The following is a 123,497-nucleotide window of genomic DNA, read 5'->3' as shown; positions in this document are numbered from 1 at the left end:
GGTCTCCAGACATAAATAAGAAACATCAGTGTTCTGCATGTGGATACCATGTTCGTGTTTGTGTACTTGTACTTAAGTCTTTGTGTTGACCATTTTGAGAAAATAATTTACTTAGTGAGGACATTTTGGCCGGTCCTCACTGTTCTCAGGGTTAAGATACTTTTAGGGCTAGGGTGATAGTAAGGTTCAGGTTAGGCTTATAATTAAGTTTATATTAGGTTTAGGGGGATATTTAGGGATGGTGAGGGTTCAGATTAGATTAAGTTGAGGGTTAAATCTAGGTTTGAGATAGAATTAAGCTTTATATTAGGCTGAGATTTAGGTTAAGGTTAGGCTAGACTAGGGTTAGAATTAGGATTACAAATAGGTTATCAGTAGGGTTAGAGTTAGAATTGGGTTTGAGAAAAAGACAGTACAAGAAAGTACAAGGTTATATGTGTGTGTTTGTATGTGTGTGTGTGTGTTTGGACTCGTACCTTTATCTGTGATGGTTAAAGTTTAGAACCTGAGAAACGCATATATGCCAATGAGCGTCCTCACAAAAATAAAAGTAGCGGGTTGTGTGTGTGTGTGTGATGTGTGTGTGTGATAAGACAGATAGAATAATAACACATGTGAGCACTAAAGAGGAATGTGTGATCTTGTCATGAATACATATTAATCTAAAGTACACTGATGACTTTCCCCGAGCGTGGCCGTGAACGTTAACAAGCTCCATCTCCAGATTTGAGCACTGGAAGGTGAAGTGTGGTCGCACATGTTAAGATTAAATAGAGAGTCGTGGAGAGTTATTGTTGGAGAGGCAAACCCACGGATAGAGCAGAACTCTTTGGGTGTGTTTAGACTGATCAAAAATATTTCCTCAAGGCAGCGCAGAGCAAAGGAAAGACAGTCGTCCCTCCATGCATCTAAACGTCCATCAGGGCGGGGGTGTAGGAGGCTCTAACTTCTGTTGGGCAAGAGGAAGGGTATTCGGGGGAGGCTGCCACTCCAGGGGCGGCATGTTCTGCACAAGCAACCGTTCCCATACATATATTCCCAGGCCGGCTATTTCAAAATCTGGACCGCCGGGCCCTTGTTGACCATTGCTGCCCACCCACCGAGGTTACCGCATAAAAGGAATGTCTGCACAAGCTGAACTGGTTTCAACTCGGGGGAGAACTTCTCACAGGTCAGAATCTCAGTTCACAAAAACACTATTAACAATTTGTACATATGCACGCGCAGTAGGAGCCCGTGTTGAAAGACGTCGTCCATGGATTTCGAGCAAATAAACCCTAACCCTGCAAAAACAGGGCAGAGGAAAAGGTTTGTGCAAACCTAAGGAAAATAATAAAATAGAAGACTGAGGAAGAAAAACCAGTGTAAAGAATGTGAGAGAGAGACACTGACTAACACAGGGAGTTTGGGACCAAAAGAGAACCGGCCCAACCAGAGGAATATCTATCACCGGTCTTAACGGAGCCTCTAATCTGTGACTCCATCCCACCTTTACATTCACTATATCAGCTCTCGATCTGCTAATGGCTCCTTATACACGACTGCAGCCTGCTTGGAACAAATCCGGGTGGCTTTGATTCTCCCAGACAGGATCAGGGTTCAGAAGACAGCGACTTAAATATTTAAAGATGTGTAGGTTCCCTGAAAGCCCACCGGAGCACAGGCCTCATAAGTTTCTCAGCAGACGACAAAGTCACAGAGGCCATTTGATGCACTTTTTTTTTTTAAATGTCTTATTTTTCTGCCAGACACACAGACACAAAACAATAAATGATTGAAGGGAACACAAATGGGAGAGAGGCTCAGAGAAATGGAGAAAGAAAGAACAATTTATCACCGCGCCTCTCACCTGCAGCACCAAGATGACCATGCCTATAGTTCCCAGCAGGTGCTTGTTTTCATCCAGCCATTCCTCCACTTTCTCGAAACAGCCCTGAAATGAAAGAAAGCAAAAATAAAAATAAGCTTGTACTCTGATTCTGCTGCTGCTGCTATGAAAAGATGCATTTTCAGCCCGGTATAGAAGAATCGTGCCACACAGCTGCTCCGAGCCCGGCCGGTCACCTGGAAAAACCCAACCGTCCACTTCACGCTCTCCCAGGACACGTGAGCTTTACGCTCGGATGAATGAACGACCAGGTGAGGTATTAAACCGAGTGAATTACCCACGAGCGAGGACTTTTATATGCAGGCTTAAGGGCCATATGGACGCGAGTGCACTCTATCTCAAATGTATTCCCACCTACAGCGGGTTCGTGGGGAGGTCACCCACTGGCAGGATGAGGGGTGATGGACCTAATGGTGGTTTCAGCTGCCGAGTGGCGCCTGGTCTTTGGTGTGGCTGCTTGTACGTCTTAACTCTGCTGTACAGTGTGTGGCCGTCTCCTCTGGGCAGGATTACAAACACACACACACACACACACACACAGACCCACACACTCTTTTAGTGCTGCCTTTCTCCCAGTGGGCCAGCTCCATGTCGGCCTATTCTCATTTTGGCAATTATATTACAGCTTTAAATCCTCTACTTTGGACCTGGTGACAAAGCGCACGCCAGACCAACAGCAGATTAGACTTGTAATTTGGGGAGATTGGTGAGTATTGTACTGAAAGGTTTAAAAAAAAAAAAAAAGATCTGTTGTTTAATGCATAATGGAAAAAAGATCCATCGTGATCAGAATGCAGCAGGAAGAGGAAAACTGTGAAAGCTGCTCTCACCACCCACCGAGGCTGAAAGCTGTTACCCACCAGATGGACCCTCGATTAAACATGTACACGAGTTATGATTTTGGATTTCCCCCGAGATTCCTGCACTGATGTCCGTCGCGTTGGCGTAGAGAACTTTAAAAAAACCTTGTACACTCAAACACGACTTTAAACATGACATAAAACAAAGAGGAGCATATGGATTTGGATAATGATCTCAATAGCGTCATAATGTGACCCCGGCTACACTGAGGGAGAAACCCACAATTCCCACATGGGAGCAAGACGTAAAATGTCTACAAGCGAGGCAGCCTGGTCGTTTGTGGTCAGTTTTACTCTCTGTGCTGGTGGTCCTTTCATTTCTCTCTGTAGAGATGTTCTTTAAGCGAGCATGTCGTCATCACAGGGAGTTCGTGGCTGCAGTCGTCCTGTGTCTTCACCCGGGATCATTTAGCATCTCTCTGTCTCTCTCTCTCTCTCTCTCTCTCTCTCTCTGTTGGACATTCTGTCTCTTTTGTCCTCATTTAATTATCTCTCCAAAAAACAGAAACACTTCAAACGGGAGCTTTTTGGTCCCGTTCACCCGGCGTGGCCTTCACCTCCCAGTCGACGTGCACTCACCCTGTTCCAGAACATGTTGGTGGAGTTCTGTCCACAGTTCTGGTAATGCTCCTGACAGCAGCGGTCAGGAACCACCTTGTCCTGCAGGGCCTCGTGCCAGTCGGTGTACGCTATCACACCGCAGCACTTCCACTGTACCGGGAGGAAAACAGACACAAGTTTAGTTCATGCTTTAATGTCACGATGATTATAATCAATCAGTTGCTTTATAGGGCTCCAATAATGCAAGAAAAATGCTCTTCAACGGCCGGTTTTGACTTTTAATGTTGCATTAATGCCACCGGTACGAGCCAGGAAACACATTAGCAGGAATATTTCAGTAAATCTTTGCATTAATGCATGAACCCCGGAGTTGTTATATCACACTCATGCTAATGGGCCTCATATATGTGTCACATTTGGTGTAATGCACAGCGGGAGGTACCTCTGCCTGGATGATATTCCAGGCGTTCCTCAGGCCTATGTTGTTGTCTGAGTTGTAGAGAGCCAGGCCGTCCTTCAGGTCCTGCTTCGCGTTCTCACTCACCTGACGAGGAGAAAGACAACAGCAGCCATCGGTTAGAGACCTCGGGTTAGAGTCTTCATATCTGAGACGGCAGCTGAAGCTTACAGGGCGCATTAACACTACTTTGATTTTCCGAAAGTGCCGCTGTCTTCTCACACAGATTTGTAGATGACGGTGTCGGTTGCACGAGGGGGGGGGGAAGAGGTGCTGCTCAGTATTCTTAGAGGGTTGTTTGTTTGATTCCTGTTTCTGTGCAGCGCCTCATCCAGATGGAAAGATAAGAGATCAGCTCGGAGGAGGAGGACGACCGGAGGATACGCCAACGCCGCTAGGACGCCGGCAGCTACGCGAGGTTACGAGTTAAAAATACACAACCTCTGCTACACTGACTCAGGACTTTTGTGTGATGAATGCAGATCAGACACGTGTCGTGTGTCATGTCACTTTGCCACACACACACACACACACACAGACACACACACACTAACACACACAGGCAGAGCTACAACATGCCCTTCAGCAGAGCTAACAAATCACTCTCCTCCTCACTGAACCCCAACAATGTGCTCAGCGCCGGCCCCGTCTGATGGAGATTAATATCTCTTTGGATGCGATGAGATTCTGAATCAGGAGCTTCAGTTCTGCTGCTGTCGCCTGCGGGGATTTGCAAACTGCCAGCGTTGATTGAGGGACGCGTTAGATGCCGGCTAATTATGGCTGGAGAAAAAAATGACACGAACCGACAGAACCGTGCCTGCGCGGCATCACAGTCGATATCACACACAACAAATAGAGCACAAATGTTTTTAGAGTTTGAGCTTAAGGGCTCAGACGGTGCACTGGAATAAGACATAAAAAAAAAGAATCTGCACGCACACACAAGATAAGAGAAGCAGCATCATGTCTGTCACTGTCTGACACAACAAGGTGCTTCAGCTCCTCTGTGCTTTCTTTCCTCAGGGGGGACGAGAGCACAGCGAGGTTTTCTAGAAGCTGCACAGTGAATCCCTCAGTTTATAAAACAACAGAGAACTCCTGGTCAATACCACTCGACTGAGTGAATTGAACATTTACTCATTACTGGTTTACTTGAGTAATTACTTGTGTACTCTGCACTGTATATGAGAGACAGAGCTTCCTTTGACGGTACAGAAAATTAAATTAAGCTTTTAATTAAATGCTTCAGCAATTTATCGTTGTGGGGAGGGAGGGGAGGGGGGGGAGCGTTTTCTGCACTGCAAGGCACAGGAAAAACTATTTGCAGAATCACACATAAAAGTCAAACTGATCTTTTTTCTTTTACACAGTAATTCATGTTTCCTTGGAAATAAAGTGCTTTATTAATCATGCAGCGCCCATTTGAAACATCCTCTAGAACCTTTTGAAAATAAGATTAGTGTAGTTTCTTCTTCTCTCCCGCTATGTTGCTGTGCTGATGCAGAGGAGCGACTCGGTGCACCGCCATCTCTGTCCTTGTGCAGGGAAATGAGATGTAGAGCAGCAGCATCATCAATCTCTGCCTCGTACTTTGTTTTTTTATCTCTCTCTCCGTCTTTATGTGGAGCTGCTCGCTCATTACTGACTCCTCCAGCGCTGGAGGAGTCGGTAATGACTCCTGCACAGTCGCTGGGGAGCAGCCGCCCTCCCACCACCACCAACACCACGACTGCGATAAAAATCCTCCTCTGACTCGCCAATAAGTCTCCGCCCGTCGTCCGCTTCATGTGTGGAAGTCTTTGTAACGGCCTGAAATGAAACTTAATGATCCGGATTTACTGCTAACGAGAGGCAGACAAATGACTTCAGAACAAACAGGGATTTGATCTCACAGCACTCTGACCCATTTCTCTGTGCCTGCAAAGAAGCAGCAGATACAAACACAATCCTTTGTTGCGTTAGCCTATTTTCTCACTGATGTGGAAAACGAAAGGTCTTGACAGAAAACTCACGATTCTGCTCCTGGAAATTGTTTAACTGACACCAGGCTTTAATAACAGCTAGTTAAATGTTATATGAGACGATTGAAATGATCTGCTGGCTTACCTGCCTGTCACTAATCGACCTGCCTGTCACTAATCGACCTGCCTGTCACTGATCGACCTGCCTGTCACTAATCGACCTGCCTGTCACTAATCGACCTGCCTGTCTGCAAACTGCCCGTGAAAAACACGGCTGAAGAAGAGACGACCGTCAGAAGTTAGCGAGCAGGTCACAGAAAGTCGGCTTCTGACAATCATCACGCCTGGGCCCCACTAGGTGCATGTGCAACTACCATGGTTCATACACATGTTGACCAATGGATTTCCAGGACTTTTCAATAACTTTAAACCAAATTTCCATGACCGAATATTTTGTAAAATCTCGGTGTATACGCGAAAAAGTGACACAATTTAGTGTTTTAAACTAACAATTAGAATTCCAAGGCATACAATATACCTTAAATGACACTAACCCAAGTATGCCTGCTTATATTTTGAGCGTATTTCTTTAAAAGCATATGAATTATTTTAAGCGTTAATGAACTAGGGATGGGCATTCGATTAAATTGTCTTAATCGATCTTCGGGAGAATAATCGATTAATTATGACCATCCCTAAAAAGGAACGACATGAAAATATGAATATTACAAATTTCCATGACTTTTCAAAAACTTTTGGGAGATTATTTTTTTCCATGACTTTTCCAAGCCTGGAAAAACACATTTTAAAATTCCATGACTTTCCAGGTTTTCCATGACCGTACGAACCCTGATGCTATACAAGTCCGGCTATGTACTTAACCAAATGCCAGCAAAAGAAATAAAGGGATCAGTCAACGGAAATGCTAAAGTACTCCTACTTTGATACGGCTACAGGAATGGTTTCAAATATTTATGTAAGTCACATATCCGACAGATATAGACTTTGAAACTGTGGTGAAAGATCGTTTTCACTGGCTATTCGCTGGGAACTGTATATTTACATAAGTGTAACTGATAAGGTCGAAATGAAAAGCAAGAAGTTCCGCTGCACAAACATCCACCGTGCGTTCATTTGTGGCCAAGGGGAAGTTTTGTGATCAACCGTTTCTAAGATTACCAACCCGAGCTTTAAGTCGTCTTCTGTCGCCACTGGGCTTCAAATGCAATTCCTCACGTTGACAAAAGCCCTGAGGCACAGCTCATGCCTGCCATTACATAAATAAGCCGGCACTTTCCACTGGGCCGAAGAAGTCTGCACTCAGCAAATACGGGACAGCACATTCATCACAGAAACATCTAAAAAAGGGTTGAGCGCTGCCAGCTGGAGGATCGCGAGTCGCTACACAGTCCCAGAGAAATAAAGAAAAAGGAGAAGAGCAGATAGCGTGATGACAGGGAGGAGGGAGGACTCGGCTTTCTCTCCAGACTCCAAAGCGTTTGTGTTCTCAGTGAGCACGACAGCAGGAAACAGAGGGTGCACGGCTGATTGTCTGATTAACACCTGTCACACTGGAGACACCGTAATTCAACACATCCAGTCAGCGCTGAAATTACCAAATGATAAGGTATCACTGCTATTTTCACCCGTTTTATTCTCGTACAAGACTTTTTTTCAACTTCACCGAAGTTTCTTTCCGAGCATCTTTCTGTGCCGGCAGAGGAAATAAACTGGGGAATGTAGCTGTACTCTCTGTGCTGGGATCAGAGTGACGTGATAGTAATAACAGTAATTCCAGTGCAAGCACTCCTGACGTACGCTGTCACAATCGGGCCCCAGATCTGGAGATGCTGGCTACACTGGGACCTGTCACCGTGCAGACATGAAACCACTCTGCTTACTGGTCCCACGGGCACTTAACCACAGCTGAGCTTCACTTTGGAAAGAAATCTGAAAGATCTTCTTTTTTTGAGTCTGTGTTTTCTTGTGCAATATTTAGCACAAACCCTGATTTTCTTCTTCAGGCAGCAGAGGTCACATCTGTGCCACATAAATGAAGAATTCTCCCACAGGAGCTTGTGCCCTGACTTACACTTTTACCGCAGTAGTTTTGGGAGTTCTCACTCGGCTGTTTGATGAAGAGAGATACTAACTTACCACGGGAAAGCATTGTCTACCACAGTAGGTGGCCTGACGGGCGTATGGATGAGCAATTAGTGCATTGTGTGTGGAGCTTTATTCACTTTTAACCCAACTGCTAGTTATCACTTTGAGCGATTACAATCTTCAAACAATGTCGGGGCTTAATTCCAAACGAGTCCCAGTCTCTGAAGTCCAATTTCATTAAGAGAAAAGAAACACAGACTATGCAGGTGGTTCAGCAAAAGCAAGTAAACACAACCCATCTGTTATATAACACAAATGGAACATACACAAATGTTAAAGATAACTGAAAACAGTCCTTAAGCTTTCTGACACATCTGTGGACATCAAGTGAAGACGTTGACATTTCTCTAACTTTTATAAAAAAGTCCCAACTTCCATCTGTTGTTAGTTTTCTTTCAAATGGTCACTTGGGATCTTTGTAAAGTGAAGTCTTGAGCACCCCCTGGAGGCTGGCTGGAGCACAGGTCATGAATCCCACCTCCTCCATGTAAGTGGATGGGACGTGGACCAAATTCAAATAATACATGTCAAATAAAAATGTTCTCAAAGATGTTTTCTTTGTCATTTCAGGTAGCTCTTACCACGCTGAAGAATATTCAATATGCAGTGTTCATTTAGTTTTAAATTAAATGATGCTATAAAAAAAGGGGGTGATTGTCCATCTTCATATAAAGTCTATGTTTGGGGTCGATGGAGATAAGCTGTGGACACTGACATGTCAATAATCACCTCTTAAAAGGGGACATATTGTGCTTTTGGTTATTTATTCTCTTTTATATGTTTGGTTAGATGTTGAATGTTCAATGTCCCAGTTTGCTACCGTTCCACAGCTTGTGCTAAAACAAGCAAATGCTCACTGTACGACAAATATGTGTCTGTTCTGAAGATTCTGTTCCCAGGGGGTTTCATTTTAACTTTCCTGACACTCGGTCCACAGGGACCAGGTCGGATCCAGTTCCAGAGAAAGACTACAGGCTACAGGCACAGCACCAGCAGCGACTCCAGTGTCTGGAGGAAAATGATTCTACTGTTGTTGAAGTGGCATCAATCCAGTGGATATCATTTGCATTTTTTGGAACTTGAAACAGCAGCACAATTATGATTTTTCCACTGAGCCTCTGAGCGGATGTGGAAGACTGGAAACACGACTTGGAGTTGTGCGTTTTATGTCCTCCTATGATGTTTTAAACAGTTGTACAATCCAGACTGAGACATGATGTAATTCACTGTTTCCTTTGAATGAACTAAAGCAAGTTGTCTTTTCAGTGTTGTCAGATCACAGAGGCTTATCTCCTCTCAGCCGGGAGAGCGTTCCCCTCATCACAAAACAGTCCGGCTGCACAGTCTTCAAAGAAAGAATCTCAGGTCAACACTGATTCGTCCATTTTTTAACATGGCATGTTACATTCGCTCCATTACGCCTCTTTCAGAAGTGCTTTGTTGCCTCATCTTCTCCAACATAATAATCATTGGTTCGCACGCTGTCAGGGCTTTAATCATCTAATCATCTAATCCTTTGTGTCTCGTGGCCCGGAGGAGGGAAGCCGACACTGTTCTGCTGTCGCCCTCGTTGCACAGCTCTGGACAGCCCTGTTTGCTATCCGCCCTGAAAGAGCAATAAATGATGTGGAGAGGAACAGCACCGGAGCCAGAGGTCCCCAAAAGCACATCATTAAACAGGACACTTAATTCCCTGCGTCGCTCCACACCAGCCGGCGCCGGGGAGCCTGGGGGCCCGGGCACTTCCACAGAGCGATGGAGAGACCCCCCACCGCTGTGCTGTAATTGGTCTTGGTAGATAAAGCATGACTGTGGGGATTAAACCAACAGCAACTACACATACAACACAACATAAATATGATTTCGCCTTACAGACTCACTTTGCTGGTGTGTTACGTGACTGCAGCGGTTTGCAGACAGGAGAATGTTCCTTCTGTCTGAAAACTGCAGGAACGTTTGTGGAACATTCAGGCAAGATGACCATTCTTGAATCTGGAGGACATCCTCGTCTTTTAGTATTTGACATCTCTCTGTCTGTCTCATGTAAGACACTTCATTGTCAGCACTCGCCTGCAATGAGTTTTTCTCTATTTTTTAAAGCGGGCAGGAAAAGTTACACAAACTGACTGGAGCATGTGACTGTGACTCCGTGCAGGTCTGAAAGCAGCTGAAGTGTCATCACGTCTTCAGTTCTTTCCCCTGCTGACACCAGACAGGGACTCTTATCACATTCGACACCTTCTGCTGCGCTCGTTACACTATTTTTATGTCCTCGTTCCTCGTTTAACACCTTCCATCACTAACACGTTTTGTACCCGACCACGATATCTCACCTGCCTATTCTCTCACCTGTATCCACCTGCTATCCCCCCCCCCCCCACACACACACACTCATTGCTCTGGCCCCTCCTCTCCCCTCCAGGCTCGGCTCCCACATTCCCGGGCTAATCAACTTTTCAGAGGCGCTCGGCTCGGCGTGCCGGGGTCGACGGCGGCACAATGAGGTCACGCCGTTAAAGACGAATGGCTGTGATCTGGTTTGTGGGGCGGCCATCTGCTGCAGTCAGCTGCTTGCTAAATGCGGGGGCCGGCTTTTGTTATACCACGGCCTCTACCTGGTATTTAATCAGCACGCGTAACACCGCCAGGAGAGGATACCCACGCATCAGCAGGGTGACGGAAGCCGGGGGAAAATGTGTTCCTAAAATATATTATATGCTTATATTTAATAAGATAATATAACTCCTTCCCTACGTCTCATCCCAGTTGGCAAAGGCCTCACTCATGACTTAAAGATGATCTATTTGAGAGACTAAAGTAATCTGTTTTGCAGGCCTCTGTTGATACACATTTTAAAAGCCGCCAACTGCTGTACGTCTTCCAGACTTGTTAATAAATGCCTTGTGATTAGGAGATCAAATAGGGGAAGGGAATTAGCGATTCCTCTGATCACGGGGCTGTAACAGAGGACGAGCCGAGCCTCACACAGCATACCAGATCTCACTGGAGGGACGCAAGAGGAGAGAGGGAGGAAAGGAAAACAGAAAGTGATATCTGAAAGGCCCTGTGCGATGGACACTGGCTGTCCTTCATCTTATTCTGATGTTTTTTAAAAACATATAATGCTGTCTGTGTAAGAATCTCTTCAATTCATGCCTCAGTCTATAAATACCACCTCTAATTACTGGTAATTTGCTGCAATAGCCTTTTTACTTCCAATGAGATTTGAGAGCCAATAAAGGGGAAAGTATTCGGCGGTGATTTGCATTATCGTGGCTCCATATCCCATTATGGTCTGAGCCAGGATAAACACACAGTGATTTAGTGGGATGAGACAAACACGACATATTGTGGCCATTCACGAGAACTGGGGAGAAAAAGTCAGTCTGCCCAACAAACTAATTTAAAGTTATTTGAAATCCTCACAGTCCGAAAAATCGAAATCCTTTCCATTTTCACAGGTGATGGGAAGGAGTTGCTGGAAAAAGTGAAGATGCTCTCTCTTTAAAATCCACTGGGGGAAGCTGCATTAGATGTCTTTTTTTTATTTTCTTCAAAGTTAAGCCGGAAATATTTCGGCGATAAGACCACAGACATATTTACTCCCGGCTGGCGGTGCCTGCGAGACCTGATCCAAATCTGAGAGTGGATCGGCTGCTAAATGAATTCCTTTATCTGACTAAGTTACTGAGCAATAACCTCAGAACCACGAGGGAGAATTAGCCGCCGTCCCAAAGGCCGGGGCGACATGGCGACTCTGAATGTATAAATAGACGGATCTATCAGCGCCGTGTCCTTGAGAACAGACAGAAGACTTCATTACTTGTCCCGGCCAAGACATTTGTCATCTTCAGGATGAAACATTTGCGATGGGACTTGATTGAGTGCGGAGAAGAACTTGCCAGTCAGTAATCCCCAGATCTCCATACATCGTCATCTGTTGCAGCCCTAGACATGCACCTGACTGGGGGTCATGGGAACTGAGCTTGGGACCAATTACTGGCAGCCAACTGGTGGAGATGGGGCTGCTTTTGGGGGCCTAACCTTTGACTCCAGGGTGAAGGGTAGAATTCAAAATCAACCCCCCACTGGAGAGGTAGCTAAATATAGAAAGACTCAAGTCTGACCCCCCTGGAACATATGTTTATCGAGCTAACACCTTTTTATTGCTTTGTGCAGTTGTGCGAGCGTGTGTGTGACAAGCTTTAACTTTCCGAGGCTGAGAGCACTTATTGCCTCTCGGTCTTGACGCTGTGTGCACACACTCACAGGGCTTCGACAATCAGACATGACGTGAAAGAAAAAAGGAAAATGAACTTACCTTATCTGAGTACACAAAGAACAGGATGAGCAATATCAGCTCTGCCAGGAGAATTATCAGCAGGACAATGAAGAACTGTCAGAGAGAGAGGGGGAGAGAGAGAGGGAGGCTTGTTTTAACAGTGGGCCTGGCAGTGGAGTTAATCCAGCATGTCAGGCCGATTAGAACATGTTGAATATAAATCTGAGCGACTGGGTCTTTGTTGCAGTGGTTTGTGTCCCTGGGTGCTACAGGGTGTCAGCAACAATCATTACACGAGTGTAGATTACTTACATGTCACATTTACTGCAATGCATTATGTGAACGTGTGTGATACATTCTTTCTACAGCTGCCTGCAGAAACTACAACATTCTGGGAAACGCACTTATTTGCCCTCGTGAGAGATGAGAGTTTAACCTCTAAATGCTTGACAGGTACGTTTTAAAGCGCCAGAGACATGCTAGCGGTTTCCTCCTGTTTCTAGTCTTTATGCTAAGCTAGGCTAGGCATATTTGCTTTGTAGATCAAAGATTGTAAGATGTCTAAACTTCTTCAACCTATCCAGGAAGGAAGCCAAACTATACAGACGGCGATATCTAATGTTTTAATTATGTATAATGTGTGTGTAAGAATACATTTGAAATGAAAGAAACCATCTTTGCATGCTTAAAAAAAAAAGATGATGTGCCCTTTGACCTTTTATAGTTGTGGAGGGAGGACAGGGTTATGAGCTATAGCGCCACTAGGGGGCTATTGAGGAGATTTGGCTTCATCCATCTTTATATACAGTATATAGAGCTATATCCGAAATCACCCACTCATTCACTTGCCCCAACTATGCCAGGTTTTCTCCAAAGCGGTGAACCCACTATATAGTGGACTATACAAGTGATTTGTAAGTGATTTCGGACACAGTGTTGGACAGGAGGCAACCTCCTTCTAGTCTTTATGCTAAGCTAAGCTAATCAGATGCCAACTGTAGCTTTCTATTTACTGTAAAGGAAGGTCTGTACGGTAAACATCGATCTCAAATATCGATCCCACTCTCAGCAGCAAGAAAAGAAAGTGTACTTCCTAAAATGTTGAGTTATTCCCTGAAGGTTTTGTACGTTTGGCAGCAGAAAACACATCAACCCCCGATTTCCCAATAATAAAATTCAGTAGCAGACACTTTAAAAGTTTTCAGGAAAGAAAGGGAGGGAGAGAGAGAGAGAGAGAGAGAGATAGAGGGAGAGTAAATAGGAGGTGGATGTGACAGAGGGAGTAAAACAAGAAATGCTGGAGTGTTGGTGAACGTGTGAGACGGGGGGGAAGAGGGTTTAATACTCCCTCAGATTAATTTCCAACACAGCCATGCATCTCATCAGCTATTCTCCTCTCCCTGCTCGACCCCCCCCCCCCCCCCCTTTCCGCACAATATTTACCCAGCTCCTCTGCACAGCGTGGGAGGAGGCGCGCAAACCTAGATTTGAGAGGAACCCCATTAAATTCCAAACTCATTTGGCGGGGAGGGAGTCTGCGTTCTCTTAGTGTGTCAGGGCCCAGATGAAATAGTTACTACAGTTTGTTGTTGGGTGAGGAGCCGGGTTGCCAGTTCAGTGTATTACTGGTTTGCCTTCACAGTCAGTTTGTCACATGCTCCTGGTGCTAAAGAGAAAACGCCGCAGCGTCTGTTCTTCTCGATTGGCGGCGCTTCACTGGCTCCACATGTTTCGCATTGTGGGCGTACGTGTTCTCTTCACACCTCTAAGGTTTACTTTTCACTCGGATACTTTTGTGGATTCTCTCCGCACTTAAAAGAAAAAATAAATTGTCATCCGGTAAAAACAACTTTTGGCAGCGGATAGAGACGGAGAACTCTCCGCAGCGGAAGTCTATAGGTGTCGAATGTCTCTGACTCAGAGGGAGCTGTCCACAGAGCAACTTCAGAGATAATGTGTCAAGGTAAACGCTCAGATCTGCTCGCTCCGGGAGATCTTAACCCACTCTGATCTTTCCACGTCCTGCACACAGCCCCCCCCCCCCCCCCCCGCCCCCCCTTACCCAACACACACGGGAGGGTTCTGACGGACAGATTAAGGCAAAAACGAGGAGCAGACTCCACAGCACTTATCAGAAAGACCATGTCCAAACGTGAAATGAGACCACACAAGGATGCGGGAAGAGACTTAATGAGAAACATCACAACTTCAAGATTTCCCATTAAGTCTCTATCTCTTTTATTATGTATTCTAGTCGACTTCCTCAGCCCCCCCCCCATCCTCCTCCTCTTCCTCCTCTTCCTCTCTCTGCTTCACAGCAGTCAGGCAGGTGAAAGAAGCCGCCGCCGAACACTGAGTATTTGCTGGAGCTTTTGACTGATGCAAGAGCTTCAAGGGATTGAGCTGTTTGTGATGTTAAGTACCCAGAGCCCCAACTCCACATCTCATTTAAAGTTGCTGTACATGAAAGATGTTTTGCTTTTCTTTTTTTTCTCTCGTCTTCATTTTTTTTTCCTGCAGTGGATTCACTCAAAAAAAACTCATTCCGCTGTGTGAACTTCTGTAATTAACTTGTGCTCAAGATAAGACACTTGTGAAACTTTGGGCAAACAGTGCAATGTGGAGACAGAGAGGCCTTTGTAGTGAATTATGGAGCAGTCTCCATTATTGAGCGAGGAAACATGGAGTGTCTTTAGTGTGCTGTGTACATACAGTAATTAAACCACAGTGACACTAAAGGCCTCCTGACTGACAGCTCTGTCACTGGGCTGTGACTGAAGCCATGGAAATGATATGAACGCCTTAGTGTCGACTCGCAGAGAGACAGAGAGAGAGAGACAGAGAGAGAGAGAGAGAGAGAGAGAGAGGGAGAATCTCACCGCTCAGCTTTAGCTTTAATTTTCCTCTGACAGCCCCTGAGGTTTGATATAATGTAGAGTGAAATCCTTCAGTCAGTCGTCTGCCTCCATCGTGGTTCCGGCAGGGAAGACGAGGACAAACACACCGCTGTGTCATCCACTGGCCTGTGACCGGCGTGTGGAGGTGTATAGATATATATTTATGTATATATGTGAGGAGCTGTCACCACCAGGCAGCTCTGTCAATATTTGCATGAGTGAAGTCTGGGCATGTGAGAAAAAAGAAACATCCAAAAGGAGGAGAGAAGTTTGAGAGAGGAGTGTGCACTGACAGTTGTGTGTGTCTGTGTGTGTCTTATTCAGAATGCGTAGGTATATGCAGATCCTAACTCACGCTCAGCAGCAGGCACTTGTTCTCCTTGATGGCGCCCAGGCAGCCGAGGAAGCCCGTCACCATGACGATGGCTCCGATGGCGATGACCATGTTGGCGGCGGACAGCGCCGGGAAGGACGGAGAGAAGGTGGCGAAGCTGCCCTGAGACACGGAGAGCCAGATGCCCACGCCCAGCAGCCCACAGCCGCACAGCTGCAAGGGGGAAGAAAAACAGACAGACCAGGTGAGAAAACACACACACAGAGGACAGGTGGCCATCTTTTTAGTTTTAAACTTATTTTTATTTCCTTTTATCAAATGCAGTCATACAGTACATCACATCATTTTAAAAATGAAATTAGATGCCACGGGTACAAGTCTAAGCCTAGTGGGGTTAACCATAGATATATATATAAAGGCTAGATGACTCGTCCGCTTTGCCGGCCAACGGAGTAGAAAGAACGCACATGGCGGCCATCTTGCCACAGGCGGCTCCCATAACATTGTGTTGGTACATGTACATTTTAAATAAAATAAAATAATTCTTGATGTATATTTGTAAAGGGAAATCTTGTACCTATTTAGAACATAATAATTTTTTTGAAATAACATAATTATTAATAAGTATGCAGTGTCATAACTACATCTCTGACGTTTATAAAAAACCAAATCGTTTAAAAATCTGTTGAAAATTGAGCAAGTTATGGTTATTTAAAAATGTACCACTACAACACAATGTTATGGGTGAGCGAGCTGACTGTGGCAAGATGGCCGCCATGTGTGGACGTTCGACTTAGTTGGCCGAGACATCTAGCCTTTATATAAATATCTATGGGGTTAACTGTCCATGGATGTCTTGGGCCCAAGCCATCAGGATCCAGGCATATCAGAATTGAGTTACACATTAACATGGTCCACAAACACAGTACATCACACGTGACATTACATCAAGACAGTATTCTGAAAAAGAAAGAGGATGGCCTGCAAATGTCCACTGCTTAGTCATATCAAATGGAAGTATAGAGCAATGGGGGACCAGTTGTTTATGAATGGTTGCCATCTATTTTAAACATCAGCATCAACGATTAGTGACGGCCGAGATCATTTTCTTCTTCCCCCCCTCCGGCAGAGTGGGCTCGTAATGACAGACCTTTTCCAGAACGTGGCATTAATCCACAGAGTAAGGTTAGCTCCCGAAATAACTCAAATCCCCAAAAGTGCAACAGGTTCAATTTGCTTCTGGCTGCCGGGGGGGGGGGGGGGGGGGGGGGGGAATTAACCACGCAATCATCCATCATCAAACACAGATGAGAAATACAAGCGGGTTCACACCAATTACAACTATGATAAGCCAATAACGGCTCTGGGAGAGATTAGAGCAAAAAATTGGAGTTGGGCCGTGCTGGGTTTCCTCCCCCCCCCCCACCCCACCCCACACACGTTTTGAGCTGATTACGTTAAACCCAGAACAAACAGATGTAATTACTGCCGTCTCCCTCGAATCAAAAGTTTTCAAAACCACCTGCAGTTGACTTGAACTTGGCCTAGAGGGAGCAATTCCCTCACTCCTCCTCCCTGTCGCCACGCCAGGCCCCGTGTGTGTGTGTGTGTGTGTGTGTGTGTGTGTGTGTGTGTGTGTGTGTGTGTGTGTGTGTGTGTGTGTGCAACGGGACTCACTATAATGCAATAAAGTGTTTACGGCTGTGATTGGTGGAGGAGAGTGTCCCCGCTCGCTGATGTGTTGGTCCATCTATCAGAGATAAGAGCCATACCACATGCCCACCGCTTGGTGAAATATAGGCTGGGAGCAAAGTGGTGACATTTTTGGCTGCACCTAATAGAATGAAATACCAACGGCAATCTTGCCATTAAAAAGAAAAAGCTCCCAATGAGGTAAAATATGGGAAGGCTCGGTGGTAAATCATCACGCTGCTGCCCTTTCTTCCTATCTGCTCACACCGCTCTCTTCTTTAATGCTCATCTTCGCGCCGCTGCTCCGGAACAATTGCGTGCCAGTCAGAAATAATGTACTACAAAGCTGCTGTGCAAGCGAGCTAACACACACAGCCAGGCAAACATTCATAAACCATGTACAACAACAGGCATCACCTGGAAGCCAACATGGATAAATCTCAACACAGTAAAAAAAAAAAAATCCACCGAACACACCCATCGCCCATTTTCCCATCATGAAAAGTGTTTCAGCTGAGCAATAACATGAGTGACTATTATATACCTGCGAATGTGCTTAAATCACATTTAAAGTCCACGCGTCACTGAGAAGAAGCTCTCTGTGATGTCAGGTGATGATTTGCAAAGGGAAGTTTCTTGGATTCAAATGTGAGCCTCGTGTGCTGGTGAGAGAGACGCCACAGGTCTAATGAGACCGGTGAGACCTGTGGATGCACAAGCTGAAGTGTCAGATGAGTGTCGTCTCACTCCCATTAACCTGTGACCGTAGAGCGGCGAGGTCAGACCTCGAGTGGGATGAGCTCCGAGGAGGAGAGTGCCTCAGAGCAGCAGCAGAGCAGCAGCACACCCAGGCCCATGAATGATACACGTGCCGTCCTGAGGACTCAGACATGACTGGATGCAATTAAATGTGAGGACACGGAGGGAGAAGAATGAGGAGTGTGTGTAAATGACTCAGGAGAAGACTGAGATGGCAACCAAATGTGACATCAGCCATTGGAAAGCGAATCCACGGCTTTTAGTCCCAGAGTTTGGCTTTTTTGCTGACGCCATCTTGTTTTTCTTAGAAACAACAAACCATTGCTGGACTCATTTTCAACTCGTCAACACATTGCACCTTGTCTTCTGCTGCATGTGATGTATTATTGTGAAAACTTTATTATTAGGCTTATTTTCTCCTAGAAATCGTTGCCCTCTGCTGGTCATTTGAGAGAATACGGGTTTCAGGCACTTCCGCATTGGCTTCACTTTCCAGACCCGGAGTCTACGTCCATTTTTACATATGAGTCTAACAAAGCTTTAGTGATGCTGTCAAGGTCAGAGGTGAAGGGCCGTGAGCAGAACCAGCTTCAGACACTTGTTTAGTAACATTTGGATGAATAGAAGTCATGTCGAGTTTCTCCCAAGAACAAGTCAAACAAGAGAGAGAGAGAGAGAGAGAGAGAGAGAGAGAGCGAGAGAGAGAGATGCAAATAGAGAGAGATGCAGAAAGAGAGAGAGAGAGAGGTGCAGTGGCGCTCTAAACATTTTCAATCATTCACCATCTAAATAATTCAGAAGCGGCCCTTTATGCTTCCCTGATTGAAAACAGGGGGGATGAAAGCGTCAATTGAAAACACTGGTAAAGGTCATGTCCTCATATATAATATTGGGACTCACAGCTGACACTCCTCAGAAAGGCCGGCTTATATAGAGCGTGAGGAAGAGTTGAAGGAAGCACAGGGGAGGACTAGTGAAATTAGGAGGCCTAGATAGATTTATAGTTGGCAAAGGGGACGGGGGGGGGGGGGGGCGTTAGGAGTCCAGGTGGGGGGGGATGCGTTGCCTCCACTTCATTGTGTTTAATGCCCAGTGAAGGCGGCTCCGCCAAGTGTGTCGCTCTACCTTAAATGACCGAGAATCCACCCAGCCCCCACTCAATCTGCCGGAGCGTGGTCTAATCTCTGCCCTGCATTACCACCACCACCACCACTACTACCACTACTACAACAATACCAGTGCAGCGTCACCAGGCCTTTGTGTCTGTGCCACAGGAAATACCTCCGAGGTAAGCTCTGATCTCGTTGCTTTATCTGACCTTGGCGTGTGTTGACTGAGTTTGACCCCCCCCGCCCCCCCCCTGCTGAGCTCCTTATCTGCTTTAGATTGTGAGACGGCCATGTTTTGATATCCCATCTGCGGGGAGGGATCAAGGATTCCCCAAACACTGAGGAGGTTTGTAAACAGGCACGGATAAGGATTACTCTTCAGTCATTGGAGAAAAGAAAAAGGTCTTATATCGATATATAACAGCTGATTTTCATATCTTAAATAAATTGACAATGAAAAAATAAATGTTAATAAGGCTTGATATTTGACTTAATTATAAATAACTAAACAAAAAGACGACAATCAATTGTATAAAAGCTGAATTAGGAAAATTACCTAACAGTTCAATGCACATCGTTTCTGCATTTTTTTATCCTTTAAAGTTTCCATATGGGCAAACATTAATATGTCTGTGGGAGATTGTCAATGGATCCATCAGTCTGCCTCAAATTATTATTAAATTGATCTGAGTGGTGGACGCTGCAGGGTTCTGATTAAGATTTGAGATGCAGGGATGAATTGGCTGTGGACTATATTTTCTCGGGGCATTAAATCTGAAAGTAACAGTTGATGGGATCGTGCTTTGACACACTCGTGGTCTTAATGATGTCAAATCCATCATTCCACCATCGACACCACTTATCCTCTGAGGGTCGTGGGGGGGGGGGGGGGGGGGGGAGTCTGCAGCGTAGAGCAGGGCTGACGGCGACTAACGAAGTAAAACGACCTCAGTGAAGCTCGGATTCGAACTGTGATGACTGCTCTCCACTGTTCCACCGCTCCATAACAACCTCACCACTGTTTAAATAAGACCGTCGGTGGTGGCGTCTCCAGCTCAGGCACCTGACCCAGTGTGAGTCGGCACCAATTATCTGCACGGAAACAAACATCCAGCAGTGACGCTCGGGGCTATTCCTCCACCTTCACTGTCCTCTGGATCCTCGTCTGCGACTCTGCAGGAGGCCGAGCAGAACAACAGCTTGGCAGGCGCACAACCAATTTCAGCGTTAACAACCCTCAGCAGTCCTGATTTTTAAACAAGCATTTCAGATTTATTTGCTTTAAAATACCAACAGGTTGTTGTTGTTGTTGCGTTGTTGCCGTTCAGTCGTAATGCAAATGGCGCTTTCACAGCTATTTGCCACCTCGAAGGTTCCTTTCATTCTTGAGGCTGATAGCGATGATCGCGCAGCCTCAATAATGAACTCTTTATTAATAATGAATAATGAAGTCTTTGCGGTATTGGAATACAAAGCCGACTGCTCCTAACTCTGAATTGAGTTCAGAAAGTTAAGAGCACTTCTGACAGGAGAAGGGGGGGAGGGAGGGGGAGGGGGGAGGGGGAGAGTAATTGTGCTTGATACAGAGATTTTTTTTTTTTTTTTTAAATCAATGAAAAACGAGCGAGAGGGGGCTGAGAGAACATGTGACCTTTTCACACACGCTGGGTAATATTTTGAGAGCGACTTCGTGGAAAAGGAAGAATGGCGTCCGGTGTCTAAATGTCAATCGTGAAAGGAAGAGACAAAAAGAGCTCGACGGAGAGAAAAGTAGAAGTGAGGTGATGAGAGAAGAGAAGAGAAGAAAAGAAAAGAAAAGAGAAGAGAAGAGAAGAGAAGGGGGATAAGAGAAGAGAAAAGAAGAGAAGAGAAGAGAGGAGAAGGGGGAGAAGAGAGGAAACGAAGAGAAGAGAGATGGGAGAGAAGAGAGGAAGAGAGGAGAGGAGGGGATAGGAAAAGAGAGAAGAGAAGAGAAGACAAGACAAGAGAAGAGAAGAGAAGAGAAGAGGAAAGGAAAGGAAAGGAAAGGACATGAAAGGAGAGGAGGGGAGGGGAGGGGAGGGGAGAAGAGAGGAGAGGAGAGGAGAGGAGAGGAGAGGAGAGAACGACATTAACTTTCTGGTGGAGGAGAGTGGACGACATGAGATGTGACTCTACTGGGATGAATGGGAACCCCACTGGGCCCTGTAACAATCTCAGGGTGAAAATAATTGCAGTAATAGTGTGAAGCAACTGTGAATTCTCCCTCCCCGACAGGAAGGAGAGGTGAGGGAGGTTAACCATAGAGGTGTGCGAAGGAGGGATAGAGAGGGTTAGAGCCAGAAAGATTGGACACGCACGTGAGATGTGTGCAAGACCGAGAGAGATTGAACTCGGAGAAGAGGAAGAGGAAGAAGAGAATTGAGGGTGACCCTTCGTCCGAGTGGGTGGCCCCGACTCAGAGAATCATCATTTGCTGCGGTAACTGTCTCAGTGACACCTGACACGGGAGCCAGCTTCAAACTCGCCCCCGAAAAGGAGGAAAAAGTGCGTCTGTGTATGTGTGTGGTACAATGTGTGTGTGTGTGTGTGTGTGTGTGTGTGTGGACGTTGAAGGAGGTCGACCTTTTCACAGTCGGAGGTCACGTCCTGTTGTAAAAAGAACGACAGCCTCGGTCAAATCACTGCTGCACTCGGTGGCTCAGTGCTCCAGATAGAGAGAGTTTGTGAAGTTGCAAAGTTAGTGAGTGTGTGTGTGTGTGTTTGTGTTTGTGTGTGTGTGTGTTTACATGAACTTTCACATGTGAAAAAACGCAGCAGGAAGTTGTCTGGGTCGAACGCGTTCAGGGAAATGTTCATAACAAATCAGGTGAGGGGTGAAGTGGAGCCTGCAGCAGTCAGGACAGGACATATAAGTCCCACTGAGACAGTCACACAGGGACACTGGAAGGAGGGGGGCTGAGAGGACAGCACCCCTACTGGCAGGGGGCTGTAACTGCAAGGCAACAAATGAATAAGATGTACTTTTACCTTATTTTTAAAGTAACGTTTATATACATATCTTTGATTGTAAAGTCGGATATCTGTGGTAGAACTGGTTACAAAGAAGTGAATAAAAAAGTTATAAAAAGTTATCATTGACAACCACTCTCTGAATTTTCTGGGGTTTTCCTGTTGTATTCTCACATGGGCTCATTCGGAAGATGTACGGACTTTGGTGGATGTTTGAAAGCAACAGCGTGTGTGTATGTGTGTGTGTGTGTGTGTGTGTGTGTGTGTGTGTGTGTGTGTGTGTGTGTGTGTGAGTGTGTGTGTGAGTGTGACGTGCGCATTGAGAGAATGTGTTGGAGCCTCCTCAGTTTACTCAGGGCTTCGCAGAGTAAATGATTGGTCAACAACGCGCCATCTTTTACAAATAATAATCTTTCATGCACATCTGTTTTTGTTTAGGTATTTAGAAGCAGCAGAACCAACCACAATACTGTAGAAGATGGCAGCTTGAGGTTGGAGTTACATTATCATTATACAATCGCCTCTGCCCTTTACTGCAGCTCCATATTTCTTCTTATTGCCCCCCCTCAACCCAAAATAAGATATTCTTTTTTTCTTGCAGCACACAAACATTCTTCTGCCTTAGCCAGCATTGATTTTTCACTGAAAATGAAGACAGAGGATATTCACCTCGGTTGAAAGACGATTTTTCACTCCTCGCCATGTGATCCCACAAGCCTGTGATTCATGTTGCCATATAAATACTAAACGGCCTGCCAAACCGTGAGAGGCAGGCAGAATGGCAACACAACAAACATAATAAAGAGACTGTAAACATCGAATAGGAGCGGAAATGCCTAAAAAGTAGAGACAGGCTAATTGTATTTTCTACCCGGTGAGTTGAAAAGGTTCTTCTTTGAGGCATGCTATGAAAGAGAAGAGAGTCATTTTAAAAGTGGACTCTCTGGAGAGGCTGTTTGTGATCGGCCTGTCGGAGAAGGAAAAATGAGCTCTCTCAGTTTTTATCCTCCACGGTGGCCACACTTGAGCAAACAACACAAAAAGCCCTGGTGACGCAAAACAACAACAGTGTATTATTCAAAGTTTTTCATTATTAACGAACCTGTTGGATTCAATAACAAACATTTCTGTGTAGAAATATAAGCAAATATTCCAAAAAGTATCCGGATGGATGACAAAAAGCCTCATTGCACTGCACTGCACTGCTGCGGGCATTTTCTATCCACCTCCTTCAAAAATAAAAAAATCTGTTCACACGACCTTCGTCTTAGAAAATATCTCAATTCAGACGAGACCAGAAAATGACTGCAAACACTTAAACGAGCACGTCGGGCCGATCCGTCGAGAACCAGGAAGCCTGTGAGAGCTGCTAATGTGCTGCAGTGATGCTAAATTTAACTGCAAACTTGCCAGACCTGGCAGAGCTAACCCAACACAGAGACACCTGTGTTCTTTGTTGTTGCTGGCTCGTGCTCATTACACAAAACAAAAGTGGGATAGGCACAGAGAACGCTAGGATGTCTAAAAATGTCAAAATCTACATAAAAGGTGTTGACTTTTTGACTTAGAACTTGTTTTATGTGTACAAGGCGAAAGAAAGGGGAAGGCTGTGGCTCAGGGGGTAGAGCGGGTCATCCAGTCATCAGAGGGTTGGTGGGTCCATTATGGGTAAAAAATGCTGACCCCCAAATTGCCCCTACCCCTGGGATGTGTGGTCGTGATGCTCTATATATAGAGGCACTGTGTGAATGTGACTGCTGGTGTAAAGCGCTTGGGGTGGTGGGGACATGAAGACAGGACATGTCCCATAATGCAGCAATTGTGGTCTTAGAAACCTCTTGTGACACTTTCCTTCACTAAGATGTGGGCTCGACTTCTTCCTGAGACATTTTTCGTGGGATACCGACTTTTTCTTGAGTTTAACATGAAACAAAATATTCCGATGAAAACAGATTCTTGTGGCATCGCAGCTACATAAAAAAAAAATGCATTAATGATTAGAAACAGAGGATCGTGGGTACTTATAGTAGAAAATGAATCCCTAACCGTTCCATTATGAGACCCATGTGTTTAACCGCAACTCCTTACACAATATTTATCCTGCGGATGTAGACAAGCTAAGCTGTAGGAAAATATACAGCTTTCCAGTAAAAACCCGCCCACCCGACTTCCGAGGGCCATCCCAGTCGCTCCCCAGTGGTTAGCGCACCGCCAATGCGAGTTGTATAACAAGTAAATTATTCACAGGGACTGCGATGGCGGCTGAGGGAAACAGGGCTTTCAGGCTCAGAATAAACACTGCATGAATTCAAAGGGCCGAGACAGATGTGGAGCGTAGGATTAAAAAGCTATATCTGCCTAGTTAAAGTTCCCTTCACCCCGTGGAGTCCCGGCAGACTCTCACAATGCTGAAGATTACTTAGAAAGTCACACTGCCGACTGATAACACAGTGCGCTGCTTTCTGTGAACATATGGATATTAATTTCTGGACAATATAGCTTTGATGTCTTCAGTTACACATTTCTACACACGTGTGTCCGGGTGTCTCTCTCTGATGTGTTTCCACAGAGGGAGAGTTCCCACCATCCTTCACAGGGTTTGTCAAGCGTCCAGAATGGGGCAATTCTGTGGTGGTTCTGGTTGGATGCCTCAGTCAAGCACCCTGGCCTCGGTTCAGAACAGGTTCTAACCTGCGTCTCCGGTGAATCGATCACAGGCGCCATCAGGAGGCTTCTCCAGGTGACGTCTCCTGGTGACCACCGCTCTATATGCAAACTAGAATGGTTCTCAGCTAGAGCACCAGCCTCCGCCAAGCGCCAACAGTCCCCATGTCAAACAACATTTGAGTTGGAATTTTTATATGGAGCTGAACAAAAAAAATTCACAATCATAAATATCAATCCCTGAAGTTGCCTGATTTTATTTTCTTCGAGATCCATGAATTTTTCTCTGAGAAATCAACAATGTGGAAAACGAAGTGAAAAAGAAAAGACCCACATCCACATCGATTTAACGAGATCCTCAATGACCCATAAAGTATCCTTCAGCAAGTTTCATGAAAATCCATCTGATACTTTTTGTGTTATGCTGCTAAACACCAGACAAATGGGGATGGAAGCACAGCCTCCTTGGTTGAGGGAATGAACATGACGTGTGTGTGTGTGCGAGTGGGAGAGAGATGTCAATGTTGATATTGCGGTGATAGCCACGAATAAATAAATGTCAAGAAATACTGAGAAGAGTAAAAATATATCTGGTTGATTCATGCAACGTGGTCCAGGATACATTTGTCTCCCCACAGATAAAGGAATGTGAATCCATACGTCCCAGACCAGCTCCCAGTATGATCTGAGTCAGCGGCTCTCGAGGATCTTCCATCTAGTAATCTGACCCCCCCCCCCCCCCCCCCAGATGGATGTGAACACCTGTCTGAACAGGGCTTCTGAAGAAGGGGCGCAGCACCTCCCATTTAGGGGTCTTCACCGATGCACCTGTCATTGACACAGGGTCTTGGCCTCCCCCCCCCACTGTCTCCCTCTCCCAAGACGGGCGGATCGGCCTCTTCACCGGGAAGTGACTCAAAATCAATCGCGCCTGAAGGGATAAAAAACCCGACAAGCCTTTCTCTTCCATTGCTGTCCGCTCTGACACATCCACACTCACACTCCAGCGTCTCCACCCTCAGAAAGAACCAGACACAAAAAGAACGATGGCTAGGACAATGGCTGAGCAAGAAAAAAATAAAACACGATTAGACACCCCTGACTAATTTTGCCATTAGATCTCCACCATCGAAACAAGACACTTCAATCAGCCCAAGAACCCAAAGGCACTTCAATTATGCATTGAGAGCAAGTATGAGAGCACTATAGGAAAAGGGGGAAGTCATCCCACGATTGGAGCCGAAAGCCAGGCTTGCTATAGTCAGTCAGTCAGAGAGAGAGAGAGTGAGGGTGGAGGGAGAGGCGCACAGGGAAATGCGGCCCGGAAGCCGAGCGCCGGGTACAAGGCACAGAGCCAGAGACCAAAGCCCCGGTCCAAACCGAGACAGCCAGTGCCACGGGGGAGAAGAGCTCCTTGACTTCCTCCTGCTATGAACGTGACGCGGCTGCAGGGACGACAGCTGTCCCCCGGTTTCTTTTTCCTCGTCAGCTCAGGCGGGCGAGCTCGGTCCTTAAAAGACATGAAGGACGACACGCCGTCCCAGCGATGTTCTGATGAGGACAACGAGATATAAATACATTCACCGGAGCGCAGGACAAAGGGAGACGTTTCCCTCACACGCTAATTAAATGTGAATCCTGCCGCTTGCTGGTGACATCAAACGGTGCTTGTGATGATATCTCACGAGGCGTGTGTGCACAATAAAAAAAAAAGTGGACGTGTTTAGAAAAATAAATATCTATTTATGTGGAGGCAGTGGCTTTTTTTTATTTTTACGAGAGCCTGCATCGCCCAAGGAGACTCACACACACACACACATTTGGTCGGTATAAATATCTCTCTCTGTTCTGCGAGTGCAGCCATGCCGAAAGTCCTCGGAGGCGGACAGACGATTGGACAATCTCCCATTGAGTCGGACTATAGTCGCAGGGCTTAATGAGTGTGCTGGCTCAGCAGAGGTACAGCACGGGCCAGGGACTTGGGTAATAGACAGGTTGGATGGTCGACCCGTTCCCCCTCACACGGCACCTGGAACAAAAGGGGGTTCAAGGAAAATGGGAACTCCCCAATGCACGATATTGGCAGCCACAGTGTGCAGTAAGTACACGGCAGAGCCCCGGGACTGTGGCGCTCAGCACATTTCCTTTCCTGCTCGTTTCACGCCTCTCGGTATCGAAACGGGCCCGAGACTCCCTGTCACCGGGCGAGTCAACAGCTAAATGGTGGCGTGTCGGGGGCATCTGTCACAGCGAGTTCCCCCAGCAGAGCCGTCCATATGCCACAACACACACCCACCCCCCCCCCCCCCCCCGCTCCTCTGCTAACAACATCAACAATCGCCGTATAATTTATTTTTTTGTCCTAATGAGACTCTGCAGGAATGGAGCGAGGTGACCTTGGCGGGCTGCGTTGGCGCTCGCCACGAGAACAAAACATGTCGTTACAAATGAATTTCCAGTTGTGGAACAATTGCCGGCGTAGAGTGAGGTGAAAAGCAGCCTTTGGGATTTCTCCTCCTGGAAATGAGCAAAGCACTCGGGGGCATCACGGGTGCTTTGTTAGTGTTGTATCTATAAGGGTCGGTTTGTCCTGTGCTTGAGACAGACTGCCGGCTTCTGTGTGAGAGGTGCAGGGAGAGCAGTGATGCTAGGTGTGCATGTAATGTGTGTGTGTGTGTACAGTTGTGTGTTTGTTAGGTGGTTTGTCATCTCATTTTACTGGGTAAATGCACAGAGTGGGCGTGTGGCCTTGCTGCAGGGACGGTCTAAGCCCTGCGCCGGTGACTGAGGTCTGACCTGTTGCTGCTGCTGCTGGAACATGCCATCCACTGGGAACACTGGTGCAGGCACATGGCCGACAGCATTTTACCTCGATGCGACTAGATTAGATTAGATTTTCTTTATTTATCCACACAATGGGGAAATTCACTTGTTACAGCAATAAAGGAAAACAGAATTAAAGTAACAGTGCCGAAGCACAAATAAAAAAGATCACAATATGTACACTACTCAAACTACACATAATAAGAGTACAGATAACAAACAGATAACAAACAACCTGCAAAACAGACACTGTGCAAAAGCAGGTGCTGGGGATAAAGTGGAATGATGTAAGTGTTATTGTAATGAAAACAAAAATATTATAAGTAATATTTCAACAGTAGTGACCATGATACAGAAAAATAATTAAAAAGTAAGTGACCATAATATAAATAATACTACAACATAGCATACTGGAAATATAAATAATGCAATGTAACCATTTTAAGTGACCATGATATAAATATAGATGTAAAGTGTTGTAAATAAATATTGTGCATGGTAGTGGACTGAGTAAAACAAAAATACAAACATAAATAAGAAAAATAAAAATACAAATACAGCTATGGTGAGAGGTTGAGTGGAGATAGAGATAATCGACAGGGACTACAACATTATCAGGTGGTGCTGGTGTTGTAGAGCCTGACTGCGGCCGGGATGAAGGACCTGCGGAACCTCTCCTTCTTACACCGTGGGTGTAACAGTCTGCTGCTGAAGGAGCTGCTCAGGGACCCCACAATGTCATGTAGGGGGTGAGAGGTGTTGCCCATGACGGACGCCAGCTTGGCTAACATCCTTCTGTCCCCCACTTCCTCAATGGAGTCCAGAGGACAGTCCAGGACAGAGCTCGCTCTTCTTATCAGTCTGTTGAGCCTGCTCCTGTCTCTGTCCGTGCTACCCCCCCTCCAGCAGACCACCGCGTAGAAGATGGCTGAGGCCACCACAGAGTCATAAAAAGTCCTGAGGAGAGCCCTGCACACTCCGAAGGACCTCAGCCTCCTCAGCAGATGGAGGCGGCTCTGGCCCTTCTTATAGAGGGCATGTGTGTTGTCCAACCAGTCCAGTTTGTTGTTGAGGTGAACACCCAGGAATTTGTAGCTCTCCACCACCTCTATGTCCAATCCCTGGATGTTCACTGGTGTTAAGTAGGATGCTTTTTTCCGGAAGTTCACGATCATCTCCTTCGTCTTGCTGGTGTTCAGCTGAAGCTGGTTCAGCTCACTCCAGCTGACGAAGTCTGTGATGACCGCCCTGTACTCCAGGTCATTCCCCTCCGGAACACATCCAACGATGGCTGTGTCATCAGAGAACTTCTGGATGTGGCAGTGTGTGGTGTTGTGGGTGAAGTCGGAGGTGTAGAGGGTGAAGAGGAAAGGGGAGAGCACCGTACCCTGAGGGGCACCAGTGCTGCAGAGCACCACGTCAGACACACAGTGATGGAGCCTCACATACTGTGGTCTCTTTGTGAGGTAGTCCGTTGTCCATGCAGCCAGGTGTTTGTCCACTCCCACGTTCTCCATCTTCACTTTGAGCAGTGAAGGCTGGATGGAGTTGAATGCACTTGAGAAGTCAAAAAACATGACCCTCACAGTGTTCCTGCTGTCCTCCAGGTGTAGCAGGGATCTGTGCAGCAGGTAGGTAACTGAGTCGTCCACCCCAATCCCAGGCTGGTAAGCAAACTGCAGGGGGTCCAGCTGTGTGCCCACCAGCAGTCGTAGGTGTCTCAGGATAATCCTCTCCATCGTCTTCATCAGGTGAGAAGTCAAGGCAACTGGCCTGAAGTGGTTTGGCTCCTTGGGGCGCGGCGTCTTCGGCACCGGGACCACACAGGAGGTCTTCCACAGGGCTGGGACTTTCTCCAGGCTCAGGCTTAGATTGAACAAATGCCTGATCACACCACAGAGCTGGTCAGCACAGTCCTTGAGCAGTCTTGGGCTGATACCATCCGGGCCCGGGGCCTTCCTAGCCTTGATCTTCTTGAGTTGGCTTCTCACCTGATCATCTGTTATAGAGAGGGGGGTGGAGGATGATTGGGGTGGGGGTGTGGGGGTGAGGAGTGGTGAGAGTATCAAGGGGGGATGATGATCTGGAGATGGGGTGTAGGTGACGAAGGCTCAACCCCAGACTCATAATGAACTCGACGGGCTTCATCCGTAAACTGGCCTGAACCCAACCACGAACACGAGGGGGTGAAGGTCTATTCACCACTCGAGCTTTGAGATGGCTTGCAGAGGAGTGGAACCAATTTTTTGATAAATGAAAAGGAGTAAAATTGTGAAACATCTGAGCATATGTTTATTCCTGGGAGCAGCGCCACTGTGAATGGAAGCGCTCTTGTTATGCAACGCGAGGCATTATGCATCCCTGGAGGGAGGCAGGGAAGATGAACACACAAAATATGCACATCCGCTTAAGTGGAAACTTCAGCACCAGGTGGATGCCTAGAGAAGGAAAGAGGCTATTCAGATTGAGAGACACATAATCAATAGTCACTCTGCATGTCAGACCACAAGGTAAATGTGACCGTGTACCGTGTATTACTCATCAAACTTTTAAAGACGGGGGAAGAGGTTTGCTAAGGTTATTACATCCTTTGCTATGAAGTGATAATCGCTGTATGGTACACAACTCCTTCCCGGTCCCTGTCCCCCTCTCGTCCCCCTCTCGTCCCCATTTCTGCTTCTCTTCATGCTGTGGGGGAGTATTTCTTTTCCTACCGATTCTAACTTGAGCATGTTGCAGTACATCCTGTAATTCATGCTACCATTCATACTGCCGACCTGCTGTAATAAGGGCTCGGCCTCCTCCTTTACCTTCCCCCCCCCTGTTCTCTCAATGTCACAGGGTCGCAGAGGCCGAGATCTCTGGAAGCTCCAGCCTACTATGTGAATTCCGTGCGCTTCATTCTGGTGACAATAAACTCTGAGAGAATAAGACCTGGCTTTAACCGATGCAGCGAGCCAATGTGTATTCTTCGAGGTGCAGTGTTTCTCTCCGTCTGCATCTGCTCCTCATCCGGAGGCGAACAGGGGAGGGAGGGGAGTGGGGGGGGCTTTCTGTTTCATCTTTGGCATGACAGCCACGATTCCCGAGTCTTGTCTAAAGGCCAGAAAACTCATCCATCATTATATATATATATAGAAAAAAGGTTAATTTAGACACTACTCAGAGGTAAAAAGAGAAATACAAATCTATTGATGAAAGACTTGGCAGCTGTGGTGTAAACAAAAAGGAGATGCTTAAATACCTCGGCTTATTTCCGTCACCCCTTACTATTAATTCCGGTGCCACAAATAAGGTTCCTCAGCCATATGGTGAAGCCCTGATCTGAGCTCTGTGTGGTTGTTGTTGCCGGAGCTATCTCCCTTAATACCTCTCATCTCCTGCAGGATCCGATTGCTTCTTTTCATTCATTCAAAAAACGGCTCAGGTGGGAAGACGGGCTCAGAATTAGACTGTAGTGTGTGTGTGTGTGTGTGTGTGTGTGTGTGTGTGTGTGTGTGCATCTCCAACTCTCTGAGGATATGAAACTTTTCAGGGAGGGCTCCCCGAAGCAATGACCTTCAGTCAGCACTCAAGACTGCTGAAATCTAATTGACAGTCTCCACTCAGACCACAAACTACTGAGGCCTGACTGCAATATGACAACCCCCCCCCCCTGCCCAACCACTACCACCATTGTGAAAGCTCTTGATAAATGCAATCTTCCCCTTTTGGACTGGTGTAAAGGTCACGTATTAGTGGTGGGTTTGATGGGACGGAAAAGCCTCCTTGATTGGCTCGGGCCCTGCTCCTCTCGTCTCCTCTATCTCGCCCCTGCACGGCTCATTGGAGGCGTCCTTACAGTTGACATGCTAATTAGCACAGGAGGGAAATGGAGTGGGTAACTGCTCTTTCTTCTGGTCGGCCGACCGCTGCGTCCCCATCGCCGCCCCTCGTCTCAACCCCCCCCCGGCCTGCACACCGAGAGGTGTCGCTAAATAATAGCAGGGCATCAATCGCTGTAATAACGCCTACGATGCTCTTGTGGAGGTAGTACTCGCTCTCGGGTTGGGGGGGGGGGAATAGATGAGGCCTCGTTGGGCTGCTAATGTGTAATATGACTCCCATCAGTGACCTCCACCGGCCGGACATCAGCCCACATCAACGACCACAGCTCCACATCCTCTACTCCCGAGTAACTGCCTGGTCAGGAGTAAAAGCGCGGTGCATTAAAGACGCGTGGCCGGGAGCGTTCGATGGAGCCGAGGTTAAACACTCAGAATTTCTCTGTGTGTGTGGAAGCGACGCCGCACTCTCTCTCTCCCGTGTTTTGAGGGGACGCGGGTAACGAGCGCGGATGACAGAGCGGCGCAGGAACATGTGGATCAATGTCGGCTCAGAGAACAGGACGAGAATAAATCAATGCTCATTAGATCTGCATTAGAGTCTGTCAGGAGAAAACAAATACTCCGCGCTCCGCGAACCTGCCTCGGGCTCGGCTCACCTTTCTGACATCGTGTTCTCCACGTTATTCCTCAAATGAGCATGTGAGAGACGAGAGGGGGGGGGGGTTCTGTTTCATGCTGGAGCAACCTGAGAAGTCGTGGTCAGCTGGTGGGGCGAGTTCGGGGGGGGGGGGGGTGTCAGTCGTTTCCGACGCTTTAACGTCCGCACTCCCTCCCTCCCCTCCTCGGTATGTGCTAACACAGTAAAGCCACATACAGTCACACATTTAGCCCCCCCCCACCCAAAGCCCGGAAGTGGTTTATGAAATGTATCTATGAATGGCTTTCAAATGCCCTGCAGCGTCATTCAATAAATGCATGGAATGGATTACAGTCATTCATTTTAATGACAGATTACATCATCTCCTGATTTATTTCTTTATTCTTTTTCCCAAGTTGCAACTTTCATTTCTGACATTTTACTGAATATTTCATTTTGTTTCACGACAACGTGTCTAAACTGTATTCGATCAGGTGTCGGAAGCATCTACTTCAAATGAGAGTTCTGGTAGATTAAAGCCTCAAACCACGGAATTGAGCCCCTGTCATTTAAATACCAGCTAATCAAAAGATCCTAAATCCACAGAATCATGGACTCATTCACTGCAGAGCACATTGTTAAAATCAAGCTATGGGAACATTAAAACTGAATTGCACGGCTTAATGCAGATACAAGGCCGTGGGCGTCCACGTGCTGATTGCACGGTATGTCTATTCTGCTTTCCAGTTGCCACCAGTGACCCCCCGCAGTCATCACTCTAAGAATTCCAGGGTCTGCAGCGGAGGCCAGTCTGTCATCAGACACGAGTTCAAACACGAGGCTAACAGGGGGATTAGTTTCAGCCCGGTATTGTGTGTAATTTCTGTACGTGATGGCCGCACCACCAGGCCGGCTGCTCCCCTCAGCCACAGCATGAGTCACGCTGCCAGAGTGTGACATTTTGTCGAGGGCCATCAGATATGAATCACGCTAATCCCCGACAGAGCTTCACCATTTCCCCACTTCTGGCTGTCGGTGGAGCTGCGCACAAGAGTGGCCATGTTACCGAGAATAACTCACAGATCCTCTTTAGAGGCACCACTACTTATAATCGAGGCAGTGAAAAAAAAAGCTGGAAACTAGGGACACAGGAAGCCAGAAGTGGGCTGAAGCCTTTTCAACATCAGAGTCATGAAATATGTAAGAGTCACAATAAAGTCCAAGTTCTCGTAATCCTAATTTTCTTTGCCAAATTCACTTTTTGGGTTTCTGAATGTAGGTTTCTCGGTGGCTTCTTTTTTTAAGCGACATATCACAAGATTAGATGAGAGGAAATGAGAGGATTTTGTTTGCTCAGCCTCAGAGAGGGTTGGGGGCAGAGCGTCTTTCATGTGAGTAAACCCTCAGTGGCAAACAGGGGGATTTCACACGGCGGACAAAACTCCTGCTGCATCCCTTAAAAAACACGATATCAGAGTTTTTACACGGTGGGACACAAAAATCCCACAATCAATTTCCCTCCCGCTGCCTGTGCACGAGGGAGAAAGAGTTCAACAGCTACTAAACTAAGTTCAAAGGTGGAAGTTGCATTTATCTTTTCTTGGGATTATCAGTGTAAGCGTTGCACAAACTGAACCTTGTTATTTCAGGGGGCTGCAGGACAGAAAAGCTTTATGTGTGAAGTGTAACCAATGCATTTGTCCTGCTCTCTCAGGGTGAGGGTTCGTGTCGGAGAATCACAGGAGAGGTCAGATTCAGCTCTGACCTCACAGGCAGTACCAGGGCGGTTAATCTTCAGATTCAATTTCTGTTTATCCTCGTGTACATGCGTGTGAATCTAAAATGTGCAAAAACTCCCGTCCGGTCTTGGCTGCTTCCGAGAATAGAGGTGTGTGTGTTTGTGTTTGTGTGTGTGTGTGTATGTGTGACAATCAGCGCGCGTTTCATGTCACCCCCTGCTTGCTTTTGTTAACCGGCCCCCCGGCAGATTTAGAGACCTGTCAAGCACGCCTGAAGTCCAGGTTGGTGTCGGGGGGGCTAAGCTGGGTCAGGTCCCCGGAAGGGAGAATGACACAAGTAAGCTAGAAAAGAAAAAACCTTCCGTGTAATTTCCTGTCATTTCTTCTCGTGCAGTGACACCCAGTCATTTAAATGAAAAGCGAACGGGGGGGATGAGAAGCTGCAGGCTGTGGTTTTTTTTAAGCGGGAGGTGACAGCTGATGGATTCATCATTTGTTGAGATCCTCCTCAGAACAGCAGTTATAAATAAATACCTGGAGTAAGGCCTGTGAGTTTCGAGGAGTCGGGAAAACGATGTCATCTTCTCTTTACAACTAAAAAAGGTGTTTGAGTTCTAAGAGCTGTGATACTGAACCCAGACAGGCCCAGGGTTTACATGGAGGTTGACTAGAAGGTATTCAAGTGTTCAGGGTGGAGGAGTCGGGGGTAGATTGACGATTGCACAAGATTATTGGATAGTTCATAGAAAAATGAAAATGTCTTGATTGACACTGAGACTGAGTCCTGGATGGGACAAAAGCTCGGCTCCAAATCTGGAGCGTTCATATCCAATAATAATGTATTTTGGCTCTTCTGGATAGTCGGGAGAAGTGGAGACCAGTCGTCCATCTTTATAAACACGTCCATTAGAACATTTTATCTAAACCAAGATGAAAGATTCATTCTCGGTCGATCTACAATTCTGAGTATCGCCAAGAAAGGACACAAGTTCTTTTCCAGTGTCGCCACCCAAACGACCTCCCTTGCCATTAGCTCAACATGCTGGGTCATTAAACACCACGAGTCCCCGTGTGCCCCATATAATATAGTGAGGTCAGATGAAGTCCAACCAGGCACTGAACTAATTGAGGCGGTTATATATAGATAGCACTCATGCACTGGCAAGCTAACGGGTACATTGGATGTGAGCTGGGGCTCGGTCACGAGGCCCGGCTGTGATCTAGAGCGAGATCTGTCATCTAAAATCAGCCGGTGGTGTAATGGAGCCCGGCCCTTTTCCATGACACAAACCAGAACAATGTCCCCCCCCCCCCCCCCCGAAATGGGTTGAGGAGATGAAGTGAATCGCTTTGAAATAAATGGAGGATGATGCGACGTTAGGGGTTCACATGAGGGGGGGGCTCGCAGAGTTTAAGAGGCAGGGGATCTTTTCAATATCTCAAGTATCAAGTATCACACGCCAAGGCAGGAGAGAGACAGAGTGGGTTTGCAAAATCATATTTTTAAAGTTATTAACAGCCCTCTTAGAGTGAATCAAGCTGCAACATATTACAAATACTCAAATATCTGTCTTTTCTCATCAAGGTCTCTAGATTACTTCTTTAGAAATTCACAAAAATGTCCGTAAACACTGTTGACCTGCAGAATGGTTTAGCAGGTTCTTCTCTGACCCTTTCCACCCACTTTCATACAGGCCGGGTTTATCTTGCAGATGAAAACATAGACGGAAAAATACAAGCGACTATCACAACATGATCCTAATTGCTTCAACACAGTGGCAAAAGACCGAGAGCTGTGAGAAAGGAAACTTTGTGCATTGAAGTAACGGTGCATTTGATACGATTCAGCTTTAACTGCTGTTGACGTCTGCACAGTTTGTATATTGGCTATTTTGGGAGGATAAAAAAAAAAAAACGACAACAGAACAAAGATTGCACAAAAAGGGGAAAATAACGGGGAAACGTCTCCACCGCTCAGACAAGCACAGCAAGCAAGCTGTGTTCAAAGTGAAGAATAAACCGGTGGATGTGGAACGAGAGGGAAACTCAGTCAGCGTTAAGATGCAGATACGTGTGAAAGAGAGAGTTCTGCACTTTTTGATAAACGTAAAAACTCTTTGGCTCTTTTCTGTCCTGATGTGCAAGAATGGGACGAGATAAGCGAAGACATTTTTGCCTAGTGTGATGGGAAAAATAAATGTTTCAGCAGAGATGGAGTAAAGTATCGCAGGTGTAGTGTCCACACGTCTCTTCTCCATCCTTCTCGACAGTTTTCATCACGAGGGGATCCTCTGATTGACGGGCCTCCTCGTAACAAAAAATGGAAGAGACGTTCATTAAGCCCGGGCGTCTCCTCACTTATGAGTAAGTGCCGAGGAGAAATTGAATGCGTCTCGCAAATGAAAATGGAAACAGAAACAGGGAAATATCAGCAGGTAACCAATAAAGAGCTCAGACAGGCGGCGAGGTTTTATATTTCCTTCTGTCCGAGCAAAGGCCGAAAAAAACAAAATCAACCCGGGATGAAAACACAGCATCCGTCTGTAACTCTAGTTAATAAGTCTGTTACATGTTAACGACAGACATGCAAGCTTTAATGTGGAATAAAAAGGCAAATAAGCGAAATAAAACTAACCATCAGACCCATTAAAGAAATGTAATGTGTGTGTTGTGTTGACAGTTTACACACAAGGCAGGAGGAGGTCGAGCAGAGGTGCGTCCCTCTAAATGTCAGGGATGATTAATTGAATGAAGCTACATCTGTCATCCATGCTGCTCGGCTTAGCAAACAGACTCTGAGTAGTAATCCCTGTTACCTGAGCACAAATAGGAGGGATTGAGGAAATGAAGACCTCTACGGGGCAGCCGGCCAAAAGATTAAATCTGTCCCGGGATTTAAGAGCGGCCGACTGAGCGGACTTCACGACGAGGGGCTGACTCTGAATATTGACGCGTTTAACCTTTAATGAATACTTGCTGTTGATCCGGGAGGAGTTGAATAGGGCACAGCCAGCTTAGGAAAGGTAAAATACTGGTCGTAACCTTTCTATTCCTTTAATTGAGATCTGGAGCAGATTGATCAGGAGTACGAGTCCCCTGGGGTTCTTGTGTCCTGGACCGGAGGGGGGGGGGGGGAATAATGATGCAACACGACCAAGCTCCTCAGAAAGAACCTTCCCTGAAAATCCTGTCTTATGTGTCAGTGGACCGGGAGAGCGAAGAGGAAGCCTTTCATGTTGTGGAGGTTTCACAGGTGGATGATGGTCGGGGTTCAGGGTGAGGAGGAGGAGGAGGGAGGAGGAGGAGGAGGAGGAGGAGGAGGAGGAGGGGGAGGAGGAGGAGGAGAGTGTGATGGATATACTTTGAAAGTCAAGGCCAGAGAGTTATCACAGTTATCAGAGTCCCTTATGTTGGGTTCTTAAGAGATTTATGTTCGGCCGTGGGCCAGCCTCTTGTTAAAACGTAGATCCAACCAAACTTCGCCGTGATCAAAAGAAAAACAATAATAGACAACAAATAACAGATCTTTACCAGCGTCCTTTGATGTCCTTTGTTTTTTATGGGGGGACATATTTCTAAATGTCACAGATCAAGCTATTTGAAGACACACAGCCTGGAGGGATGAAGGAGGCTCCGGGTGATTATTTCCACCTGAACACCGGAGCCTTTGTGGATTCTCCATAGAAATATCTCATCATTTAAGCTGTTTTCAGACATGAACTCATGAAAATGTGCTCAAAGTAGGTTTCAGGACATTTTGTATGTGAAATATGAAGAATGCAGCAGGAGCCAACAACAGGAGAATGATGAGGTGTTGAGGTGATGGTGCGGCGTCTGGGTGGAGGCTGCAGGAGCCTGTGTTTTTGTTCGCAGCACTTTGAATCTCATCTTCTTTCAAAGTTGAAATCTGTGTCTTCTACGCTTACGGCTCAGCTTTTTCCATCTTGAGATATAAGTATTCTTCCAGTTTCCCAGTGGTTGTTCTTTCAAAAAGGCCATCAGCACGCTAGCTGTGAATTCTACACAAATGTTCCTGCTCTATTCTTACCCTCACATGTCCTGCACATTTTACTAGGACCCTGTGTCCTAGTAAAATGTCTTGAGCAGCCGACTTGGACATTAACGTCCTCACACACAGTCTGAAAGCAGCTCTGAAGTTAAGGAGCGAAAAACCTTTCTCCCGGGCCAAGATGCTAATATTCACTTGCAGAGTCTGACAAACCCAATTTTCCAAAATTGGAAAGGAAAGCTCATTTTCTGCTGCTCTTGCTCCAATCATCGGTAAAAACCCTCAAAAAAAGGAATTAAAAAGTCGCCTGAGGACGGCACGACTCCAGGAAAACGACCGACTTGACCCTGACGCAGAAATGATGCCCAATTAATTTGAGTGGCTCCGAATTCGTTTCCCCCGGGAATCCCAGGCTGCTTTCCTTTCTCCTAAGTCCTGGAATTAGTCCGGGCAATGGTCATAATCACTTCATTTTTGCCTCCTTGAAAGGTTAAGCTGCATCCCATGTGTCGCCTCGCGAGAGAGCAGCTTGTAAAACGGAGCCGGGCTTTCAAATGATCTGATTGTCTCTGCGGTCTTCATGTGGCCAATCCCACGTAATCCAGCATGAAGTCAACACAGGACAGAAGAGGCTTTTAAGATGGACACGATTATATCATATGAGAACTGGAGACTGCACGGCGTCTGTTTACGGGAAACTGTTAAATGATCCGATGGTGGTTGTTCATGCGTCCCTATCTCTGCTCGTCCCTGAGGGACATGCCCTCAGACAGGATGCTGAATAAATAGGATCAATATTCAGAGCTTTGGGTGTTTGTTTAAGGAAATTAAAATAAAGCAAAACCCCAAAAAGCATCGGAGGCTTCGGCCAAATGCTGCTTATTCATCTTTAATGGGGTTGACGTCATGCACTGCCTCACTTGAGTTGTGGGGGGAGTTGTGCAGGGCCCTAACTTTTCATGTAGCAAAGGAGGTTCCAGCCAATCAAATCACGTTAATGTGGCAGCGGAGGAAGAGGCAGCTGGCCAAACCTGCTGCGTTCATCTGCCTGTGAATGTTATTTCCCTTGTTCTCCTGGTTAGCATGGCACTGACAGCTGACAGGGCACGTTACCATGAGGGACGGCCATGTTAACTGTCCCGAGCATGAAATACTGACGGGCAGATCCGCCATCGAGCACCAACATATGTGGTGTGTGTGAGAAAAACTCAAACGACTCAATGAGACGATCTGAACATTCTCCTGAGTTTCTCCTGCCAGCCCACGGATAAAGACTCCAGATAAAGACCGAGTGGGCGGAGATGCACGAGACGATTCACCAGCAGGAAGTGGGCGTAACGCTTCACACACACACAACTGAAAAGTAGAAGATGCAGAGGAATCCTATTAAGGTTTTTATTTTCTTTTTAAAGTCTCGTCAAGCCTTTACTAAAACGATTAATGACATATTTAAAGACATTCCGCCGCTCATCAACATCTGCAGAATGACAGATGAATCATCAATAATTCAAAAAAGCACACGTCGGTCTACATCCATCCTGACTTAAACATACTTTTATTGACTTCTTTCAAAGTGAGCGAGGCTTTATTGTTAACTACCAGGGTTTCACCACAACTCAACCGACAGTAAAGTTTAGCGTAGAGGAATGCGTTTGAGGGAAATAAAGAGCAGATCTTTGAGAAGAACTCATATGACTGAGCTCAAATTCCCAGCCGAGCCGCCCCCCAACCAATCCTGCGAGGATTTGTCATCGTGTGCAGATTTAACCCCATGACACACACACACACTCCGCAGATCCATTAAAACACAGATTCCTGAGGCGCTACCACTGAGAGCAGAGGACTGTTCGCCCTGAAGTCTGTTTGGGTAGAGACACAGCGGAGGGAGAATAGAGACTTCATATCTTTCTCTCTCTCTCTCTCTCTCTCTCTCTCTCTCTCTCTCTCTCTCTCTCTCTCTCTCTCTCTCTCTCTCTCTCTCTCTCTCTCTCTCTCTCTCTCTCTCTCTCTCTCTCTCTCTCTCTCTCTCTCTCTCCAGTATCTCCTTTTCGGTAGAATATAAGATAAAAAAAATATTGAAAGCTCATTTGCAGCAGCACGTCCTGAATGAAACGTGGGAGGGTGAGGAGGAAAACTAAGTGTGAAAACTAAAATCTCTGTCAAAAGAGAGAAGCTTCACAATGGGAGTCGTGTGGTGCAAGTGCTGAGGGCACAGGCCAGGATTACACAGGGACGACTCAATTACTGAGGAACCTGAGCAGCATTGTGTCTGCTATCTGTGTGTGTGTGTGTGTGTGTGTGTGTGTGTGTGTGTGTGTGTGTGTGTGTGTGTGTGTGTGTGTGTGGCTTACACTTACTCTGGCACTGGGAAGATAATTTTGTGTCGGCCAGGTATGGAGAGAGCGCTCGGGGGGGAGAGAGAGCCCTGCCTGGAGCTGCCAGCTACTGAGCTCCTCTGGGTCCCGCCTTGTTTGTCATTGCCAGTCAATTTAGGCCATTTTTTTTTTTTTTATACAAGTGCCACTAGAAAGTGTAAACAACATCAAGCCGAGGACAAACTTTGAAAAACTGCGGCTGCTCAGAAGTTAAAAATGTCTCTGGCTGCACCTTAAACAGGGTAAAAAATACATAATACCCTGGTAAGGAAGCACTCGGGCGACGGGGGAGTGGATTTAATCGTGCACTATAAATGTGGAGGATTAATTCTGTCGAGTTAGACCTCCGAGCGAGACCTGATATTTGCCCCGAGAGCAGAATTAGCATTATTGTCTGCAGGCGGAGTCTTGTGTCAGTCACTGGACGGACACCGGGCACATGACAGCCGATCTGCAGACTCTCATTACCCTTTGGGAACGGGTTAACTGCTCTGGCCTTTGCCGCGATGTCGAGCGCAGCAGCGAGCCGACCCCGTTATTCCGCGGCGGAACAACAATGCACCCGGAGCCTGGTCAGAAATTAGCCTTTGAAAATGCGACAGGTGCTCTAATATATGCACATGACCTTAAGGAGGTGTGCTCAGCAGTCAAATCACTGATCCGGCGTCAGAGCCGTGGTTGTTTTTATCTGTGTGACTCCTGTGGTCTGTCTGTGCTGCAGGTTAACTGGCTCTTTGCTCCACGCTGGATGTCGGGTGGTGGTGGCGGTGGTGGTGGTGGTGGCGGTGATGGAGGTTCAGCTTCTCCCGACACAAGCCTGGATCTATAAGGGGAAGCGGGAGGCCTCGTGATTGACGAGTTGCTCCACCTCATCCATCAGACCTGGCACACAGAGGCCTGACACTGCCATATCCCTCCCATGTGGCCCGGGACTTGCTACAACCCTGAGCTATATTTGCTAGCTGACATTAATGCCTCTCTCTTCCACCCCCCCCCCCCCCCCCCCGACTATCTAAGCCTCTCTCTCTCTCTCTTCTTCCATGACGCTGCAAATCCACGGCTACCTAATCCTGTGCTACTTCATTACAGCTATGGTTCCCCACACTTTCACATTCTCCAGGTGTTATGCACATCACGCACACGCCTGCATGTGCGACTTGATATATGTACACAAGGGCATGTTAATTATATAAGCAAGGAGCAACAAGCTGCAGGGTTTATTTCCCACCGTAATTTGTTATCCCGCCGTGGAATAAATCATAAATTACGATACGCAGAAGATATAAGAATTGTTTTATTCTGGATGTGCCTCTTACTTTTTAGATCTTCTATTATTTATGACGCAATTTATGTTGGAGATACTTTATCCTTATCCAGAGGTAATTAACCCGGCAACACAGACGTGAGGCAGCCACTGGGATCTTCATGGGGGGGGGGGGTATTGAAACTTTGAAAGGATATTGATGAAAGACTTAAAATTAAAGGGCGCAAATAAAATGTTCGGAGGGAGAGAGAGAGAGAGAGAGAGAGATGTCCGTATTTAGGAGGCATGGACGTTGTTTTATGGGCGTCGTTATTTGTCTGATGAGAGCTGTCTCGCCTGTTTACTCCCCCGTCCCATCTTCGTCTTCATTAGAATGTACTTGGTTGTTGATCCATGCTGTAATTTTAATTAAAACTCCTAAGGAAGCAAAGCCGAGAGAGAGAGAGAGAGAGAGAGAGCGGCTCGACTGCTGGAATAATGTTTCCTCACTGTTTTTCTATTAGAAATGGCCTCTTCACAGATTTCAGGTCAGGTCTGAAAATAAAGAAGCTGCTGTTCTCCTTGAACCTGCCGTTAGACCATCTGCAGCAGGAGCACCACGGATACACATGACACGTTGTGATGTCTTCATTTCAAAGTGCACAAAAGATGCCGCAAACCACGGATGGTGAATTGAAACGTGACGGTGGAGCACGCTGCGTTATGAACCGGACTGAGCTGCCGGGTCTTAAGTGATGTTTTATGGATTGACATTAGGAAGCAGACAGCTGTAAACTCAGCTTAGGTCGAACGCACACACTTCTCCTATTTAGTGAAAGCTCCGGCTAAGTGCAGCATGAGGGACGTTTCGGGGGCGTGCAACAGGAAAAAGGTCCACACCCGGGACCCTTGCATAATTCTCTTGCATAATTTCCCCCCCCTTTCTCAAATCCTCCTGCATCATCTTAATGTGGAGTAATTAATGAAGACAACTTTGCACCCGGCTAATTGAAATTCTGCAGAGTCAGTCTCCCCAATGGAAGGAGAGGGAGAGGGAGATGGAGATGGAGAGGGAGAGAGAGGGAGAGAGGGAGAGAGGGAGAGAGGGAGAGAGAGGGAGAGGGTAAGAGAGTTTTAAATGCATCTCTATCCTCAAGTGAACTCTGCTAAAAAGCCCTTGCAGTACACACACACTAACACGCGCACACACAGACAGGCGCACACACACACACACACACACACACACACACACACACACACACACACACACACACACACACACACACACACACACACACACACACACATATATATAAGTGTACAAAAAGCCCCTTATGTATATTTGTCACCACCTGAACAATATATTCTCTTAAGGTTTTTCCAAATCCAATTTGAGATGGCATCTCCCAGTGCGGGGGTTCGGCGCTGACACACGGACCGGCTGAGAGAAAAGGACGAGCAATTATGATTCAGCAAGGAAAGATGAAGGCCTCGATAAAAATAAAGACTCTTCCTTCAGAGGCACCACGTGGGATAAATGGAAACCTTGCTCTTCCTACACATTCCCTCAGCTTCCTTTTCTCACCCTTCCCTTCTTCCCAACAGGCAGGTGAGCCAACAGCCACTGCTTCTCCGTATGAGATTCAGAATTTGGCTTACAACGCACTCTCTCAAATTAATAATGCATTTCTTTACATCAGTGCACTGCTTGTTTGCAGTGGTGCGTTTGCTCGGCCTGAGGTAATCGAAGCCGCAGCATGTAAAGACCGAGTCTCAGTCTGCAGAACCATGAACTGGTGAAACTGGTGGTCGTAACCGTGAACACACTGTTATCATGATCATGGCATTATGGCGGCTGTGGCTGAGGGGTAGAGTGGTCGTCCTCCAACCTGAAGTACGGCAGTTTGATTCCCAGTCTGACCCATCTGCATGCCGAAGTGTCCTTGGGCAAGATGCTGAACCCCGAATTGCCCCCTATAGAATAACAAAGTGCTGAGAATAGATGCACTGTGTGAATGTGTGTGTGAATGGGTGAATGTAAAACTGTACTGTAAAGCACTTTGAGTCATCAAGACTAGAACAGCTCTTTATAAATACAAAACCATTTACCATGATAAACCAGCCACACGTACTCCACAGCACCGAGTCTGTTTATTCTAAACGTGTTAATATGGAAGGTGTCACGTGTCCTCGGGAGCTGTTAACAACACACATGCAAAGTGTGAAGAAGACATGACGCAGGGTTCACAAGATGCGCCACATGGAGAGAGTCTGGCAGAGACGTTTCTGGAATCAGTAAATAGTGTGTTCATTAAAATGAAACGAGGCCTTTAAGGTTTACGTGTTTAGTTACGTGTTTTTGTGTTTTTCCACAAAGACGAGAACGCTGATAAACGCACAGAGACGTTGTGTAATGGATTCTTTCCGCAGACGTCTTGAACAAACAGACTCGTCATGAAAATTTAAAAAAGGCAATAAAAGAAAATGTTATTCAGGGCGGCGAGTAAATGCAATTGTGACTATATCGCGCTGTCACATCAGTTGCATGCATCATCATTTCATCTCGACTAAAACAGTCATTACAGGAGTGAAACACTCCATTTGAAAATTGTTGTGCACATTTCATTTTCCTCCTGATTGGGTCGGCCTGTGGAGCGATCCAGCCTCGGCACAGCGCGCCAGGGACAGAGGATTGCATAGAGGGAAAAACAAAAAAGGAAAGGTCACACGTTGGAACCAGCCGGAACATCTGTGGCCAGACGTGCAGTTAATTAACAAGAGGCTTGAAATGCTTCTGGTCACTGTTTGGAGGTCTCTTTGAGGGAAGGAAACTCTGCGGTGATGAATAAAAGATGCCGTGGCGCGTGCCTTATCAGGATTGTGTGAGGACTGACTGCAGCCCAGTGAAGCTGGAGGAGCCGGCCCCTGTTTCATTCCCGCTCGTGTGCTGCAGAGGCAGCGTGCACATTAGGATTCTGCCGGATGACGGCTGGGTTGGGATTCTGAAACGGTCCGCCCGTCTGCCTGCACGAGCAAAACACGACCGAGACAGTGTGGCCCCGATGAAGAATCACCTGCTGCTAGAACCACATCTCCTGTCTCTGCTGCTATAAGACAAGCCGGACTTCAAAACAAGACAAAGTGACATCTAAATTGGCACTTTGGGGTTTTGGGTTGTTTCACAGAGCACGGCCCGCGCCTCTCATATGTCTTTATCCTGCCGAGGCGGAGAGGTGTTAAGATTCGTATTCCTGATGTAGCAGAGCTGATATGTGAGTCTGTACCGGCTGGACTGAGGCAGAAGCAAAAGGAAGATGGAGAGAAGGAAAGGATGAAACGAGAAAAGAAATGATCTTAAAATACAAATAATTGGTTTGATGTCGAGGCGCCCGGGTTGTTCGTGTGAGTTCTCCTCATCATTATTGTTCTGGTTGCCTTTGGTTCTAATGAGATCCACTGTAATCAGCAGCAAATCAGCTCCCCTGGGACACAGCAGGGAGAATTAAATGGTCGGACTAACCACGGAGGATGAAAATGAAAATTAGAGCTGACAAATCAACATGCGGCCGGCACCCCCGTTGTGCGTTTGGTAGACCTGATTAAAATGAAAGCACACAAACACCCTGGAGTCTAGTGCGACTAATCTGTGCATCTGACCCAAGCAGCCGCACGTGGTCGAGGATAAGAATACTCCGACGGTGCGTGTCAAGACTCTCCTCTCTGGGGCTTCCTGATCACAGCTGTACAGTCGGGATAATTGGGTTGTGATTAAATGAGAACTCACTATCGTCAGGTCATCGTGCTGAAATCGGCGAATCGCCACTGGAAATAGGCTACAAGGAAAAAAAGAAAGTAGCTCTTCTGCATGATCGCCTATCGAGGGTAGTTACGATAAAAACAGTAAAAATGTGCACATATGCATGCACACACACACACACACACACATGCACCCATGCACACACACTGCCCCTCTGTAAGTGGGCTGTTACGGGAACTCGCTTTGACACATCACTGCGTATGGTTTCCATATTCTGCCCAAAGGGAGACTCGCCAAGCTGCTCACTTCTGAAATATTAAGGCTGGAATCCATTGTACAGTGCTAATTCGAGAAAGTGCTGAAAAGGGACTAAGAAATGGGGGGTGGGGGGGGTCCACCGTAATTTTCTTCACCCCTTTCATCTGTGAACAGAAATTTTCATCTACATTATGATTTAAAGTGTTATAGCAACACAGGGTTGGTTTTTTACACCTTGAAATAATAACTGCTTCAAAGGAAGTTTGTAATGGTTTAGTTCTGACACCAGGGAGAGCAGCATGTGTGTCAATGCCACAGCGCTGGAACTCTGTGCTTTACGCCATGTACGTCACACAGCAAAAACTAGACCCTCAGCTAGTAGCTGGCAACATGAGACAAGTAGATCAGGAGGAAGCAAGGAAGACGAACGAGCTTGAATATCTGTGCACAGTTTACACGCTGTCGAGTTTACTGGTTTCTTCTCCTTTAAGCTTGCCAGGGGGGGGGGGGGATACAGCCTCAACTCGTATTTAGGACACTCCATTATGCATTCCACGTGCAGGGGGGAGCCGAGCGTGAATCTTGCATCGTGTCCCTTTAATAACAAATAAAACTGGACTCTGATATCTTAAATGCTTTGTCAATAGGAGAAAAAAGAAAACAAAAGAATTTGCATATTCTGGTCTGCAGGAAGTCTCAGTGTGCGTGTCAGCAAACAGACCGACCTCGTAAACAAACTGTGGGCCGCAGATCTAAAGCCTCTTTCATTTAAATTATACGATGCCACGTAATCTTTTTCCTTGTGCTGCTGCCAGATCGGCCTCATCTCGACATTAGCAGGTCAATATTAATAACCTTAGACTGCTCCTGTGGAAAGAGGCCAGGGCCGGGACAACAACAACATAAAAAAAACATGGCCTGCAGAATAATCTATTTACCACAACTTGCTGATCTCACCTGCACCGACAGCGTGCTCACTTGCTATCCGCCTGCACGGTTATCAATAATTAACGATTGTGTCTCGGCCCCTTCCTCGTTATATTCCTCTGCAGGATAACTACCTCTGTGTGGACGCCGGGGGGCTGATCCCGGCCTGCAGTGCTCCGCTTTCCCACTTCAAACTTTAATCTCAATCCTATTATTTCATTTTTTTGCTTGTTCTGGCTGTGGAGCAGTGATGAGGCTGCGGGAAAACGAGGAGCAGAAGCCCGGGTAGCTGATATCTCCCTGTTTTTGTTTATTCACAGGGGGGTGGGGGGGGATGAGAGGGTGTATAAAAAGGTGATTTATATTCTGGACAATGATAAGGTAAAGCCTTCTAACAGCCCTCTGCTCTCGGTGAGAGATAACCAGGGGCTGCGTGTGAAGAGCATCCCTTCTAGTGCAAAAATGTTGGGCTGCCTGGGAAACTCGGTGATCTGTGAAGCTCGGCTCTCGAGGAGGATTGATCAATACCCCTCCCATCTTTACTATTTTCCCTCTGAAGCTCAAAGAAATCTCCACCGGTTGCACCGACACAGAGGAGGTGTGAAGCGGAGGCGGGCGGCGGTGGGCGGCGAAGGCGGTCAATTCAATTATCCTTATGTCAGAGCACATTTTCTATTCTAGACAGCCGGCTAAATCCCTCGCTAAAAAGGGCTGCCTAATACGTTTGGATTGCTTTGAATATGGAACGGGTCTCAAATGGCACAGATTCATCTTTATCATAAACCTTTTCTTGTGTGATTTTTCAACAATTTAGTTTTTTTTTATATATATACTTTGAAGTGTCAGAAAATGGCCAGGCCCATAAAAAAAAGGGTTTGACAATGCAAATTTCTCTGGGGATTTAAAAAAAATCGGTGGGAGACATCATCTTTTGAATGTGTGTGCATCCACTTAGGAGCCTTTTTCTGTCTGAGTCACTGAGCCGCGTGCAGGGCTGCGCTGTGTGATAACGCAGAGAGCTCGCGGAGCAGGAAGTGGGGGGGGGGGGGGGGGGGGGTGAGGGGAGCGGGGGGGGGGGGGGGGGGGTATGTTAGCTAAAAGCACAGGATGACAGAGTCAGAGAGGAAGGAGTTCGAGTCTCTGACGTGACCCAGACTCTGGGTCTCTGTTAGGAAATGTCAGGGGCACTTGGAAATCCGAGACGTGGACAAAGTTCACCGGTTTATTATCAGGTAGGAAAAAAACTAGAAATGGCCGAAGCTGAAGGACGCAGTGGAAATAACAGGTCGTGTTTTAGGTTCCTCACCTTTCAGGAAATGGGGCTTGAAGGGAAATCTTTATTTTTCACATTATCAGTTAACATCAGACTGTAATTTCAGTTTTCGGTGATAAAAGGCTCTTTTTTATGTTTTATGTTTCCTTTTTTTTATGTGTCTGTGCTTTTACTCCGATGATTCAGTTATTTCCCTGAACGCCCTCAGACACATTCTGGAGTAATGGGCGTGAACGTCAGACCTGTTAACTGGAACAGTGTTTATCAGACTGCACTGATGTTTACTCACTGGAGAGGGATTAACAACTTTAAACCTCTTTCACCAGATTTTTTTTTTCTTACCCCCTAAAAAAAAACAAGCCACTGAAATTATTCCTCACAGTTTGACACCACAGGAAGAAAAAAGCTCTCATTTGGTTTTCACAGATCTAAACGGCGTGACATTTTAATTCGCGAGTGAGAACCAAAATAGTTTATCAGGCTCATTTTCTATCAGGCATTTCCTCCGAGGTGAAGAGAGCTAAAGCTGTAAGTGTTAAAACAAAAGGCTTAATCGCTTTATCTGCATGAGTTTGATGAGGAAATGGCCCATCAGGTTTTTCTTGATTCTGCAAAACTGACAATATCTGATGTTTAATGTGGTTATAAAAAAAACAACTATATTCATCAGAGTGAGAGCTCTTGTCACTTTGACCGGCGGAATATTTACAGAACATGAAAAATAGAGCTCAAAATAAAATGGGGGAAATGGAAGGAGAGAGGCAGAGTGCTTTTTAATGACCTTTCTTCAGAATCTGTTCCGGTGTGAAAACAGCACGAGTGTCTGTTGAGAAAAAAAAACGTGTGAATCAAACCAACACGTGTTTTTCTTTTCTTTTGCAATGGCTGTGAAAATTGATATTCTAAATAACAGCAGCCACACATGTAAAAAGCCTGGATGCCTGTTGTTATTCCGAATGAATACTTTCTTTTCCCGGGTGATGAACCAGCAGTGGGAAGCGTCTCCCAGAGGTCAGGATAATAACAAGTGTAACAAATATCATGACTTTCGAGCTAATCCAGTCCAGCCCCTCCTGCACTCCATCACGACAAGGTCAGCTTGTGTCCAACGCACAATGTGGTGCACATCAGGGAGGAACAGGGAGATATACAAAGCAGAACGATGGCTCGGGAATAGATTCAGAGTGAGGAAGAGGAGGAGGAGGAGGAAGAGGAGGAGGCTGCTCTGTAAACACCTATTCACAACGTCTGCTTCTGTAGTTTTTCTTCCTCTTCCTGTAAACACCTCTCCTGTGTGTGTGTCTGTGTGTGTGTGTTTGTGTGTGTCGCTCTCAGCTCTTTCCGTACACAGACAGCTCGTCATCCAGTGTGAGCCGCCCCCCCACAGCAGGTATCACTTCTGGCAACGTGTAATATTCCATTCAGACGTGGAGTAAATCCCGGGCTTTGTGCGTCTGGCCCGGGTAAACAACATCTGACATTTTGCCATTTTGGCGGGATCTTCAATCACAGGGAGGGTGACGCAGAGGTTTGGGAGTTTTTAATTAGGCGTTGTTTATATCAGGCTATAATCATTTTTTAAATTCAATTTACTGCAAAATGCAGCCTGGGGAAAACAAACTGGGTTGTAAAGGACTTTGTTTGATCGTGAAGCTCGAACAGGAACTTTTTTCAGCCTTGTTTCTCAGCAGGATTTCGCAAAAACTTCAGAACAGAACTCACAAAACTCGGTGGAACTCGGGGATATGGGCCGTGCAAGCCCTTTTCTGGACTCTCTGGACAAAGAGCACATTTCCACAATATCTAACACTTCTGAGATATGGTCCTTCTTCGAAATCTTCCCAGTTTTCCCAGGAGATGACAAAGAAAACCAGGAATAATTATTGAACTGATATCTGAGTGCGATTTGGTGCAGCTTCACTGAATTCAAGGTGACTGCTGGTGTCTTGGTGGAGGTATGCGCTCTACTGAGAATATAGTTATTTCGTATTTTGGTCCATAAACCTCAGACAACACTGGGGAAATGCACGTCACACTCTACAAAGCGCACGTGAGGATATTATCAAACATCTTATTTTGTCCGCCCGGTGTTTGAAAACCTTCAATTAGCAACAAAAATGTAATAAACAAAAGAAAATTGCGTGAAAATTGATCAACTATGCAACTCATTTATTGATGTTGGAGGTGATTTATGTGGAAGTCAGTTGACACAATAATCTCGGGATACAAAATTTGCATTTAGATAGATGTTTCAGATATTTTCTCTGAAGGAAGCTGTTGCTCTTCCTCAGTCAAAGACGAGCTTCGGGACAGAAAGAAACATCTCCGTCTTCACTGAGCCTTCATTTCATTTCAGTGTGTGTGTGTGCAGTGCGAGCGTGTTTGTGATTGTCCACGTCCGTCTCCTTGTTAGAGCATGTGGAGCCCGCCTGCTGAAAGTTTCCACACCTTTATATTCAGGCAGAATGAAGGTCTGTAAAAGATGCTTCTGAGGTGCAGTCTGATGTCTCTGCCACTGAAACGCAGCGAGGAGACGCACAACAGAGCAATCACGCCGCACAAACAAACACACACACACCGGGGTAGGTGCTGCTGAGCCGGTAAACTGCCGCGCTAATAAGAAGGAGGAAGGATTCGACAAACACGACACAAGCCGCCGAGTGCACTGGCAAGTAAACTGGCAAATATTGTTGCTGGGCTTAATCTTTAAGTCGTGGAACAGCAGCTCCACTGAGAAGACAACAGAAGGAGCCAGAAGTTCAAGAGTAAAGCAGAAGTTCCCTGAGAGCAGAGCACAGTCCTCCCATTCGCCAATTACCGCGGTCGGGGGAAACAAAGAGATCCCATCGGCAGCCGCGGGCAGCAGTTAGTTGGGGTGGTGGGGGGGGGCACAAATCTCTCAGCAAACCGTCCTCTCAAGTCTAGACATAATGGAATTCTCCACCTAAACTTGTTTGTGCGACTGCCCCTGACTTCTCTCACTCCTCGTTTGGAGTGTAATGGAACAGCCCGAGTTAGGAAGCTTTGGATAATATCAGAAAAAGATATTCCACCACTCCTGAGTGTGGGGGGCGTGTCGTCTCTGGAGCTGATAACCTGGGCTGCTGCACACACACACACAAACACACACACAGAGACACACACACAAACCATGTGTAAACACCACTTCATGCTCATACCCCACCAACCTCCAGCTGAATTTGACGGATTAAGAAACGAGTCGACTTTGAGCTGTGAAACCCGCGGCAGAGGTTCACCCCCCCCGCTGAGGAAGCTGTGCACGGAGGTGTTTAGCACAGATGTCATCGTGACATGACACGTTTTATCTGTAAAGTTCCTGAAATGGGCTTTTTTTAGGCAAAATGCAAATGGCAAACGAGAAAAGATAAGTCTTTTGAAAAGACGATGAAAAGCTCCGGAATCTCGGGAGGAACATGGAGGGAATTGAGCCAAACTGCTTTCCTTCAAGAATCAAAGCACATCAAAGACATCCAGCCGCCTCTGTTGCAACAGGTGTCTGGCTCCTCCCCTCCTCGCGGCTCCCCGTCTTCCCGCCTCGGCATGCTAATAACTCCGGCTCTGAGAGTTGGCTTGTTTACCCTCGAAGTGGCTCCAGATCCCACAAGCATTTAAACCAGCGCTGTGCAGGGCGTCTCTTCAGGAGGCCACCTCGATGGATCCAGATACGGTGCTAAAGGTAGCGGCAGATAAACATTCTGCTCCATCTTAACCCCCCCCCCGCGATTGCCAAAGAGACAGGGATGTCTTCAAGTGGTTTATCTGTCTGTCCACCTGTCGAACCTCGGGAAGGACATAAGAAGCTCCGGCCCAGTTAATTCGCTCCATGCCTCCCTGCTGTCTCGAGCGGTTCCCTCTCCTGTCCTCTTTGTTCCCTAATTGTCCTCCGTCCCCGGGAGTTTGGGGGCCGGCATAAAAAAGAAAAGAGTGACAGGTCTGCTTCACTCGGCGCCGTACCGCACAGGTGATGCTTGGAAAGAAGCCGTCCCATCGTCCCCGTGTCACCGCGGGACGGCTGCCAACAGATAGCCGCCTCTATCTGGTTTTGACAGGGACAAATGAGGCGGAGGACGGAGCTGCAGCTGATCGGTGCCATCACGACTTATCGCTGTGTCCAGAGGCCATTTCCAAATTGAGGCCTGCTGATCATGGCAGCTGCTTCTGTGGCAACATTTGTGCCTCGTGTGCAGATGAAATATTCAGCCGTTCACTTTTCCATTACATCTTTTAGAAAAAGACATTTTCCTGAGAGCTTGTATTACCAGGCTTAGACTCTCTGGTTGCTTCCCATTTGTCTGAGTTAATATCAGAAAACATGAGTGTTATTAGCACAGATGCTTTGGGAGACATTTGTTTCCTCCTGAGCTGCTTGAGTTACCTGGTGTGCACCCGGATGTGACTGGGTATCTGCGGTGAAGTGGCTCGTGCCAGCTGCAGAACACAGGACTTGTAAATCTTAAATGAGTCCACAGACATAACCACAAACATTGTTGTCTTTGAATATTTCAATCACGAGAACAATGACTAGAGCAGAGTTTCACTGAACTTTTCAGCTAACCCCCAAAATAACCAGGCCCCAGACTCATGACCCCCAAGATTTAAACGGATTTTGATTTGAGCTACTTCAAGTGCGGTCAGAAATCTTAAGTCTGATGATTATTTGGATTTAATTTGAATTAAAAAACGTAAAGGTTTTGGAGCAATTACGTATAAAACATGTTATTAAGAATATTACTTAAAATTGTATTTAATACCTGTAAATCAAATTCCGACCCTCCTCCTGTGTCTTGAGACCCTCTTCTGGTTTGGAAACCACTGCATTACAGTCCTGTGAGTTCCCAGCATAGAGGGTCAGACTGTGGTTGACATCAGCTGCTCGTGCAGGACACATTTAACAAGAGGCCATACTGTTGCCACGATTCCACAATTTTGTCCATGGTCCGCTCGCTCTCATTGGCTGTTATGGGTTTTTCTGATCACTCGCCCAATCACTGCTCAAATCCAGTGTTTGATATTCGGATTATCTCTGTTAACCCCTCACACAACAGGATCCTTTGGTCAGATCATCTGTTCATCTGCCACATTTCCCTCTGGTTTGGGGCCAGCTTCAATGGTTTTGAGACGATCAGCCAGTGTGCAGAACCCTAGACCCTCTGCACTGACTCTCCTGGGATTTCAACCATCAGTCACATTGATGGAGGGGACAGCATTGAGCTCTAATTGGAGAAATTTAACTGTTTGCCTAACAATGTCCGTTAACGTCCTTTTTTCAAAATAAAATGACGTCCTCTTACCTCCCCCTGACTCTCCTCACCTCACATTAACTCGTCTGTTAGCGATGACCTAATTTCCATTTCCTCCAGCGTCCCTCGCCAACTTTAATCACATCTTACTCCGAGCAGTCCCCGAAAGAATAGCTGCGTGTCAGCTTCTGCTAACGGGAAAGACGACAGCGAATGAATTAATAACAACCGCTAGAAATGAAAAGAGCAACTCAAAAGAGGTTATAGTTCTTGAAAAACCACATCTAGAAGCTGTGTTGTAAAAAATTCAAAACCCAGACAAGTGGTTTAATATAACACGGCAGAATTAAAACACGGCAAAAGTCTGACCGGTTTTAGACCATTTTCTAAAAAAGAATCTCAAAAATGGACTCACACAGTTTATCCACGCTGTCAAAAGAAAAACTGAAATCTATTCCCCTGTGTCTCTGAGCTGTGACCGCTTCATGTCCCCCCTGTGCCAATAAATAATAGGTCACATTACCGGTGAGGCCGAGACAAAGGTTTAAATTGTTTGACAGAAAACGCACCGGCCCGTGAAATGTCCCCATTTGAATCCATCCCACTTTTCCACCTGCCTCTCATCACACGCCTCCGCAGAGGGGGGAAGCTTTTGTTTGGCGGGCTGATCCGTCAATCACACGCTGTAGGGAACAAAGGGGGAGAACAGTGATTCCAGCTGAGATGTATTATCAGAGTGACTCTAACACGTGGATAGATGCACAGTCGGCTGTGAGATCTGTCGGCGAGTGCCAGAGCAATTAGCCGGAGGAACTTCTGTTCACGTCCGGGTTTAGGAACTACAAATGCAAGAATCTAAATGGACGTGGGTATGAATATCCATGGGCTGCTCCTCCCTGACCTGGACTGCTTGCTTAGTGCACTGGAAGTCAACAGGATGCATAATGCACAAACACAGAAATGTTGACGTTGAACTGTACTGAGCTCTGCACTATACTCTACTCCAGCCCGGTGAATCTCAATGGACACAACAGCAGCAAGCATCCGTGTTGGACTCGGATATAATGAGGATCTGCACCGCTGCAGCTTGCACCCCCCCCCCCCCCCTCCCCTCCCTCCCTTGCCTCCCGCGTAACGCAGCACCGACGGGAGAGTGAAGCTGTTTTCGAAAGCATATTGATGTTTTGTTTTTCTTTCTTGCCGGAGCTCGTCCTGGGCAAATAAATGTGTCTCCGAATGAGGTTATTCTTGTCTCGGGGATGACAGTGGAAACTGCTGATCACAGGGGGAATCCTACGGGCGATAAAGCCCCCCCCGCTACCGTTAATATGAGAAACAGCCAGAATCCCGAGTCGGTGTGCGTTCGAGAGGCGACGTTGGATCAGCGGCTAAACCGGGGCTAATAAAGCCATTGTTACGGCGGTTGCTTTTGAGGAAGATCGTTCACCACACTGACGGCCACGGCCCACTTGTGACTCATCCACATTATATTTCTGTTTATTTAGGCCTCACAAATTTAAAAGATGGGCTCAAGCCAATTTTTAAATCAAGCGAATAGCAGAGAAAATCCGTCCATCTCTCCGACGGACCAGAATAGAATTAAACAGAGACAATATCCCCCCCCCCCCCCCCCCCCCCCCCTTCCCTTACATCTCTTTTGCAAGCTAAGCACTTCGGTGAAAAACGGAACTGTAGCAGAGGGGGAGGAGGGCGAGAAGGGCAGAAGATGGAGGAGGGCTTTGCAACCGAGGTGAACAGAGATGTGCTTTTATGTGCCAATTACTGAGCTCTCAACAGTATTGACAGACGGCGGCAAACAGACATGTCGACCTTCGCAATAGGCGAGATGAAGGGCCGCTACTGTCCTCGTCTTCATCATGAGGACACTCCGTCATCCACATCATCTGCTTTTCGCAACTCAATTAGTCTCATGTCCTGGTCATGAGATATGAAATCATGTTTTTTTGTTTTTGTTTTTTATTCTCCTGCTCTGGAAAGAACTGGTTTTCAACATCCTGCATGGAGATGATTTTAAAAACAGGGCCTCAGTTTGTGTAGGACCACTGCAGAGACTCGTGGCTGTACATGTGTCTCACACGCAGACATATAGGGAATCATCCGATGAATATATGCAGGAGGTCCGCTAATTCCAATATGATTGACTAATTACGCTCATGAAGCTCGGAGCAGCTTTACAGATTTGTTTTAAACTCACGCGTTTTGAGATGAATAATGCAGAGGAGGAACCTAAACGCGGCTGTATGTGCGGCAGCTAATCAGGCCGGGGAGTTCAGAGCTGTCGGGGGGGGGGGGAGAAAGCAACTTGTTTATTTTGTCAGTTTAATTCCACTGTCAGTCTGCCGCTCTCTGGGTACACCTGCCTTCACTTTTCATCTAATTCTAGAGCGGATGATGAAAAAAAAATTGCAGAAAGATGAATTATTTAAAGAGCCAAGGTTTCCAGGAGTGAAACCAGTTAGGTTCCTGTTCTGGATGCTACATCGGTTTGGACAGCAGCATTTATTCGGCCCGAAAAAATTGAAGTTGATCGAAGGCAGCTCATTACAAAAATAGACACAGCCTCACTCTTGAGATGGGCTTCAGTCAAAATAGACATCGACTCTGCTTCAGTGTAAATTAGAGCCAAAGCGGAAGTGCCTGCAAACTGTATTATCTCAAATGACCAGCAGAGGGCGACTCCACAGGTTGCTAAAAGATTCAGTTTCTATTGAATTCTAAGAAAAGATGACTTCATTTATAACTTTACTTAACATTTAATCAAGGAGTCATGGTATAAGTGACTAGTTTCAACCCTTCTTTAATAAAACACGATGCTCATTTGATAAATTATGGTTCAATTTGCAGTCAAATAGACGATAAAGCTCGCTGTACACTGTGGCGTCACTTTGTGATTGACAGCTAGTAGCGTCCAATGAGTGCGGGCTGCAGGTGTAGTTAGTTGTGCAGCGTTTTCGAGCTCTCAGTCACGCTCAATTTCCTCTTCTCAAAATATGGCAACTTCTGGGTTTCCAAAAAAACACGATGCCGCTAGAACAAATGCCAAAGTTCAAGGCTTTAAAATGAGTGAAGACTGATGCATTGGAGTTCAGATGCAGCCTGAACTCACCCAGCAGAGCTTCTCTGTGTTGTCAGGGGCACAACTCATCCGTAAAGGTCAATGCAACAAAGCTTCTTGTTTATGAAAGATCCAGCGCGGCGCCGCTCTCTAATCAGGCGCCAGCTCATACGTGACAAAGACGCGTAATTAACGGTGTGCAGCAAATTATGGGCTAATAAGCAGCAATTCATCAATCGCTGACGTGCCACCTAACTGCAAAACAAGTGGGGTGACAAGTCGGGGGGGGGGGGGGGGGGGGGGGGACACTCCGGGAAATCCAGTCTCTTCTTCACTCATCCGTTTTTTTTCGGGCTTAAATATTTCAGGAACTGTTTCCAGCGGTTAAGCGGCATTGATTTCTGCCCTGGTTCCTCCTGAAATTGACCAAATGTTTTCTCAAGTTTGCCCCCAGGAGGAGAAACAAATGGGACATGATGTGGACGGCAGGGAAAGAGAAGAGAGAGAGAGAGAGAGAGAGAGAGAGAGAGAGAGAGAGAGAGAGAGAGAGAGAGATAAAGGGGGAGAGTAGCATCTAACAGTGAGGGTGACTCACCTCTTGGGGGGCTGTCATCAAACATCAATGTGTTCACCTCTCCCGCTCGAGGGGAAAACGTCCCCCCCCCCCCCACCCCCCTCTCTCTTTCTGCCTTCATGCTTCACTTCCTCCCACCCGGGGTAAAGGGAGGGACAGTGTTGTTTGGTCTCGGCCAGTCTGTCCTCTCAGAAGGGGACTGGGGGGATACAAATCTGGCCAAACCCGTCTGTCCCAGTTCCCTCTGCACAGCCGCAGAACCAGCGTGAGCCCAGTTGACGAGCTGTCGTGTCGGTGATCCACACTGACGACAGTCCCGCTCTGGAGTAGGTGAAATCTCTAGCAAATGGCCGGGGGCGTTAATGGGCTGACCCCGGACACGCTGTCCTGTCCCTCGCTGATACTATCAGAGGATAAAGTACAGTGATGGGGATTTGTGAGTGCACTAATACACACACACACACACACACACACGCAGGATAAAAAGGTGCATGTTAATAGATACACCGGCTCGCTGCGGATGAATGAGATCATTCACTGAGGGCGACGGTGACCCCATAATCGACTCCTCTGATTGGTCTCCTCTCCGCCACCTCGCTCTGCCCACAGCGAGCGCCGGGCCTCTGTATTCCACTGCCATCCCAAGTCGCCCATTACTGAAGCCTGGGTGGCTTCATAAGAGAAATGGAGACATCTGTGCAGAAATAATGACGACTGACAGCGACCACAAACACACAATGCCAGTGTGTGTGTTTGTGAATGGGTCTCGACAGATTTCTCACTTATTTGACCTTTAATTAGGAATTAGATACACTAGCAAATGGATAAAACTGTAACTTATATAACATATTTTTCATATTAGATTTTTCGCTTATTTGACCTTTAATTAGGAATTAGATACACTAGTAAAATGGATAAAACTGTAACTTATATAACATATTTTTCATATTAGATTTTTCGCTTATTTGACCTTTAATTAGGAATTAGATACACTAGCAAATGGATAAAACTGTAACTTATATATAACATTTTTCATATTTCTTCCATAGTATTCATCAACAGTGGCTTATGCATTGAATTAGATTTAATTAGATGAGGTCATGCACATGAGCTGAAGGTAAACTCGCTCGTGGCTGTTTTTCTGTTTGTGCCGCATCATTAAAAAACGGCTGATGTTTCTACAAAGGATGAATTCATAACCTGAACGTGAACAGCAACCTGACCCTTCGTCATTTCAGGCGATGACTGACAACTTTTTTACGATCGTGCTCTCGCATATCCAGCCTGAGATAAAACTGTCAGGTCGTCTCTAAAAAGTAAGATGGGAGACATCCCCCTGCTCCCCCGATTGAATACCAAAGAGATGGAAGGAGGCTGGTTTCCTACGCTTCCATTTTATATAAGACTTTGCATGCTGCAGGCAACCAGACTGCCTCAGATTTCAGATTTCAGGAACACATAAAAACCCTGATATCTCCTGGAACAGAGCAGATACACAAAGCGAATGCTCTTTCATGTCAGCGAACACGGCTCGGTAATTGCAAATTGGTGTAAAAAAATAAACAAGCAGAACCGTTTCTGTGTGATAAGACTCTGGCAAAGTCAAGGGGACAGTTTAAAACCTGCAATAAGGGAGAGAGACTTAATCTGCATGCAGGAAGAATGGCAATAATCCCTATTAGGTGTACACAGCCTGTCAGCCAGACAGATATCTTGCCACTGTGTAGCTGCTGGAGGATCTCGACGAGCGGCTGCTTCTCCCTCTTCAGGGAGAATATCAGAGCCGGTGGTGAGCGCACACCTCACGCACATCAAATACAAGTGGAGCTCAAATTGGATCCGACATAACGAGAGCACTGCAACAACCTGCTCTGATGAAGATCTGGGTTTCGCTTGTGGAAGAAGAAAAAAACACACAACACAAGACAGGCATCCATTTCAAATCACAACAAACAGTCTAACTCAACGGCTGATGGCGGGAATTGCACATTATGTCGCGTACATGACTTGAAATTGCCCCCCCATTAAAAAAACACCAATAAAAACAGGTCAGGCACTTGCAGGCGATCATGTACACGGAGGATGTAATAATGCATTTCCATCTAGAAGAACTGCGATGCGTTAGATTTTACGACTGGGTTGCAGCACGGCAGTAATCTGCGGCGGTTCTGCTAAACAAATCAATATTCCCTCTAATGTTCAGGGGCATAAATCTGTCTCTCATTTGTCGCGGCTAACAACGAGGACGAGTGTGTGCTTGTTCCCCCGCTGGAGACGGGTCCCGGGCCTATTACCATGCAGCCAGTGTATTCTCCGGTTCCTGACCCAGATCCGAGAAGAAACGGCACATTTAAAATACACACAGTCAAAGTCAATCTGATATACAGGGATTTTAAATGTGTCGTTTGCACGGGGGCGGTGGGGGGTCGGAGAAGGCTTTTTTCCCGAGAGTGGAAGATAGAGGAGGGAACGTGGGTTGTTTGAGTCGGGTCCTGATGGGAAAAGAACCCTCCACCATCAACCCCAATTGAGTCAATGGAAGGAGCAGCCCTGGGGGAAATACTGTAGAACTTAGAGGGAGAGAGAGAGAGAGAGAGAGAGAGAGAGAGTCATTGATGCATCCTCTGCCCACTGCTGATAACCTCTGGAGAACTTAGGGAGCTGCACCACATTGGATTCTCTTGGACCGCGGTTTCGATTCCACATCTATCAGTATCTCTCCGAGCAAACTGTTTATCCAAGAAGTCCTGTGCGTTTGCAGAGATACTGTAGAGTACATCGTGCAGGCCGGCTCTTACACACTGTTTTTGATATTGCTGATTTTATCCCATCGAGCTAATCAAACATGAGCAGGAACAATTTTGTTTGCACTCAGAAGACCAAGAAATAGGATATTCTCTAAGCCGCCGGAGCAGAGCCGGAGGAGGAAGCATTGATTGCACCGTGATTTGCCTTCAGGTGTCAGAGAATATGCTGAGTAGTTGGAACTGGCATGCTAGTCCCCCCCCCCACCCCCCATCTACATTAATTCACTGTTTAGGGGAAGATTAGCATTGATTGGTCTTCCTGAGGTGAAAATAGAGGGTGAGAATAGAGAGTTTAGAATCAGTACTGCAGCACAAGAACATAAAAACAATAACCCTTTTTCACATCTGCAAGGCTGCTACATTGAAAGCTCTGACTTGTTTTGGCTCCACCGAGATTAAATAAATCATAGGGTCGAACCACAAAGTGAAATATTTCTCTGCACATCTTACAAAAGGCCGACAAAGCAGTAAGAGAGATATTTGTCACAGAGCGGCACTGCAAACCGCTCTTTAAAAGTTTGAGCCGGGGCCAGGACCACGGCTCGTGTGGGACCACCGGCTCTACTGTCACAAACAGGATGTGTGAAATGTTTTAAAAGCAGCAGAAACGCCGCGATAATTGCACTCGACTTCAGAAACGCAGATTTCCGACTGCTGCATCTCCACAGTGCCACAGATCGCTTGATGACACCAATCACTCTGCACCACATTCAATTATGACACACAACCACCCCCCCCCCAACACACACACACACACAATAGTCTCTGAATTGTTGAACTGCTTCCAAAACACATAAAAACGACATAAAGGAATACATTTGACATTTTGATCAACGACCCCAAAACAGCATGTGTCCTCCACCACACTGGGGTGGAGCCAAATCCGCATTTATTGACCACAGCACGCCGCCGCCTGCTGCCACTATTTGGCAAATCATCTTTTCAAAGGATCTGCTTGTGTATGCAGAACTAATGACACTCGTCTCTTTTCCCCTCGTTCACCCATCCTCTCTTCTCTGAACTCCTCGGGCCTATATTTAGAAAAAGCGAGCTCACTGGCATTTTTTTTAATCGCTGGAGCTGAGACGTGAAGCTGAATCTTGGGGCCGAGTGTTTACTGGAGAAGATTTACCGAATAGCTTGATGATGACAAAATTCTGCCAGTGTCTGTTTTCTCATTTCCCCTCTCAGGAGACCATAAGTCATGAGAGAGGTGCACATCTCAGGAGAACGGGGCACTAGTGTGTAGCTCTGTGCAATATGCTTATATATATGTATATCTTGTGGCAATAAAAAATAAACTCTATCGTTTATTTTCACCAGTCGAGTCTTTGAAACACATCCAGGACGTTGCAGGAGACAATTTACTGTTTTTCCCACCATGTGGATTGAGGGAGATAAGCTAAGACGTGTTTCACACTCGAGCAACAGGTAATGATGATTCCTTATCTGGACACCAGATGAAATGACCTCGGTAGGTTTGAGAGACGTATGTCCTATCACACAGCCGTACTGGTGTGTAGAGTGAATGAGGATGAGTGGAACCTATCACACACTGAGGTCATCTATCGGCTTTGATGTACTGATTTCCTCTAGCTACAAGCTCTTTCATTTGTTCCCAAGGTGACTGTCTTCACGTGTCAGATTCAACACGCAGCCGACACTGTAGCATCGGGGGAGAAACTTTTTATATCTTTTATCTTCTATATATTTTTATTCAGAAATGTTTATGTCAAATTAAATGTTACTCTGTATAAATATTGGAAAAAAGTGAGTAAATAAGAAGTAAACAGTGAGTAAATATATACTGGTTTTCTATTTTTTATTGCCTTTCCTATGTATGTTGTATTTATTGCGTTTTTATGTTATTGCGTTTTTATGTCCTATGTTCATTGTATGCACCAATTACCAGAGCAAATTCCTTGTAGGTGTACTTGGCAATAAAATACTTCTGATTCTGAAACTGTACCTGCTGCGCGGTCACCTTTTGCAGAGCAGTAAACTTCAAAACTTCACTTCTGAATTCCCCAGAGGAGCTCGTACTGTGTGAGTGGCATCAACTTAAGGAAACTATGGTTATTTTGCGAGGGAGGTTATTTAATCTTTGCCTTCGCGAGTTATTAACTCTGCAAACTGAAACGTTGCAGTTTCTCATCTCCTCGTGTGAGTCGTAATCACCCTTTGACTAAACCAACAAACAAAAGCAACGACTCATCAAGTCTGAGGCCCCGTCCAATTCAAAGCGAGGGTGAATGATGGGGTGGGAGGCGTAATCCCCCCCCCCCAGCAGGAGCACCACCTACCAACAGCAAAAAAATAAATTAAAAACACTGCACCTTCATTTCTAACGCTCTATTTCCTCGACCCCCTAGAGTGAAACATGGCGACTCTGTATTCCAGTAGATCTGCAACATGAGCTAATGAGCTCAGCGGCGCTGCACCACACGGCCGGGAAATCGAAGCGGCCGAGGAGCGGCGTGTAAATTACGGCGATCTCCCGAGACGGAGCGCCCGGACAAAGCTTGGACACACGGAGATAGTTCACCGAGCGGGTCGGCCAATCTGAATCAAGGCCCGGCGCTCTGTGGGGGGATGCTAATTACAAAGGCTCCAAATGATGCAGATGCGTGTAGATATAATGATTTTCTTCATGTTAATGTTGCAGAAAAATGACGAGAGCAGCTCTCGGAGAAGACGCTGGTGCATTGGATAAATGTAAGATGTGTAAATGTTTTCTGTAGATACGGATGATTCTGAAAGACGTATATACCAGGTCTGGTTGTATTGATTGGCTGAGGTGAACCCCTAAAGGCCCTGGTATTGATTCAAGCCATTGAACGCCTATATGCCATCATAGCTGGAGGTGTGAGATTGACACCGGCTCTGGTTTTGCCACTTCAAACTCAAAGCCAATTTCAAGAGCCCGCCCCTCATGGTGGATCGACTGAATTAAATGCATGTGACGACTCGGCGTGCCTCAGCTTGTTTCATCATCTCGCAGAGCGGCCACTCAACCCTCATCTGTTTCCCCCCCCCCCCGCTCCCCAAACCTTGTTTCACCTGGCAGTGACTGATGGAGTTCAGCTGTGCCTCTTGTGTTAGAGAAAGAAAAGAAAAGTTTGTTATAATGCACATTGAGCCATAAATAATGGCTGAACTTTTCATGTGCCGATCCGGAGAATGAGAAACAGGCAAATTGCTCTGGCACCTTTGATTGAAATCCCCCGGGGGGGGGGGGGGACAGCCTTTGTGAAATGCTTTATGGTGTTTCATTCAACCAGACACAGACGTTCACCTTCACACACACACACACACACTCACTCACACAGACACACACACACACACACACACAATTTCAGGGATTCAATCAATAGAAAAACTAATCTTCTGTTGCTTTGGACCAAATCGTTCATAAGTCCTGCAGCGATCCCCGACGTGAGCACCAGGTTTCAGGGAAGTCTAAACACATTTGAGGTTTTTCTCTCCTCCAACAGAAGAAGTGGCTTTGACTCCACCTGCCCTGTTGTACTCGTAGGACAAAACCGCTGAGACGACACTTTTCTTTTAAATAAGAAAATGAAATGAGGTATTTTTGATGTGGTTTGATAATGGCCCAGCTGGGACGGCTACGGCACAACCTATCTATTACGGTGAAAACAAGCTTGTGTGTGATGTTGCTTTTTTTTTTTTTTGCTTTTCCAAAAGGTGGCCCGGTCTCACTGGACAAGATAAAAACGAGCAGCGCTGGACAGTAAATTGAATGTTGAAGGGGAGCGATGAACAGAGGAGGCTGCGGGTGGAGGACCCACTGCAGAGTGAGAGGCTGAAATCCCAGGAACACCATCACTGATGTGCTCACAGGGCTGACTCCGATGGGGCTTAACATCAATCACCCTATCAGGCCGCTCGAACAGTCCCTCGATGTGTCTGTGTGTGTGTGTGTGTTTCTGTGTGAGCACAACACAACAGATCCCTCCCTCCACCCACCTTCCCTATAAAAACCACACACTTCCCTAACACCGTCATAGCACAAAAGGCAAATTAGCTTTTTGACGATTGTTGGCCGAAGGAGCCGCCCTCTCAATCCTCGGCAGCGCCACCCAATACTGCTCTAATCTTCCCACAACTCCCCCTGTGGCTCAGATTTTTCCTAATCCCTCATAAGAAAGAGGAGCCAGATGGTCGTGAACAACTGCTGGGGGGAGGTGGGGGGGTGGGCTCGAGTATGAGCGCATGTATGGAGATGCCTTGAGTGCCGGCCGCTGTTTACCTTGTGCCTCAAGTTACCACTGGAAGCCATGGGAAGCGCAGGGTGTGTGGGTGGTGAGTGCGCTAACCAAGGATGGCTGCTACGTGTGTGTGTGTGTGTGTGTGTGTGCAGCATGTTTGCAGCGACAGAAAGAAGAGACGCCGGCTGCACCTGGTGTTGGAGCGGCGCACCGTCCCCCCCCCCCCCCCCCCCCCCCCACCCTTCCCTACCAGCTGCGGTAACCTTGTGATTCCTGGAGCATCAGAGGCGAGCACTGCAATCCCAGGGGTGTCAAGATACAGCATGCCTCTAACCTTACCTATCCCTGTCTCGCTCAGACACACTGTCCCCGACCCCTCGCCCCGAAGAGCGGATCCTACATTCCCACAAGCCCTCACCTTCACACCGCGTGCTCACTGCAGAGCCACGGTCCAGCCGGCCTGGTCAAGCAGATGCCAAAGAGCCTGGAGCTGTCACATTCTGATGGACTGGGACCCAGCGGCCACATGCTGCATCATAACCCACACATCAAGCCGCTCTCCTCCCACGGGACGCTGATTAAACTGTTATTAATTTGATCTGCTGCTGGAAGGGAAAACGGGAGAGGGGGAAATGTGCAGGGAAAGGAGGGAATGTGCATGGTGGGTGTTCATTAAGGGAACATTACCAGGGTAAAAAATTAATTATTGCACAGCAGGAAATGCGCCGCACTGGGAGAAGTCCACAGCCACTTAGGGTCTCGACAAGTCCTCACCAAAGGGAGAGCCGTGGCTCTCTCAGGGATTGCTGCATTACACGCCTGTGGAGGCCGTGGGGCTTGACTCCACATGAGGCGGGGGGGGGGGGGCCACCAGCCTTGAAATCCAAAGCCTCTTTTCACCTCCTTATTAGTGGTGTGCAGCAGCCGGTTATTAGTGGCAGGGTTTTTGCCACTGAAAAGGGTTAAACACAAATTGAGCCTGGAAAGAAACTGGGAAGTAAAAGCCTCGGCGTAAATCCTCTGTGACCGGCCCTCAAGAAGAAGAAGCAGATCATAATGACCTCGTGACCTCTTCTAGAGGTGGATCCTCAGCAGTGCACTGACACGGCTTCTGATCTATAAAATGAGCCCAGCCGGCTGGAACTGAAGCACATGTAAAAAGAATAATTAGAGATCTAATATTTTGACTGTTTGGCTTCTTGGGCTATAAAAAAAAGGCAATTTCTGAATTGATGCCTTCAATAAGGAAAATCGTGGATTTTTAAAAACTGAAATACCGTTTATCGATCATTTGGCTGATAAACCAAAACGCTTGGAAACTCTGACTCAGTAGTGATGCCAAACCTCGAGCGCTTAATTGAACTCCACATTTACTGACTGGGTTCTAAAGCGCTGCTCACATCGAGGTAAGTCTGCATCTGCATTAATGAATCCAACATCGTCTCCCAGTTTCTGACCCTTTCATTCCCTTAAAACAAACACATGAAGGAGGAGGCACACAGAGGAGCCCCTGAGCCTTTCCTGTTTCTCTGCCAATCACCCTGGCTGCTGCCTCTGTGGCCTGAATAATGATATGAGGGTGACATGGAGATTTCACCCTCAGACACCAGAGACCCTTCCCTGCTGCTGATGCAGGGTTGCTCACTAGCAGGCCTGTCCGTTTTCAGACATGGAGGACAGCCATCGAGACAGATCTCACTTTGTGTGCTGCATGTGTACGTGTGTGCGTTTTAAAACGCTGGCCAGTTCACAGCTGGGCTCCGGCTAATGCCCACTCCGCTGCCTCCCGTGTGCCCCAGTTAGCAGGGCTCACAACCCAGTGACATGGTGGGCCGTGGTTGGTGGAGGCCCCCCAGTGATGGGATGTTTTTACGCTTCACGCTTCGCTGCATTCAAAACACAAAAGCCTTGGCCCCGTAACCCATAAGCCCTTTAATCTGTTCTGTAAACATATCAAGGGATGCCCACTTTGAAAACAAATGCCCATGCACGGGCAACAATCAGAGGCTAGCACACGCTGGCCAGGTTTCTGTGAGTGAATTATCATTTTCATCTCTCATTAAGGCAATAACCATCTTAATTACACCCTGAAAACACAAACATTTCAGCCATCAAATCCAGATAACAACAAGAGCGAGAGATTCTTGATGATTATTCAAATTTTCAATATCGCTGTTCATATTTTACCCCAGAGACATTCTTCATACACGAGTAAAGCTTTCAATGAAGCCCACAAATCACATCAGCTCCCCCCAGAACCACTGGCTCACCACCTCACCACCTCAGCTCATATTGCCAATGACGTATTGTGTTGCTCATCAATGTAACTGCCCGGTGGAGGCTTATTCTATTTCACTTGCATACCGAGAGCTGCATTACAACCTCATGCTCACCGTAAATCACACAACCACGTGAATGTGTGACCCGAACGAACCCACTCCCTCCCTCAGCGCCACAGTCCCAGCCCCTACCTGCCATCCCCGGACAGTCACACACAAAAGGGGGACCTGGTGCAGCGCCATCCACTCTGTCATGACATCCAGGAATAGCAACACGCACAGACAGGAGCAGGCACACACACACACACACACACACACACACACACAGCCTGATGTAAGAATCAGAAACGCACTATTGCACCGACAACCATCACTTTATCCTAATGCTTCCTGATTAACATTTGAGAAAGTTGTTGCACGCGAACAAAGTGCGATGAGCGAAAAACACACAAAAACAATAAATCAGCCACTTACCCAGAAGATGAGATTGAAGATGAACATCATATACTTCAAGCAGCAGAGGCAGCCTCGTGCCATGTTGCACTTCTTGAATTCTAGAAGGAACACAAAGGATAGATCCAGGTAAAACACCACGTATTTGCTGCCTTTGGGTGTGCTCGGCTTGGCGTTGGACTTGTCCCCCGCGCTGGGATCAGCTGCCGCTCCAGCCTGTCCCTGCTGTGCGTTTTTGCGCGAGCCCGTGGAGCCGTAGAAAGCACCGGCGGTGAACCCCCGGCCACCGAAGGGGCGGCCAGACGTGGAGGCTTGGGCAAAATCGGAGTCACGGCTGTCTACTGAGGGGCTACGGTGAATGGCTGACTCCTCACTGCTGGACTTCTCCATGCTCTAGGGCTGCAGCTGCTGATGAAGGACTTCCCGACGCACAGTCTAACATAGTCTCTGCAGAGATGACAGGACAGAACAACTCCACCCTCCACAGCTCCACTCTCTTCAGGGAAGCACCGGCACATCCACTTTCACAGTGCACGGATGGATCAGACTCTGCAGCGCTCAGACGCCTCGGCCAGGTTCAAGTGTCTCCTGCTCGCAGTGTGGAAGTGATCCTGCTGAAGAAGCTGTGCAGGGGGGTCCTGTGAGGAGCATTACCCTAACCCTGATGACAGGACTGCCTTTCCAGGAAGAAGTCACAGCTCTGCCTCTATCCCCTCATGTAATATCACTCTCCTCCTCTGCTGCTGCTGCTGCACCGGGCTGCTCCGGTGGGACTGAGACCCCGCTTGAGTCCCAGCTGCTCCACTTCCACGCTCTGCTGCTGACCTGGTAACTTTTCTACCCCCCCCCACCTCCTTGCTCTCCTCTCCTCTTTCCACTGCTCTGCTCCTGCTCTGTCCTCCCCTCTTCTGATGCGCTCTCGCTCTTCCCTCGCTCTCTCGGAGTGTGCCTGTCTCCTCGAGTGTGCCGCTCTGCAGCTCAGCCGCTCCGTCCTCCTGCACTGCCTGTGCTCTGCTCTCCCAATAGAGCGGCTCTGGCTGATGTGCTATTATCGGCGGACGCGACTAACGGGCATTCCCTCTCCCCCTACAAGAGTGCTGCCCTCCTCCCTCTACTCTCTCTCTCTCTCTCCCTCCCTCCCTCCCTCTCTCTCTTTCTACCCCTCCCCACTGCTGAACACACAGCCAATGCAGCAGCTGCAGCCAGGAGGCGAGCTCCTCCTCTCCGCTCCCTGTGTCTTTAATAAGCCCATCACTGTGTTTTGCCTTGACTATACATGTTCAGCAATTTCATCTCTGCTGTCGGGGGAATTGAGGAGGGTTCAGAGATGAGCTGAGCAGAAATGGAAAACGCAAACAAGCAAACATAAGAAACATTAAAGTACTAAGGACGTGTGTTGTAGAGGAGGTGTGGATTGTGTGTGGATTAGCAGGGTTTAGTGGGGGGGGGGGGGGTCTGTGTGTGAGAGGTTGAGTGAAACTGGCAGCAGGGTCTTTCTATGAGAAGAGGGTTCACTGTCATCCTGACTGCAGGTGATGACTCAGACATCGGTTATTTATATCTGGTCCCTTTTTAATTGCATGGATTAATTTGATCGATCAAAGTTGCCGTATTGAACTGTGGCAGCAGGTGATGTGTGTGTCCCTACGCACACACGTACAGTACACACGTACAGTATGTAGAATAGAAGTATAGATAGAATCGTGTAAGAGGATCCAGGCTTTGGAATTGTGGCACCATTCGAGCCACAGAAAGGGGATAGTGTCTGCAGGACGCTGAACAATCTCCGAGGCAAAGCCGCCGGTCAAGCGCTGATTCACAAACACACACACACCCGAGCTAACGTGCTATCACAAAGCGTTGCCTTTAAATCCGTCCGTCTCCCCAAATAGCGACACACACGTAACAGCAGAGAACAAAGGCTTAATGGTGCAGGATCCTCATAATATTGACTGCGAGGGTGGCAACTGAAATACATAAAAGAAGAAAGCTATGCCATACTCAAGCAATCTCCCCCTATCTCTGTGTGTGTGTGTGTGTGTGTGTGTGTGTGTGTGTGTGCCTGAACTTAATTTTACTCCCACTTGAGCGTAACAATTGGAGTAACCGTATAATTGCTCTTATCGACTCTGGGAATAAACTTTTTCCTCCACTATTGTCTGGCTGAGACGAGGATACCACGAGGCTGCACATTGTTCTGCAGTGGTAATGGTCTTCTGTCTGCCGGTGATGGATCAGCTTCCAGACAGATGGAGGGAGAGATTCAACTGAATGGAAAATCCAGTAATACCCAATTGACATAGACAACCTAATCCAACCCTGTTGTGTCTCCCCACCGCAGAGTAGAACTCAGCTTCTCATTGTGCTCGGAGGTTTCAGGGATCGGCCAAGGCTGAACGTGAGCAGCAGGATTCAAGGTGTGGTGGTAAAAAAAGCAAATCATATTCACACATGGTTCAGTGGCACAGGGCTGATATTAATATTCCACATTTTAGGAAGTGGGAGAGGATCGATTCCCTCTCTATGGTAATTACAGCAGCTTTATGGTTGGCTGGGCGAAGCTTAGTAGGAAATAAGGGAAACAACAAATCTCAAGGAGTGTAACAAAATCCATGTACCAGCACTTCTAAAGCTCATTAATTAAAACACTATACCTGGTGTAAAAATGTGTTATTTAATGGGGGTTATGTGCTGGAATATTTCATTTCATCTTTAAAAAGGTAATATTCCAACACGCAAGCTCCTAAAAAAGTTTTTGCCCTGTGGGTCAAACCAATGAGAAATGTGTTAATTATTTTATAGGATTTGGTTTGTGGAGTCTATTAAAGTTAGACAGTTAGCTGATGAAGCTAATGAGCTACTGGCTGTAGCATTCCTTTTACACACAGTAATCAGTGCGCAGCAGAAAAAAACGAAGATAATTATTGACACCAAGGAGAGGCGGTGGACTAGTGGCAGAAACTTGGACTATGGGCAGAGAAGGTCTCTGGTTCGACTCCACGGAGAAACAACAAAAAGACGAACCTGGATTGATCTGTCCAAAAATCCAAGAGGATTCTCCCTACCCTGTCCAGTGCCCCTGAGCAAGGCACCTTACTCCCCCAACATCTGCTGCCCACTGCTCTGTGTGTCCTGCACCAGATGGGTTAAAAGCAGAGGTTAAATTTCCGTTCCATTGCATGAGTGTGACTGTGCATGTCTGTGCATGTGTTTGGGACAAATAAATGTATCTTAATCTTAATCTTAATTCTCTATATGTGTCTTTGGAATATCAGGCAACAATCAGCTAAGATTAGTTTAGCATCAAGACAGAAGCACAGCGCAAATTGAGTGACAAAATCCACAAGCCTGCACTTCAAAAGCTCACTTAATTAATAAAGTGTGCTTGTTTAACAAGACTGTGGTTTTATGGGGGTTATGAGCTGGAATCTTAAACCCCCAACCGGAGTCATTACCTAACGTCTATTTGCTCTTATGAGGAAACCAGCGATACCCGTTTTAGCCAAGAAATATTCAAAATCGACAAATGACGCACAGATTAAAGAGATCTTGCTTGAGTTATAGGTTGAGAAATAGGTTAAATCTCGGGTTGGGTTTTGGGATAATTGCTACCGTAAGCTCTTGGTAAGGGTATTTAATTACATTTGGACAGTTAGCTGATTGCCCTTTTGTCAAGACCTTATGCCACGGTAGGTTAACTTTCTGTTGTTTGCAGCCTTAGCAATTACATACAGACGTCAACGTGTTATTGATCCGCGACCCACAAAAAGGTAATAAACATTTCCCAAAATGTAAAAGTGCAGCAAAAAGAGAAGCTGAACAAACATCTTCGGGAAGCAGTTTTATCCTGTTATGTCATTAAACCTAGTTGTTACCAATAATTACATTTTTGGGGAATGAAGAGGAAATTCAAAAAGTTAAAATATATATATTTCTCAACAACTGTCATAGGAGGTTATATCTTGGAGAAGAAAGTTACATATTTTTAGAAACTAATAAAAAAATGGGCCTGTTTTCCGTCTTGAGCGAGCGTTTTTACAAGGTTTACTTTGAAAAGCTTTTATTATCTGACAGATTGCAGCTCACTGAGAATGTCACACACTGAAGGAGTATTTGAAGCGACACCTGTAACAGCTCATTTATAATAATAATAATAATAATAATAATGATGATGACTTTATTAGTCCAGCACTTATCCAAACAAGGTTGCAAAGGGCTTCAAAAAATCCAGAATAAAAGTAAAAGCTATTCAATTCAATGAAATAAGATTGTCAGAGTCAGATGATGAAAATAACTGTTCTCCAGCTACAAGTGACAAGCGTTTTTTAAATACAGGTGAAAAAGCTGCAAAGGCTGTCAGAGCCCAGGCGCTTTCCCCCCCACCGGGGAGCTTTCAGGCCCCTTAACTCCCAATTCAATACAATCTGTGTCAGCGCTGCTCTGTCTAGGAGTTACACACATTTACCAGAGCTCAGTGTGACTCTTGCTGTGCATGTTACTGATTCCTCCCGTCGCCCGAAGGACACATCTGAGCCAATTCCCTCCCATCCATCGACCTCCACCCAGAGCAGAAGGGGCTCTCTGCTGCTGCCGCATTATAGTTTGAGGGGCTGAAGAAAGAGAGACAAAGCGAGACTCTGGAGGAACGGGCGTCTGTCGGATGACACCGAGGAGTTGAGGATTGGAAAGAAGATGAAAAGTATGCGGAGCAGCGGCGAAGAAGCAGACCAGAGCAGAGGGCCGGGGCCGAGGGACGGAGAGAAACACGATTGTATTCAAACATTCTCTCTGATGTTGAGTAAATCTGGCAGCTACTTCAACGTATAAGACAGAGAGTGCCGAGGAGATTAGAGTTCAGGAGCCAACTCGGCCCCTCAGAGTTCTTCAGTCAAAGATAAAGGAAAACAAACACTTGACCGAGAAACTGCATCGAACAAATTATGGGGAAAAAAATGGTATAAAATGACATAGCTATAGACAATCCACCGATACTACTCGTTGTTCCCAAACATAGATTGTATAAAAATGGACGTTAACTCAGGGACTGGAAAGTGCAGTCAATGCGGAGCTGCCCGAAACCTTGAATGACCAGCAGAGGGCGACTTTACTGGTTGTCTATGAGAAAATGATCCTCCTTCTCACTCGATTTATAACAACGGTCAATATTTTCATACGCTAGTTTACGTTTAATCACCAATAAAGCACGGCAATCATCGAGACATGGATGTGATTGACAGCTAGCACTGTCCAATGGGTTCCTGCTTAATATGGTTACTTCTGGTCTAAAAAAAACAAGATGGCGCTTGACAGACTGCTAAACTTGAGGCTTTAAAAAGACCAAGCAATTGGTTACGTCACAGTGGGTAAATATATACAGGCTTTAAAAGTAAATTATTATAATTAAAAATGTGCTTTCTTTGGAACTAGCATTTGTAGGAACAGTATGTGGTCAGACTGAAAACAGCTGGGGGTTAAGTGAAATGTCTGTGCAGTGAAATCCTGTATTAGAAACATACTTATATGAATTACTTATGAAATTAAGAAATCCTACTTTAGCAAAAGTTTAACCATAAAAATGTTAATGTGACGGCAAATAACAGAAAATCATCCTGAATGGGTTGAAAAGGATTATGCTCCTTTGCTATGAAGGCAGCGGGGGAGGTGTTTTATAATTCATCAGCACGATATGACAACTTTATTTTATACACCATCAGTTTCCTGTGGTGTTAGTTGTCACGTCTATGTTTTTGAGGTTGTATCACACACCGGGGAAACAGAAAAAATGATATCGATGGCACTTGATAAAGAAAAGTCATAACACACTGGTTCCGTTTGTAATGAAGACGAGTACAATGTTGGAGGGAAGAGCTATTAAAAATAAATCTCACTTTATTTTCCAGAGCACTGTATTAAGTGCTCGGGGCATCATTATTTCCCCGCGTGTCCTCCCTACACATTAAAAAGAATCTGGTTGAGCAGCTCCACGTTGACCTGAATCCTTTTTTAAAGCTAATAAATGTACAGTGACTTGTGACTTTAATCTGAATTCATACCTTGTTTCATCACGCAACTTTATCCTTTTCTTTATTGGTTGGACTGAATCCCTGAATGCTAGCGAGAGGCATTAAAGTCCTGCGCAGGTGTTAATGAGCACATTACTCCCAGTACCTGCCAGCTCGCACTGGGTTCCTCTTGCCCTCTGTATTGATTTTAAACTTCTACTAATCACTATCAAAGCATTAAATGGCGTCGCTCCAAACTACGTCAGGGACTTAATAACATGTACTGTGCTGGGTTCACTCAGATCTGTGGATGGAGCCGTTTACAGCCTCGACCTCTGGAGGAACTTTGCAGAGTCCACATAATCAGACAGGAGACATCTTCTGTAACTTTTGAATCTCTTTTTTCCCCGGAAAGTTTTTATGAATGTTTGACGTGTGCTGTGTTTTAACTTCGAGTGTACCTTCTTTTTATTTCCTCCTTTTTTATGATCTTCATTTGCTTTTCAAGCACCAATAAATCTCACTCAGGTTTAACTGATTTAACTTTGCAATATTCATTGTCTATCTTCGATTTGCAATTCTCTTTTTCTCTCAGTTTATATTCAGCTTTTATCGTATATAATATTTTCATTGTGTGTTTATCTATTTGACTTTATCCTTTGCTGCTGCAACATGACAAATGACTGTGTGTAGTGGGACAAAGAGATGATGATGAGCCTCAGTCACCAATATCTAAGATTTTTTCAGAAATTTGTTCTTTAGGGAGTTCCTAAGAAAACTTAAACTTTCTCATGCTGACTAATGCCATGTTATTGTAAGTTCCTAATTAGCGTTAGCATTGGCTAATATCATTTAAAGTACATGAGACTGCAGAGCCACAGAAATCACAAAGACTGAAAAAAACTAAAACTAAAAATATGAAGTGTATTCGAACCTTGAAAAAATATTTAGTGTGAGCAGTGGATATAAAATAACTCAACGATACATGTGAGGCGGTTAAACTTGTGGTGAAAGCTGTTTCGGGAGAAGGTCGCTCAGTTGATGGAGTAATCTAAATTCCGAAGAAATATTAATTACATTTTTCAAAGGCGGAAGAGAGAGAGAGGGAAAGGAAAAAGGGAAAGAAGAGGACATGCTAGACAGAGTTATCTGAGCTGGTCCTCTTCTCCTAATTTCTGTACTTTAATTCAATTATTTCTTACCGTTAAACACTGTTATGCAAAATATTATTGAATCATTTTTATGTTATTAATCACTCAATCCACCATAACAGCATTATGAAACTTAGAGTCCAAACACAAGCTGCATGCCACTGTCTGCCGGCCGGAGGCGGTTCCATCCAGAACCGAAGAAAACAGAGGGGCAGTGGATGACTAATGAAAAATAAACTCACTTAGGTTGTATAGTGCTTTGTATTATGGGCTGCAATCCTCTTTGATAAAGTGTGTCCTTGGTGCACTTCATCTGTGAGGCCTGGTGAAAGTGACAGAGCAGTTTGTTTGTATGAAAGCTGAGGTTGCTCATCTGTGTTGTTGATGCCGTAAGATTGTGTGTGGATGTGTGTTTGTGTTTGTGTGTGTGTCTGTGTGTGTGTGTGTCTTCCTGAAGGCTTTGTTTTTCACGTCATTCATTACCTCCGAAGTTTGTTTGGTAGATTTTGCGCCTTCTAATCTGTTGTCATTATCTTCTGACTAATTAGTCAATTAATCAAAGCTTAATTGAAAGACTCATCTCTCCTGAAATGAATCAATGGCGTCCTGCTCATCTATGAAACTCATTTCCACCCAAAATGTCACCGGATAAAACAGCCAGGTTGACTTCAGAGCAGATTAGATTGTTACAGAATGAAGGAGCACTCTGCCTCTCTGTCTAAAGTTTGGATGTAAGGTCGATCAAGTGTGTAACGGGACCAGATTGCAGAATTCTGTATCGTTTACTCATCGCTCAATATGATCTGGTTAAAATGTCTGGTGTTGTGATGGCTGATTATGTCTTTGTGTCCTGCTTGTTGTTTAATTCGATATATTAAAGTTATTATTCAATCTACTCCCACGCTCTTTTTCAAGTTGCGTAAAAACTGGGCTTAGTTCCTCTAAATGTTTTGTTTTATTAATGTGTAGCGAAAAACCAGAAGATCATTTCCTGGCTTCACCACCCAGTCACTAACTGGTGTCTTATAGAGGATGAGTGACTCCTGTTTGTCTTTACTTAGGTCTCCTGTTTATGCCCATTTACTGCCCCCCCCCCCCCCTCCCCTCTCGAAATTCCTGTAGTCCAATCGTTACACCCGCTCTTAGAATTTGGACAATAGAACTCATTGTTTTGGTCACTTACAGGTCAATCGTTTTAATGTGGGACGCAAGATGTGATCTTCCAAATGTTGGTCTCACATCCCAGCAGCACATTTGTTTACCCTCTGAAGAATCTCAATCAACTGTGAGGTCGCTCTTTATTAAATCGTCTTTTCTTCATGAAATCTGCTGTTTTCTTTATTTAGCGGAAAAGAAGAATTACTAAAATATCCCAATGAGCTTTGCATTGACGCTTCTTTATATCTGCTAAATTCAACATGCCACAATTAACCCTTTTTTCAGACAAAGCGATTCTTAACAACCTGCTCCCAATCTGACTCTGTCCCTGATGACTGGACGACTCATCTCACCTCATATATATTTAAACACATTTTTATCCTACTCTTAATAATAATACATGAATCTGGGAGAGAGAGCCGAGCAAGACGCGGGATGCAGAAGGAGGTGAGAAGGTTTCTGAATGAGTTTAATCCAGTTCAAGGCTCTGCATCAAATTCAGCTTTTACAAGTTTGAATTTTTACTCTGAGGTTGATGAGAGAGGCCGTCTGCCGAGGTCCTACCTTGAATAAGGAGAGAACTTTCCGGAGTTACCTTCACGTCCAGACGAGATGATTCTCACTTTCATTTTTCATCATGCTCACAGAAAGAGATTACTTTTTTCAAGTAGCCTGCATCCTGTTTGTCATCATCACTCATGATGAAAAAAAATCTATTTTGTCATCCTAGATCAGACTCAGAGATTTTTTCTCCAACCGGCAGCTTTCACTTTCAAATTTAGTGTTGTTATGTCCTTTGTAGCATACATGGTATTTTGTGTTGGATTCCCCTGATATTGGTTCCTTGGAAATCTCTGAATATATCTTGATTTGTTTTCGAAAAGTGCGACAATTGAGTCTTTGGCAGTTTCGTTCTGTCCAGTTCCCATGTCGTGTAAATTGCAAAACGTGATCTGATGGCCAATGGCTTTGTTGATGTTGCTGTAAGAGGTGATCAGGCACATTTTCTGGTGAATTGCTACCTTGAGACAGCAGCTGCACATTTGACCAAAAAAAGAGAATCTGCTCTGAAGTCTGTGACTGTATTTCACCGTTATTTTGAGGGCAAATTATCAAGATAGTAATATGCACTTCAATGGCACAGGAATAAATCTGCATCCTCTGCAAAGAAGTTTACTCTCATCACCTGGAAAATGAGCTGCGGAAAGCACCAGGCAATGAATTGGTGACGGCAATAAACAAAGTACACCAGTGATTGTTTGAGATCCAGTTTAAAGTCATTCTCTTTAGATGATGAGCTTGGAGCCCATTGATATAAAAACCTCTCTACCCTTTTTTGGTTGGATGGGAGTGAGACGATAAAATATCATAATATGGAGAAACAATCATTTCCTTTTATAGTAGTGACCTCTATTTTGTGCACATAATGCCCCCCCCAATAACAACAGAAACTTCCAAGATGCCACTCGAAGGAAATAAAATGCAGGCCCACTAATCTTAGCTGAATTAATTACCAGAATCAAGTCGTTCATGGGGACTTTTTTTTTTATTAATGTCCTTGATATCCTGCCACCGAATGTCTTTAATTTAGTGACTGGAATCGAATCATGACAATCACAGCCCCAGTCACAAGGTGATCTGACACATGACAACTTCCCCGAAATAAAACAGTGGCACCACATGTCAACATGAGGGAACTTTCAAGAAAATGTTTTCCAAAAACCTGTGACTGATCTCCTCTGTGACGGGCGTCACGTGAATCCAAAGCTCAGTGTTCGTTGGAATTCTTTTGAAAAGACCTGAAATCCACTCCCTCATTTTGACAGTTTAGAGCACTGATCCACTGAAGCGTTAAATAATCAACATGCAACACCGTTAATGACCACATGAAGACCACCGTCTGAGTCCCAGAGGGGGGAGGCTGCACCACAGGCTTCACCCCAGGCGGAGCGAGAGTTTGCAGGATCCAGAAATCCCACGTTCCGAAAGTCCTGATCACTTATCTGGAAGAAATGTTACCTTTCCTTAAAACACTCAAGGCTTAAGTGAAGTCATCTGTTGGAAGAGAAACGTAATGACAATCACCCCTGCAGCAATCTCCCTTGACGTGTTTCATTAAGCTCAGACAAACACCCAGGTTCCAGGAAGAAGGGCTCTTAGCTTTCAGCTGCAGCATGTCAGCTGAGTTCAATAATTTGTTTTATTTTTATGAATGATCTGTTCATATTTTATCGGTAATTGTCTAATTCTGTGAAATTTCATCACTCCAGTTTCCCTCTTCAGGCTCAATGGTCACAGTGTTTCGATGCCTTCCGCTCTCCATCTGCTTCATGTGGTGACGATGTGATGACTGTTTCCATTCTCTAATAAACACACAGCCACAGAGATGGTTATGTACAGTAAATGTAATTGTCATAATTTTTTTTAAACCAAATTCAATTAAATATGCTGTTTCATTATCATCAAAAGTGACAGGTGATCATTTATATTGACGGACGTTCTGTCCAAATGACGGACAACCGTGAAGTGTAATGCGATCTCTGCTGTGTAAGACACTGATTCAATCATTCAAAGTGATTGCTGCTGTTTTCTTGCAACAAAGACAAAAAGAATGCCTCATAATTACTCGACAATTTGTCTGAGCTCATGTTACACAAGGAATTAGTGTTGCATACCTTTCCCCCAGTCAATCTGAAACCATACCAGTGCTGCAGACATATAGTGCATGACACGCGACAGCACATGACCCCGGTGTGACTGCACGATCAAGGCCGGAGCATAAGGAGAGGATTAGGACTACAAAGGGTTTCCTTCCACACAGTATGTCGCCACTGGTGGCCGTACGCGCCTGAACTGTTTGGCCCCGTCTGTTGCTGTGGTCGCAAACACACAACACGACCCGGACCAGTGTCGACTGGGAACTTTGAGGAGGTCAAACAGGGAATGGAAAAAAAATACACGAGCAAGAGAGCAGGAACATGTATGTGTTTGTTACGACTGATCTGAGATAACACGATTAGATTAGGATTTACCAAAAAACAGAATCCAGACATGAGAAATATTTCCCCTATTCCTTCATGTGTGATTTGCAACTAAAGTCAGTGAAGGTGTCAGGACGGGGGAATAAGTTAAATGTATGTAATCAGAAGATCCAACTGAAATAGCGTGTGATGGCTCAAGATAATGTCACTGAGGCTGGAAAGGATCAAGCCCTGATCCTCAATATCAAATTGTCTAAACACTGATAACATGTGGGACAAGCTGGTATTCACTGACCATTTACAAAGCCAGACACTGTTCCATTATTTAACGTGCTTACCCAAACTCGCTAAACAGTTTTGCATTTGTTTATCTGTCGTCCCGAGGTGGAAAACCCCCCTGACCCCCCCGCACCGGACCAACAGGACAGGCCGCTGACAGCTGTGTATCGATGTCTGTGGCTCTTGTCAGGATGTGAGAGGGGGAAAAACCTGCAGTTATGACATATCCATAAACCTGCAGGTGCACGCAGGGCGGGCGCCCACCCACACACACACACACACTGACAGACACGCCAGCATAAACTTAAATACACACACAGCGCCAAAGCCCCAGCAGCCAGTACCGCAGCCAAGCCCCAATCTAAACTTAATACCTGCAGGCACGTTCATCAGAGCTGGGGGAGATAAAGTGGGACACCAGAGACGGCCGGGGGTTTTACAAGTAGAGTAAGTATGCTCCAGGTACAGGACAATGCATTAGCATTTAGATCAGAAAGCGTCTCTTGCCATTTGAAACGCGACGTCCTATCACAGTGCAGCAAAGCCCAGTTCAATACAGGCCCACACGGAGGGGTCACATGCCTGTGATGTCTGAAGCAGTATGATATATGAATCCCAGAATAGCCACTGGAGATAAATCAGGAGCGACACAGCTCTGTGATAATGTTGATCAAAGGAGCGGAATCACTAAGTGCACCGGTGTCCTAGGCTCTATGTAATATTGAAGAGAATCGAGTGAAAAAGATGACGCGTCAGCGAAATGAATCATATCCAGTGCACTGGGAATACGTGGAGGACGGCTCTGAATTCAGAAAGCTTGCTTATCGATTCACTGGTTCGGATTTAATTAAACCTGACTGTAGGGGGGATTGGAAGCGAAAGACTGAATTCATCCAGGTTTATCTTTGAGATAAAACAGCGATACATTTACATGAACTAACACAACGCTCTGCCTTTTGTCGTTCAGTGTAAGTTACAGCCACTGACCTCGTGGGCCAGGAGCTAAAAAGGGAAGCAGGTGAAGGGTCTTTTATGTGCGGCAGGAAGTGAAAGAGAGACGGGGTGAGGAGGATGCAGTTATCGCAGCGCGTCCGAGTCATATGGAAAAAATGGCAGACCGCAAAGGAAGCGATGCCACGCGCAGCTCGGGTTTCCACAACCTGTGGATGCTGCTGGCACAACATAAAAACTATTCAGGGCTGCGGAGGAACAAGAATACATGGTGGTCGGATGTGTCGCCGCTCCAAAGGCCCTCGGCCCCCCGTGGGTGAGCCGTGTTCGTGTGGCGCCTCGTAAGCAATCCAACATGTATTTAAATCTCTTCCTCTGCTTCAGGGAATCAGGGAATCAGGGTCACAGGGCCTGATGGAGGGGGTAGGGACAAATATGTCTTCTGGGTACCACTCACAGTGAGTGAGTCGACGTGCACACTAATGGAGACAATCAGTCATGCAGCATGTGGTCTGAGCCTCCTTCACATCGATGTGTTGTGAGAGGTAGTGACTGGTGTCTAATTCGAGGCCCCCCCCCACTCAGATTCAGTGTATGATCTATGTGTATCCAGCGGGATTAAAGGTTCAGTCTCTACAGGGAGCGAGGTCAACATCACAGGTTTCTTCTCTGCGCTCCAGCCCTCAAGAGGCTGGGAAGAGGCTGGGAAGAGGCTGGGAAGAGGCTGGGAAGAGTCTGGGAAACAGCTGGGGCCGCACACAGCACATGTCTAAAGCATGTGAAGTGCTTCCAGCATGATGTCCGGTCAATAGGCCGACGGGGACGGGGTCTCTCTGACGGAACGCCTGAGCAGATGCTGACGCAGCGATGAGAGGCCGGTTGGGAATCATCAATATTGAAGTTGGCTGAAATGCAACCAAAGGAGGAGCCCGGCTGCAGCGCTGGGCTGAGAAGAAGATGGAGGAAGCTGGAGTTGGACATAAAAAAAAAAGGAGGAGGACAGATGCGAAAATGACAGATGGAGCGTGGACTGGCAAAATCTCCGTCTCTCTGTTATCCGTGCTCCTCTTTGGGCTCCTGGCTGAGGATTCAAAGGCGAGGAGGGATTAAGGAAACAACAGAGCGCCTGAGGAGCTCTGCTATTGTGGGCAGGAAGTCAGACTGCTGTTTGTACCTCAGGGGTATTGAGCTGCTTTTTGACACATACATCTCGTCATTAACATATATCATCATGCAACGATATTTGCACGCCCACATATGACAACGAGAAGAGATAAGAGACAGAGAGAGAGAGTGAGCGGGAGAGGTGGGTGGGGGAGGAAATTTAAGGGATAGTTCACCCAAAAATGAAAATGCACTCGTTATCTACTCACCCGATGCCACTGGAGGTAGTGAGTGAAGTGTTTGGTTCCACAAAACACTTTTGGAGTTTCAGGGGTAAACAGTGTTTCAGCCAACTCCAATACAATTGAAGTAAACGGCTACTCCTTCTTTAGACGGATAAAAACTACAGAAAGATAACATAAAGTGCCTCCATACTGCTCCTGTGGTGTCCTCCAAGTGTCCGTCAACCCTGGGACTCAAACTCATGTCCAAACGGCGTCTTTACACCCAAATGTCCTCTGCTGTCCTCCTCCTGTAGCCACATTCCCGTGTGGATCACAGCATCAATTGGATCAATTGTATTGGATTACCCCTGAAACTCCAAAAGTGCTTTGTGGACACTTCACCCAACCCCCCATCGGCATAGTAGTGAGTAGATAGTGAGTGAGTGTACATTTTTGGGTGAACTAGCCCTTTAAGCTGAAATTAAAAAAGAAAAGGATTCAACCAAATATGGAAGACCCCTTCAGCGAGCCGAGAAAACATGTCTCACAAGAGTTCAGCTCCAATCCGACCAGCTGGGCTGCACCGCCCCACAATATGGCAAGCCTGACTAACCCGTGTGTTCTTTTCAGTGTGTGTGTGTGTGTGTGTGTGTGTGTGTGTGTGTGTGTGTGTGTGTGTGTCCGCGTGGGCGTGTGCACGTGTGTTTGAACTAGTGACATGGGGTCCGGCCCCTGGCACAGACACAGTCAATATGGCCGTGGTCATTCATGGGCAGCCGCCCTGTCACTGCCATCCGGAGAGAGCCAGGGCAGCGGACCAGCAGAATGTCACGTCACCGAGGAAGAGGAAGAGGAGGGATGAAGGCAGCAGACTGTGGCAAAACGCCCGGGGTCCCTTCACTCGTACAGGAACTGCCCCGCCGCGGATTAATGCCCACCTGTAAAGACGCATCTGCCACCGTGTTCCAGATATTAATCAACAACTGCTGATAAAGCAACAGATAAAAACCTGCACGCCACATAAAAATCACAACACTCGTGTGTGTCGTGCCAATGTCTGCACCACCCCCCCCCTCTCTATAAAAGATTAATTCCTGCAGCGGTCTAAGAGACAGAGCTCCCGTCTAAGCAGACAATTTGATACGGCAAGGAGAGGAGGACAAAGTCGAGCTAATGGATGTTTTATGTGAACAACACAAAACAACATGCATAGCCTCTTCTTCTCCGTGGCTGGGGGAAAGAAAACAGCAGCTGTCTGTACAAAGCTGTGTAAAAAAAAAAAAATTTAAAAAAAATGTGTGGGGACCAAACCACAAGGAGTCTTTTTTACAACCTGCTAAATACTCAAGAGCTGCATCTGATTATCCTTAAGACACAAAGTTATGTGGAAAAACTATTTTTTCCCATTTCCATGTTTCTGTTTGAGCACCACTGGCAACACAATACATCATAAAACCAACTGAGATAGAAAGGAACAATCCACACAGATACACAAAATAGACACACACACACACACACACACACACACACACCAATGATACATGCATACATACAGTATCACGTCCCTATGAGAACACAAATGGTGTTGTGGGTTCCAGATGCAGAAAATGCAATTTGCAGCCCTCCAGAAACAGGATGTGGACGGTATTAATAAAAACAATTTAATTTAAAAGTTTACCAAATAACAGAGTAATCCATTACAATGAATATTCTGCAGCCCCCTTCGGAAAGCATCTGTTACCCGGAGAGAGACGGCGCTTGCTTGGCGACCAAATAATGTTAATTAAAGTCTGCAGACAGTCTCCGGTGTCTCAGCTGAAATTGGCTCCGTCTACATTTCTGATTTCACCTACTTACACATTTCTTGCTGATGGCTCCCAATTCCGCACATTCCCCTTTGAGGACTGATGATTATAAATTAACTCAATATCCTCGCACCCGATGGATGTCAAGCTTTTGGCAGCATGATAGCAAAGCAAAATTGCCTGTAGATGATTTAAATGAAAAATATAATTTTTTTCTATGTGTTTCACCACAAATCCCAAAACGTAATGAGGAAGGCAGAAGCAATTTACGAGGAGCGTAAACGGATTGCGACATTATTCATTGTGCTTCCTAGACGTGTAAAAATACACTGTGTAAACGCGTAGTGTAAATGAATGCGTTTTCTCCGGGGAAGTGATTGAATATGAATTCTAACGAGATCAGCCATGACATGCCACTAAAAAAAACTTCACAGGCAAAGAGGCCACTGGGAGGGAAATGTGAGCCACTCTGCCACTCCGTCATAAATGTTGTATCACACTCAAGAGCACAAGGTCTCCCTCAAAATGATTTGAGGCCAGAAAAATAGCTTTCCTCTGACCCGGCCCCCGTGGCAATGGATTATAATATCTGCCTCTCTCCCGAGTGCTGAAATCATAATCTGCACACATCAAACAGGGACGTGGCTTCATGTAATGGGAGGTTTTGCATGGGAAACAGCTCGCTGAGGGCCACTGTTTATGCCATCGCAGGGAGGGGAGGGAGGGGAGGGGAGGGGAGCTCAGATCATAGGACTGGATTTCATTTTCTGAAGCAGGAGAAAAGTGGGCATATTCTCTGCACTCGCCTTGTGAGGGAACAGCCAGTTCCCTCCACACGTATGACCCCTCACGCAGCGTTATCACTTCTTCAAGACTCCTTTAGCACAGAAGAGCTGAAATCATAATGGAACCTCACAGACGCGGCTGCAGGTAAAGACCAATGTTCTGCAGCTGTTGCAGAGGAGGTGACAGTGGACCTCACATGGAGACTCCATCAGTCCCATAGCACAGCTCTACTGATACTCCACACACACACACACACACACACACACACACACACAGCGGCAGGAACAGAGGAGACCTTCAGCCGTATGTGCCCACATGAGAAACCAGATATGGACTAAGGCACAGGCCGTCTACTTTCACTACATATAATGCAGTATCCCTTGCCTCTATCTCTCTTTCTTTCTCTTTCTCTCCAGTCGGTGCACACACAGGCGTATATTTTATGCAGTCATCTCTCTTGGCCCCTCACACACACACACACACACACACACACACACACACACACACACACACACACACACACACACACACACACACACACACACACACACACACACACACACACACACACACACACACACACACACACACACACACACACACACACACACACACACTCTCCCCTGTCGTTTCCTATTCACATGCTGACCTTCAGCTGAGCAGGAAAACAGCCTGGGTAACTTTTTCTTTTTTTTTTACTCTACTGATTCACATATAAATAATAAAATTCAACTTTGTCCTTCCAGGGACAAGAGCCAGCGTTTACTCCACAGTGCCACTAAGCTTATCGTCATGCAGACTAGTAGAAGACATGCAGAACGAGGGGACTGTCCTTCATTTTCTGTCTTTCAAGAAAACGCACAGTCATCATACATTTGAACAAGCCCTTGCGTAATGACAAGTGAATGCTGGTGTGTGAGGGCTGAGGAGTCCAATCAGCTGGACACGTTTCTTCAGGCTTTCAGGGTGCAGGGAGCGGAAAGACGTTTTTTTTAAAATAATTTCCATGATAAGGCTGAACAAACATTATCATTTAATATTTCTGAAAACCCAGTGTGACTCACACCAGTTTCTAAATGAGGAAATGGAACAAACAAGGCTGGAGCTAAAGGTCCTGCTGCCCTTTTATCTTAACCACGGATTCCTCTGTTCTGGGGCAGCGGATATATACACCCGACTCCTCCCTTGTTCTAGAGCTCCACTCCACCGTCTCCGGATTTGTTTTGCATCCACATTAATATTCATGATATCTCCTCAAATTTCACCGCGCAACTCATTACAGCCGAGCATTTTGTTACTCAAGGTGACTGCAGGGGGAAGAGGTAAGCAAACATATGTCGGGGGGATAATGTTTGAGCAAATATATACAACACAACTGAAACAAGGATGTAAGGAAATGCAGGGAGCCTCACACTCAGTATATATTACTGCCACACGGTCTGATTATGACCTGTCAATCATTAGTTGTCTCATTAATCAAAGCTATTTCTGTTCTTCAGTCAGCGATGTTTTCTTGTTTTCTCTCTTTTCACGTCTTCCGCCTTTTTTCTCAAGAAATCATCAAAAGGTTTCCTCTGTGAGCCGTGACTGTCTCCGCAAATCACAGTGAACCCGACACATCAGGATGAGCAGCTTCAATGGATCCGTGACACACGTTGTTAAACAAAAAAACCCACGAGCTCATGTACACGACAATTCCGGGGAAGGAGGAGGACTGATGTGGGATCTCTGCCCGGGGTCACATGTTCTCTCCATAACGCTGCAGTGAGATATCTAATGCATTCCCGATCCGTGTGGAGATTTATGTGCCGAGCTCCGGGGGCGGGACCGGGTGACATTGAGGGTTTGATTGTCGGCATCACAATGACAAGCTGAATCCGCAGGGTGTCAACACCTGCGACAGCCTGGAGGATCGGGGGGGTCAGGGGTCACCCCTCGTCTGATCCGCGGCTGCCTGAGGCTTCCCACCTCCATTTGGTATTCTGACAACAGGCCTCTCGTTTGCCCCCCCCCCCCTTCCGCCGCATTTTTCTGCTTATAGTTGCACCTTTTCAAACGTTGACAGAATTTGAGGGGGTTATAGCGCAGAGTATGAGGAACATACCAAACAGGGCAGATCGCAGTAGCCCTGCAGGAGCTGAGGGGGAGAAGAGAAAAACAACCTGACACTGCAAAGGATCAGATTGGAAACAGATAACATGACGACAGAGTGTGAAGAAGACGTTTGTGTGTGTGTGTGTTTGTGTGTGTGTGTGTGTGTGTGTGTGTGTGTGTGTGTGTGTGTGTGTGTGTGTGTGTGTGTGTGTGTGTGTGTGTGTGTGTGTGTGTGTGTGTGTGTGTGTGTGTGTGTGTGTGTGTGTGTGTGTGTGTGTCGACAACAATGGGAGCTGCAGGGCTTCATGTTGTCTGTGATGATGTTGAAATATTTAAGAACACCGTGGTGTCAAGAGTCTTCTGTGTGTAATAGATTGGAGCGCGGGGTAATTAGTAAGTAATCTTCAAAAACACGGCTAACTCCCGTTTTTCTCTTCTTCTTTCACGTTCATTTCTGCTTCCACAGGGAGAAACAGAGCTGCGGGCCAGAGGTATTTTGCTTAGTAAAGCAAATGAAGAAGATTCTCAACGTGCCACCGATGTCATGCAGCTCATGCAGGGAAATGCAGGAACGTGATTGTTCAGCCAAGCGTTCTGTTGAAGAGGAAAGAGATGACAGGGAGGTTTGTGCTCTTTGCAGCTGTCGCCCTCCAAACTGACCTGTGAGCCATGAAAAAATCATGTTTTAAAAAAATGATGCTGAATACTCAATGGTTATTATCTACTGAGAGATGTGTGCATTCCAAGTTACCCAGAATGCTCGGCTAAACATTTTTAAATCAGAATTAAATCAATGCTAATTTCGTTCACATCTTATATTCTTTCAGAGTTGTCATTAAAACGTTACTTCCATCATCAACACCAGAAACTGACGTGGTTGTCAACTGGGAAAGTGTGAGTTTCACCGTTTGCCTGCGCACGTGAACACATGTTCATGCATGTGGTGCTAATTATTCTTCTAAGCTGCAGTTTTGTTCCATGTCGCTATCAATCAAATATGATAAGTAGTTTCAATCCTGGAAATCCGTGGAAAGCTAAAACAATTGCACACACAACTCAAATAGCGTGATGTCAATTTGGATGTGGTGGCTGTGAAGTCTGCAGATTACAAACAACTGAATACTCCTTGGCTCTCTCAACCCTTAAGGAGTCAGAGTGGGCTTCGGGTAACATAAAAACATGAAGGGTTGGTTTGTCCATTGTGGGCTCCTGTAGAAACATGGCAGTGCACGCTACACTCCAGGAAGGACAACCCGCTCCCTATAGTAGTAATAGTGCAACAGAAAACACAAGCACTGTTAGTTCCCACTGAAAAATAACAACTCTGAATATTACTGTCCAGTCCTGCCATAGATCCCATTAAATCCTACACACTGGACGTTACAGTTATTTGCTGATATCAAACTTCGACAAGAAAGAAAAATGGACCAATTGCTGTTACCTCAATCCCCCATCTCTCGCCCGATGTCAGCTGGGATTGACTCCAGTCCTGCGTCGTCCTTTACTCCAAACTGCAGTTTAACATGAACACCTTCTCTGAGGCCCCCCCACCCCCCTCCCCACACACACACACACACACACACCCATCCAGACGTCAGGGCCTTTGATTTACAAATAACTGCACCGCCAAAAGCTTAAGTGCAGTCAGGTCAAGTTAACCTATTACTCATTAATTCTCATCTGAGGGAAAATCTGTTCCTGGCAGTCTCAGAGCAAAAGGTAGTTCCACACTCACTTCTCCCTGGTACCTGTCGATACCCAGTGAACAGCCAGGGTTGGAAAACACATCAACTAAAAATGAAGTTGAGTAACCTACATTAAGTGTAACATCTGAAGTGTCCCCAGGGGAACACTGGGTAGAAGATAAACGTTTAAAGTCGCATGTAAACTAAAATCATCAGAGCAAACTAAGAGGGATCACAGTGTGCAAGTGCCATTGCTGGAGATCCAGGCCTCATCCACATGGGAGGATTAATGCCTGAGTTTAAGCTGACTGCCCTCTGGACTATGCCTCGGCCTGATACGAGACATCGGAGCCCAGCACATTGCACGTGTCGAGCCAGATAGAGTTGTGATTACAGTATGGACAGGAGCTCTCTGCCAGGACCTTCATTTAGCCCGGCCCTCCACGTCCATGCGGCCACGCTTAGCGCATGTCCGAGCTCGGGCTCAGGTCCAGGCCCGAGGGATCCTCATTACTCAAAGCTGGCACACAGATTTCAGGCCCCTCCAAGGCCCGGCCATCGACGACTTCAGCAGTAAAAGCAAGATGACAGAATAATGTCTCCCCCACTGTAGTGCCATATCACCGCAATGCAGTTTACTATACACTTTCCTGCCGAGCCTGTGTCCCACCACAGAGTAACAGAGTTTCAGTAGTGAAATGAAGTATAAAACAACTAAGGAGTTTTGTTTTTTGTTACTCAAAGCTTTCACCAGACACCATGTGAGGAAGGAAAGCACAGATGATGGACGGGCATCACGAGAAAGAATATTTGATCATCGGCAGGAACTATTTGACCATTTTCTGGGAAATCATGACTGATCCCCGGAACAGACAGAATGGAAAATGTCATTCTCTATTACAAGTCCTACGTTATAAAATGTGCATGATGTTGTTTTTAATATACTATTGCTGAGGATGTTTAACATCCTGCAGAGTAGAAAAGGCTGTGCAGAGCACGAAGAGGGAGAAGTGCTCTGAGTTGGCCTCATTTCTCCAACAATTTACCTGTTCAAATATTTGTTTGACGGCTGTGCCCATTAAGTTATTAGGCAGCAGATATGCAGCAGCTGTTGCTTGAATTCAAGAAGAGATTTCGTCACCTAACGACCAGAGGGCTGTCTGCATGGTCATGGATTACTAATGAGTTAAAGGCAGCTAGAATCGTAAAGGGGAGAACAATCATACAACAGATGGTTCAGTTACCTTCACCTGCACCTCGGGTCCTAAAAGGTACAATGGCTTTATATATATATGCAAACCGCATTGAAAGTTTAGCAGGTTTATTTTCTATAGTATCAAACATCATCGATCCCACCTGGGAAGCAGGGGAGCTATAGTCCATCTGATTGGACAATCGTTCTCTGCTTTGCGATTGGATGTTTATTCTCACATTCAAGTGTAATAACAGGTTTCATATACTTAATAATAATAACTTCAGCCTCTCGCACAATGTGATGGAAGTTTGAGCACTGAGTACTTTCTGCTGGTGTAGACAGATGCTGTGAAACCTCCCGACCCTTTACAGATACAAGTATGTCTAAAGACGCTCACACTTAAGTCACATGCAAACCTCATCTAAACATGGCGTGCACCTAATAGAATTTATCATGCAGATTTATTTTAAGGATTTAAAATCCACATTAAAATGTAATTTAGCCTCATTGGAGCCCATGCTGTGAATTGAAGGATTATGTTTGGTCTCTTATTACAGCTGACCATTTGTTAAACCCTGTCCTCCAGTTACCCTTCTTTTCATCTTTCAGTTCTATCCGCTCGAGCCTCACCTAATGCTGTGTCTTTGGCTGACTCATTTTAGAAAGGGAGGTACAGTGAGAGGTCAAACCAGCACTTGATAACTGTACATGGTATTTTGCCAAAAGACAGGCCAAAGTTTACAGAACAGCGAAGAAGTTAGCATCGTACAATTTATAATCCCTTTAAAAAGACCCTAACCCTAAAAGCAGTCGTTTTATTATATTGCAATATTAATCGGTTAAATTTTTCTAACATGTCCCTGGTTGGGGTGGTTCCTACAGATAAGTACACTTGAATGAGCAACATGTTAGATTTGCACTTTGTGGTTTGCATATTTAAATGTCTCTGTCACTTCTGCAAGGAAAAAGTACATAAAGACAAAGAGCTCCTGTGGCATTAAATTGAGTTTATTTGAGGTTAAATGTCCCTAGGAGCTAACAATGTTAGCTTAGCCTCATATAGCATCCAGTAGCAGTTCACACACAGTGGGAAACAGTACACAGGAATAAAGTTAGCCAATGAAATCCTCCTGAAATGAGGAAGTACTGTCTTACAACTGCAGCTAGTAAGCGAGTTAGCATCGCTAATATTTTAAGTTTACAATTGAGCAGATTACACAGTGTTTTTGTTTTAGTGTTAATTTAAAGTTGAATATAAAGTGTTATTGAAATATAGCAGTAAAATTAAAATAATATCCTGACATGCAGCTTTAGAATAACCTTGAAAAATGCCATTCAAGTTCCCTCCATGTACTTTACGGCAAAAGTTGAAGTGAGTTCAACGCTTCTCCACGACTTCACTTCAGAAATCAACTGGCTCCTGGAAAAAAGGAGGGCATCAGTTAAGTGGCTGACAGCGAGCAGCTTTTTTTAGAGTAGCTCAATAGTTTACTACTCTGCTCCGTCACTTAGCCTCTCCATCTTTTTTCCTTTCCTCCCAATAACCTCAGCTAACCTCTCAATAAAGCCTCATGCTGCCAGTCGCAATACGTCTCCACACGCTCAGATGGACACGCCGATGTCTGGATTTCCGGCTGTGTGGCCCATGGGCTTCCGAAGTGCTGCCATTCTCACTCGCCTCGGAGTTCTGACGGTGACGTTGCTGATATGATCGCAGGTCGTTTCGGGCTGCTCTTTACCGGAACGCCATAAATGCATGATGGCTTGAATGAACACAGGACATCGAATTTATAAAGTGTCCCCGATGCTCTGTTGAAGGCATCCGCTGCCGTTTAAAAGCCACAACAGCAGCACTGCTAAAAAAAGGTCCCTGTCTACTTTCAAACAACAAACTGCAGGAGAAATGACGTTCATAGTTGCGGAGCTTTAAGATTGAAGAAACACACTGGATGAAAAAACACTGGTGCAAATTGCAATTGTGGTCATTTTGAAACTATTGCTAATAAAAACCATTTAGACGTCGACACTCAATCAAAATCAAATCTGAAAATGCTCCTCTGTTAGTATGAAAGCAGCTGCAGCTCATATTATTTCATGTTTCTTGTTGATTTGTTTGCCCTCATTTTTAATCCTCTCTGCATGCTCGCCTCGCAGGAGTGATTCAAACAAGGGGACGACCCGGTAATTACAGTCATTACTCCGCCGGTTTTTGCCGGTGAAGAGGAGGTGGTGTGTGTGTTCGATGAGGTGTATGGCTCTTGAAGGATGAACAACTTTTTGTGTTGGCCCGATCAAGGGACTGTTGTGGCTGCGACCCTGTGCAGCGATACAGGTCACTGAGTTAAGTGGCCGCCTGTCAGACGTGCTCGGAGAGAAGAATACAGCAACAGTCATCGCTAGGCTTCAGTTGGCACACCGCAAACCAATCAGATCACTGCCTCCTTAATAAAAAACTCTCATCCCTCCATCTGTGGCCCTGATCTCCACTCCTTATTCCTTCTCTTTGCATGCTTCCCCCCTATCATTTCCTGTTCAACCCAATTTCTCCTGTAAAATACACCACCCAAAGCCTGTTACTCATCCCCGCCGACTGCTTTCAGCCTCTCGGTTTCTCTCCCGGTATCCCTCTCTCTCTCTCTCTCTCTCTCCACCTCCAGCCGACTCTGTTGGTGTCCTCTCTGTTCGGAAGATGAAAGATCGCGGTCCCGCTGCTTGTCGGCGTGCAAGAGGCTGCTAATGTGAAAAGTGAGCGCACGGCACTGCCGGATCTACGGCACTTAATGATTCATTATTTCTGTATTTTGCCGTAACTCAATTCAAATTCATTCCTATGTGAACTGCGGGTTAAACAAGCAGTGCGTCACACTGTGTCTGTTTATGTGTGCGTGTGTATGTGTGTGTACGTGAGGAGAGTGCATGTTAAGAGTCAAGGAGGAATGCGTGCCTGCATGGAGGTCCTTCTATATACAGTATATTTCCTGCTCTTTGTGCTTTAACCACTGTGTGTTTGTGTGGATTTGCATGTGCATCCATGTGGACTTTTCCTTTTTTGTCTGTCTGTGCCTGGAAGGTCCCACACTGTCACATTTGGAAGACTCACTTTGCCTACCTCCTGTGTACTCTCGCCTTTCCCTGAACCACAGCAAGTCACGCATCCTTTCTGCCATCGCTGCACACGGAGAATAACACTCACTATACATTTTAAGCAAGAAGGGGAACACAAACAACATAGAAAACTGGCAAATCTTAGGACACCTCCAGACGATATGCTGAGAACAATGAAGCCCTAAGGATAAGAGGGGATGAAGATAACGGGGAAGCACCCTCCTCCTCCTCATCCCTCCTGTGATTTAAGGTGTATTGGCAATGCTCACTTTGCATCGGAGCCAAATATTAGTTTTGCAGGGGAACATCATCCTCGGGGCCGTGCTGTGCCGCTGCAGACCGGTTTTGTTGTTGCAATATAACTCGTCCAATGTTCCTACAGATGGTTTTAAGATGGCAGCATGTCAAATGGAGAAGTCTTGAAGAGGAGATAATCAGTGTCATTCTCAAACAAGACATTTACCAGCCACGGTTGATTTAACAACATTACATCCTGGTCTTTTAGTGTCAAGCCTAAGCTGCAGTTACATAACTCACCAGCAGAAAAAGCCCAAATGTGGAATGCCCCGAGGTTTAATGCTACACGTCTTGCAGAGGTGATTTTTTATTCGATAAAAACGACTTTTGACATGTGTGCACAACCAGCGACACACACTCCAATCAGCTGCTTACATTTATAACATCGCCTGTTTCCTGGCCTAGTCGGTGGGCACACTAACCAAACCCGGCATTACTGAAAAGTGATTGGTCATGCTATCAGCCCCCGTCGCTTGAGAGGGTGCAGAGCATTCATAAATCTAACACGTGCATTTGCAGATGCACAAAGATGAGCACTGAGACTCTCTTTCTGCCTCTCTCTCTCACATTTGCATATCTAAATCCCCGATCAACAATGACCACATGGTACACGTCTTCTGCATGGAAATGAATTTTAATATCTGGGTTAGCGACGTAGCTCGGTCGGCGAGGGATCTACGAGGTTCGGCAAACTTGAAACACTGAAGGGGCTTCCCCCCTCCCCCCGCCTCTATTGCACACACTATACAACCAGTAAATATAGTTTTCCTTCCGCTTCCTCAGTGTCTCATTACATATATACAGCAATAAAATGTAACACCAAATAGCCAGGATGCTGTATGCATGCCTGGTGAGGACATTGTGGTCAGTCCAGACATGCAAACGACTCTTTGATGTTTGAGACTTGGTTTTAATGGTTGGTGTTGGGATTCATTTAGGTTTGAGTTAGCTATGTTGTAGTGATGGTTCCAGTTAAGGTGACAAGTGTGCCTGTGTGTGTGTGTGTTTGTGTGTGTGCGCTCGTGCATTCGTTGTGGATCCAGTGACGGTTGTCCTTCTTCCACATCCGACTGCAATCAGCCTTCGCGCAGACACTTCCTGACACGTCTCTGCTAAACCACAGAATTGCATTACGTAAGAAGAAATTAATTTTAACTATTGGTCTCTATTCTCTCAGCAATCAGCACGATCGTGTCTCGCTTCCTCCCTCTGAGTCTTTATTTAGGTATGTCTGATAACAAATGTTTTAGGGACCACAACACTAAATTTAAATGGCCGTTCACCAAAGCCTGGTTTGACCCCAGTCAGGGGAAAACCAGGAGGGAAGTGTGAGACACTAATAAGTCATGATGAAAGTCAAACCTATGACACTCGCTTGTCATACGACGCACTTACTAATAGGATGTAAGGGGCAGCTGAAGGGTGAGGAGCCAATAACGTAGGGAAAGTCAGAGTTAAGTATAATCATGCTCTTATTTAGCTGGTGACAAATGAGAAGCGACAGCCGTCTTCAGGGCTGGTGTCACACCGAGACATAGAGTCGAAGAGACAGGAAGTACTGCAGCACGTCTACCCAGAACGTTATTGGCCGGAAAGGTTACCTGAGCACAGCTTCATTTAGAGACTGTGAAGAGGACACACACACACACACACACACACACACACACACACACACACACACAGACACACACATTCATTAAGGCCCTATGCACAAACTCAAATATGTTCGAATGGGTTCAGTCACGTGAAAAGAGATTTTTCTCACTGATGCCGAAATGGCTTTACAAAGTTACACAACTGATGGCATGTGACTTAAGCGGCGGTGTCACTGTGGAACTTGGTATCTCCGGCTCTCGGTGGCAGCGGTGCTTACAATTTTTTTCTTTTCTTCCTTGGTCATTTTGGGGGCAGGGACCGATCCACTTCATCGAGCCGGCACGGTCGCATTGAGTGAAGCGACTTCAGTTTGACTTTATGGGAAGCAGAATTGCACTTTCACCACTATTACACATTCCTCCCCTTCCATACTTTCACATTACAGTGTTTTATGCTCCGAGGGGCAGTGCCGGGCGGACGGATGAATTCACTGCCGCTCTGTCCGCGTGCCAAATCCCATCTCCGAAGCCATTACTCTCGAAAGATGTGAGCTGCAATGTAAAACAAACCCTGCAATCTGCAAGGGTAAGCCGGGCTAAATCAAAGGCCCCGTGCTCTGTAATGTCTTTCATCTCAGGAGGTTGGATCAGCTATTTATGACGTTTCATTATCTGCAAAAGTAGAAAACTATGGATCTCATCTACAATGAGATGGAAAAAGAAAAAAAGACTATCGAATGAAGAAATGATGATGGTAAGAAGAATACTTTACCTTGAGTCGAGGAATCTATAAAAGTGTTAGAGCTCTGAGAAGTATAGGCTACACAATTTACTTCTAAGCAACTATCCTTAAGGTGAGACACGATTCAAAGGGCCGACTTGACCCTCTCTTTACTCCTGACTCAGTCCTTTCGGGATGGAGTGCAAACGGACCTTGAGGAAAAACGTGGGACAGGGATCATTAAACAACTTATACTGCAGGGATGAAAAAGAAAAAGAAAAGAAACAAAGATTGAAATCGTAAAAAGACGTGTGGGGTGTCATGAAGATAACAGTTTGTGGACATCTTATCAATCTATCGAAATGAACAAGGAGATAAATTTCCAATTGGCCGTGTTAGATTAATCACAGATCCTGATTAGATGAGTCAATAAGAGGCAGCCAATAGAAGTTGCAGACAAACGCCTGAGTCAGAGGAAGGGGAAACTCCAGCCTCTGGGCCACATGTGACCCGTGTGACAGTTTAATCCAACTCGCAAGACTACTCAGAAATACCCCAAACTTCATGACAGCAATTAATCTTTGTTGTCCTGTCCGGTGAGTGAGGACTTTCTGTCTTGACCAGAAAGTGGCACCGTCAGCCAACAACTTAACTTCTGACACCTCAACCAAAAAGGAACAACTCCATCTTTAACTCCAAATCTCTGTATAGTTCTATCAGTTTGTATGTGTGTGGCTACAGCATACAGGGCAATGAACTGGTGATGATCATTCAAGGACACTGAGCAGTTTGGAAAACAGGCGACAACAGCTCAGTCTGAGTTGTTATCGTCAGCCCCTTCTCTTCACGTTTTAAAATACAGCTTTAACCATGATGTCTGGCTCCTTTCAAATCTGCTGCTTTATGTTTTTTGAAATAAGTTGCATTGTGTATTTTCTGTTTTCTACAACTCCATGCCCTTGAAAAATATTCAGCTATTTGTCTGTATGTGATAATGCAGAAGAAAAAAAATGAATAAGTTTAAGTTTCAATAGCCAGAACAAAATAACTGACATGAAAATATTTAAATAAATATACATATAATACATATAAGTATGGCGCCTGACGACAAAGACGACTTAAAGTATATATATATATATGTAAATTTGCAGAAAATTGCATCACTATATTCTTATTATTGCAGGAGAAGAACCCCCATGTACCCCCCCCCCCCCGAAGGACTGGCTTGACACCCATGCTCTCATGAATGCCAACAGCGACAATCTTCATACATAAATGAAGATTCATTGTTTATTGAAACAAGCATTCAGCAATAATTCAAGATTGGAATGAATTACAGCTGCATACGGATGTGACCCCATCTAACAATTTGCACCATGCAGGCTCAAATAGTTTTTACAAGTTTCATAATGAATTTGCAGACTTGGTCATTAGGTAAATATCAAAACCTCTTTTTGCTCGATGCTGTTTCTCGGATAGACACCACAAAACAGATAAGTCTCAGTATTTAGCAAGTGATCCTGCTTGAAACCACTAAGCCAGCTGCTAAGCCCCCCCCCCCCCGGAAACATTTGGGACACAAATGAAACATTGAATAGAGTAAAAACAAACTCTTTTTACCCACGTTAGTGATATTGTCAACTTCTGTAGTCATAATCGATGAATTACTGTTATATTAAGTCCAGATATTCATGGTTCCCTGGCATAGATACTGCAATCTATGGTGATCTCTCTTTATTTCCCTGAGGTTGACAAGTTTGGTGTTTCAATTGTCTGGAATGTCAGCTATCCAAAGGATTGCCATGAAATTTGGTGCTGATATCTACGTTGGCCAGAGGAAGAATTCTTATGACGTGTCTGATCCCCTGTCTTTTCCTCTAGGGTCACCACGAGGGTGACATTTAGAGCTTTGAGTGAAACGTCTCATTGCTCAGATCGTCATAAGACTCGGCGCAGACTAGTCCCCATCAGTAATCCTCTGACTTTTCAACAGCTGTACTCAAAGTGCAGGCTGACAGAGCCGCTAGCGTGACTCAAGTCCTGTTCCCTTGCTAGAAGCTATTCAGAGAGTGGAAAACAAATCTTACATTTAGGTCAGGCAACATACAGAGGTAAGCAAAAGGCTAACGTACAATTTGCTGTCTCTGCTGACGCGGGACATTAATTGTTTATTGTCTGGCTTTACGTTGAGGTGTTTGAAAGAATGTCATGAAAAGGTTAGTCTGTGCTCTGCTGCACTAAGCACAGAGCAAGGTAGTCAACTTATTGGCATCGATCAAATAAGGTAAATTAAACTAAAATACTTTAAACAGAAACACATATGTTTTAGAGCAGTTAAGCTTTTTTGTTAAATAAGGAAAAAAAAAGATATTGCTGTTGTATCTGCAACACAACTAATGAAGCCAACCTTTCCGTCCATGTGTGCAGTTTACTCGGGATAAACAGACACACTGTTCCTCTTTATGGATTGTTTTATATCCAATGAGGTACTGGATGGTGCCAGCACTACATGCAGCCCCAGTCCCAGTGGTACTCAGTGGGTTTTCCTGCCTGGCTGCTGGCTGCGATGCTGTGTGAGACCTGTCCAGTAGTGGGACCTCGTCCAGGATGAGCACTCTCTCCAGCAGCGTGTAAACAGTGACTATGGACCAGCTACCACGGCACTTTGGCACCCCTACAATCCTAACATTATGCCAGCCCCAACTGCTCGTCCCTATCATTTGTCCCTTTGGCAGATCCATCGAGGGCAGTTTAACCTTGCGATTCAAAGGTAACTATAATTTAAGAGTACCAGCTTGTGCTTCACTGCTCCTAGAGTGCCACTCGGAGGGACCCGCTCTGATGTCACTGCATTTAAATAGCTTGACCCGCTTTAAATAACTCCTGAGGTCAGCTCGGGCAACTCTCGAAAACCGGCCCCCGATCGGTTTCTTGAAGTGCCAACGACGTCGAGGGGCAGCGAGGAGGGTAATCTGCCCTCAGGGAGTGAAGAAGGATTTCTATAGAGTTTCCACTACTCGTACAGTGCATGATAGAGCTGGGAGAGACTTGACCTTTTTCTCTTGGCTGAAGAAGTGGCATGTCATCACTTGGGACTGAAATCTCAAACTGAGTCTTTTTATAATGAAAAATACCTCAATAAACACTTCTTTTTTATACGTTTGATATATTTTAATAATATCTGAATTAACATATCATAACAGGGTGGCATATTGTTGCAGTGTTTTAGCAGCGTCACCTCACAGCAAGAACATGAGTTTGACCCCTGGTTCAACTGCAGCTCTGTGAATAGGTACTTCAGTCACATGGTCTCTTACATATCTACAGTTAAGGTTACCTGCAGACTGAATTATCTGTGAGTTGTAATTGGTTGGTTGTCCTGTGATAGACTGGACCCCCTCTCCAGGATGCATCCTGCCTCTCGTCTAACGTTAGCAATCCTCAAAGGATAAGTGGTATAAACACTGGATGCCTGGACGGAACATATCTCTACAGAAATACCTTGCCAAGCAACCCCTCATGGGAGGAAAATCTAAAATGATCATCTGGTATCGTCTGCCAAATTTGTGATTTGTGTGAAAATGTGTTCAGGTAATATACAGGTGTCAGTTTCTGTAGAAAATATCTGATACGTTGTGGACATTTTGGACAGTGAGCTGAATCTGTTGAATTCTAAATCGGACCAAGGTCAGCTTTGGTTAGTCCCCAAATTACCGTTGAAGCCATTTGGCTGCCTAATTTCCTGTACAGCATGAAAAACAACAAACTCACACAAATTGCCAATTTATCTACTGCCGTAAACTGGCAGCCTCATATTTGGATTTGTCAAAAAAGTTTTGGTATCCCCGTTGTTCCCAGAATGAAGCTGTCTCACATCAGTGGCTGCATTACATTACACTCTGCCTGCTGTCAGTCAGCTGACTCCCACAGGGACACGGTGAGTGTCTGCCAGGAGCTAGTCCCTCAGAAACATGACACCTTACAATCGCATTGTTATGTGCAGGTCCGCTCATTTTATCAGAGAGGCTGAGCAGTTGATTTCAAAAAGTCTGACACTGTCGAGCCCCGAAAACACACAGATGAGTGACGGGCAGAGCTAACTGTGAGGGACACAAATACGTTCCCTTCAAAACAGAGGGATCCGTCTTCATTAATACAGATGAGAAGTCCACCGAACAATGTGAAATAAATCCTGTTGATGAATTCTATGGCTTCTTGGTCTTTGCTGTTCACATGTTACACATCTTCAGATCAACATAATGTGCTAGTAAATGGATGTCTACTGTGCAGCAAGCAGGAAGACCTAGAATTGTGTCCTACTGTTTGAAAGCCATTCAGATAATGTTTAACAATATAACTGTACTGTAAAAAGTAATTGTCAAATCAAATCCTAGTAACTGGAAGTAGGTGCAGCAATGAATTTAATAATAGATAAATTGTTGGACCAACAAAAAATCACTTCAATTGGCAGCAGACAAAATTAAATTTACTTTGTTCAACTTAAAGTGACCAAGCTACATTAATGCAATTGCTAACATTTATTTAGGACAAATGTAATTCATTTGTGTTGCCTTACTAGCAGAGTGTAGATCTACAGTAACCAGACCTTCCCTCTGAAGCACAGACTGACACAATATACAGTAAATGACACCATGTTTGTTTTTCTGAAGCTTTCGATATACATTTCTATAAAAGGGGCACAGCACTGGTGCAGCCGTCATTGTATCCATCTTTCCACCACTTCGTCATTTCCAAACACAGCAGCATCGGGCTCTCACGTTTTCCAGACCAGTTGCTGGTGACTATTGACAAAGGGGGGGTGCTGTTATTTTTTCTAGCTATAATTTACCGATGGTCCCTAAACACACTCACACACAGGCTATTGTTAGACACATTAGAAAAGTGGCTGTGCAGAGAGAAGCCTCAACTCCCCCCTTAAGTGCATGCAACTGCAACTCAGGTTTGGCCCAAAGAAGACTTTATTTAGAATAGGATGGATAAAAGGTGATTTAATGTAAGTTAAAACCAAGTAATATGATCTTATTATCACTGCCTTCCTTTCTTACAGTTACACAATGCGTGGCTTTATCTTCAAATCGAAACCACACAATGTAGTTTCTTTAACCCCAAAATAACGGCTTTAAAATCATTTAGGTGGTACACAAACTTAAAATAGGCAGAATGGCATCTCTGCCGTTGCCTCAGCTCTCTCCCAGATCGCCTGGAATTTCACTATGTAACCGTTTAACCACGCAGGAGCATTTGTGACATGCTTTCTGGTAAACGTCACACACCAACAACCACAGCGGTTATGAGCCAGAGTTAACAGCTGGCTTGTCAGGGAAGACTTAGCTTGGTATTCTCATCAGCGTCTGAGCCAGTGAAGGAGGAGGAGTGGACATTATGAGAGGAATCAAAGAGGAAGAGGAAAAGGAGAAAGTGTATTTTCAGATTAAGTCCAATCTCAGAGGGTTAATGGGGAAAATACTTGTGTATCATATCTGGCTGACAGGTCTCTGTCAACTGCCTATGCCAAACACTAGTTCACACAGTCAGTCAGCGTGTAGGAAATAATGGATGATGCATATCTCCGGCTGAACACAAGGTGTGTAGCGCCAAGCTGAATTCCAGGTACAATAAAATGATATATGCAGAGTATAGGTTTAAGACTTGGGAAGCCACTAGAAGGAACCGGGGCTGTAAATACTTGGACTTAATTAGCCCAAGATTATGTTCTCCCTCACTTCAGCTAAAACTTCCTGATGTTGTCAAGACCCTCACCTTGTTTGGCAAAGAAGAGAAAACAACATTAAACACCCCTGTTCCATTACTGACGTAAACCCACTAGAGGTGTAAAGGATTCAGTTATACCCCCGTGAAATAAAGACAAATAAATTAAGGAAACTATTCTAATGATCACCTAATCTACGTTTCGGGTTTGAAAAGGTAATTTGGGATCTTGCATGTTCATGAAACGCATAAAAAAAACACAGCCGCTCCCCAAAGAGCAGAGGGAGCCAGGCTTAGTTTCATATTACTTATTTATCACTCTCTGCTTTTGCAGGCGCACTCATGTGAGCTTTATGAGCACATAAGAGGGCCAAAAATGAATTACTATGCAAATAAATGCAATGTTTCCTCCCTTTTTATGTAGTTTACTCGGATGTTTATGTAACTGCACCATATCCACTTTGAAAACTAAGAGTCCACTCTCTCAAGTGTATCAATTACTCTGGATAGGCGCAAAGAAACCAGTTCATCAATGTTAGGACAGCAACTAATACGGGAGAGAATAACATGTCTGATCAAAGGGATGAATAAATACCTGTGTGGAGCCTGAGAAAACTGCTGCTACTGGGGTTTTTGAGAAAGGTAGAAAGGTAGAAAGGTCCAGCACTGAGAGATTGCAGAGAAAGCAACTTTCAAAAACTTCAGGGCAATATCTGTTGTATGCACACGAGTGAGAAGCAAATCTGCACCTTAACACGTGTCTGTGAACGTGAAGATAAAGACAGAGGGACAAGTGTCTCAGCAAAGCCGTCCCTTGCTTGGGGAAAAGAAGTGAGGAGCCAGCAAGATTACAAAATTATCTGTAGAGATATCTCATCGGTTTACTTCCCGTCTTTTATCTCCACGGAGGACAGCGGCGGCATGTGAAAAGACGGGCATGGACCGGGGGGGGGGGGGGGGGGGGGGGGGGGGGGGTGAGTGAGGTCAGAGGTTCACGAGTACCCATGGGTTGGACATTAGAGAGATAAAGAGAGCTGCTAAATCGAGCTCCAGCTGCTGGAGCTTTTCATTCACAACAGTCAGATATCTGATTTTTGCATGCTTTTCGCCATGCATTGTCCCCCCTACCCCCCCGTTCCGGAGAAAATTGTTAATCTACTGTATTATGTGTTAAAGTTATTTCCTCTTTGGGTTGACTCCTCTTTTTCTCTGCAGCGATGTTGGGGGTCGGGTGAGAAATTGGGGAAGTTATTAGTTTAGAAATGCAATTCCTCTGATTTACTGCGTCGCTGCAGCTATATATCATAAATGGAAAAAGGAGGGGGAGGGGGGGGGGGGGGAGAAATAAAATAAAGTTATTTTCAATTACTGAACCCCAAGGCCTGACTTTGCAGGCTACGTATATTCATGTCACTCCTGAGCCGCCCTTTTTTTTAGAATTGAAACATGTCGGGGGAAGATTGAGTTTTCCTCCTTGGAGTTGGACCTCTGAGAAATACTGTCTGCAGCAGTGGGTTAGAATGAATGAGAAAACAGAGAAACACACAAACACTCAGTTCACAGAATGCAAAGTGAACAGACCAGAGGCAAAGGCAGCTTTTTCTTGTTTTATTTACATATTTGGCATTCACAATTGTCTGAGAGAAACCGAGTTTGAATGAGAAGGATGTGAATAAGAGAGAGAGAGAGGGGGGGGGGGTACTGTGTGTGAGATTGAATTAGATCTCACGGCACAACAATCGTTCTCCCAATATTCGGTAAAGCAGGAGATGCCGCCGCCGCCCCCCCCGGTGTGAGAAAGGTAGCAGATGATACAGACTGATCTGATTTAGCTGATCTGATTAGGAAAGAAACGCTGCATTTAGCTAATGAGTGCTCTAACCTGGTGAAGCATTAAACTAATGAAACGGCCCATGGGCCCTGAATATGGGATGTCTCATTCTGCAAGCAAAACAATCGAGAGCAACTCTCCACCGGAGCGCCGCCCCGCCAGCTCGGCTGTCTGCTGCATCGAGTCGGCCAATGAGGGGAGCACGTCTGATCTAAACTACAGAGAGGTGACTGATTGGCTGACTGCTGCGGAGACTGGCAGAGGGCCTGCTGAGAGCAATGAGAGAAGAGCAGGTGTGTGTGTGTGTGTGTGTGTCTGTGTGAGTGTGTGGTGCTGGTAGGTGGTCCAGATGTAAAAAAAAAAACACAGCGTGGATTCATAGCGACACCAAAGCTCGGTGACAAAGTGGCAAGGCACACTACTGAGAACTGTTGGATACTGCGGCTGCAAGGAAAAACACACAGTTCACCTCAGAGATTGTAAATAAAGTGACACGTACGATTTAAAAAACTAAAATCTGTCACAATCCCTAAATTTAGCATTCAAAGGATTTTTCTCCGAGGTACAAACATGCTTCATGAGTCCGGACCTGGCAGAAATGTCACTTTTGAAATGAGAACTGTTTTGCAGGGAGAGTCAAGTTGGGAGCAGTCTCGTGTTTTCTGTGCTCTGCAGGGAGCTTTTCAAAGTCTCATATCATCACAGTTATCTAGAATTAGGCTTCAAGGACTTCCACAGGAACACTGCGTTATAAGCTGTTTAGATGCATTATGGGAAACGTAGGAGGCAAAGACTTTCAAGCTTGGGCCAAACAAGGGGCTAAATGTCAGGATCTTTTACTATCTGCTCCTTCTTCCTCTTCGGTCCGACATTTTTTTAATATGTCTTTAGTTTGATTGTGTTTTTAATGAGTCATATATCTTTGCAGAACAGTGTTTTGCTCAATGTATAATGAGAGGATGACGGTTAATCTGATTAGATACAAGTTAGGCTTTTCCTTGTATCCAAGCTATAGGTCAGTCGGTTGGTCGTTCACCCCTCAGACCGAAATATCTCAACAGCTATTTGGTGTCCTTCAGGTATTTATATGTCCATTAGGGCGAGGACACCCGACCCCAGCCCATATATCTACCTGTTGAGTAGGAAACGATTTAAAAAGATATTCGTGTTCAGTCACGTCGGCTGAGCTGTCAACCGGATTTTTTGTATACGTGTTTGATTTCTGTAATCGCGGAAAACATCTGGCTCGGCTCAGATTTGGACACAAAACTCAGAGTGGTTGAAAGGTTGTGGGGCTCGCCCACGTTCTGTTCAGCACTCCACCTTCAATTATAGATGTTGTACCTTTGGTGATCCCCTTTCTTTTTTCACTCGGCAAGATCATCGTGCAAATCTGCTGACATTCCCATCCTCCTCATCTGAATGTTAATTATACCTGTTCAAAACCATAACCTCAGAATTGTCATTGCACAGTTCTTTTTAACTTAAATAAAAAACAAAATTCATATAAAAATAAACAACTTTAATAGACTTCATTGCCATCCCCTTCATCAAGGCTTTTCTGAATTTTAAATTGGAATATTTTCTGACTTCCAAGGTGTAGTAATTACTTCAGGTTCCTCTCGGCAACAGCCGCCTCAGGGTATTTGTAAAAGTTTCTGAAGGTTGTTCATCCTCCACCGACAGAGTAAAACCATCTGTGAAATATTTTCCTATTCATCTCCATGACATTGAGATCCTCATGACCAGTGCCCGTCAAAGACACATTAGTCATTAGCATCTAACTTTGCATCAAACGATCACTTCTCTCACAGCAGAACACTGCTCTGGAAATGCTTTGCCGATTGGTGTGTCAATACTTTTTAAAGTGTTTCCTCTAACACAACTGATATTGCTGACTCAGCTGTTTGGCATCTACTGATTTTCCAGCCAGTGAAATGATGGGACAAATGGAGATGAAGAGAACACATTATAGATATAATATATATATATATATAAATATTTAGATGCAAATCTCAGTCCATGTTTGATTGTGATCTAAACTACACAAACGATAGGCCAAATAAATAGATCCCATTTAAACCATCAAAGCAAATTTCAGAAGTGGAATCACAAAATGCATTGAATGCATCTACGCCCCCCCGTATCGATATAACTGCCGTTTAAAGGGAATGAATCTGCTTTCTGTCTCAATGCGGGTCCACTGAACAATCACCATGTACGCAGGCGATGGACGTTTGTTAATGAAAAGCTATCAGCAGCTCTCCCCCTTTAAACCGCACCGGCCAAATCAATTTGGAACATTTTATTCCGAACGCCCGAGGCTTCGTATTTAATCCACTGCTGAGGCTGCTGTGCCCTGCGCTTGTTGCAAGGCTTCAGCTGCACCGTGGCAATTCGATAGGCTAATGACGGGCACAGGAGTGTTGTGGAACTTATTCTTTATTCCCCCAGATATTGAAGGAGAAAAATCTCCCATCAGGCACTCTGTGGTAGGGGGACGTGGTTTCTGCTAAGCTGCGGGTGAGAGAGTGGGGCAGCAGCTCAAGGTGCAGTGCTGAGGTGAGTTGATAAGCCCAAGTATATCTGGGTGACCAATTACTCGTCCCTCTTTCATATTCAGTGGAGTGCCGGGACGCGGAGGTCCACCATGGAGCGGGGCTCGGCAGAACACGGTATGCTAAATAAAGAGTGCCGGTTGGGAAGCTGACATCTCTCTGGCCTCGCGCTCTGCAAAGTGACCAACTAGGACAATCCCCCGACATTCCTGGAGATATTTTAGGCGACAGCAGCCACATTAAATGTCCACTGACAGAACAGACTGTGTCCCTGCTGTTGACAGAGGGAGCTCAGATTATTGCTCTAAGCCTAAAAGACGTTTTGGGGGAAGATTCCTCAACAGACTGGGCTACTACCCCCAAAGACCAGTGTCACTGGTTCAGTTCTAGAACAATTGGGCGTCAAAAATGTATCTATGCCAAGCTGCTGAGGGAAGTACTGTCCAGGAGGCTGCTCCTGGGGAATTCCACTCTGGGAGAAAGAATGCTGGAGTAGATTGTGCTAGAGTAGTTTGTAGAGAGGCCCCTGTCTGAGCAGTGCCACTGTCTAATGCACTTAAGGTAGCCTCCGTCATGGCAGTGGATAAATTGGCAGGAAGGGACCTCCCTAGGGACCAGGCTGCAGAGGACTGACTACCGACCCCCGCTCATCCAACTTCAGCCCCTTAAAAACACGACATCCTCACCTCTCTAACACGGCAGACACAAAGGGGGCATTTGCTTAAGCCTGATGGAGGAGATGAGGTGGATTTCTCTAAACGTGTCTTTGCTCCCTTGTGGTGACCATCTCACAGCGTCCCAGTGAACAGATACAGTCAGGTTGATACAGCCTGATGTGTTCTCCTTCCTGCAGGATGCAAGTCTCACCGACCACCATACAGAGACTCATGAGGCATAACGATGTGTTTGCGGCCTTAAAAGTAGATAAGGGTAATAGAGGGAGGTCTATACGGTTCTTATGCACTATCACAGTGTCAATTAAATTCCACAGTTTGATGAATACACAATAACAAGACTTCTCTGCTGGACTATAATGGCCAATTCCCTCTGGAGTGTTTCTCCACTCTGTACAGGTTGGATCAGTTTGTCACACTTTGGCTTGTCCGCTGCCCAAACCATCTTCTAACACCTCACTGACCTGGTGCTGTATCTACACGCTACAATTGCTCCTTGCTTTTTTTTACATCACATCTACTTGTGAGGTGAGGTTCTCCCTTTCAGTCAAGGTCACCCAGCAGTGCAGGAGACTAAAGGAGAGTGGAAAGTGCTCTCGGATGTGCCCCAGACAGAGCTGATGCATGCGGCATGTGCAAACCAGCTGGATCCATCTGATCTCTGGCTGCTAAGTCAATCTTAAAGTCAAACACACTCACTCCCCAGTCTTAAGTAGTAATAAAGCAAATACCCTCTGCTGAAAACCATTCCCCGATGCTGCCTCCACAATGGGTTTCGCACGTGTCTGTGCATTTGCCCGATCTGTTTAAACACGGCACAAATCACTACATACCCAGGTGTGGCTGTTGCTGTGCATTACCACGTGCAGTGTATGAGGGCCCGGTGGAACACTGTAGCAGAGGAGATAAAACTCCCATCAGGAGTCCGCTATACACATCACTGCAATGTCATGAAGTCGCCATTACACATCCCTGCATAGTGCTTTTAAATTGAAATGATGGATGCAGGAAGTGGAGTCACATGGCGATACTTAGCCAAGGTGAGTGGCCGCAGCTGCAGCTCAATGCGAGGTGGAGAGAGAGGGGCCAGGGAAAGTTTGATTTAAACAGCCAACTTTTACATTAAACATAAAGTTATATATATATATATTTATCACCTATCTATATAGCCAATTGACCACCAGCGTACAACTCTTGCACGCGCCACCCACATGCCTGGACTGGCCATCAGGCGAATACATCAGTGCCCCCCCTCTCCCCTCTCCCCTCGTCGTGAAAAATCCTGGCAGGAGCACAGCGTGTGAGCCGTGCAGAGCCAATATCAAGTCTGGACCGATGCCACTGAGCAGGTAGAGTCCATAAATCACTGTTCACTCAGGGACGACCCAGACACACAGTCTCCACCTGCTGCAACACCACCCAGACACCACCTCTCGACTTCTTGCAGCTCAACATGCACGCATGCTCACTCACGCAGGAGGCTGTGTGGTCAACAAGGATCTCACAACGTCCAATGGGCCTGAATGGGGGGGAGGGGGGAGTAGTTTATGGGCCTAATGCAGACGTCAAGGGCAATGTAGTTTTGATTTAAAGTGGCCCTGTGGCCGGATTGTGATGTATTGCAGAGGAGCTGCATTTTACATTGTGATGAATATTGTTGGGTGTGGGACCAGATAAATTCTGAGGACACATTAGGGGGTGCTATATGCCAGGCACTCAGCCTCGAAGGTTTCCAGGGAGAAGCCAGACCATTATTTATAAAAATACCAGGGCTTTTTTTTTTTTCTTTAACAAATTCATCCTGTAGGCGGCTGCAAGCCTTAACACATATATTAAAAAGGACAAAAGGGGAGGAGGAGAAAATAATAAGTTTACCGGGAAGACAGGGATACAGGATTTGAAAAAAACACAATGGATTTCTCATGGCCAGCTGGGGTTTCAATTCCAATTTGTCTGGCAGCTCATGGCAATACAGAGCAAAAAAACACTCAAAACTAAAAGTCTGCACCATGCCAATCAGTTTCCCCCCACTTATGCCTCTCTTTCAATTCCCCTCCCACATTTATTCACGCAACTCCCCCTTTCATCTCTTCCCGTCCCCCTCGTTTTCAGACAAGCGCAAATGGGAGATGAACAAAAAGGGAAAACGTGTTGCATGGGAGAATCCTCGACCCGGCAAAGGAGGCTGTGATAGAAGAACCTTGATGAGTCGTGCACCAGAGAGATGGAGCGGCGATGGCTCATCGTAAATCTAAACTTAATAGTCAGTTTTTAGAAGGTTATGTATGCATGAGGAATGCTTAACACACGACTGACACTGTCTAGCTCGGAAATCTGTTATAAATCAAACCCCACAGGTAAATTGAGGCCGCGGTGAACTGTAAACACCTGCTCCGCTTGATGTATGTGCTCAGCAATGCGTGGCCGCTCGTAGTCCGCTTACATTGTGGAGAGCTCGCCGTCGGGAGATGATAACCGTGCTTCCAGTTTAATGTTCCAACATGTGATAATCCTCTTTAAAGGCTGGGATGGTAGATGATCTGCAGACAAAAGGATTTCTTGTGAGGGACAAGCAAAGCCCACTGTACCTTATCCTCACTGGTCTCCTCTCTCCCTGATTTGGGGGCAGTTGTCCCCCCCTTCCCCCCCACCCAATACCGAAATAACACCACACACAATATGCATGCACACACTGGAGGAGATAATGTGCAGCGATGGGAGACAACAGCCAACCCCCAAGCATAATCTCCCTATTCATAAAACAGACTATGTAAATCTCTTAAGGTGCTAAAAGGGCCTAGCAGACACCCATGGGTGGGGCCTGGGAGAGTTTCATTGTGTCGACCGTACACTGTATATAATAATATACATCTGTGTATAAATACTATGGTCTAACTGATGCCAAATGGACAGAATCAGGAGTATCTCACTGCTGATATGTCACATGTCTGTTTCCTTCAGAAGCAGAATCGCAATTTACTGAACATCATTGGTTGAAAGCAAACGGGAAAATATATGAAAGAGTTGCTTAAATAGGTTGTAATTGTGTGCGTATAGTGCACAGGTGCCGTCAAGTGTAAAAACATCTGTTTGCCAGATTGTGCACCTTGTATCGAGGCCCCATGTAAAAGTTCAGTGCCACTGCCAGACGTGGCAAATAATGGTGTGAAAGTTGAGGGACGGCCAATGAGCACGTAGCAAGTCTGACTTTGGTGCAGGAGCTGAGGTCCATGTTGCAAAACTAAAGATCTTTAGATCAACAAAGGGTTTGTTGTTGGCTGTAAAACACCTACAGAGGGACACAGGTGCATGTTTGTGTAGCAGCTTTGCCTCTGACTGAACTCAGAATTCACATATTATCCAGAAAAGCATAATTTGTTTTCCGTAGTTTGCTAAACATTTAACGACTTGTGCCTTCGTGTTACTTTGCTCTGCTCCACATGAATATTTCTCCAACTGCGCCTCCTCGTCTCTCGTCTCTTGTCTCAGTGTGTGACCTCGCTGACTGACTGAGGCACCAGTTTGTACCAGTCTGAAAGGACACCTATTAGCTCACCTGGATGGTAAACACAAAAATGCCGATAACTGATAAAATAAAAAATACAGCGTTAGTGAATATTTCAATATCTTTGAACATTTGTGTGCTTGTCCTGTGACCAGGTTGTTGATCTTTAAATGCTTACTGGTTTCCAGGAACAGCTCCTCTCTCGGGCCCTAACACACACACACACACACACAACCAGGTCAGCCTCCTTCTGTCACAGACTTAAGGTGAAAGGTCGCCCCTGATCTCTTTTGATCCTTGGCATTAGTGGCAATATTCCACAGCATCACTCAAAACCATCCATCTGCCCGTCTGCGTGGTCCATGACCTCCGGGATTCAGAGCGGGATCGCTTCAGATCTACCAGCCCCCCCCCCCCCCCCCCTTTCAGACCCAGATTAAATCAGCCACAGACCCATATCACTACATAATCCTTTTGTTCCTCAGATCAGAACAGTGTCAACATCATCTCCTGGACGGCACTTCAGGCAAAGAATTAGAGAGATTAAATCAACGTTACTCAACACTGAATATTACATTTACATACACAATGGTTAAAGCCGTAGCTGAAGGCTAAACATCTGGATCGCCCCCTGGTGGCTGGCTGCACTGTAGGTCACATAAACCCCGCCTCCTCTGTGTTAGCATATGGGACACGGACCAAACTAAAAAGTAAAATTACATGTTGAATCCATTTTTCTGAAACATTTTATTACCTAAATACATTTGAGGTAATTCTTATCACGCCGGTGTATTTATTAAATTATTATTATTATTCCAATAAGTCAGGTTGTGATCAGTTATGAAAATGAGGTGAAATGTCCTGATTGACAGCAGAGATGAGCCTGTGATTGGTCGAGAACAGAGATACTAACAGAGTCCATACCCAGGATATTAAGGATTCATTGTGGTGCAGTGGGAGGAGCTGGAGACATATAATCCATCTTTATATGTAATCAATGGCACACGAGCATAGTCACTTGTCACTTTTGGGGACATTACATTGACTTTCTTGACGACCTAACCGATACACTTCAAATGACCACTACTTGCATAAGCCTAACCCTTGACCTCTGACCCTAAATTCCAGATAAGCCGTTCCCATTTATCTTTTTTTTTTCAGTCTGAAATCAATCAGCAATCTAAAATCGGTCCCTCCTGACCAAACCCGAGACTTCTGAGACGGGGTCCTGACTCCATTAGTCATCTTTGCATTCATTGTATGTCTTCTTAATAGCTCTAACAATTATCTCGTCACGTGGATACAGAATGTTGAAGAGGAAAATTTAGATTGAAAGAGACACACACACACGCACACGCACACACACACACACACACACACACACACACGCGCGCGCGCCATTAGGGCTTAACAGAGGGCACCCAGGATCATTAAAGACTGAAATCTCATATTAATCCTTACTCACCGTTCTAGCCCTGCACATTAAACACCACTCTGCTCGACTCTCTCTTTCTCTCTCTCTTTGTCACACACACACACACAGACACACACGCACACACACACACAAATACAGCGACAGCAGACAACGACTGCATGGCTGCTGCCCTATCACCTCACCATGGCAACACGCAGACCTGTTTAGACACCATGCAGACTCATGACCTCCTCCCTTCTTCTTACACACACACACACACACAAACACACAAACACAGACACACACAGACAGAGAGATAAAGAAACATACAAAGATGCCTGCCAAAAATATTTCACTGGACTGTGCTCTATCGCCTGCAAAGCTTATAAAATCACCCTGGCACAGAGGAATGCATGAGTCGATGAGTCGATACAGTGTCAAAACACTGTTTCTAAATGATCTCCACTGGGATTCATAAACAGGACCAACGCACACGTGTATTGCAGAGGGACAACACACAAAGATATTGTTGTCAATAGGTCAAACAGAGATGGAATGAGCCATTTTGAGTTGGAGGATCCGAGATTATTTCAAGGTTTTTCTTTTTACATTGCTTTTCTTTAGCAGATACAATCGGTACATTGAAAAAAATGACAAATAAGATGCTGTGCAGGAAGAGGCAGCAAAACCAGTGGGCTTATTGGGAAGCCTCCAGATAAACATAGTTAAAGCTTCCCAACATTAGACAGTCAAAAGTTGACATAGAGAGAATAAGGATTACGCATGTGAGTCAACAAATTTAAAACAACATTTACCACCAAAAAAAAAAACAGTCCAAAAAGGCAACACTATTATCAATACACACAGATAAAAGAAAGTGTGTATGTGATGTGAACAGGTTTGCAAGTACGTTCAAATGCACATCTGATGTTAGACAAATTGCTCTCAGGTTGAGTCTCAAAATATAATTTTTCTCTAAAGAAATAAAAAGATGATTAAGGTCAAAGAATATCACTTCAAGTTCTAATCAGCTCTTTTCAAGCTCTTGCTTTTGTCAGTTTCTCAGAATTAATCAGACTGGTGTGCCGATTGGTTTTGGCTCAAGATGCAACTGAGTGCTGCTTACATTCTTTAAAAAGCAAAGCTCTGTTTAGAATTCTCGTCCTTATTCCAGTCACATAACCAACAAAACATACTCTCTGGAGCTAATATTATAAACCCATCCATCCATCCATAATCTATACTGCTTATCCTTTGAGGATAAGAGACAAACAATCATTCAATTTTTTTGTCTACAAGCAACCTAACCACAATCTGCATGCTTTTGGACAATGGGAGAAAGCCAGAGTCGTCAGGAGTTGTACGACAAAGGCAACTGGACTTGCTCGTGGACATCGGAATTGACCTGGAGGAATAAGGACAACACTGCAGGACATTACAAGGATAGTGGTTAGAGGAACTGTCTGGCAGGTATTCACCCAACCGGAGAAGGATGTTTTCACCAAAGGTTTTAAACATCGCAGTGACACTAGCAAAGATACCAGAGGTAGAACTAGTCACAAATCTACCATAAGAAACAACTGCTTGATCAAAAGACAAGCAAGTCCAACTCCTGAAGACTCTCGAGAACTCTGACATCTTCTAACAGTCTTAACAATATGCAGATTGGGATTGGGTTAATTGGCAAATTTAACTTGACCATAGGTGCAAAAGGTTGTTTATCTCCATGTATTGGCACGGTGAAACTCTGGTGACCTGTCAGGGTTGTACTCCCCCCCTGGCCCTAGCCTCTGCAACGACCTAGGTGACTGAAAATCCTCACAAATATGGAGTATCCACAGAAAACACATGGGAGAGCATGCAAACTCCACTGTGCCACCAATCATAAACCTTCAAAGTTAAAACAGATGTTTTTGAGGGAAAGTGCACAAAGGGGAATCAAGTGATTTAAGGGTTAAATCCATTGTGATTCCACGGACAGTGTTTCCCTGCAGTTGGTGAAAGATTTCACTGAAAGAAGCTCAGAATAAACGTTAAGACGTTATATATATTTGGCTCTTGAATCAATACTCAGGCATTTCTGTGGCAAACAAGATTATCTGTGTCATCTCTGTTGATCCCTCGGTGAAGCTCTCACAAAAGACTCAGCCTCCCTCTCGGGTCGATACCACCCCCCCCCCACAGGAGATGTTTTTATTTCAGTAACCTGTTGTGAATAATGCACAAACAGCCTGAGAAGGAAATAACCTTTTTCCTATCGGAGTTTATTTCACAAAACCAACGACTGTATCCGGCCGGATTATTAGAACTGATTTGTTTTATTTATTTCAACTAATTGGATGATTACCTGCAAACGGAGGGGTATTGGATTTTGTAAGGCTGCCACCACTTGGGGGAAAAGTGACACTGAAATTGAAGTAGGTGGAAATATACAATAAACAATATACAAGCAGCGTATGATTAAAGGAATGCAGGGTAATATACATACAGCTGTAATCAGATTAGGTGTATTAAGGCGAGGGGTATGTACACTGGGAATTTATTGAGTTACAGTATACAGGCGCATCTATCACTGGGGATGCTGCTGGATAAATCATTTACATGAGAAACGGAAAGCAATGACTCTAATTTTCCAAACCCAACTGGAGCTGAATCAAACCTCACAGAGTTTTCATCTGAAATTCATTATTTATAAAGGTCCCATGTTACAGGATGATTCATACCACAACCCTGGAAACCATGACGGTGGGCAACTTGAAGAGTTTTTTAAAAATTTAATCATTGCAGTGGTACAGAATGGGCCTCGGATAATTCAGATTAATTAATGAATGGACTTTAGTTAATGTTTTTTCTGGAGATCTACCTCATAATGGAAAGTACAACAATATCTGGGCAGTTTTAGTTGGTTCCAACCTTAGAAATGTCTTTAATACTCCGTCCAAGAGTTGTTTCATTCTACCTTGAGTGCTGCTGTTCATTCTTCCCCATGAATAGCTTATTTTAATTGTCGTGTTGTGTTACACAAGGGCACAGCTGCCAGGGGCTATTCAGACCTCGTCTTATCATCCGTCCTCAGTGTTTCAATGTTAAGGGGGACAGTGCTATAAGTTCAGTTCTGAACTCAAATACATCCTCAGTGCCAGATTTGATCACATGGGGACGTGGCCTGGGAAACATTCTGTTGACTCTGTGAACACGAATGTAACCTGGGCCACATATGAAGGACAACCTGACCCGCTCTAGTTTAAATTCATTTTATGGTTCTCTGCCTTTTTTTTAAATTGGTAATAATAATCATAAATTATATATGTGATAATTTGCATATAGAGCAGGGAAGTGATATCTGGTCACAAGGGCGAACCTTCTTTTCAATGAGAAGTGTGAACAGACAAACTTTGAGATGTCCACTGATCAGATCTCTCAGGACAGATGTTACTACCAGGTCTGAACAGGGCCTTCGATTTTAGTGTCTTGCCCAAGGACCCTCGGAAGGAGAAAAGAGGACATGACACTAGAGTTTGGACGGGAGGAGATGGAGATAAAACTAACAACCCTCTGGTTTGTGGGTTACACTGCTTTCCACAATAATCCAACAACTGGGTTACACAAAAACTTCCAAACTCTCTATTTATAACCCAGAAACTGATCCAATATGCTCAGTAGTTTTGGGGTTAGAGAGAATAACCAGCATTCTTCTGTGTAATCATCGTGTGTCAGGGCAACCAATCAAATAACACCAAATACTATTGGCTAAGTGATATTGCATGACTATTTGCCCCCTCATAGAAAACTGCACACATTACCATACGCTGCATTTCAGATTCCAGATGTTTGTTCTTCTCCAGTGCACAGACAGGTCATTCATCCATTACAGGGATAAAAAGGTAACGCACAAACAAACACAAATGGGCTTTTGTGTGCACATTATCGGCCCTCCTGCTTTACGAGTCTCGGCGGCGGCTCCCACACTGCGGAGTGTCGGTGTCATGAAACATTTAAACTGAAGCCGCACAGAAACCCATCAGCGTGTTAACTGTGTGGTGGGAACAGATTTAGGAGATTTAAAGTAATGGAATAATCAGTGTGAAGGAGCACGATGGAGCCGAGTCGTGCACGACTAGTTGGGGCGACCTTGGGTTTTGGTCAATACAGATCGGCTGTGTCTGTCTCCACACAGTGCGCATGGGCTTGTTGCCTTTCAGACAACTTCAAATCAAAACCAATCTCAGGCATGATTACAATGGATGGATTTTTACACCAGTTGCCCGTGAATTGAGACAACAACAATGAAGCGAGTCAGAAGAAAAATAGAATCAAGACAAAGATAAAAAAAAAATAAGGTCTGACGGAGGAGAAGAAAAAGCACAGAAATCGGCTCGATTCGCCTCCTTATCTCGACAGAAGATATCGTAACCTTTGAAGTCATTTTACAGTCATTATGAACAGAGCTGCAATACGTTCCACACATTATTATGATTTATCGTTTGTCCCCGAGGCCGTGCGCATGTGTGTATGTAGTGTACGCGGCTGTTTACGTGCGTGAAATCTGCCCGATGTGTATCAGCGTTGTACCCTGTCTCTGCATTATGTAATTGTGCTGTCACTGAGGTGTGGAGAAAGCTAGTAAGGGGGTGGGGGGGGGAAGAGAGAGAGAGGCAGAGAACTGGAGTTGGAGGGGGTGGGGGGTTGGGGGGTGTTGCTGACGTACGTGGGTGGTCATCGGGGTGAAAAGGTCGGGGCCGAGTGTTGTCTTCACCCACGGGTCCCAAAAGAGGATCTGTTTGTCTCAATCAACAAAGTCAGTGCGTGTGTGTGGTTGTGTGTGTGTGTGTGTGTGTGTGTGTGTGTGTGTGTGTGTGTGTGTGTATGTATGTTTGTCTGTGTGTGTGTGTGTGTGTGTGTGTGTGGGAGGGGGGGGGGGGATTAACACTCAACAGGCAGAGCACAAACACTTGCGTTAACATACACACTGTAACGTATCTTTCACCACTTTAACTTCATGCTTTAAGCCTCTTTTTTACCTTTCTTGCTCTTTACCTTTTTGTCTCTCTCCCTCTCTCCCTCTCTCCCTCTCTCCCTCTTTCCCTCTCTCCCTCTCTCCCTCTCTCCCTCTCTCGCTCCATCTCTCTGACTGGGATTAGTGTTCTAAGATCAGTGCGGCTGTAATGCCCTTCTTGGTAGACTGACAGATGATACAGGCTGCCCTTTGGGCTCCAGTCGGAATGGCTACAGATCAATACCCGAGCTGGCTGCCTGTCAGCATTCACACAAACACGCACAGATGCTCACACGGAACACGCACACACACACATTCAGGTGCAAGGCCGTAGCATCAAAGCCCATCTGAGCCAGTTGGCATTCACAGGAACAGAACCTGGATGTGTGCGACACAGCAGGAGGGGGCATTCCCGGGATAGCTCCCAGCCCGGAGGAGCGACGGGGTCGGAGGATGACGGAGCAGTGGCATTCTGAGCACGGATTCCTCTGTGGCTCCGCCGGCCGGGTAAATGAAGCCGTTTGGAGCAGACGAGCCGACTGAGCGACCGAGCAAAGCAACAGGTTGAAGAAACAATGAAGAGGTTGACTCGTCTCTCGCTCCGTCTGCGGGTGTCAGGGTGGCCCTTTAACCTCGGTGGGAGGATTTGTGTGTGGTCATTTGTGAGTGACAACGCACTGGTGACGAGCTAATGGTGGTTACGGTGGTGCTCCATTAGCGGGGAATGTGGGCTGATAGTCCAAGTTTTGGATTAATTCACTAGCTGTAAACAAATATACAGAATTTGTGCATGATAAGTGAACTTTTCTTTGTTTTAAAAAAAGATTTGGGGATTCAAAGACTCAAAGACTCAAGTCTTTCGTCTCTGATGAGCTCCTCCACACCCTGCTCCACTCAGGCACACATGGGCACGATAATTACCCATCTGGCTGGAGAATATAGAATCTCTAGACCGTTATTGAATGACTGAGGACGGAATGAAAAGCAATTATTGTGAAATAGTTCGTTTTTTTCCATTTATCTTTATATTCATAATAGCGGCTCATCATTCTGCCAATTCATGCAGCCCCGTCTGCAAGCACACAAGCACACAGCTGCACGCTCAGGGTATACACAACATACATTATTGATGCTGACAATGAGAAACGTATTAGAGGAACCAATTTCTTGTCAAATGGAGGGACGGAAAAAAAGTGAGCTGCACACGCCGGGTGCTCGCTCGCCCCCGTCTCTGCAAACCGAACCAATGAGCACTGACCTATGCAAATAGGCCGAGTCCGTGGGAGCCGGCATTGCGATAGTTCCATCACGTGTTGCGTCACCGATCCTCGCTACATACATAAAAAAATATCAGACGTGTATAAATAATGCAGACGTTGATTTGACACACAGCGCCCCCCCCCCCCCCCCCCCCCACACACACTCTACTCCCCGTGCCACCTCCCTCTCTCAAGCAGGCAGTAATGTATTGTCTCCCACTGCCATAGTGGAGTCAATCAATAGCCAATTAAAGACAGGCATATAAGGTCTCCAGTGGCAACTGGTGCATGTGGTGCCATTTGGCCGGGGAAATAAATATGTAAATGGTTCACTGGCGGAATAGCATTAGTCAGTATCTTTCAACAAGCCCAACAGGAGGCATATCAATAAAAGTCTCTACACAAACACACACAAACACACACACACACACACACATTCATCCTCCCTCTGCTGCGCTGCAAGGCCGCTCCTGCTCACACGGGCCCGAGGAGCTGCTGTGAGACGTGCTCGTGAGTGTCCTTGACTGTCAATGTGACTGAATGGCCAGTTGAAGAGACCATTATTTAGTCACTCACACTCACCTACACACACACACACACATACCCACAGTGTACAAATGTAATATTTCAGAAACTAAGCCGAGATATACGCTGCTGAACAAACCTCAAGCCTCAGAGGCTCTGCTTTCTCTTTTATTCCCCCGATTGCACTTTTCCCCGTGTGAGAAACTGACCTCACATGCCTCTTGTTTCCTCTATTTCTCCTTCACTGCTGCGCACAATCTCCCCATGATTCCATGATGAGGAAGGGACACGTAGGATACAGCTGTGCCTGCAGATGCAATCTCTGACAGTCCAAAAGGGAGAGAGGGGGAGGGGAGGGGGCGGGAGCCAGAGTAACATTGGAGATGTCAAAGTCAAAACTGCAGTGTAAAGAGCAGACAACTGAAAATGCAATATTTTCCCCGGCAGACAACTTTTCAAACAAGGAAGATGCTGAGGCTATCAACTGACTTTGCATCATCTTGTGCTGCTTCGGTCTAAATAATATATAAACGCTCTGATGTGGCTGATGTGGAAAGCGAGACAGAGGAGGAGCCCCCCCCTCAGTTAAATACAAGTGATCATGAAAAAAAGATACTCGCTGCTTCAGAGTCTTCAATAAAAGCTTTGAAGAACATGCAATTGAAAATATCACACTGCTATAATCCAGCAATTAAGCAGAAACCATATTGTGTGTCAATTGTCCGGGTGTCTGTGATCTGATGCAAGTGCTTTTAAAGCAGGAAATCAATAACGAGACAACTTGATTAAAAGACAATTTAATGAAATGAAAGCGTCACGAAACCATGAACCCAATCAAACTGGGCCTGCGCTTTAATGCGTATCCGCCTGAATGAAAAAGAAAAAAATGCCATTAATAAACCGTTTTCAGATGGACCCTTTGGAAAATGTGCAGATAAATTGGGTGAGGACATTATCCCACAAGGAAACTGTCTTGATCAGACGCCTCAACGGAAAATGTGCAGAATATTCAAGTCCTACTGATAAACTCTGCTGCAGAGACTGAATGAGTTTATTTATGTAACTTCAACACAGGCATCAGTTCTCATCACCGCAAGCCGACTGTCCGGAGCAACTGACTCAGACATTCGTTTTCTCACATATTACCCCTCAGGAGAATATCCGGAGAATATCCAGATGTCTGAAAGCAGCTATTGTGAAACACAAAGAGGAACTATACAAGAAAAAGATCTGTCTCACACGCACACAAACACACAATCAAAGAGAGATCAAAGACCCGGCTGACTTTAAAGCAGGACAGTCAGATTCCTGGGACACAGAGATGCACCGTGGGAGAGAGAGAGAGAGAGGGCCTGTCACGCGATAAATACAAAACCTTGAGCCCTTTAATCCAAAACACCCATAAATAATCTGCCGCCCTGGAACTTTACACCTCGATACGGGGGGGGGGGGGGGGGCTCTTTAACACAGATCCCTCACTCGCTCGCTGCCCCGTGTTCTCTCTCTCTCCGCCGTTGTCCTTCCATGGGCCTGTGGCACGACGGGCGCCCTCAAAGGGCCTCACGGGTTCCGACCCGCTTTAATCTCGAGGCACAGGTTATCTGTTACCCGGCTAATTTTAGTTATCCCCTCTGAGCTTCAAAGAGAGGAGCGGGTTCCATGCAGCGGGGAGCTCGGGGGTTTAGGTATCAAGGTCCTCCAAACACTTCCAGTCAAAGGGATTCGACCTCACACTCATGGAGCTCGACCGTCACCCTGGACAGGAGAATCCACCTCGCTCCATCTGTATCCCGCCCAACTCGGCATGCAGAGCGGTCCCCGGTGTGGGGGTGCGGGCTGGAATAAACTAAATGTTTGAATTAATGTGAACACGAGGGCTTTTTCTGGTGTTGTTGAATAAACATGGCTGCACACCAGAGATGGTAAAGGAAGAGTGCTTTCAACCCCCCCTGGGTAATCAGACTCTCTCAGTTTCATTTTGCTGTGATGTTAACATGTGGTTGCAGCAGATGGAGACGCGGCGTGTGGCAGGTGAACGGAGAAATCTTACCTTTTCCTCCACGGGCGAGAAGCAGCAGGAGAGAGACGGTCTGCACCTCAGGCTGAGAAGGTCAAACGCCTGTAAAACAGAGAATCAGTCAATATCCGGACACAACGTCAATAAAAACCATGTCCACGGAACAGTATTCTAACGTTGTTTATTTGTTTACTCTATCGTTTACTGAATCAATCAACCAGTGAGTGCGTTCCTTAAAGCCTGTATTCCCCAACCCCCACGCCTCCCAGTCCCATGAATTATAACGTCCTGGAGAAACAGGCTTATACAAACCATAAATCAGGGAATATAAAAACCCTCCGTGCTGAATCTGAACCAGCCCGAGGTCGTTATAAAAATTTGAACAGCCTCCACAGCGCGACCTCTGGCGAGTGTGTTTGCAGCAGTTTTACGCAGCAGTGCACTAAAGTTGTCTCCCTGTGATTTTACACAATGGCCGGACAGCTGGTCCGAGGCCTCCGTCCAGACCATAAGGCTCTCGGAGTGTGACCTCACACACAACGTGAACGTGGGGGTGACACATGGAGGTGAACGGGTGAGTGTTGAAAGCAAACCCCTCTGTTTTCGTATATCACCGTGGGAGTGCACATAAGACATTCTCTTTCTGTATCTTCCAGCCCCGTCTTTCTCAAGCACACCACCAAGATCAAACAAACGCATGTGTACACAAACACACACACACACACACACACACACACACAGCCACACGGCGCTGCACAGCCAAGGTACACTATACAGAATATCAAAGCCCTGCACTTGCTCTCCGGCATGAGTGATGGCTCTGCAGGAGCACCTTCACATGAGAGGAGCAGGAGGGGTCTGATTTAGCGCTTCAATCTTGTACAAGTGGGGGTCACTTCTCTCGCCACAAGATGACTTACGAGGCCACGGCCACGGCTTTCGTTTCCTTTTTATTGTGAAGTGCGCTGGCTAAACTTTCCCTCTACCTGCCGCAAGGGCCGTGGCATGAGCTCACCGAAGAGACAGCGGCCAGGGACATGTCCTCAAGACGAGTCTGCTGAAGGTTCAGCTTTGTCCTGAAGGTTCAGCTTTGTGAGATTCAAGCTGAAATATGCAGGTATGGGCACTGCAATGTAAAAATCCATTCAGGCATTATATCTAAAGAAAGAGCGATGAGTGCACACACTGTGTCCCACAAGTCAGGTGTGAACCTCACTACAACAGTCCCAATTGTGTTAATATTACTTTTTTTTAACCCTAACCCTTACCCTTTTTTTTTTTCAGAAGCTCCTTTCATTGCCAACACATTCATCGTCCAAAGTATTTGAAGACGAGGACAAGGCACAATGAACCGGCTTCAGGGTTTTCAATTTCTATTAAAAGGACGACCAACGTCGAAAAAGACCTGGGGTCAGCCACGGAGTGACGGAGCACGGTGTGGCTGAGTGGGCAGACAGGGGGAGAGAGGGAGAGAGAGAGAGAGAGAGAGAGAGAGAGAGAGAGAGAGAGAGAGAGAGAGAGAGAGAACTGAGTGCATGGTGTTTGCATGCGAGCGTGGCAGCCGGTGAGCACTGAGAGATAACAGGGGAAATGCAGGATAACAATGGGGGGGGGGGGATGGAGTGATCAATAGAGCGAGAGCGCGCCAACGGAGTGAAAGCAGAACAAACCAAACAGCAAAAAATAAGACAGTTTGTTCCTCCAATTAGCCGGCGGTATTAATTAGCGCTCCATCGACGCACTGTGCTATAGAACAAATATAATTACATCACACCATTACTCCTCATCATTACAAGCCTGCCTCCTTCCTGATCCCCGGGGGGAGCGGAGACAGCCGACTCTAAACAGGGGGCCGGGAAAAAAAAACAACTAAAAAACAAGATGGCTGTCGGCATTGATTTAGCAGGAGGCTGGAGCAACAGTTCCCCCGGTAAGTCACGCACCAGGAGATGGATGTTGGTTTCTGGTCATCGGGCGTCACACAGCAGAGTTAATGATGCTCCCATGCCTATAAATAGACTGTAATTCGGCCTGAGATGTGATCACTCACTCCCAGGGAGCTATATTTACCATCTGTGGCCCTTTACCCTGTTTTTGTGTGTACGCAGCATGTGGAGCGCGTGTGTGTGTATAGTATCTGCGATGAGAGCTAGTTAGACATATAGTACATGACATTCTGTTTGACACCGTGAAGAGCGCTCTCTCAGCTTTGTGGGTGTTTGCATTTAAGCATTCCAACGCAATTCTTCAGGATCCGACGAGGGAGGAAGGCTGACAGCCTGGTACTCCAGCACGTAGTCGGTTCTCGAGTCAGAGACGAATCTCCAGCCTGAAAATAATAAGAGATTTAAAACTCACAGGATCACGGCTCTCAGAGAATCATGAGGGGGTTTCACAGCGAAGGGGAAATGCAATTTTCAGTCTTGTGAAGATTCCTCGGTCATCCAGGCCAAGGCCGTGCAGGAAGCTAATTCAACTAGACACGGTTGTAGATACTTGAAGGTTGAATAATTCCTGACTAACTGGTGGGGAGTCACTTGTCTTTAACCTCTGCAGGGCCATCACCCGAAGCCATTGATGTTACTTGTTTTATTAATGCTTTGAGCTGTTGTAACGGCAGTTGACCGAGTTACGAGGGGTTGTCCGAGGCCAAGTGTGAAAGGCTGTTAAATCTCCTGGGAGGGGATGAAGGGCACCATTGTGGGGGGGGGGAGTGGTGTTGTAGAACTACCCCATCTGTTTAGGGAGGAGTTCTTTACTTTAGAGTAGGCCCCCCTCCACAGCCTTATCAAAGTGGGAACGGTGCACCTTAAAAATTGCACATGGGCACATTTCTATAGATCTAAGGATGTATAGATCTAAGGATGTATAGAAATGGCTGTGAAAGTCGAGAGTAAGGAACTGAAGTAACTTGAGGTAAGGCCACAGGGAATTGGCCTTCCCTTGTTTGGTGCCATGCATTTGCTTAATGTTTGTCTCATCAGTATATACGTCACTAGTCTGAGTGAGTTGCTTTAGGTTTGAAAACACGGGGATGCAGCACTTGTTAAAGGACATTTATTCACTCATGGCCAGTTAGGACATCATCAAGCTTTATGTGTCCTTCGGGTGTGCTGCTCCTCCTGGGCTTGGGCAATTGCCGGCACATCATCATCTCTGTGCTGCAGCGTTCTAACAAATCCTTTGCCTGTGTTTAGTGGCGAGAGTCAAAGAGGAACAGATCTGTACCTGGCACCTACTGGTCTGTCTGTGTTTTTCTGTTTACCCCTTTCCTCCTCAGTGTGGATGGCAGAGTCCAACAAGGTTAAGGAGTTGTTAGTCACATCCTGAGGTGTGACAGCTTGCACCACAGAGTTCAGGGCTCTGCTTTCTACTTTCTACTTCTTCCCTGTGAAAGTCGAGGTGGAGGTTTGCCCCCGAGGAGAGACACTGGTGAGTTTGCGGCCTTGCTTTTCTCCATAAATCTCCCTGTTGTAACGTAAATATTTGGTGTTCAGAGGTCCAGCGGTTTACATATCTGGTGTCAGCCCCAGCTTTCTTGGAATAAAATATGTGACTGTGCAATGACAGATGCAGAAAACAAATAGCCTTGTTTTAATAAGAAAGAGGCTCTCAATGCCGCTGCTGTGCTGTGCGTGTGGTAAGGGGGTATCATTTGTCTCGTGGGAGAGAGCAGCTCCCTGCAGCTGTGGCGTCCACGGAGCTCACACAGCTGTGAATGAGGCGGCGGCGGCCGGGGCTGGCACACATCGGCAAGTCAGCTGAGAACGCCTGGTTCTCCTCTTACCGCAGAGGATAAGTGTACGTGAAATGCAGCGTCGCCGAACAAGCCCCCCGAGGAGCAGCGGGACTGTGCTGCACGGCTCTGGATAATAAGAACATTGAAGATTTTTATTAAAAGAATTGGTTGACGCCTCCCCTCGAGGCTTCAAAGATTTCCTGATTGGAACCATTTCAACATTTCTTTAAGAGGAGCTGCCAAAAGTCCAGTTGCGACGCATTTACTGAAATGAACGTGAAGCAGGAATTGTTTTTGTCTATAATGTGCCGTCATGAATCATGAGGCCATCTCGGGTTTAACGCCACTCCCCGCTCAACCTGCTTCTGCTGCACCAACGTATGAATCGAGACACTAGAAAGCTTAATCTCGGTGCCTCGCACAGTTCGGGTGGAGGGGACGGTAAAATTGAAATGACAGGAAGTGGAACGAAGCAAATCCTGAAAAAAAAGCACTGACAGGATATTGATGGTTCCTTGGCTAAGCCCTAAAGGTTCAAATATATGTCTCACCACTTCCTCACAGCCCCACGTGTGTGTGTGTGTGTGTGAGGGGAACATATAAGAAATCGACTGTGTGTTGCAGTTACCACACTGATGACTCTGCTGTGTATAACACAGGCCTACGGGTATAATCCTAAACCCTGTAATCTATATAAATGACTCTGCATACCTCTCCCACCCTCCCCCTTCTACTTCTATCTATCTATCTCTCTCCCTCCCTTCTCGTTTCACCCCCAACAGCTGTCCTTCCATATCTGACTGTCCAGATCAATCTCTTTCCACCATCGTTCCCTGCCTGTATCGTCTCCTCTGCCCGTGACCATGTTCCTCCGGCTGCAGCGTCTGCAAAGCAAAACGCTGTCCGACCTTAATCCTGCACCGAAGCACCGAGGGGAAGAAAATGTCACTTTCCAAATCCGAGACAGCTGCATGTGCAACATCCGACTGGCGGTCCCTCGTCTCTTTACATTGCCGTCGTGCCTCAGTCTCACCCAGTTTCCTCTTCACGCCTTCGCTCATAGTTGGACGAACATACATGGGAGGGCATGACGCCTCCAGCCGGGAATGCTTGGATAGGAGCCAAAGCAGATACCCCATCCCTTCCATGGAGTCTACTGGCAGCGTGGAAGCTTGATCCAACACGTGCAGTCCATGCAACACTCACACACAGCCATGAATCTGAGAAAGACTTTGGTTTTTCAGTTCTAAACCTCAAGACATTGCTAAAAAAGACAGAAAAACTCACAGTTCTTGCACGTTAGGGATGCAAAAATGAAAAAGACTGAAAACCGGGCAGGTGGCTTTCAGAATCATCTCTTTCCTGCCCCTGAACTGAACGGATACCAATGACTTTCTAAAAAACAATTTACCAGAATGAGGTGCAGGCACTTATCCCAGTGAATTGCTGGGTAATTTAAGACGGTGGGCAACTCGGGCCGAGCTCTGATTGCGTGGAAGCCGCTGTGATCTCTGGCAGAGAGTCAAACTGCTGACAGATGAGACGCACGCATGGAGGTTCCTGCACGAGCTGAGTCGTGAGAGGCCCGGCCGAATTCAGCGGACAGCTTTAACGGCGCAATTACATTCTACACGTAGAGTGAGAGGAGGCTGTCAGCGCAGCCACAGTTCACGAGGACGTCTTCAATTAGAAACGGAACAAAAAGCAAAAAGAGCTCAGGGCCGTCGAGGCGATGCTAATCACACGCTTGCTGGTATATCTTGAGTTCCTGAAGAAAGCAACCACGGCCTTGGAGAAATTTGGATTTGACTTAGTGTCACAATTTCTAAGCTGCAATCAGTTTATATGTAATAATATATATTATATATCGTAGTCGGAGAAAAGCTGCCTCTCTTGTTTCGGCTTTAGTGTCGTTATCAAGAATGGAAACCACACACACACACAC

The 123,497-nt window shown here is 45.9% G+C and overlaps 1 protein-coding gene across 1 annotated transcript; it reads right to left on the bottom strand.

The window, feature by feature from the left end:
* Positions 1-1,849: 1,849 nt before the first annotated feature.
* On the bottom strand, positions 1,850-67,238 carry tspan9a (tetraspanin 9a; the record flags this gene model as incomplete). Its single annotated transcript, XM_053427995.1, is given in 6 exon segments — positions 1,850-1,933; positions 3,328-3,459; positions 3,752-3,853; positions 12,218-12,292; positions 15,431-15,622; positions 66,193-67,238. Coding segments are annotated over 6 exon segments (954 nt in total), but the record flags the coding sequence as incomplete, so codon positions are not given.
* Between the last annotated feature and the right edge of the window lie 56,259 nt (positions 67,239-123,497).

Source organism: Pleuronectes platessa, chromosome 7 (assembly GCF_947347685.1).
Source record: "Pleuronectes platessa chromosome 7, fPlePla1.1, whole genome shotgun sequence".
In the NCBI taxonomy this organism is placed as follows: domain Eukaryota; kingdom Metazoa; phylum Chordata; class Actinopteri; order Pleuronectiformes; family Pleuronectidae; genus Pleuronectes; species Pleuronectes platessa.
The sequence above is the reverse complement of the archived record's forward strand: the minus strand, read 5'-3'. Positions and strand labels throughout refer to the sequence as shown.